Here is a 144179-nt window from a genome sequence, read left to right on the forward strand (position 1 = left end):
AATTGAAGTAAAAGGAACATATGGAAAACTTTCTGGTTTCTGCTGATGGCTCTTCTGTAAGTATTTTTTGCATTGGGAATGTGAGTCTGTATAGCAAAAATATCAGTCTGTATAGTAAAACTTAGGGACAACATAAAAGATATCTATTTCTTGCCCTTGCTCAGTACAACTGTAATGGTGTTTTGCTTTTTTTTATACCAGAAACACTGAATATATGAGGAGAAATGTTACCTGATTCTAAATTTTCTTTAAATTGTTTCTCTTCATTTGCAGAAAAAAAAAGAGTATTAAAATTAGAGAATCTTTCACAATATGCTGTTTAAATGCTGTTGCTAAAAACCTGTAGGCTTATTTTACTTTTTTTTTTTTTTTGTAATCTTTAGTTGCTACAGTTTTCTCATGTTAAAACCAGGGAAGAATGAAATTGCTATAGATGTTTTTGCAAAAAAAATTTTTTTAAAAATACAACATTGGTAGGAGGAAATATTTCTCTGGACCAATCTTGATGTCAGAGTCCTATTGTTATATTTTGACCATGCAAAAGAATGTCAGCACCTGTTCTGTCAAGAATGTTAAAGAAACAATATTTCTGAAAACCAGCTGGCTGTAAGTTTTTGCATCTTAATTGACTTAGGTAGATGGGAAGACATGTTATTATCTGTGAAACCATTTGGCAATAGCTGATTCCAGCTAATTACAGGTGAATTTTAAATTGTTATCTTTTTTTGTTACCTGTTCACACAGTTGTCCTGAGGCTTATCTTACGAATCTGAAAGGATGTACAGACTTCTTGGTTTCATATGTACCAACTTTTTAAAATGTTTTTATTTTTTTGTGAGTACATTTCTGTAAAGAGCACTTAATTCCATTTTGACAGGTCACTACACTGCCAAATCTGTATTTTTTTCAGTACTTCCATTTCTTTTCCTGCATTTGAACAGTTTTTCCTCTTGGGAAAAATATGGCTTTGGAACAGGAAAGATGATATATGAAGGCAGCTTATGGCCACCTGCTGTCAGGCAGCATTACACTAACTACAGCTTCTCATTTCCTGTCATGATAACTTGCATCTGTTTTCTTCCCATTTTGGAAACTGAGATTGCTCTGCATGATGAAACACATAATAATCTGGTCAGCTCTGGCCCACATGGTACTGTTTGTTACTGCAACCTGACAACAAAATGAGGAATTGTAAAAGCTTATATTTTAATTTCTTACTTATAAAATTTTCCTTTCATGAATAAACCTTCCCACCTCACCTTCAGTCTCACTTGACAATATTGAGGAGCATTTAAATTCATTTTCAAAATATTCATCACATATTCTGCCTTGGTGGAGAGGGCAGATGGGAAATATGTTCTAATTTGAGAAACACTTGGTTCTGCTCTCAGGAGTAAACATGTTTGTCTGTCCCATAAATATTCTTCCCTGTATTGGAGTAGAACACTGACTTAAAGGAGCTATTGCCAAGCCTCCTCTTCCTATGCCGAAGATGCGGGAGGCATCTTGCAAACAGTGTTGACTGGCCTTGAATAACAGTCTCTGCTGTGAACAATAAGATAAATGAAGTTGTTCAACAAACCTCTTTTTCCAGAAGCTGCTGTCTCTGTAGAAGGCTCCTGCTCTTCTTTTGTCTTCTAGAAGTGACATGAACACATTGGTGCCTATGGGAGAACTTATACTAAACGAGCTTGAAAAAGCTCTTGTCTGCAGCAATGCTGAAAAATTACACCTTCAGTTCAGAACACTGCTTCCAATTCCTTTGAAGCTTGGAATAGATGCATGTGGGAGCACAACTCTTCTCAAAAGTATATGCTCCTTTTTTATGGGTCTAGTTTAGCCAATACCAGAAGAAAAGAAGAGTTATGAAAGACAAGACAAAATCAACAAGAAGCAGTTCTACTACTAGTACTAATAAAAGAAGAAAAAAGGTAAAAATAATTGAATTAAAAATAATGTCTTTTTGGCCGCTGTTGTCAACAGTATTTAAAATTCTCTGTGGACTGGAAACTGCTAACTAGCTAAAACTTACACAAAATGAAGTAAATATTTTACATTTTAAGAGCGTGATGCAAAAAGCACCCACAAAACTTTGATCTGTTACAGCATTGACACAGATTGTTTGAAAACAGATTTACCCTGAAGATTCAATTTGATTCAATTTCATTTAAGTATTAATGTCTTTATGCTCACCACTTACTGTAGTTTTTCTATGATCTTGTTATTGTTCTATGATTCTTGGTATTGTAGTAGCATGTAAACTTCTGGTCTTCCTAAGGAGGTAAAAACCAATTCTACTGCATCTTTATGGGGCTGGACCATCTATTATTAGACAACGGCAATAGGACTAGGAGTTGCTAGAACATTAACTGGATTGCTAGACTACCTGTCAAATGATCTGCTCATTTATCTTTCCTTAACTCTATTACTTGATTCTTTTACTATCTAGAAGTCCTAGTCATGGATCTAAGCCCTATTACAACAGCACCAATGGTGCAAATATCAGAATAAAAACATGTTTCTGTCTTGTACAGTTCCTAACTAAAAATCATTAGGGTCTAAATGTGAAAACATATACACTATTGCCATACATGACATAATGAATGCTAATACAATATATTAGTACAAGAAGCTCTGATTTCATCATGAGTTTGAATGAGATGAGCTTAAATGGTTAATCCTAAACTAAATTATTCCATGATTTAGAAAAGACTATGTTCCCTTGTGGCTTCGTTAAGAGCTTATTCTTAATAAAGATAGATATTAATGGCTCCATTCTGTTGCCTAAGCATTGTTATAGCTATATTGCAAACAAGGCTCTAAGACAAAGTGACAGATCAAATACAGGCAATAAACGTTTCCCTTTAAAAATAAAAATCATCTGTCATATGTAGCATCAGTGTTGTAGGATGACAGACTGAACAGATCTATACTCATATGTCTGAAGTAATGTGACAGGGCAACTATATTGTTTTCTCGGTGTGTATGAACTTGCAGAGATGGTTGGAAGACAGCATTGCCATTGCTGACAGTTATTTAATGTTCACAGATTTGGGTTTTGCAGTTCTATACATGGTAAAATTAGGTAATCTCTGCAATATTCCCAGAAAATTCTAAACCAGAAGGTTCCCCTCTTTCCTTATCTTTCAAGACACCTGTTTCCTTTCAACTAGTTATTCCTGTTTTTCTGAAAGCTCCTCAGAATACGCCTTTCTAACAATATAAATAATAGCTTCACCAGCACAACTCTGCCATAAATAAATCCTTTTTATGCCCTAACACTTATTTCTTTGGAAGGTGCACTCCAGACTGGCTAATCGTAGTGGCCATGCATTTTAAATATTCATGTATACAGAGAGCATAGACTATGCAAAAATCAGGCTTATTCTCTGTTTTTGTGCACAGGGCTTCTGCTACTGTAGGCTTAATATTGTATGTCCAGTCTTCTGTACGTTTTTCATCTCCTTATGGAGACAGATTTTTTCATGCAAGCCAGCTTCTTTTTTCTGGGCCCAGAACAGTCTTCTTTCTCATAGAAATGTGGATATTCTTATAGAAATGTGAATCCCTTCAAATATGGACTTAATGATGAAGTGCTGGGCTTCTGTTTCAGTGATATAGTAAGAGACAAACAGACTAATATGGATGAAGCAGACTTTTGCATGATGGTCATATATGGCATGGTTCTCTCCTTCTATAGCACAAAACTGATAGTGGAGTGCTGACACCACAGTTTTTGTTATGGGGGTGTCTTTGCTACAGGTAACCACATTCATTTGCCTTGTCACCATAGTGAAACATCCTTGTTTCTCTGACCAGTGAGAATGGTACCTTCTCCTATGTTTTTACTTTCCCTCCAGTTACTGCTGTATGTCCGTGTATATGACCTGTGTATACTCTTGTGACTTATATTGTTCCAACCTTGACTGATACTGAAATGCTTAAAATTGCCTCATGCTCTAACTCTGAATCCTCGTGACTTTCAGAAGAATTTACCAGCTACTAGATTTAACTGTATTTAATATTATAAGGGATTTAACCTACCAATATCTGTTTAAGATACTGAGATCCTAGTTCCAGTTTTCAGTCTGTTTCTAATATTAAGTTGACCATTCCATTACCAGTTTCTACCTTAATTCCACAGATCTTATTATCCATAAGGGTTTACATTCACTAGTTATCTGACTAGACAGAGTACCTTCAATAAGGTACCTCTTTCCTTCATGTTCTGCTTCTTATCTACAGAGCTTACCTGGCACAGGAGGTTAATTTTTAGGCCACTGAGATGAATCTACTTGCACAGTCTTCTCATAACCAAATAAGACTACTTTAATGACAATAATTTGCATTATTTTCATTATTGCTTCTGAAAAGAAGTATTTATCAGGCAAATACTCCAAGGAATAATGCTGAGTCTAGGACAGGATATATAGATTATGCCAATGAACTTGAAGAGCTAATGGCTGGAGTTGCTATTTTAATCTTTACAGGTGCTCCTTCTTCCTTATCTCTTTCTGCCCCTCTTACACCAACACCACCACCCCTCATTTGTCAGGAATCAATCTTGGAGCAGTGCCTTCCTGTTGAAAGAGGTTGCTTAGTCGAATTTGTCAAAAGATGTATCTATTACAATGCCATGAAAGGAGAACAGGGTGAACTGAGTAGATGTGATAACAGCAGTGGAACTGTACTAGCAACTGTCTGAAACACTAGATGTCAGTACCTGTGGGAGCTATTTACAGTATTAATAACTATTCACCCTATTTCATAAATTGTGACAGCTTGAAATCTCTGTTACAGAAGAGAATTTTTAAACTCCAGTTATTCTGACTATTTCAACAAGATTTTGTTTTTTCCAAGTCAAAGCACTTGACCTTCCAAAGGAAGGGAAAGTTCACCCATGATATACCAGTAAAACACTCTTTCACCTAGCTGCTCTTACATTTGATTCCTAGTTTCTGCTAGGCAGATTTTCTTCTCTGTGAAGTTCTCAGATGAATTTGCCAAGTTTAAGAAAGAACTGTGAGAACTGCTGATCTTGTCTTCACCCCCAAGAATCTGACAGATTCAAATTTAAAATTATCTCCTGCCATCCTGGTATCTCTTCATTAGTGGTGCAGGACATCCTCCTCTACCTTGACACACAAATATTTCCATAAAGAAAACCAACACAGAGCTTTCATTAAGCACTGAATGCAATGAGTCATGAAATCAACTGAGCCAACTAAGCATAAGGTACTGCACTTGCAGATGTGTAACTGCTTTATGAAAATGGATAAATGTCCATGATTGTGAATCATGATAGTGCCAGGCCAGCCAACAATATCTTTCTGCTTGATCATATTTCTGGTTGTCAGTTTTAATTTTAGACAATATTGGTTTGAGGAACTGTTACAAAGCACTAGCTGATTAGTTGAATTAATTGATTCTACGTGATCAGATAAGGTACTTCAAGACAGCTTAATTTGCTTCAAATTTGACAAATGACTGTTGTGTATGGCCATTTTTTTAAGAATGAAAATATCTTTATGGCTAAAAATACTTATTAAAGCTTATAAATTAAAAGGCTTTATTTCTTTTTTCTATGGTTTAAAATTCAACCTGTTATTCTCTTAAAACTGTCAAGATGAGAGTCATACAGCACTGTTTTCCAGCTACTTCTGCTAGGGAAATTCCTTCAAAAATTCAGTTTACTCTTTAATAACAGAGTACTAGTATTGAGATATTAAAATAAAGCATTCAGTGAGTGCACTTTTTCAGAGGTATCTTGCTATGGCAGAATACCATTGTGAGGGAAGTCATTAGTGATTCTGTTGACACCTTGTACATTGTTGGTATTCCTCTCTGCTGGAGAAAATCTGCTGGCATGTCAAAGTGCATAATTACTTTTTTCAGGAGAAACTTCTTTGCTATTACAGGCTTCATGGCTTTCGTCTGACAACTACTATTTACACAACACTCCGGGTGCTCTTCATTTTGAGTCAACAGGTAGTGTAGATGTACTCTATGTAGTTCTCTTGATATTTCCTTCTGACCTAATGATGTACAAAACTTCAACTTTACTGCTTGCTTACCTACTACTATTACTTACTGGATCAGTTACACTAATTTCTCTCACTTCTGTTGTTCTATTTTACTATGAAAGATTTTGCTTTTTTTAAGAAGAGTTTGCTCAAAATTGTGAATTATAGGTATGCAAAAATGTGCATGCTATTTAGTAACAGTAGCAAAGAGATGACAATTGGCCTTCTACAGAAATAAGTAAGCTTAAAATACAATCTGTCAAATCGCAGCATGATGGTAAATATGGCCCAAATTCTGACATCATGATCTGAGGTTAGCATCTCAGAAGCTCTTTTCTGCCTTGGCACATGTCATTTTGAACAAGGAGCAATCATGGATGCTATGACATTTTCTCCTCTGGAGCCTGAGGAATCTGAAACTGTGTGAATGATCACATGAAGTAATCTATTCACAAGACGAGAATACTGAAAAGAATTTTCATCTGCAGGTGATAGGCAACTGATTAATAAGATAGTACATTGGGCTTGGTCAGTGGTCTTATGTAGATCCTAAAAGGGCTGGAAGAGAGATTTTTCTATTTTTTACAGCCACCTGTGGAAAGCCTCCTTTCTCACGCTAATTGGCTGGGAAAATTGTTTGAGGTTTTGTAAACTATATTGCAGGTGCAAGCTGTTTGTGTCTTTGTTTTCCACACTGGGAAAAATATTTTGGAAATGGGTGTTATGCCTTTCAGCCAATTGCTCTGGGAGGCGGATGGTCAAGCACCCAATGGTGTTATGCCACTCTTGCGAACAAAGCTATATAAGCTGATTTATATAATTAAATATACCACTTCTTGCCTTTGAACCCGATCCTGGACTGTGTCGTTCTTGGTACAACAGTGACAGTCTTACATTAGCAAAGCTTAATTTCCTTAGCTAGAAGATAAGCCAAGGATCTTCTCAGAAGAATACCTCTGAACATCTGAAAACACAATGTCTATGCTTCCTGTCATTTGCCTTTAAAAGACCTGCAGTAGTAATGGGACAACCTTGTAGTGATCCTGGATTGTTCTTTGTCAAAAAGCAAAAGGTTAGCTGGAAAATTACATCTTGCACTAACCTTGCAATAAGTGTTTTAGAAATTTCACTTCCACATGTCGATCCAAACCCCAGGAATGTATCTACCAGTTCTAGTTGAAACAGTGAAACCTAAAATCTGCAGAAGCAATAACTGTTGTCTGTTCCAACATTTTCCTTCTCCAGTATCCAGGCAAGATTAATACCATTATAGGACCTGTGAATGGATGTCTCTTTCATTCTCTGTACATTTACCTTCCATATATAGAACAAAACTGTTATGCCACTGCTCCATGAAGTAAGTAAGGAACTAATCTGCCTGAAGTAGGTTTTTTTAGGCTACTTCTTTTAGTCAGAAAGATTCCCTGGTCAAGTTCATAACACAGCCTCACAAACATCAAGAGGCTATAGTGGAAGGTAAAATTACATAGTGCTACATAGTGCAATTGCTACTTGTATTACTCCAGTTGTATCCTGCATGCCACTATTCTCTATAAGCACACACCTCTCTAAGGCCATCAGTTTCCCTTGTCCTTTGGGTAGCAGGCCAACTTATGGGATATTTGGAACTAATTATTTTAAAAAGATGTTCACGAGTAGAAGGCAGTTGAGATTTATGTTATGTTCAGTCTCAGCTCTGCTATCACCATCCAAAAGGCATACTGACCAGAAACTCTCTGTTTTTTTTTTTTTCATCTGTCCTATCTTTTTCTCACCCTTCTTGGAAAGACTGATTCATGCAGAGCCAGGGGTACAGCTGCTTCACACAGTCTGGAGAGCACAGCACCATTGACCCAGCTACTGACATGTCCCACATGGCATTACCTGACCTGCTCTGGGATACCTAGAAGGCATTACAAAAGTTATATGGAGTGCTTTTCCAGAGGTTAGCTGAGTGTGCCACATGATGCATATGGCCCTATCCATGCAAAATATCATGACACTGCATGGATGATTTCAAAGTAAGTGCCTACCTTTGAGCTTCATCACTTGTAGATTTGATGACTTGAAGTGCCTTGTTGCTTTTACCCATCTCTTTCCCTGAATTGCTCTGTCCCACTGCATACAGCTATTGCCTAACCACTTGTCCCTAAGCCAAAATACTATGCATGTGTTTCAGGAAAGGAATCCCATAAAATCTGTCAATGAGCAAATGGGTAAAGTTGCTTTGGATTTCAGTTGCATGTAAACACAGAGATTTTCTTAGGAAATAAATGTAGACTGAATATAGATACTTATCCAATGAAATCAGTCATCAAATATCCTTAAGGTCTTGCTTCAAAATTTGTTCTTTTGTAATTAGATAGCATTTTCATCTTTCCTACTTTCCTCAGCTGTTGCTTGGAATAGTTCTTGTGAGAACCAACTTAAGGAGAAAATCTTTAACAATATATTTGAAATTATTTTTCTTTTCTTTATATTTTAAATGCATTAGATTTTTAATATAATTTGTACTAAATTAAAATGTTTGAATAATTTCTCATGGCAGAATGAGATTTAGAATCACCCAAAATTAACTTCTTCAGAAATTAGTCTTTTCTAACTACTGTTAAAAATGAGACATTTTCCTCTGAAAGTTGATAGATATGTGCAAAATGCAGCTTTGTAGCAGCTTGTAGCAGGTTGAACCTGAGTTGATGGACAGTCTTTTAGACTAATGACGCTTCTCACAATTTACATATTTAAACCGCGCAGAAAGGCGGTAATTTCCTTTCGTTCCAGCTCACCTGCAGGCAGGTGGGGGGGGACTTCCGGGCACCGCTGGGCCAGGCTGGGGCCCCTGTCCCCTTTCCCCTTTTCCCAATGCCATGGCACGGACCTGGGGTCACTGGGAGAGGAACTGTCCCAGAGCTGCAGGCAGCTAAAACCAGCCATGGACTGCCACACAGCTAAACCCATCCAGCGCAGCTTCTGGGGACCGGGGGGTCCCTCTCTTCTCCACATGGAGCCAACGGAGCCAGCGGGAGCCAGTGGAGCCTCCTGTCTGCAGCCAGCACACTTTCGCGCTGAACTGAAGAAGACACCATGCAGCCAGCAGCACAAAGGGAGCGAGGCTTTCTCCACCGTAAAGCCTGAACAAGGACACTCTTCAACATGGCGGCTTCAGAGTCAGAGAGAAAGAGAAAGTGAGTCACGTGAGACGAAGCTGAAAATGGCGACGGGAGAAAAGAGGGTGGTGCCGCATTTCTCGCACGTAGCTTAAAGAAACTTCTTGCATGGTGTGGTAAGAAACTGTAATATCACAAACTGTTTGTCTCTTTAATCCATTTGAAGTACATGGGGGGATGGAGAATTCATGTGCGGCCTGTGGAGATTGTGAAGAGTGTCTATGCCAGGCTATATAGAGGCAGTGAGAGGCTTTTAGAGACTTGTGGTGAAGAAAGCCTTTGTGTTCAGGCCAAAATAACTCATCCTTAAGAAGATTAATAACCCCATGTGATGGCCCATGTTTGGCAGTGTGAAGGAACTGTGAGATTTTTCATGGGAGAGATGTTTTACACCACAGCAGTTTCTTTCTGGGTGGGTCTGCTGTTGGTGGCAGTTTGGGAACCATGTGAAGCAGAAGAAACCCCTTTTTTCCTTGAGCATAAGAAAGAGACTTTTCAAGAACTGCAACACTGACTAAAATCCCATGTTCTGTTATTCTTTGTGCGAATTGGGTAAAAGGAGGGAAGTGCTGGAAGGGGGGGGTTGCTTTAATTTCTTGTTATTTCTCTTTACTTTTAAATCTTTTAGTAATAAAACTCTTTCTTTATACTGCAACTGTTTAAGTTTGAACCTGTTTTGCCTGGCAGCTCTCTAGTTTTCCTCAATATTTTCTTATTTTCCCCTTATGAAATAACAGACTTCATGTGCTTGATGCTTAGCTGCATCAAACCACGACACAGCTACATTCCATTTAAGTAAATGGAAAAAACCAAGGATGGATTTGGGGGAATAGGGATGAGTTTTAGGAGTTATGAGTGGGGCTGGAGTTTCACTGTCCTTCACAGCCTTTTCCATGACTACATTTCCTCTCTCTGCTAGAGGAGGTCCCCAAAACCTTTTCTTCAAAGGACACAAAAGTTTTGTGGGGAAATATACTGTTTTTCAGGGTGTCCTTCACTGAACTACTGAATTAACGTAGCAATAAAGCTCAGGAGACATCTATATATTGTGGGACATGCCCAGCCCCTGCCCTGGAGGGAGGCCTGCTGATAAGGAGATTGCACAACCTCCCAGCAGAATCCCCTTAGAAAAGGCAGCACTCTTCAGTTATGGTGAGAGAGGACACAGAACCATGATCCTCTGGGAGACCCTATGTAGATCCTTTGTAACCCATTGGCTTTTACCCTCTCACACCCACCTTTGTATCCCCATAAAAGAAGCCTGGCTAGCTCAGTCGGTAGAGCGAGCTTGTCACTGGCCACCTTTTGCGGGTGCAGGACAATAAAGTCACCGATGCGGGAATGCCATACTGGCCTCTTGTCTCTCTTTCCTGGTCTGGCCTGGAGATTGACTCACAGAGCACAAGCTGAAATCACTAGCTGAAAATCACTTAAGAGCTGTTTAGCCTGCTGAAACAAGCACTTCTCTGCAAAGGCACTCCAGAGGCTGAGGGAATGCTGCACAGCCACTGGAAGACGGTTCCTCGCGGCACCATCTCTCCGGACCAGTCACGGCTTCCTGGGTCTGAGCTACAGACCCCATACCAACTGCCACAATATATCTTGTCCGTTTATTAAGAAAGTTAGAAATAGATTTTGGAGGTAAGAGAAGTTCAGGTGCTGCTTTGGGCACTTTGCACTGAGACAGAGCATTGCCAATAGCCACACTATGATATCCTTTAGATCAGGTCTAGCTATGCTTTCAAAGTTCAGAATAACAGGAAGATTCTTGTCAGAGGAAAGAAAAACAAACACAAAACCTAGCATTTTGCACCACCCAACACTTGGCACTTCTCCCTCATGATCCTGGCACTTCTCCCTCATAATCTCTTAATGCAGTTGCATGGGTTCCGTGAAGGGTTGGCTGAGTTTCCCTGAAGCGTCCCTGGCCAGGGATTGCTCCAGTGGGTGCAGTATAGCACTCTAGCAAGCTTACTCCTTCACCCGTGCGGCTGTAGGTGTGGACTCTCACACACACACTCAAGCTGGATAGCTCATGCGCTACCAGAGGCAAAAGAGTCAAGAGGGCTCTCCCATATGGTGTTCCATGGAGATGGTTTATTGCATCCTCCCACGAAGAAGACCAAAGACAAAAGAGGCCAGGACCACACAGTGTCCAGGGTTTTGTATGGCAGCGGAAGGAGCATCAGAGACCAATGATCTGAGACCACAGGGGCGGTACAAAGGCGGGACTAGGGAAAGGGAGCCAATGGGGAAGCTCTGGGGGCAGGTACAGTCACAAGCCAATCAGTTACACCAAACCTGAATAGCACCACAAAGCCTGATGGGAGAGGGTTTTCCTTTCTCACCATAAGTTGAGGGGTATTTTTAAACCGTGGTATTGACTCACCAATAGGCTTCTGCTAGTGCGGGGCTACGTGATGCCTCGACCATCATAGCTGGTGGCTCAGTGGCTACAAAAATCTCTCATGCTACTTTCATCTCTTGTCACTATGTTGCTTCTTTCCCCCAAAAGGGACAGGGATCCCCTCAGCCGTGTTGTTCACTTGCAGCATAATACAACTTGCAGAGACATCTGTGCTGCCCAGGGCTTACAGCAAGGCAAAGAAATACCAGGGAAATACTGTGTATAAACAGGCAGTTCTGCTACTTGGATCTTCAGTGCACCAGGAAGATGCTGGTTGGTGTATGTTTTCTTTTTTAAAACTGCTGCCTTCCACAGCAGCTGATCCCAGAGAGGAGTGTATTTGTTATCCCACATCCTCAGGTGCAGGTGTCTGGAAGGGAAGAGACTTCCCTGAGATGCACATTCATTCTTGCAAACAGTTTGTGTTGCTCAGCAAAGACCTTGGCTGTGTCAAAATGCATTGCTCCCTTTTTGCAAAAGCCTGCTGCTATTTTTCTCTGCAGACTGCAACCCTTCCCAGACCTCTGCAGAATAATCTGAACTTTCCTTTCCAGTGTCAGCCAGGGCTGGCTGAATGCCACCAGTCAATCATGTCCATGCACTGGATTGTCTCGTCTCCTGGTTCCCAAAGCTCAGCATAGGTCTGTTCTGGCCAGGTACTCCAGTCTTTGTTACTTCTGTAGAGCAGGAAAGTAGATCCACCCCCCAGCGTTGAGCTCTGAAGAACCTTTTTTTGTTGTTGCACTCATTTTGAAGAGGCCAGTTACTGATGTTCTCACTTTCTTCACTCTGCAGCAAAAATTTGAGATCACTTTGAAATTAGAAGTGACACGTTTTATTGCATAGAGTGGTCAGGAATTGCTCTATCTTTCCACTATTCAAATGCTTTATTATTCATATTTTATAAGTCTTGGTATTTTTTTCCACACATTCTGAATTGGTTTTGAGCTTTGTTTTTCTGAAAGCGAATCAAAGGATAATGTGAAGATAATTGCCTTGAAATCTAGGCCTGTTGTTTATTGAATTCCACTTGCAACATTCAGAACCAGCAACAAACACTCTGCATTTTGTAGCATGTTTATTTTTCTGGTTTCTCTAATATCAAATCTCGTATTTCATTATTTGTCTTTTTACAATTAGTGTTCTAACAAAATGAATATTTCTACGTTTCAGTGTCAAATGAATGAGCCCTTTTCCCCAATGTTATTCTATATTAAACATTTTCCAATCATAATTTTTCATTAATAGCCCAGACCTTACTAAAAAAAAAAAAAAAGAAATTTACTCTTACACTAAAATATTTAAGACTATTAACTGAAATATAGGCAACAAATTTAACATAATAGCATTGGTTTTCACATTAACACAAAGTTGTTTATACAGTATAATAAATACATGAATTTTATGTCTATATATCAACTTGATTAAATTAACTCTTGATTATGAATTTCTGAAGCTATGGAAATAACTAGAAAAGGCAAGACTGTGACTATAGACATTAATTACTAAAAATTTGTAACTCATAAGTCCATGCTCTGAAGCATGGGTGATTTTAGTCACATGAAGTACACTGTGTTCCACCCCAGCCTCCCTCTCTAACAGACTGATGCCACCTCTCTTCACCCATCATGAATGTATAACCTCCACCCTATTCTGGGGTGCAGATAAGTACAGCACTGCAAAAAGCATGTAGCTGGTACCCTGTGGATGCCCACTTACCCTGTTTGCAGACAAGTGTCTTTTAGGTATCTCTTCCCTCGATGGGCTTTTCGGAAATCTGTGCATGTCCCTGAGCCTTTCTTCTGTTATTTGATCCCTAATCAATATTCTCTAAAGTTTTTATGTGGGATAACTTTAGTTTCTGAGATGCTTCCTCATTTATGACTTAAAATAGAGATTTATTTCCTCAAATATATTGTGCTCTGAAATATTTTCTGAATAATCAGGGAAAATTCTTCCTTAATTTCACCTAATTTTTCCCACACATTTTTTTGTGTCAATCTGAGTAAAATCTTCTAGATATTACTGTTTAGAAGCATTAAATATTTGTTGAATAAGATCAATGAACATCTTACTTTCTTCTTTTATATTAATAATAATTTTATGTTTTTGTCAGTTCCATTCATTACATTTATTTCCATCTTTTAAGAAAACATTTAGAACGGAGAAGCATCTTCCCTCTTCACTATCCTGGAGTCAGAGAGGAGACTATTACTTCTGCAGTACAGAGTGATTCCTCTCATTTTTGCACACCAGAATTGTAATTGCTTTTGTTTGTGCACATTAGATGTCCTAGGAATGGTAAGTTACATATATGTTAAAACCATAGTCTGATGTCTCTCTGCATTTACCATACTTAATGAAATACATTAGGAGTATCGTACTTAATAGTTAGTTGTGTTTTACCAACAAGAATTTGAATAAGACATAGAGCATTTTAACAGCTTCTGTTCAGCAATTCCATCCATCCCTGGCAAGCACAAAGTCTGGTTCCCTATCAACAGCACCTATAACTTTAAATATTTTTCAGATATCATTGTATAATCATAATCTCATAAATAAGTAAATTTTGTAAGGCATTAACTGAGAGTAAATAACAAAATTAGCATTTATCCCCTGCTAGTTCGTTCTGTCAAACTCCTTTAGAAACATCAAATAAAAAAGTTTTAAGCATTGAAAATTCATCATTTTACTGTATATTTTGAATTACTGAAGACAATGCTAACCAAATCTCTCTTCTTGTCAGAAATTGTAAAGATGGATACCTGTATATATTTAGTTTCCCAGGGTAATTCCAGTAATATTTTTGAAAAGTATTCGTGTTGATTCTGTTGCCTGTACAGGATAAATTTTTCTTTGCAAATAGACAGTTGGTTTTCATAAATGGGATTTTGATAATGAACCTTGTCTTCATCATGTAATGATTAAATGCAAAAGTGCGTCAGAAGGCTTTCCCATGTTGGAAAGAAAGTCTTGATGTAACTGAGAATTCAGTTTATTTTTCAATAGAAAATGTGGTTTAAGGTGATTTAAGAGTGCAGTCTAATTCCTTGATGGGGGTCCAATCAAGATCATTGCTAACAGTGGTGTGGTGGCATTTATTTCAAACGTAGTGCTATATACAGATCAAAAGAAGAACATTTTATTTAGATGTGGATTTGCTGTTTGCTGTACCTAATCCCTTTATCCAGCCTCATTCCTGACTGCTGTTTGTACTTAATTTCCTTTCTTTCTCAACCTTCTCTTTCCTCTTTTCACTTTGCTTTTTCTTCTTTAGTCTTTGGACTTTTACTCTGTTTTAAGAACTCTTTTCTTTTTAGTTTACATGGGTCCATACTATACATCAGGGCAAGTACTGTATTATAACCTCATTAATCTGTCAAGAGTTCACTATTTTTTTCACATGTGCTCACAAATGGACCATTACCTTATCTATTACATTTGTGTTGGTTTGAAAGTTAACCAGTGGGAGAAATTAACCCCACACAAATACCTTGAGAGATGTTTCAGGTTGGAGTTACAACGTAATAGAAAGATTACAAGAAATGCAATGATACAGAAAAACTGGCTTAAACCCAAAGAATACAACCTAGTACCCTGTTGCTCAGGGTGGTGGTCGCAGTCTGATTAAGCAGTGTTTGTAGTCCTGTTGAATTGATGGTTGCAGTCTTGTCAAAAGCAGTGGTCCTGTGGAAGGTCTGCTTCTCCTCTGAGTCCACTGAGTGTTGGTGGTTGTGGTGGTCCAAGGCCCCAAACCTCAAAATTATATATGTTCAGATTCAGGTAGACATGCTCAGTACTTCCCCCCAGGTCGGGGATTTTCACAGTAGAATGATGTAATCCTGTGATTATCATAGGATATTTTTGGAATCCTTGATGGTCGTTGCAGCTGCCTATTATATTGGTGCCATTGAGCCATTATGGCCCATTAGCAGAGATGACCCCCTCTGGATATTTCTTCTACCTGTTCCCTACTCAAGTAGAGACACAGGCTTAGTGATTCATGGATAACCACAGGCTTTATAGAAAACTCTTGACAAAAGATTACATACAGTTCATCATATTAGGGCCACATGCGACATGTTCTGGTCCTTCATGGCACCCGAATCCTGGCAGGCTACCTTAATTTTGTTGCTAGTCATTCAACAGGATAGACAAAGCACTCTTATTTCCTAAATGTTGGGGCCCTTCCCCTGCCATGTGGTCCTGGGAGAGGGGCCCTGGGGGGGAGACACGGGGTTTCCCTAGCCCTTGGTCAGCCTCGTTCCCCATTGGTTGTTTTGTGTTCCCCTGCGTGGGCAAGGACCCTCGGGTCCCGTGATTGTGGCAGTTCCTTGGCAGATCCCGACCATGTGGCAGGAGAAATAAACATCTCTGAAACATCTAGGAAGAATCAGTCCATATATATTTCTTTTCCATGGGCCTCCTTGTTTGATATGCGTGTTACAGTATCCACACTGTAACAAATGGTGGGAAAATGCTGGCAAGACACCGATCCCTAAGGACAGAAAATTCGTGAGTAAAAACCACTCTAGATCTCTCTCTTCTTGCCTTGCTTTGGATATTCTCTCTGGACTATGGAAGAATCATGGGAAATGTGGCTCTCTGAGTCACAGAAAGAAATGTATCTAGAAGGTAAAGGAATCCTTGAACAACAAAGCAAGAAAGTATTTGTTCTGGGAGATCTAGAACATTTTTTTAACTGGCTTTTCAAAAATTTCTTTTATATTTCTCGAGACTTACTTTTTGATATTAATCCTCCTGGAATTACTGGAATTAATCACAGGTGTTTTTGGCACGAGATCTGGGATGAGATAAGGGATCAAACAAAACATGCATTAGTGATAGAACCTCTCCGTGCATCCCTTGTAATCAGCGAAGCTCTTGAGGAGCATTTGTATGGTCCCATTACCCTAGAGCAGAGGATGGCCATAATCCCATGGCCAAGACCGCATGGCAGCCATCCCAGGAGCGCGTGACTGCAGCCATGCCGGTGGAGATGCCTGCGCTGGATATGTCCGGCCCCCTCGGGACCCTGCGCCTTATCGCCGACCCCATCCCTGTCTCGGGGTCCCCTGCTGCGTGACTGCGAGTGAGGGAGCGATGCCGCAGGCGCCGCGGGTGCCGTGGGCCACGTGCAGCAGAGATGCGGCCCCCACGAGCAGCCAGGAACCAGGGTTCAGCATGAAAGCCCGCTCAGAGCACACGTTCTGTAGAGTGAGAAGTGGCGGTTTCCACAGCGACACGAGAAGCCATGCAGCACAGTGCCGAGCCAAAACGGGGCCGCACTCAAAGCAACGTGGAGTTGGCGTAGTGGAACAGCTCGCAGGGCGTGGGGATGGCGGCGATGGCAACGAGGGGCCGCGCAGAGCCCAGACATGCACCGGAGCAGTGCTGCTTGGAGGGCGTGGAGCAGCCGCAATGAGGGGGCCCAGCTGAGACGTCGGAGTCAGTGAGGCAGCAGCCACGCGGGACAAGCAGCCACGAAAAACACGCAAGCATGTGGTAGGAGAAGTTATAGCAACGAAAGTCACAGGAACTGTGAAATGGTACAATGTCAAAAACAACTATGGATTTATAACACGAGATGATACAGGGGGAGATCTATTCATCCATAGAACTGCCATTAAAAGGAATAACCCTAAGAATTACCTGCAAAGTGTAGGAGATGGGGAAGTTGTACAATTTGATATAGTGCAAGGAAAGAAGGGTTTACAAGCAGCAAATGTTACTGGGCCTGGGGGTATTCCAGTCAAAGGCAGCCGTTATGTGCAAAATTATAAACCATATCCATCCCAGTGATTTCCCTACCCACAACCTACTTTCCCCTTTTACCCTATACCCAATATGAACCCTTTCCTAAGTTTACCCTATCCCCAGTTTATTCTTAATCCGTTTTTCACCCCATGGCTTCCCTATACAATTCTATTTGCCTACAACTCCTCTCTGATGCTGAGGGGGGGATGAAAAGGGGGAGGGAAGAAATTAACTATTTTTGTTTAGCGTTCCAACAGGTACAAATGGAAGAAACCCTCTCCTGCCTCAGTTTCCCCACAAAGCATGCCCGGAGAGTCCTGTCTCCCTTCTGTCAGCCTTAGGATGTTCCAGAGAATCTGTTTGGACATTTAAAGACTCAGGAGAGTGGCTTGTTTTGTTTTTAAACTGTCCTTGTTATCTCATGTTTATCCAGTTGTTTTCAATGTTAAGTTTTAAATCTCTTTTTGTTAAAAATAAACGGGCGAAATGTTGGGGTCTCCCCCCCTGCCATGTGGTCCCAGGAGAGGGGCCCCGGCGGGGAGACACGGGGTTTCCCTGCCCCTGGTCAGCCTCGTTCCCCATTGGTTGTTTTGTGTTCCCCTGCACGGGCAAGGACCCTCGGGTCCCGTGACTGCCTCAGTTCCTCGGCAGATCCTCAGCCATGCAGCCGAAGAAATAAACATCTCTCTGAAACATCTATCAAGAATCGGTCCATAGATATTTCTTTTCCACGGGCCTCGTTGTCTGATACAGGTTGCAGTATCCCTGCTTTAACACATTACCATCATAATTTCCTCCTTTTGCCTTAAAAAGTTTCTGAAAGTGTGCCATTCTTAGCAGGTCTTTCTCATATCCTTCCCTGTAATGACACTCTATGTTCTCATCTTTCGATATATTCCATATACCTTCTCCAGAGGAAGCTGGCTGTATATAGGTCCTGTTTTAGCAGAGAAGGTAGCATACTTTTATGCTTGCTTTTATACAGCTGCTGACATTTCATATGTGTGTCTCTGTGGGTTTAATTTCTTCTTCCATTTGGCCCTGAAAAAAGTAGCTGGCCCACCCATTGGATTTAATGATGTCTGTGATTGCTTGTGAATAAAAACTCTCTTGGTGGTAGTCATTAGCACTATCAGTGTGACAGGCTGTCATCCCCCATGTAGGTGTCAGTGTGGCTTACAGCAATCCAGAACGGCTGTGTTGTGAACCCATTATACTGTGGTGCTCAGTGGGACCAGATTTCACAGCAAGAGCCTTGAAATTATCTAACGATATTAATTTATTCAAATTCTCATCTTCACTTTCATCTACTCTGTAAATTTTATTTCTTAGCTGGAAATAATACTGATAAGTAAATATTAGCAAATTTTATATTTAGCTGAGATGTTCCAATATGATGCTGGATTTCACATCTTTACTGTGCTCCGTGGAGTCAATAACATGGACCGCAGAATTTGTAATGATACTTAAAAATCAGCTTAGAGTTTTATTTGTAATGGCACTACCAAAAATGAAAGAGTTTGTAACTCACTAGCTTTCACTTTACAAAGTCTCAGCTGTTGTGGTGTTTTTCACACAGACAGAAGTCAAGTCCAGTTCCCCTACACCTTGGCTACAAGTTGGTCACGGGCCTTGAGTTTGCCTCTGCTCTCTGGCTGTCTGAAATGGTCAAAGGAGCATAAATGATTTTCTGCTTTAACTCTTGGGGGACAGCTGAAGGTAGCAGGCAGCCATCTGAGCAGAGCTAAAGACAAAGCCCAAGTTAGCTTCCTGGTTACAGAGAAATGAAAGCTTACAAAGAAACAAAATGAAATGAAATTAGATTAAATGAAATTTTTAAATTAAAATTAAATTAGGACTATTGTGGCTTTTTAGCTAAGGAATTCTAGTATCTAGTAAGTAACAGGGGAGGTGTTAAACTTTCTACAAGATCAGGGAAGGTGCCTACTATTGACTTGGATCATGTTTTTTGTTATATGCTGAACCACTAATCCTGCCTGTGTTCACAAACCTATTTCCTGAAATTTCCGTAGTCTAAGCATTACTTTAAATAGAATACTACAGTCATTTAGAAACATATTTTATTTGAGCTAGCTCTACTTTTGTGTCTTTCACATGACTTTTGTACTTGCTGGTGCTACTACAGTCTAGGGAAAATCTGAACTTTTTTCTTCCCACTGTTTGAAGTTCTGACAATGGGCCTAATCTCACTTATAATTTAATTGCTATCACAGTCTTGCTTACAGGGGAAATTTTACTTTTGGCTACCCAATATCCTTGCTCTTTTGTAGTTTTTAAATGGCTGTTCTTTTGTGTTGTGTTAGATGTGTGTGGTTCTGATTGGGTGGTATATTTACCAGTAATAGCACATTTATTGTTCCGTGAAGCATTTACAATTGTACTTCTTTCAAAAGAAACACTCCTTTTATTTTTCTGAAATCCTTATATTGTCTGACAATTTCCATGCAGTTGATTCTGAATGGCAGGAACAATAGCAGTGCATGCTTCATAATTTTTAGCTGAAACAAAATCATAGTGGCTGAGAAAAGTAATGAAATTCATTCCTTTCATGGTCATCTGTGAATATTCTCAATTTCCCTGTGAGGACATAATGCTTCCTTTGAATATTAATACCCATTTGATTCTACCATGAAGTTTCAGATTCAGATCCCTGAAGTATGTTGTTAAAACAGCTATAAAAAACCATTTAAAGGAGTACCAGAAGTAAACTTGAGGTAGCAAAAATGTTTCCCCACCTGCTTTTTTTGCCACATTGTTCAAATGTTTGGAGAAAATAATTGATTCCTACTCTTGGGCATCAAGAACCTCATCAGTCCCTGACCTTTCTGCATCTCTGTCTCTTCTCACAGGTGCAGCACCAATGCTTCTCATGAGATTCTGCAAAGGAAGCAGTGCTGTGTCAGGGAATTAACACAACTGTTTACAAGCTCCATAACCATTCTGTATGCTAAACTTAATGAAGATTTAGCAAATACTACAGGGTTCACTTGATGGATTTTTGTGCTAAGTAGTAAACAGCATTTGACATGATTTCAAGCAAAAAAAAGGTAGACCTTTTTCTTTTCCCATTACAGCTACAAATTTGCTGTAGCAATCCTAATCACCTCCACAGATTAATGTTTCTTTACCAGAGCTGTCCCCAGACTACATCTACTATCCAGGCTGATTATCTGCCAAGTCAGAGATCCAGCTTTAGCACTATTCCTTGCTGGTGTTGGTGACATAGCTATGCCCCACAGCTACTGTGCCTGCAGTATTTGGAAGAATCCATACTGTCAATCTTTTCACATAGTGGTTTTTTAAAAATTAAATAATTTTAAAAAGAATTGGTTTTGTTTTTTTTTTTTTTACTTATTTATTTCTTAGAGCCCTGGTCCTTTGGGGTTTTAATACCCACTGTACAGTTACCACCCACTGTACATTGGGTACTGTATGGCAGTATCTGCTGATGTGATACAGCTTTTTTATCACTGTTGTAACAACTCTGGGGCTTGGTTTATACATATTTTCCTGTTTATTTTTCATAATGAGTTAATTCTCATAGATAGGAATTGTCATGGCAATGAAATTCTTTCTCTGTGGGAATTCTGAAAAAAAGGAATGGAAGAGAATCTGAGTCCATGTAAATGGTATGGGAAAACATTGAGAGGTGCAAAATCTTCATGCTTTTATATTAGATATTTTAGAATAGTGCTTTGAATTACAAAGGTTTCTTGCACATGCAGTTCAAAGGAAATTTTTTTTCTTTGTTCATTTTATTTTGTTTGGTTCACAGACACCATCTTGAAACTTCTGTCTCTTGAACTGCTAAGAATTCAAACTGAAAATTCTGGCCATTTTATTAAGAAGAGATTCCTTCACATCCTTATCGAATATGCTTTAATTTCACATGAAGCCTGTTGCCAATAAAGTGTATCTTTCTAGTCTACAAATAACAAAAGCACAAAACCAGCTACAAAATCTATATAGAGGGCTAGTTATACTTGTGCATATAAAAAAAAGTCTAACTTTACCAAGTCGGGAACTTTTGTTTTCTCTGTGTATGATCTTTAAGTACATGATCAAATTTATTTTACCTGCATCTTTTGCAGAATGTCCAACAGTTCTGATTGAATTAGTTTCAAACAGAATAAAGTTAAATGCTATAGTTTTTGATGACTCATAGAATATAGTGTTTAGGTCATAAAGCATTGTAGGTATGACAAAATAATATTTTAAGGCTGGAGTATTACAAGCTTCTCTTGATCTGTCTTTAGCTTGGTAACACTGCTATGATATTTTATGTCAATATTGGTGCACTTGCTTTTGTTGATCTTATCTAACATGAGGATGATAGTGATATATTCCAGTATGGTTAATTCGTAGTCTCACCACTCTGAAATCAGAATCAGTTTCACTTTATGATATCAGACAATCTTTCTGAAGCATTTATCACAAACCCCCTTTTTTCTTGTGTGATATTTCCACCTTTTCTCTGGCACAAACTAATGTGTGTATTACATGGTTGTCTATTCCTAAATATTACTAATAGCTGTTTATCAACAGCTAAAATCTGCATGCTGAGCCATAAATAAAAGCCTGGCACACTATTATTGCTGTAAAGAAATAAGCACCTGGAAGTCATAAACTAAATGCTTTTCAAGAAAAATATCTGCTTGCTAGTTTATTATACATTGCTACAAGATGCTCTGCATAGCTTTATTTATTTGAAGATAAATGCCTCATTCTGAGAAGCTTTAGGATTCTGTAGATACAAATGATCTGTCTATCTGGAAAGTTATTCCTAGCTGCTACTTCGTATTATTTTCTAGTAGACGGTTTTGTGGCAGCTAGGACTGGTTTGTCCTTGGATGGTCAATGATTTGGGGGTAAAATCTCTCCTTATTACTTTGGTTGACAGAATGAAGTCTGACACTTCATAGAAGTGTGATACTTCCTATGAGAAAAAAAGCGAAGTAATGCAAAAGATGGAAAAGGGCTAAGGCTTATGTCTTATCTCCCTTTCTGGCAGGCAAAAGTAACACTCTGGGCAGGTGCAAGGTAAGAAAGAAAGCCTCAGCTGTGTAGCACACAGAACTGTGAAATAATCTATTTCCCTTTTCCAGAAAAATGGAGGAAATATGTGTCCTTCTTGGAGCTACGAGACTCTTTGGTATCTCCTTGTAGGCATTTTATTTTCCTACTTGGACAGTCTAATAGAAAAGTCTAACCTACAGTTTACTTGGTATTTAGTTCTCAAGTAGATATTTTTTCTGGTTTTGTGATTGGTTTACTAGTGTCATAATAAGAATGCAGGATAAGGAGGCTTTCTTGCACTTCTCTTCTAATGCAGCTGCTCAAGATTATGATGTTCAACAAATTAAAGGTACAGCATGAGAAATGTCCCTTTAGAGGGTGTGTCTACAAACCTGAGAAACTATGCAGAAGTTGCTCTTACTTCCAAATATGCTTTTAGAGATTAAATCTACCCTCTGTTTTTCCTAGAAGCACCATTTCTTTGTTAGTAACTTTTCCACTACTTGGGATATTCAACATTTCTTCCCTGGAGTCCTAATCATCGACTCATAGAATGGTTAAATTGCCACAAACAGGGACACCTTTCACTAGACCAGGTTTCCCAAGGCCCATCCAACCTGGTCCTAACTTCCAGAGATGGGGTGTCCACAACATCTCTAGGCAATGACAGCTCTGCTGTCCTCTATTCAGGGTGGCTTGCGCCCTGAGCTCAGTGGATTGCTTTGCTTAGAAGCAAACAACAGTGATCTTGAGCTGTAGGGTGGTATATTAGCTCCAGCAAACATTACCCTTCAAGGCTATCTCACACTTCTACTTAGAAGAATTGTCTGCTTAGATCAAAACTCAGAAAATTAAAATAGACCAACATATATCTTGTATTTTCACAGTTGGGTACATAAGTGAATATGGAAAAAACATTTTAATAAAGGGTTTGTGTGATTTATTTTCTTAAGTTTCTAGGAAGCCCTCAGCCTCAAGTTCCGATCAGGTGTAACACCATAAAGCATATCAAAAGGATATTTCTATTCCCCTTCATTTGAATTTTAAATGATTGCTTTTTAAACAAACTTATTCAGTGTTCCTGACCCTCCAAAAAGATGCTGTTATTTCACTCCCATCTTCTATAATACATACCAATTATTACTGCATCCCTAACAGGCCTTTCCATGAGCCATGGCCAGCACTCCACATTAGTGCCCTTTGGCATGTTTGGCACCATCTTTCCTGATCAGTAACAGGCCATCAAGTTCATGATGTTTGCACAGCCTTGAGACTGAAGGTTGCCAGGTCTGGTCTGCCTGAACCTTCCACTGAATTGCCTGCAGCTTGTTTTTTTTTTTTTTTTGTTTACTTGTTGCTGCTGCAACAGCAATTTTCTAATTGACTAATTCTAATTTTCTAATTGGCTAACTTCTTTCACTCTTTTTCGTCTTCATATGGTGTTGCCACGGTTTTGTGACTGGGATGCAATACTAAGAGGTACAGATCTGGTGCAGTGGTGGAGCCTTTCAAGCAGGGGCAGAGGACACCACACAGGAAACACACAGGTGGGGTGGTCAGGGTGACACTGGGGACCACACAGATGTAAAAAAGGACATATGGTCATCTTAAAGAAATGTAGATCTGGACAAAATATTTTGGAGTAGTAAAGAGAACAAAGCAATAGTATTGCAACATGACATATGGGAAAGGCACTATACTAAACTTATATGTAACATGGAGCTGCAGGTCAGTGAGGAGAAAGCAAGGTGTGAAAGCATAAAGCATCGTAGTAAAGACATAGAAAGGAATCCAAGTAGATCCCAGAGTGGGGAAGAAATCGCCAGCATGAATGTAACATTTCTCCCAGTGTAAGACTCTAGGCACTGACAACTCACCATAAAGGCAATGTCAAGATGAGAAATAAGCCACCAACTGTCATGACCCAACAATGGGGGCCTGATGTTTGTTGTGAATTCTCATAATGCTGAAGAAAGGCACCAGACGTGTCAGGAACTCTTATGTTTCATTTTAGAGTTGCCTTAACTCTGGCAACAAGCCCACTGCTTAGACTCGAAAGGTGTTGGGACACCCTGTTAAATTCTTACAATATGCTTCCACAAGAGTGTTGGATCCTACCCAAATTCATAAGAAGTCAAAACTAAGCTACTAATGCATTATCAAACATCTTTCTTCTGCTATTAATTGGTAATGAGTGCCACTCTACTTGTATTATTTTTCTCACCAGAACAGAAAATAAGTTTTGTTTCAATATTCTTTAGCAACAGATATTTTTAAAGGTTTAAAAGAAATCTGTTTTTCAGTTGTTAAATCAATCTGCACTAAAATAAATTTTCTAAGCTACAATCTCTGTTTTAATATTGTCAGTGGTACCTAGAATAGATTAGAATATTACTACTGATCAAAAAATTTGGCTTGCTTTTTCTCCAAGCATCCTAATAAGGCTGATGTGACTGTGATTGAAAAAACGGCAAGTACTTTACGGTTTTTTTTTAAAAAGCAAAAAAAAGTGAAATCTTAATATATTGTTGAGGAAAAAAACCCAGAAAGAAAAATAAAGCTGCAGTAATGGATTAATTCTGATGAAATGCTAAAAATAAATTAAAAGAAAAAAAGGAAAAGGATGGTATAATTAAGACAAAAGGGAATGAAAAATTCTTTGTATGCTTCATCCAGCCCACACAGCTTCCCTGAATGTCTACAGAATCTGTTGACTTTGAGATTCCCTACTGGGTTTAAAGTCAAGACAGCTGTATAATAATAAAAGTCAGATTAGATAGAGTTTTGCTTCGGGAATTTAGGGAGGGTTTTTGGTTTTGGGGCTATAGATTTTAATTATACCCATGGTCAGTAACACTAATAAAAATGCTTCCCATAATTAAAAAATACAGTTGGGATGTACCTTGTTAACCCTTATCTTTTTTTTTTTCCCCAAGGAGAGTAAGTACAGATGGTATAAAACACCTAATAAAGTAAAAGTGCATGTAGTTTGTCAGTCTCTCTTTGTCCCTGGAACAGACATGCAGTCATGTTTTATTTTAATGTTAAAAAACGTTCAGCTATAATCTCCAGCTTCTCTCTTTCTCCCTGCTGAAATTAATAAATTCATGAGCAAGTCAGCTGTACCTCCTGATCCCAAAGAGAAGTTAATAAAGAAATGAAATCATAAATGAAAGAATTTGTAATATAGAAAGAATATAAATCTTGATAATACCAGCAATCTCATGTTTCTCTAAAATGAGGCAAATATCAGCTTAGAAGATCCAGGTCACATCTGACCTTGTTAACAAAAAATATTTTTCACATTAAAAAAAAAAAGCAAACTCAGGTTGCGGTAATTAAGTATCTAAATGACAACATAACCATAGGCTCAGAAAAATTTTTTCACAGTGTTTTAACAGCATTCACTACTTACTATTTCTAATTGCACAACCTCCTATTATGAAAATCTAACAAAACATAGTGCAGTTACATGAGTTGTCAACAACAAAATAAGGGATAACATTTTTGTTGCTAATAACCTAAGCAAATGCAAAAAGGGGTGAGAGTCGAGCAGGTTAATACAGTAGTTCCAATTTTTGGTATTAATGCCATTAGTGGAACATTAATTGTTTCCAAAAGGCATCAAACATGCTGTGAATCATAAAAGACTTGTTGCTTGTATTGCTACACAAAACTAATTATTCATACTGACACTTAGCAAGAACAAAACGAAAAATAAATGTGAAAAAAACCCACAAAGCAAAACAAAATCAAGCAAAGCAACAACAACAAGAACAACCCAAACAAACAAACAAACAAACAAACAAACCACTCCACATGTGAGATTGACTATTTTAAATAAAATGGGAGTAGAGTGGTGTAGAGAATATTGTGAACTTTATGGCCTTATTTAAAAAAGAAAATCATTCTTCCTCTTACTGATAGTTTAAGTGGGATAATTAGTACTTAAGAATGCAATAGTTAAAGTATGGCATGGTGCTAACAGAAAATATTGGCTCTGGAGGATTATATACCACTAAGAAATGGATGCCCAGGAAATGCTGGGAATCAACAGGAATTAAATGTGTTTGTTTGGCAAGCCAACGTTTCTCTCTTCAGTGAAAGGTAACACACGAATTTCCAGAATGCAATACAGTATAAAATAAGAGGTTAAAGAATTTAAAATTAAAAACTATGTGTGCTTATAAACATAGAAAATCTTCCAGACCAAAAAATGGTGAGATGAAAATTATCAAGGGAAAGAAACTGCTGAACAATCAGTAGAATTTTTAGCAAGGTTCACTTCTGCAGATATCATGAACATTCTCCTTCACATCAATAAGTTAATAGAAAAGTTTCATATCCCTTCAAGATGCTGGGTACAAATATGTTAATGTGGTGTCTTTATAGTCTAGTGGCACAAGTGCTTATATTGTAGTCCTTCAGTATGTATTGTGTACACAATTTCTTAGTCTGCAAGGGTTTCTTAAAAATAGTTTTCTTCCTAACAGTCATATGCATTGCATTTGTGACATAGTCATGAGCCTCTCACAAGTATCATCTCAGAAGGTTGCACAAGAAGCAATTTCGTGTCGGTTTGTGAACTGGAGATTGGTCTGAAAACAGGGAGAGAGCTGCTCTGATGGTTCATTTATATTGGCACTTTTTCTTTCATTTCTCTTACTCCATTTGAGTTGTGCCTGACAAGCTTCAGAGTGCAAATGTTAAATAAGCTTCAACCATACAATTAGAAAGTCTGCCTTACACATTTCTTTAGACAGCATGTTCACTAACCATATTACTATGACTCCTCTCTGGGCCATTTTGTTTAGGCATCTAGAATGATACATAAAAAATTGCTGTTAAAATATAGAACAGGTGGGGTTTTGTTTTTTTTTGTTTTTTTTTTTTTCTTTCTTTTTTTCTTTTTTTTTCTTTTTTTCTTTTTTTCTTTTTTTTTCTGTCTTGTAAATACAAAAGATACCTAGGTTTTACCTGATTACTAAGAAAGTAATACAGATTCTCACCCCACTGTTAAGATCTTTCAGTCTCTTATCAGGAATAGACAATAGAGTCTTCATTGGCCCGGCAGCTATGAGCCGGGAAAAGAGTTTGTCTCCATTGCTCCCAGGACCAGATCTAGATCTGTAGTATCAGTAACTTGAAAGCATCCACCAAATCCAATGGTATCCACATGATCCCATATTTTATTTTTTTCCCATTTTAGATTTTGTACTTTTCCACATTGGTGCATTTTAGTCTTCATTCGTTCAGTTACTTGCGCTCTTTCATCTTTATGGTTCTACCTCTGTCTGTAACTCTATAGTCATAACTTACAAGGCTCTTCTCTGCAGGCTTTCTCACAGCTGTTTCCCACAATCTATGAGTCTCTGTGGCAGGCTGAGCCAAAGGCACATAATCATGCCACATCAGAGCTGTGCTGTTGATCTTTGGAGCATGAACAGCTGAGCCTTGGGGGGAAGGTGAGAAAGAAATAGTGTTACGGTCAAAGAGGGTGAGATGAGTCCCACTCAACCCCAAATATCAAAAAAATCGGATCTCACAGTCTGAGCTAACTGTCCTAGGCTGCCCTTATAGTCAGTGGACTTAAATACCTGTTTTGAGAAGGCGAGTCATTCACACAAATAGCATCTAAAATAAATCAAGTGACTCAGCTCTGTATGTACTCGCTTCTCTCAGCAGACTGACAGGAAGTGTTGAGTGATTAGTTTAAATTTAGGTATCTCCCTTTTAAATAACTGAACTAAAGTAGTGTTTTATGGAAACGGGCTAAAGAGGCCCATCCCAGCTGTAAGCAGATTGTTGCTCCTCTTGCATAACCCAGTGCCTCATTCACAGTGCCTCAACTGAGCAATACTCATTGCTAACTATTTTTAGTTTATGATATGGTTCAAAGATAAAGATAACATTTTGTTTCAAGTTCATTTATCTATTCAAATACTAATAGAAAGCATAAGGGAATTTGCATAGTATGTGTCAGAAGCTGCTTCACCTCTTCATTTTTAAAATCACAGCTATGCTGCATTTCCATGGGGTAAAATCCTAGGTATGAAAACATCCGAGAATAAGAAATAATGATGGATTGACTTTGAAATTCCTGGTTAGATTCCTGCTATTGCAATTACAAAGAAAATAAAAACAAATCCATGAATTAAAATAGATCAGAAAAAGTCTACGTTTTCTCATCATGTACAACCCTTACTAAATGAGAACATACTAGTGTTTTAGTAACTATGAAAAAGGAATAATGAAAAATACTTAGCTATTTATTTAATATCTTAGCATAAATGTTTGACATTGGGGAACGAGAATTTCTCACTCAATGTAAGGGCTAACAACAACAAATATTCAAAAGAAATTAATGCAAAAAGTACTCTTAGTCCATTTCCTGGAAACTAGTTTTGTGTCAAAGTCTTTCTTGGAAATTCTTTTTCATTTTCTCTTCGTTCCAGTGTCACACAAAAACATACAAGCCAGGCTAGCTTTACTTTCCTCTCAATTTAAAAACTCATGGTATTTTATCTATTTCAGGTTTATTTGTGGAAATATAAGAAACATTACCCTGTCAGCATACTGATTCATCTTTGCATCAGATTTTCATGTGCTAATATTTTTTTATTAAACCATTGATGAAATCAATTTGATAGTGCTTCTGCACATGAACATTTTGGAAATGTAAATCTAATGTGGCAGGATGCATGAAACTGACAAAAAATAGTTACCTAGGTTTACATTTGCAATATATAGTGATTTAACTCTAATGTAAAGGCTGATCCTCTGTAGATTTCCTCAGCTGTGAAGTGTGGATAAGAACTCCACAGCCACTGCTGTAATTGCCCCATAACAAACAGTCATTGTGAAGACTTAAAGAATGGAACTGCATGTCTCAAAATACTGTGCCCATAAGATACACCACCACAACAGAACTTGTGATGAGCACAGATGGCAACAACAGGAAGATGCTGATTCCAGGCCTGGTGAGGCAGATCTGGGTCATCTATCAAGACAAAAATCCACTCAGTGGCAAACTGGGAGAAAGGAAGAAACTACTTACACATGTATCCAAAGTTATGGGAGTGGTGTCTATGCCCTGGGGACCCAGGACCTGGACTGCATAAAAGTGGTACCTCCAGAAGAAAACTCAGGGACCCCTACCACAAAGAAGACGAGGGTGAAGAAGGACCAGCAGGATGCTGCAGGAATTCATGTGGTGCTGATATCTTTTGCTTAATGTCCCTCTCTCTCTCTCACTCATTTTCCATTCCCCCTCCCCACTGTCTCTTCCTATTTCTTTCTGTCTCTCTACCTCACATTCTCTCTTAAATAAAATCTGTTCTATTGACTTTGGCATATGGTCCTGTTTAGGTTTAAGCAATTAAGTTCTGCACCTTAATTTGGACAGAGGCATCTCTTATAACTGGATCAAAACACTCATGCAACAATTTGCTAATCTAGGTCCCGTGCTTCTGTGTAATATTTCTCCTTCAGCATGTGATATGATAATTTTTTCTTAGCACATATAAACAGAACTTGTTAGAGATAGCAATTTTTCTTTTTATTGCTGTTTCCGTGTTTGACTTAAGACTACATACTAGTGTTGACTCCTGAAGCTTGATTACCTATTCTATATATGCAAATAAAATATTTTTCTTATTTTAAAATCACAGAGATTAAACAAGAATAATGGGCTAATAATGATGTAATAAATATCCTTACCATATTTATACCACAGTTGTGTTGCTTCATATGTGGAGGCATATTTACGTACAATATGATGGTAAAGAAGGAAAAAATAGTGTAAACCATTAGATGAGATTCGTTTAATTTTACATTCACTTTATATATTTCAGTATGGTTTTCTTATTGTAATTCTGTAAGCTACTTAAATGCGAAATATTTGAATATTTATATATACCCCTTTGAGGACGACAGCTCAGGTCCGTTTCTTTTCTTTCTCCTGGGGAAATCTAATCTGGTTAGCTGTGCAAGCACATTTATTATATATAAATTTATTTTCAAAAGCTAAAATGTATCAGATTTTCCTGGTGTATTTTGGTGATCCTTCAGTTGCAATTGGATTTTAAAATATTTTAGCTCTCTGTATGTGCATTTAGATTGGCAGTATTTATTCAAATATTTTGCTTCCAAATTTCTATTCAATAATGGTTAGATGTCTCTTGTCATAAGCTTATATACATATATGCTTTTATTTCTTTTTTATGCTTTTCATATAGATAGCATAATATAATTTCTTTAATGTCACATGGCACAAAAAACTTTCAAATTACAAAGGGAAACCAGAAGGGCATATGCATATAGAATGGAGGGCCTAAGAACCTCTTAATTGAACCTGAGGTTTTATGCTGTCTTCAATTTCTGTGTATTTGCCATTGTAAAGCTTACCGAGAGCTTCGCTGTGGATAGCAGAAACAGTGGATGTACATCAAAAACTCATTCTGGTCCTCAGGATATTACCAGTGGAATTGGAGTAACCATTTTAAGCATAGAAAATTCTGTTGGAATCTAGGGATTTAAAAATAGACTGGTGTTTAAAGTACACCTCTATTGTGTTTTCAAAACACATGACTATTGATTTATAAATCAAAATGAGTTTGCTGAGAGAGTGGTGGAGAAAGGCGGTAGGTGGAGAGAGGGGAAAGTACATCGTGTATAAGAACGATTTGTATACTGAATCTTAAAATTGAACCTGTTAATTGAATAATTCTGCAGCCTAAACAAGACCTGAGGTAGCTGTTTTGCTTTGCATTCTCTCAAGAATTCAGACTGGGGCAAAGCAATAAACCCCTGCAGACTGAAAGTAAAATATTCAAAAAGCTTGTGAATAAGTAATTACAATTCTCAGTGAAGTAGTTGTTTCTAACACTGCTATAAATATCCATAAAAATGCCTTTTCCCTTACATACGAAGGACTACCATAACTCTGTTAAAAGGAAACCAAGGAAGAGCAAAAATCACCATGATATCTGACAAGCTCTTCTTTCCTTTCCTAGTTGAGAGACATGCTTTTCCCTCTGATATTACCATGGATGAACACAGAATCCAGGAACTTGCAGAACTCCAAAAGTGTCAATATGCCACTGAGTTAACTACATCAGAGCCCAACCGCTTTGTTAGAATATTCAGCATTTGTCATATAAATTAACTAAGAGAAATTCTGCTCAGTGCTGAGTGCAACAAGTTTGACAAAACTATAATATATTTGGATATAGATTTTTTTTCTTTGAAAATAAATGGGAAGAGCATTAAGCATAGAGCTAAAGTAATATAAAGGACAAGCGCAATGCTAACATCTACCTAATAACCTTCTCTACTCCAGTAGAAATGCAGAGAAGGATTCTGGTAAAATTAACCCCAGTCTTTTAAGGAAGGATCTTATTTATCATTTCATTACTGTACTTTATGCTGTTATACTTGTTTATAGAAAGAATGTATATATGTATATACATGCATGTATATGTCATGCTCACAGGTATTGGTCTCCAAGGTCAGCTTGATACATAAATATTAGGACTGACTCAAAATACTTACAGAGAAACTTATTTTAGGTTTAAAGATTGTTTACTTAGTATGGCATGAGCTCCATGTTCTAGGGAGGGCATATATTTTTTTATCGTTTTATTATCCAGTACAAAATATGTACTGCACATTCTAATTATATTAATCTTAGAGCAATTAATCTCACTAGAAAGAAAAAGTGTAGGTGCACCAAGGCAATGACTGTTCTTTCTGTACAGTGATGAGTGTTAAAAGTGCTGTAAGTTCATTCTGTAATGAGCCTGGTTCAATTAATATTGCCACCTCCATTAAAATAAGAGGCAGGAGTTATGGGTGCACTAAGTATTAGAAATCTAATTCAGGGGCTCTGGATCTTCCTTTACAACTGCTCAGAATCAACTCATTAGATTCTGTCCAGAACTAATCAGGTGCCTTTTTGTGCACCTTAAATTTAAAACTTTTGAACACTTCTATAAATATGAGGTCTTTCAGAATGGGACGAGAGAGATTTAAATCAAACTGTATATCAGAGAGATATATAGTTGAAATAAATCCAAACAATTTATTTTAAGTGCTTTTTATAAATCAACATGTATTCCACTGGAAGGAAGTATTATGTAAATGAAATGGTGACTCCTGATTCCTGTTCTCCTCAGACATTAACCTAGATCTTTCCCTTTATCATCTCTGGCCTTACAAAGCTATGGTTTTGTGGGATTTCTCCTGAATTTCTGAAAGATTTTGACATTATTTCCCTCTCTAGCAGGGTTCTGTGTTCTGAATAGCTGGAGGTGGTCATTATTGCCACTGCTAAGAGAAACAAAAGTACCAACCAATGGAATAAGGCTGTTTTCTCAGGTAATATATCTCTGTCAGCAGAGGGCAATAAAATTTGATAAGGATGCTGTTGCAAAGTAGATTATTGTGATAACAGAGCCTGAATAACTCTTAAAGCAGTCTTAATATGCAACCCAAAATGTGAAACACCTGCAGTTTTCTTCTGCGTATAATTAAGATTTTATAATGTTTTAAAAAAAGAAAAGGCAGATATAGAGATATTTCTCAGTATGCAAATTGTGTAGATCAAACTTTAAAAAATCTGATTCTGTCATGCTTCAAACCAAGATTCTCCTGAATATTTTACTTTAAGTCTTTATTCCTTTGCATCTTATCATACAATGATATCGTAAGAAAGAAAAAAAGTATTCCTTAACTTAATCAATTGTCAAAAAGTACTTAATATGTACTTTTTTATTTACAACAAAACAGTTTAGGAGTTGGAATCTTTTAATTCATTCCTAATATTCAAACTAGAATTTTTTTTAAGCTTTATATTAGAGGTAAGATACTCAAGTATTAAATCCAGTGATTTTTTTACTCCAAGTGATAACAAAGATTTCCTGTTGCATTGCTTGGTTTGGTGTAGCAAGCCACAGCTCCCTGACCACGGGTTCTCTCTGCCTCTGAGAATCGGCTTGTCACCATGCAATAAAAGTTCCTCTGAGGGCCACATGGAGAGATCCTTCTCGCCTCCTTTACCGTTACCGTGTTGCGGGGCCGACAGCTAGCGGGAGCAGGTATGCGAGGCCATCCGAAGGACTATGGAAGAGCGGAACTGCCGCTCTATCCTAAGCAGCCTCGCAGCACTTTCCGAGAAGGCTACAGCTTGCTAAACAAAACCAAGCAATGCAACAATTTACTAGAATTGTTTGAGTCCTGTTTGAACTTTTACATGAATGATTTTTCCTGCCGTTAACTCAATATTTGCAGCTTCTCTAACTAAAATGTAGTATTTCTCAATATTACTTAATTTACACTCAAAATGTTGATTTCAAACACTAGACATCAATTATAACTCTATTCTTGTCTTCCTTTCCTGCAGTCCTGTGTTTCTGGATTATCTTTCTGTTTGGTTTTCACACCCTTATTGAGAGTTGGACTTGATGATCCTTGTAGGTCCTTTCCAACTCAGAATATTCTGTGAATCTCCGAATCTGTAAATTAAATTTATTTAAAATTGCCTTAAAAGTATGCAATAGATTTTTCACTTTTAGGGTGCTTTAGTACTGCATATATTTTAAATTGCACACTTTCTAGTGCAAATATTTATCTAAGTGGTAGCTCTACTCATAGATTTTTAAAGAATAGCTAAATACAAAATAACTATGTATGCTGTCATAGTGGTTATGCATTTCTAAAAGGCTCAGACCACAAAGTTGTTATCATCATAGTTAGGTTAGATATTATTATATATGTTTTGGATATGGTAGAATAGTCTAGCTTTTATACTGAGAAAGTAAAATATGAAGGTTCAGTTACATGTAAGGACTAAGAAAGAAACAAAAACTGTGGGTAATAGAGCAGGAAAAATTTTCTTTAGCCCTATTATTTTTTAACCTAATTTCAGGTCTTTTAATCCTTCATGAAAGTTTATAAGAACATCCATTTTCGTACACAATGTGTAAAAATTTGGAATAATAAATGCTCTGAACATTAATGTACCATGGTAAAACACAACAATATCTTGGAAATTGTGGAATTGATATAATGGATTCTTGTCTGTGTACGTCTTAGGTAGAGATGAAACTTCTATATATGTTTGCTAATGAGCCGAAAATAAGCGTATAAAGGCAGAAATGAAAAACCCTGACTATACAACCTCATATTTCATAATTTAAATGTATTATTTTCTACACTGAGAAACAGAATTACAGTAGTATTTGATTTGTAAGTACTACATTTTTCTAATTTATCTGAAAACAATTACAGACATAGATGAAGCAGGTAAAGAAGATTTACAGGGATAGAAATAAACTTTAATCTAGAATTAAAGACATAAAAATTAATTACATGGCTTTATTTAGAGTGTATATTTAATTTTAGTCTTTTGTTTTAAGTTTGGGGACTTTAAAAAAAGTCTTTAAAAGTTCATTTTATTACTTTAAAAGTAAATTAATTTAATTAAACTTGATACAAAATGTTTAGTATCCACATAGTAATGAGTGTGCCCAATGCTTTCCAGTATAGCAATGTGTCGATCAAAATTTTCAAGCTGAGTTTACCCGAACATGGATTTTCTGATACATTTCCATTAAATATTTCAGCTTTCTGAAAGATTAAAATTTAGTAATTATTTTACGTAATGAAATAAACTAAATGTAGCAGTAGCTTCACATTTGGAATAGGAACTTGAGGACAGAAAGACACTTAATATCTGGGTCAGAACTTCAGCCATTAAAGCTTCACACAAAAATCCACATTTATGCTTCCCACTGGAAAAAAAGTCTATGTTTCTTTCACTCAATTTTCTCAAGTGTCTCCCTGAATCGTTGTTTTCTCAGGAAAGATTTTCTTTCTCTGCTTTTATTTTGTATCTTTTTATTGTCAAACTGAGTTCACTCACTCAAAGCACAGGAACTTTAATACATGAATCTTAAATATTCAGCATTAAATATGGATATTTCAATGAGTGAACAAATACTTTAAAAGATCATGGAAATTGTATAGAATTAATTTAACTAATGCATTAGAGAAAATGGTAATATATCTGTGAGGAAAAAAAAATGCTAAATTCACTAAGTTTTTTGGTGTAAAATATTGCGACTTTTCTCTTAAAAATAATATTTTTCTTTTTTAAAGATAGTGAAATATGTCCTTCATTAAAGTTCTTGGCTAAATGTGGAAAGATGTCAAAAATTTTGACAGTGGAAAATCAATCATACTAGCTAAAGTGGCAATATTGTGAAAATTTGCATTCAGTCTTAAATATTCATCTGGCAAGCTTTGAAACTACTAAATAAAACTTGAGCTTGGAAATGTGGACTTCCTCTAAATATTAAACTGATTATCATATAGTGTATATTTACCAGTGGCTAAAAATAATCTCTCAAAGTTTCCTTCAGAGGGTTATTGCCGTAGAATTAAGGAGAGTCACATATTCAAGCTAACAGCTAGTTAGTCATTCACCTATGGATTATAATTTATGTGCAACTTTCCATCAATCCTTTTTTATGCACTTACGTCTTTATTCTGAAGAGAGAAGCTGGTCAATTTGACATTGAAATGCAGGCTAACACAATCCCCAGTGTCATGTGCAATTAATTATTTATAGTTCCACTTCAAATAGCAGAAAATTGGTCAGTTTAGCATTTGAATTAGGCCTTGGTGTATATAAACACATTTTTCTACATTTAAACTAATGTTATGATGCTAATTCTTATGTTGTCATACAGTATCTAAAATTTATGCATGCACTGGGCAGGAGCATTTGAAAGCATGAAAGCCATGAAATTAGTTTAACTGGTGATTTGAAAGCCTTGTTTGTTCATCATGCTACATGTACATGAATTTTTATTACAAGAATAAAAAGTGAGAAAAAGGAAAAGGTCAAGTCATGCTGAACACTGGAAGCTCAGAATCTCACTAAGTCTTTCAAAATGCCCCATGGAAGAGGCAGCTGAAAGTTCAAAAACTTTCACTGTCTGTATGCAGAAATGCAGCTGTTATGTAGCCATACAGTCTGAACCCACAGCTCTAATTTTTCTTTTATTTGTAGCATTTCAAAGATTCATAGAATTACATCATAGAATAGCTTGGGTTGGAAGGAACCATAAAAATTAGCTAGTTCCAACTCCCCTGCATAGGCAGGGACTCCTTCCACTAGACCCGGTTGCTCAGAGCCCCATCCAACCTGGCCTCCAACACTTCAAGGGAGGGGGCATCCATGGCTTCTCTGGCAGGGATGGCAACAGGTTCCAGTGCCCCACCACCCTCACAGTAAAGAATTTCTTCCTAACATCTGATCTAAATCTCTCTTCTAGTTTAAAAGCATTCCCTCTTTTCCTAACACTGACCATGTAAATTCATTTCATAGAATTGAAGAATAAGCTGAGTTGGAAGGGACTCGTCAGTATCGAGTCCAACTCCTGGCCTTGCGTAGGACATCCCAAGAATCCCACCATGTACCTGAGAGCATTGTCCACATGCTTCTTGAACTTTGTCAGGCTGGTGCTGTGACCACTTCCCTGGGAAGCTTGTTCCAGTGCCCAACCACCCTCTTCATGAAGAACCTTTTTCTAATATCTACCTGTCAGACCCTGTCACTGGTTACCAGAGAAGTGATCAGTGTATGCCACTCCTCTTCCCCTCACAAGGATGTTGAAGACCACAACGAGTCCTCTCTCCCCTCAGTCTCCTGTTTTCCAGGCTGAACAGACCGAGTGACCTCAGCTGCCCCTCATACAGCTTCCTGTCAAGGCCCCTCACCATCCTCATTGTCCCCCTTCAGATGCTCTCTAATAACTTAATGTCTCTTTAATATTGTGGTGCCCAAAATTGCATGCAGCACTTGAGGTGAGGTCGCCCCAGTGCAGAGCAGAGCAGGACAATCCCCTCCCTTGCCCGGCTGGCGATGCTGTGCCTGATGCCCCCCAGGACACACTTGGCCCTCCTGGCTCCCAGGGCACTGTTGACTCATAGTCAACTTGCCATAGATCAGGACACCTAGGTCCCTATCCATGGCACTGCTTTTCAGCATCTCATTCACCTGTCTGTACATCCAGGGTTGCTCCATCCCAGGTGCAGAATTCAGCACTTTCTTTGCTGAGCTTCATACAGTTGGTAATTGCCCAGTCCTCTAATTTGTTGAGGTCTCTCTGCAAGGTCTCATTGCCCTTGAGAGAGTCTACAGCTCCTCCCAGTTTAGTGTCATCAGCAATACTAATTTTAGAAATCCATGGTGAGCTAAGGCTAATCCAGTCCAGTTAACCAGTTAAATTACATGAAAGTTAAGAAAGAGGAAGCCAAGATATTTTTCCTGTGCTGTTGATGAACTTTTTAAATCTCACTGAAGTAGAGTGTCATAGAATCATTAACAATCTTTCGCAATTAATGAACAATTAGCTTCTAAAATTAAATTGCTGAGAAAACTCTTTGACAGCAGTTGTGACTAATTTTCACTGTTGCTCAGTATTTAGAGATGAAGCACAAAGTTTAGATTAGCACATTTAGAAATGAAGTAGTATTTGGAAGACAGCAACTGGAGGGTTTGGGGTAGATTCCTTGACAGAGCAGTTTAGGTTTTTTCCGAAGGAAATTATTTTGGCAAATGCTGGGAAATGTGTAACTAGTCAGTGAATCTAATGATTTAAAAAACTGCACTAAATGAAATTTAGGATGAAGTTTTACCTGTAGACTTTTTATAACTTTTAAGATGGAAAAAAAAATGCTTTATATGTATTTATATGCATTTATATGGAAAAAAAAGACTTTATACCAGGAAAGGCCTTATTTAACTTCTCTAAAAAATGCATTAAAGATTATACACAGAATTATTATAGGATAATGCATCAATTCCCAAATGCTAGTAATAAAAATGTAAACAGATGCTAAGTGTCCTCGGAATACATCTGAATGTTTAGAGAAACCAGTGTGCTTAAATTAATTTTTTTAAATGCCATTATTACACTTAAAAGAAGACAATATCAAACGAGATATGAACATAGTAAAGAAATTTTTACAAGGGAAATAATGGACTTATGGGGGGCTGCTTATGACATGGACAATTTTGTGTGGTTTTTTAAAAGAGAAGAGATAGTTAGCAGGAATTATCTACAATCAAAACACCTGTAAGAGATTATTTTTTGGAAAAGTCAAAAGGAGGGTCTCCAGTGAGACAGTGAAAATAGTAAAAGGAAAGTATTGTACTATTGCCTTTGCTCTTCCAGATAATTTTTGAGCTATTAAAGAAGAATTTTGACTATTGAACCAGCAAGATGCTCAGTCATCTGTAGAACTGTAGAAACAATAAGCCAGCTATGGCAAGCACAACAACTATTTCAGTATGGTTTTAATTGTTCTAAGTTTGCATGCAATATATCTACCAAGCTATTGAGCAACTAGACATTGGCTCAAAATTCAAGAATAATTTTAATAAAAGATATGTAAAAAGGGAATTTACAAATACGTAAAAATACACACACACACAAACCTGTTCACTGTATTAAAAATTGACATAGATGTGGCATTTGAGCAGAAAAGTGTCTCAAATTAACAATGAAAAGATCTTTGTAATCATATACATTTTTTATGCTTTTGCCCCATGTGACCATAACTGATTGTTTACATATATATATATATGCATACGAACACCCACACATATCCATACATGACTGCTTGTATGTATAGATTTTCTATAAATGATGCGTGCACATATGTGTGTACATATGTATTTCCATGTATATATCAACATATATGTTATATTAATAAAATTATGTAATAATTTTAGAAGGTATTTTTAATAAATGTCTTTATTTGGTATGTCAGGGCATTTGTAATTGCTCCAGAGTCTAAACAAGTAAGGGTATGGTTTCATTGGTGAATAGCTATTGACTCTGTCCTATGGAAAATTACATTTATTTTATCTGTAACCTGAACTCATACCCACACTTTTATCAAAGGTAGGAATACCAGGAGTGTCTCTGAGTTCTTCTCTTGTACCTATTAAAGCCTGGAAAATTTCTATCACAACTCAGAGTTATTATGTAGTAAAAATTATATGGTTTTAGAAAGACCTGTTCAAAGTCTGTACTGTTGCTGTTACCCTTCACAAGGGTTTTTTTTTGATAAATATTAAGATGTTATCCTGAATAAATGATTCTAATGACTTCATGTTCAATATATTAGTCAAAGTATTGAGAAATTGACTTTGGCTCAACTTTTGAGAACCATTATAAAAATCTAAGAATAAAGTGATTTTCATGGGTCACCTAGTGATTGTTTGACAAGCCACTATATGACTTGTAGCCAAAAATATTTAGAGGTTAATAAGGTCACAAAGCACACTGGGATTAAGGGATTAAAGATGACTTTATCTTCAGACTTGGCACAGATCTGATTCTGAGCAAGTTACAAATGAACATGACATCCCTTTTGTCTTACTGTGATATCTGGAAATAGCAGCAGTTGTAACAATCCTTAAGGTCTGGTTTCCCAGACTTGATCTGCTGATCTCCACTCATTCCACCCATATTTGGACTTGGATTTCTCCTGCAGTTTATTTGTCTGAGCACTTTCACTGCTGCTCTGCAACTTAAAATGGAACATGCACACGCCTCAGGTAGTTGGATGCATATAACATCATTGCTTTGTCTGTGAAATGCACAGTTCTAGAGAGAGAGAGACAGAAAACAGTCATGATTCAAAACCGTTAAATCATGTAAAATCATTACAACCATTTGCTGGGATAATCCAGCCAAAATAATACAAGCTGGTATCTGAAATACTCTATAAAATTGTAGTTAGTTATTTTCCTTATACTTCAACTACCAATATCATTCTAGAGCTTCATTAGTGATTGAAAAAATTAAAAGGATTATTTTTGTCTGAGGTAATTAAGGTATTTGAAGACTGGTTTTTGTTCTGTTTTTGACGACTGTTTTTGTTTTACAAGGCATTTAGCAAAGACTTTTTTTTTTAAACCTAGATTTACTAAATTGTCTTTAAAATGCACTCTGTAGAATGACCCAGGAACATTTCTTAAGCAACTTTAATATAAAGTAAAATACAAAGAAAAAATTCTTTTTGAATTTTATAGAACAATCAAGGCAGAAGGAAGGACTGCAATATGCCACGATATTTCTTGACTTGTGAGACTTGTTTTTTACCTAGCAATAACATAATTTGAAATGTTTATAATCTCTGGATAAACAGTTTCTGTCAGCTAGACACCATATATAGCATGAATACTGTCTTTTAGTCAGAAATAAGCCTGATGTCAGGCTATATTTTCAGCTGTTTTTTGGAGGATCCACACAGTACTTGCTGGACTGATTAAGCTTTGTTTCCATAAAGTTGTTAGTTTTTCTTATATAAGCAGGTATATGCAAGTAGACATTCTCAAGCTTCTCAGATTTTATTGTTCAACTTTTTGACAATTTTTCTTTTACCAATATCCTGCTTACACTGCAGATATAAATCCTGAAGAAAGGTTGTTTCAATCCATTACATTCTACTTTTCTCTGGTGGAAGATGAATAAAGTTTATAAAGTTTTTCTTCTTTTTCTTTCCTCATGTAATTTTGTTGAATCTAGATTCAGTTAGGTATTGTGCTCTATGTGTGTAGATTTATATTATCCACATGATGTGGATTTATTTTTTTTTATGGGTGTCAGCAACTTTTATCCAGAGCATTCAAGCAGAGGAGTTTGAATGGGAGGGGAGCTCACTACAATATTGCACCTGGGACAGAGTGAAGTGCTTGTCTGATTGTTTACCTTGCACCCTTCTGTTTCTCTAGCACTAAATATAATTTCCTACTGATTGGTGTTTGCTATATATCTCTGGCAGTGAAGGAGCATGTGAAGGTGTTCAGTTTTTCATGTTGTTGTCTAGAGAAGGAAGAAAAATAAGCTTCTCATGCTTGCAAGTGGAAATGGGGAATCAAGTGTGGGACAGTGTGCTGCCTCCACAGCATGAGTCCTAACTTCAGACAGGCAGAATTATCAAGGAGGAGACCAGGCAATGAGCAGATAGTGTCTCAAGCCATTTTCTGCCTTGTAGGATGTTTTTGCAGGCAGCATAAAATGATGTTCTAGTTTTAAGTCTGGGTTCATTCATTTAAGCTTTTGTACTGATTTTCCTCCATGTCTCTTTTCTAAGCATCGTGGAAAAAATTCTTCAGGAATATTCTGCAAGGTTAATTAGCTGGATACCATATGGTTAGGTTTCTTACTAAATCTATTGCGATTGTTACTATTATTTTTTAGTGTTCCATAACAGTTTATTGACAGAGATGGAATTTTTTTTCACATATATTTTCAGCCAGAAGGAGACTTAAATTTCCAACAATTTGCTGATTAAAGGAAATTCTTTCCAAAATAAGGCAGCTGCAGGACTCAGTGTTTCAGAAATATCTCTCTGAAAATCTCTGTGTCAATTTACAACATATGCACATCCTTAGAGAAACATAACTGGATTTCCTGTTTATAACAACAAGACACGCGGGGGTTTCTCAAACTGGTGGTTCCATTTTTAATTTTGCAATTTTGTGATTTCAAAATTTAAATATCAGCTGAAAGTTGAAAATTGGGTTCAGCAAAATAAAAATGCAATTATTCAGACTATTTTATGTGTTAAAACATAGAGTGTCATGGTTTAAACCCATCTGACAATTAATGCAGCTGCTTGTTCTCTCCCCACGCTTTGTGGGACTGGGGGAAGAATTGGAAAAGTAAGAGATAAAGCTTATGTTCAATGGGTTCAATAGGCAGGCAATAGTATAAAAGAGAAAGCAAAAACAACACCCACAAGCAAAGCAAAACAAGGATTCCATTCACTGCTTCCCATGGGCAGGCAGGTGTTCAGCTAACCCTAAGAAAGCAGAACTACATCACAGGTAAGTGGCTTTGGAAGATAAATGCCATCACTCTAAGCATCCTTCCTTCCTTCTTCACCCAGCAGTATATGCTGAGCATGATGGCATAGGGTAGGGGATACCCCTTGGGTCAGCTGGGTTCAGCTGTCCGAGCTGTGTGCCCTTTCAACTCCTCGTGTACTCCCCATCCTCCTCACTTGTTACAGCGGGGATTACTGCAACAAGCATATATCAAACCAGGAGTCCCGTGGAAAAGAAGTATATATGGACAGATTCGTGGTAGATGTTTCAGGGATGTTTATTTCTCCAGCTGCATGGCCAGGGCTCTGCTCAGGATCTCCGCAGTCACGGGACCTGAGGGTCCTTGGCCACACCGGGGAACACAAACCAACCAATGGGGGATGAGGCTGACCAGGGGCAGGGAGACCTTGTGTCTCCCCCCCAGGGCCATCTCCCAGGGCTCCATGGCAGGGGGGGAGACCCCAACATCTCACCCATTTTATTTTAATAAAAGGAGAATGAAAACAACTGGATAAACATAACAAGAACCGTTTCAAGACAAAACAAGCCACCCTCCTGAGTCTTTAAATGTCCAAACAGATCCTCTGGAACATCCTAAGGCTGACAGAAGGGAGACAGGACTCTCTGGGCATGCTTTGTGGGGAAACTGAGGCAGGAGAGAGTTTAATTTCTTCCCTCCCCCTTTTCATCCCCCCTGCGGCATCGGAGAGGAATTGTAGGCAAATGGAATTGTATAGGGAAGCCATGGGGTGAAAAACGGATTAAGAATAAACTGGGGATAGGGTAAACTTAGGAAAGGGTTCATATTGGGTATAGGGTAAAAGGGGAAAGTAGGCTGTGAGTAGGGAAATTGCTGGGATGGATATTGTTTATAATTTTGCACATAACGGCTGCCTTTGACGGGAATACCTCCAGGCCCAGTAACACTTGCTGCTTGTAAACCCTTCTTTCCTTGCACTATATCAAATTGTACAACTTCTCCATCTCCTACACTTTGCAGGTAATTCTTAGGGTTATTCCTTTTAATGACAGTTCTATGGATGAATAGAATCACCTGTATCATCTCGTGTTATAAATCCATAGTTGTTTTTGACATTGTATCATTTCACAGTTCCTGTGATTTTCGTTGCTATAACTCCTCCTATCACGTGCTTGCGTGTTCGTCGTGGCTGCTGGTCCCGCGTGGCCGGTGCTTCGCCGACTCCGACGTCTCGGCCGGGCCCCCGCGTTGCAGCTGCTCCGCGCTCTCCGAGCGGCGCTGCTCCGGCGCGTGTCTGGGCTCTGCGCGGCCCCGCGTTGCCATCGCCACCGGCCCCGTGCCCTGTGAGCGGTTCCACTCTGCAAACTCCACGCTGCTTTGAGAGCGGCCCCGTTTCGGCTCGGCGCTGCGCTGCGTGGCTTCTCGTGTCGCTGTGGAAACCGCTGCTTCTCCCTCCGCAGGGCTCTCCGAGCCAGTCTCTCAGAGTGGCCTGCCACACCGATGCCTGGTTCCTGGCTGCTCGTGGCCCACGGCACCCGCGGCGCCTGCGGCATCGCTCCCTCACTCGCGGCCGTGTGGCCGGGGACCCCGAGACAGGGATGGGGTCCGCGATAAGGCGCGCGCTCCCAAGGGGGCCGGGCGCATCCAGCGCAGGCACCTCTGCTGGCATGGCTGCAGTCATGTGCTCCCGGGATGGCGGCCACGCGGCCTCGGCCACAGGATAAGTATGATCTTCTGCTTTAGGGGTAATGGGACCATACAAATGCTCCTCAAGAGCTTCCCTGATTATAAGGTATGCACGGAAAGCTTCTCTTTGATCCCTTACTTTATCCCAGATCTCGTCCCAGAAACACCCCTCACAAGATCCAGGAGGTTCGATATCAAAAAGTAAGTCTCAAGAAATATAGGAGAACCTTTTGAAAGGCCAGATAAAGAAATGTTCTAGATCTCCTGGTTGCATTACTTTTTTGTTTTGTTGTTCAAGGATTCCTTTTACTTCTAGATACATTTTTTTCTGTGGCTCAGAGAGCCCCATTTCCCACGATTCTTCCATAGTCCAGAGAGAATATCCAAACCAAGATGAGAAGAGAGAGGTCTAGAGTGGTTTTTTACTCATGAATTTCCTCAGGGATCAGTGCCGTGCCCGCATTCCTCCACCAGTTTGTTACAGGGGGGATTACTGCAACAAGCATATATCAAACCAGGAGTCCCGTGGAAAAGAAGTATATATGGACAGATTCGTGGTAGATGTTTCAGAGATGTTTATTTCTCCAGCCGCATGGCCGGGGCTCTGCTCAGGATCTCCGCAGTCACGGGACCTGAGGGTCCTTGGCCACACCGGGGAACACAAACCAACCAATGGGGGATGAGGCTGAACAGGGGCAGGGAAACCCCATGTCTCCCCCCCAGGGCCCGTCTCCCAGGGCTCCCTGTCAGCGGGGGAGACCCCAACACTCACTGGTGGGGTGGAGTAAGGAGCAGAAAGGGCCTTGACTCTGTGCAGGCACTGCTCAGCAGTGACTAAAACATCTCTGTATTATCAACACTGTTTCCAACACAAATCCCAAACATGGCCACATATCATGTACTGTGAAGAAAACTAGCTCTACTCAGCCAAAACAGCACAAAAATTTAACACAGTTTTGAAGTTTAATTCACCTTTATTTGATCCCATCCATCTTTGTGGTACATTGTGCATCTCTTCAGACCTATCACATTACTAATTGAAAAATTGGAAATAGTCTGCTGCAGTTAAAAACAATAAGAGTTGGCCAGAACAAAAGGCATATGTATAGAATATCAAACTGTATGCTCTAAAAATATCTCTGTTCTGAAACAAAAAAAAAAAAAGTTATACACAAAATAAGCAGATGATTATGGCCAGTATTTAGAGGAAACGTTTTAAAGGCTGAACTTTCCATAGCTCATTCATAGCAGTGCATTGACAAGAATTGACTCATTACTAATTTGGGTACGCCTCAAAAATTGTTTCAAAATTGTGTATGCTCTGTAGCATTAGCACCCAATGAAGGTATAAAACTGCAGAGTCATTTACTCAAATGAATACGTGCAATATTTGTAGAAATCCTGATGAAGTTTGGGAGCTGTATATGAAAACTCAAGGTGGAAGCAGAGTTCAGTTCAGTGGAAGATTTTTGCACAGCAGTTAAGCCACTGACAGCTGTTTTGGCCATCTCTCTGCTTTAAACTAGGTTGGATCAATATGAAATACAAATCCCAGCTCTAAAAAGGGCCTGGCATGCATTTATATTAAAGTAGGTGATTCCTTTAAAACTGCAAATCGAAAAGCCAATGTGAAAACTAAATTTTTAATATGACTCTTTCAAAGTGCTGTAAGACCCCAAGGCCTGATTATCAGTTGGATGGGCAGTTTCAGAGAAACAGGTCTGTGTGTGATACAGCTCTCTTAATTTTGGTGTAGAATTGTACCAACATGCATACAGGTGCTTTTATAAGTTTTCATTCAATTTTCTCTGTTGCTGATTATCAAAATTTAGTGGTGAGCGTTTCCAAGAGTTCATTTGAAAAATCATATATTTTATGGTCAAGAAAAATGATATCTCCTAAGGAAAATGGAAAAAAAGTCATCTTTGAATTAGCTTGCAAGGTAGGAATTTTACCACTTGAATTTTTGAGGGAAATGGCTTAAAACCTTAAAATGCTTGTGCTATTCCAGAGAAATTAGGTTAGCATCAGAATTATTACATGCACATCATACACTCACCGTAATGTGAGGGCGTCTTTTGGGTTGGGTAAGTTATAAACCTGAGACACGACTATCATTGGCCAAGGTGGTTTTAAAATGAGCTTGCAGTCCTTGATGATTAACTGACTTCTTTAAATGTCTGAATTTTAATTAGAATGATTTGACTGAACTAACATTAGCAGTCCTATGATTCCACTGGCAGAAGAACTTGATTGGTGATAAATTTGGATCTTTATTTAAGTATCCCTAATTTCATATGGATTAGCAAAGTGTACCTATCCGAACTGGCTTGGATAAAAATTTTCTTTGTAGAAAGAATGAGACAAAACCATGGAACATAACAAAGTGGTTTGTTTTCTCTTGATAATTTATAATTTTATGCTGTGTTCATGTTAGTTTGCAATAAAAACTCTCTAAGTGAATCATCATCTTCTTAGCTCTGTTTGTCCTTTTGAACCCTTTCTCCTTTTATTTCTGTCCTCTTTTTACTTTTTTAAAAATCTCAAATATTTATAATGACTCTACAGGCTAGAGGCTGTCATTTATAATGACTCTAAAGGCTACACTTTAACCTTTAAAGAACCCTTATCTAGAGAACAAGAAACTAATAGAGGGATTGGTAAACAATGCTATTTAATTATTGTGTCTTACTTATTACTTCTGGTCTTCCTTCCTTTTCCAGCTTGATCTATGGAAGACCATGTTGAATCAACCAAATAGAGACATTAAGAAAAAACATATATATTTGTCATTAATAAAGTTACAATGCATTTTCCTTTGTATGTACCTGGCTTTCATATAGCAAATGACCTTCCTGACTATATATTGGATAGAAACATTTGGAAATAAGGATTTACTGACTCAGATATTTTAGTGAGGATGTAATTTTGTTAGCGAATTCTAGTCTGCATAGGAAAAATGTGGAGACTTGAACACTGAATGAAAAAATATTTCCAGATGTTATATGAAGTCACACGTGTCTTTTCCTGAGATGGATGTAAAAATTAAGAAGTAAAACATTGACTTTTTCCATAAAATATTTAGATTATTGCTAACTGAATCATATATAATCAGTTTCTGATAATTTAAGCAGAAAGTTTTACAACCCAGAAGGATATACGGTTTATGGTAGATGAGAGAATGTCTGAAAATTGACTTAATTTTCACATTTTATACAATTTTTAAAAATAATTCATTTTCTATGTGGGAGTCATGTCATAAAAATTTGCATTTATGTGCACATTCAGCCTCCACATGAGTTCTGAGTCCTGAACTTTTTCTTAACAGGGCATTGGAGACTTCCTGGCCTGTTAATACACTCTTGTTCCCTTTCTGTTTTTTTGGATTAGATTAACTGTCTGGGGCTTAAGGAAAATGAGAATTGACACAAAGCTTTACCTGTCTGCAAGGAAAAATAATTTTAAATGAATATTGAGGTCAGTGGAAAATTATTAATTTTATGCTCCAGTTACTTTTATTATTCAAATGTAGTACCCATGCTACTGCAGATATATAAGAAGAAAAAAAAGTGCATATCCATTTTTCTTCCAAAGCTATTTGACTTTTTTTATAACTGCAATCTTTGTTTTACATATAAATTAAAATTCAGTTCTCTTGTTATCCATAGCTTAGATTCTTACTCTCATGCAATGCTGTGCACTGCACTTTTCACTGCAATGCTTAGACAGACACTTCAGAGACTTACATTTATTGTCACTCACTGGTCACATCATGTTGCATGGTTAAGCATGAGTGGTTTAGAATAAAGAGCCTAAAATAAGACGTCACCCAAAAGGAAGAGAAAACCACTCCCTTCATAGCAAAGATGTGAGTGGCAGGTCTTGGAAGGGATATTCTGGGAGTATCCAATTTGCCCTGATTTTGTGCAACATGTACCCCTTCATGGGACACCTCTAAGAGGGTTTCCCCAGAGCCTTAACTGCTGTGGAGAGTGCCCAGGAAAAAGAAGGACATGCTTGGGAAAAGGCAACATGGAAGGAGGAGATCTGCAGTCAGAGTATTGACTCCCATGCAGTGAAGTAGGTCTGGATCTAGCCTGGCGATTGAAAGAGGCAATCAGTAGGCCAGGAGAGAAACGCAGGAGGGGTTTTTCTGTAATAAATTAAATGAGGGAGGTGGTTCAGCATGAATACTGATTCTTCAGGATTTGTCACTATTGCATGATCATCCAGGCTCCAGACATGTTTTGATTTGTTACCAAAAGGAGTCAAAGGCCTAGCTTTAAACAACCTAATTAAAACTCATAAGTAGACAAAAATGTGCCACCAGGTGATGTGTATCCTATCTGAAAACCTCTTTATCTTTGAGAAGCCTGCTTTTGTGGACTGAGAGAGCAAATCATTTGCAAGCTAAATATATTTAATTAGATGTTTCCACTGTAAATACTACACTTGACACAAGATAAAACTATTATAGGCTATTAGTTCATCTGCTTCTCCTTTGGCATAAAATGATTACAGTTGTCAATGAGCAGTAAATGTTCAACACAACTCAGTATTAAGATACAATAATGTTACATGATAATCTTCAAAGATCTTTAAAAATAATCTTCAATATCAAAAAGCAGAAGGTTAAACTCATTAGGTGTAGTCTGTGTGCTTCATTTCTATGACAAATTTAATGAGTAAAAGAAACCTATTCTGATAATCAGAGCTTCTGCAAAGAAGCTGAGAAGTTGACTTTTAAAAATACTGATTATTGTATCTGTCAGTTTATTTTGGTGATACACAGAATACAATGCTTGCCCATCTTTCTTCTGCCAGGATTCCATTGTTTTCCTTTTGTTTCACAACATTCTCTCTGTCCTGATTTCCTGGGGAAGAGCAAATGACTTCAAAAACATATTTACAAGCATATCATTTCAGCAATGCTCTATTTAGATGTGCTAAATATCAAGCTCACAGTTCAAGTACATTGGAGTATTTAGAATGCCTTTTTAAAAACAGGATTTAAGCTGGTTCTTTAAAATGTATTTGGGTACTTTGCTGTATAAGAAGGCTTTTCTATGTCAGGGTTGTAGGAATCAATCTGCAGTTAAATCTCCCCTCTTGCACATAAAGGTATTGTGAAAAGAAATTCCAATATTCCCTGGCCACCTTCCTGCACCTGCCAGGTGACCCAAATTCATAATACTCCAACTGAGAGAGCCATTATATAATATGCTGCTTTCAAAAAAGTGGAAAACACTACTTTCTTGTATTTCTCTGACCTTAAGTTTGGAAATATTTACTTGAAATTACTATGAATTTATTTCTCCTTGCAGTATGAAAGGATAAGGAGGATTTGGCCTTCAATTTGTAACAAAAATTACAAATAAATGATAAGGATAAAATTATTTTCAGAATTACAAAGTTTTTAACCAGCTACTGTGCATAAAATATTACTCTTTGCCTTCTTGATCATTTACTTTAGTGACAGCCAGAACATCCATTGTTGTCACAGCCTGCCTCTGATTTAAAAAGTGTAGCAACACAAAGCAATATGCTTAATAGCTATCTTAAGCAGGCACCTGCAGCTACAAATCAGCTGAAAAAAAACTACAGAAAAACACCTTCAAATACACTCTCTAAACTTTGGCTATCTGAAATGGACAAGAGAAGTAACTTCCAAAGGCTGAAAGAGCCCATGCTATCTATCAGTCATGGAAAGTTCAACCCCAATGGACTTCAGCTATTTTTACTTCAGTATTGGACTACAGGGCCAGAGCAATTCTTCAGCTAATGAGATTATTGTTCTATTAGTATGTTCCAAAGCTTTATAAGTTGGTACTCAGAGATCAGACACTAAAAAGCAAGAACTCTCAAAGTGAAGTCCAAAAATACACTGCCTGACAATATTCTGTAAAGATTAAAAAGTGTTTTCATTTGTTCTATGTTTATGGTGGCTTATTATTGCCGTTATCACTGTGTGTTGCAGTCAGATTTGTGAAGGATATGCATCTACTGGTTTTTGGTTTTGCTATGGCCAATGTGCTGCTTTTCTAATTTAAGTTACCGCATATGCTGGATTTCATATCCTCTGTCACAGAACAGAGCCATATTATACTAGGTAATGCAGAAACAAAAAATACAAGGAGAAATTTTTAAGTTAAGGCTTTAATTTTTCTCTTACAAATCTGTTTCATAAGAGAGAACAAGTTATAAAATACGAAGATATCAAGTGGAATATGATATATAAATGACAAAAGAAAGACAAAGCAAACAAAATAAAGGGGTGAAAAAACATAAGAAAATTATAGTTATGGGTTGACCCTGGCTGGCTTCCAGGTGCCCATCAAAGCCACTCCATCACTTTCCTCCTCAGGTGGGCAGGAGACAGAAAATATAAGGAAAGTCTCACGGATTGATATAAAAGCAGGGAAGGATCACTCACCAGCTACTGTCACAGGGAAAACAGACTCAGCTGGGCAAAATTAGTTTAACTTATTGCCAATCAAACCAGAGCAGGGTAATGGGAAATAAAATCTTTTAACCCCTTCCCTGTACCACTCCCTTCTTCCTGATCTCAAATTCATTCTGCATTTCCTGTCCCTCCTCCTCCACAGTAGCACAAAGGGACAATGCACAATAGCACAATGGGGTTTGTGGTCAGCCCATGCCACGTTGTCTCTGCCGCTCCTTCCTCCTCAGGGAGAGAAGTCCTCACACTCCTTCCCTGGTCGATCATGGGCTCCCTCCCATGGGAACGTGAATGCGACTTCTTTCCACAGGTTGCAGTTTTTTCCTGAACTGCTCCAGAACGTGTCTCTTCCATGGACTGCAGTCCCTTAGTCACAAGTCCCGCCACCAAACCTGCTCCAGCATGGAATCCTTGCTGCACCAGTCCACAGGTCCTGCCAAGCACCTGATCCAGCACAGGCTTCCCACTGGGTTGCGGCTACCTTCATGCATCTACCTGCACTAGTATGAGGCCGTGCCTCCATTGGCTGCAGGGGGATCTCTGCTTCCCTGTGGACCTCTATGGACCTCACCATGGTCTTCGCCATGGACTGCATGGAATCTCAGCTCCAGCTCCTGGATCACTTCCTCCCCCTACTTCTCCATCAACCCTGACAGCTGCCTGGCTGATTCTCTCACACATTCTACTCCTTTCTGGCTGTCCTGCTGCAGGAGTTTGGGTTTTTTTCCCCTGTCTTGAATACATTATCCCAGAGGTGCTACTCCCATTGCTGATGGGTGTGTCCTTGGCTAGTGGCAGGTGCATCTTGGAGCCAGCTGGCATTGACTCTGTTGAACATGGGGGAAGCTTCTGGAAGCTTCTCATAGAAGACAACCCTGTAGCCCCCAGGCTCTAAAACTTTGCCACGCAAATGCAATAAAATGATACTATCAGAAAGCAGAGAGTTTAATAGGAAGGTAGAGTTGCCCACCTGCCCAATTAATTCCAAATCTGATTTTCCAGTGCTGTGTCTCCAATTTATTTTTTTGCAAAGAATAATAAAAAAAAGATATTATATGCCTAAGAAATGTCATCTGCAAAATGAACAATCAAACCATTTTAAGAGGGTTTTTTTGTTTTTCTTTTAAGATTAGGAGATCATGCTGTGAAATTGTTCTGTTAGGAGAAAAAAAGGATTTCCCTCTGTAACCTGTACAAAGTTGAATTGCACTCCTGGAGATCTGCCAACCTGGAAATAATTTGAACAACCAGTGATCCATGGTGAGTGATCTTTACCTTCTCACTCTCTGCCTGCTTTTGTTCTTGGTGTGCATTTTTTCTTTGATCAGATAGTTGCTGCTTGAATAAAGAAGGATGACTAATTGTTTAAAAATATTTTAAACATCTTTCGAAGTACTCCATTATGACAAGTTATGTCAATGCTGCAATACTTCACTTTATCTACTCTCCTATTTTGTTAATGACAAGTGAAATAAATGAGCTACAGTGTTCAATGCAATGCGAAGGGTACTTGATGCACAGCTCCCATTAATGATAAAAAAAGAAAGTTTGGCTCATTTCCTGTATTATGTTAATACTAATGTTTTCAGCCTTTCTTACATCTTTGTAAACATTAGCTGTTAATCCATAGAAGAGCCTTAGGAGGTAGTTTTACCTTTCTATACTACTTAAACCTTTCAAGTCCTGAGCTTGATCTCTAATAAATCTGGCCTGAATTTAGAAGGTCTTCAACACAAAGGAGCATCTTTCAGTAGAAGCAAATTGTTATCTGTAAACTCAGGTTATTTTGTTGGAATCCCAAAGTATGGGTTTAGAAGCATAAGTATGTGGACTCTGGAGAGGGGAAGGAAAAAAAGTAGCCCAAATATCTAAGTATAAATATTTGAATTCACTCCATCCCTGGATTCTACTTAGCCCTCTGAGCTCCATGTATTTCCAACTTAATGCTTAAAAATTATTCCTTCACCATGAGTGAAAACTGAGAGTGAAAAAATAGTTGTGCTTTCTTTTTCTAGTGTTAGTAACCACGTAGCATGGACCAGTATCCAAAACCAAAAAAAATTCATTTGTCCTTTTTTCAGAAATGGCTAGAGGTTGCCACTGTTCTGAGAGTCAATTTTTTGATTTTAATGGAGGGAATTCTGAGAGAAGAGTGAAATAGTTGCCAGTGAAACTCAGTAGATCACTATCGCTTCTAACCATGTACCACCTGTAGAAGCCCAGATAATAAGGAGCTAATGTGTTTGTCTCAAACACCAATGGCCATTGAGCCAGCCAAGGATTGTTGTGTACAAACCTGCTGTGCAAAGAGGCAAGGAAAAACAGGCTGTGGCTGGTGAAGGGGCCATGCATAGTACTTTTCTGTGACAAATATCCTTGTTCTAGCTCCTGCAGATAAGCACAACACAGTCCTGTGTAAGTGCAGGACTGAGGTGAAGGAGAGGGGGATGAGAACACCAAAGTCCCTGGAAGCCCTCCAACCCATTTCCAAAAAGGTCTAGAAGAATGGGCTGTGCACAATAACTCATTTGCCTGGAAAGCGAGAAACTTTGCCTCTTGGTGGGAAAAACTTACCTATTAAAAAGTATACCAACAAAGCCTTGGATGTGCCCCCCAGAATCCTGGACACCCTGTTGGCTGGACTGATGTTGGACCCAGGACAGGTGATCTCCTTTCCTCTCCTATCTAACCCCTCTCTCTCTTTCCTTTTTTCTTTATACTTTTATTTCTTTCACTACTAGAAGTCAAGGGGCCAACTTATTTTCATGCTGTGTGTATAATTTATTGATAAGACTTCATGTTTTCACAGCTTTCTGACTTCTGTTTTTTCTCTTTGATCATAGGTTTCTATGAATCTTGGGTGCTCCCTTCCTCTTAGGAGCAGAACATGACACCACCCACCACCGTATTATCAGCACTCTTGAAACAACTCAGCGAATATAGTGCAAACGTTCTTAAAAGAAATTAAACTGCAGATAGAGGCTATTCTCAGAAACAAGCAGTGATTTTTGAACAAAATGAGACATTAGAGAGGGTTCCATCTTAAAATGGTAAGCATCTATTTCCTGAAAACCTGGTATCCAGTTGGGATCAAACAAGAAAACATATAGCAGCTGAAGGGGATTTAAGGAAAGCCATTTGTAATCATTTCAAAGATCTAACATTACCAGATCTTAAGAATCTTAACCTAATTGGTATTTTATTAGTATTCATAGTAATACCAGGAAAATATGTGGGGTTTTTTTTCTGCCGCTGAATAATGTTGTAGAATGCATTTAGATCTAACGGGCTCAGACTGCCTCATCATTTTTGAATTGGACTGTGCAGGTATTTGCTCTAGTCACATTTTCAGGTCCTTATTAATTGAAGTAGTGAGGAATGGATGTAGTTAACCAGTTGCAGATTGCCCAGTTGAAGAATTCTTCAGAGCATCTCCCAGCAGAAATGATAGCTCTGGACGAGTTCAGTCAAAAAAAATGAACTCCTCTTTTTTGTTTGTCTTAAGTATTCTTTACTTTAGTTCTCCACTGAGTTTCTGAAAACCATCAGTCTCTCAGTAAAAGACTACGGGTGTCAATGTTCTTAGTGGAAGTGGTCCAGCAGACTCCCACCACTAGTCCAAATCCATACTGGCAATTTAGCGCGAGATACTCAGGTTGATACCAATTTTAGCAGCAGTATGTGGGTGTCAAAAAAATTGAGAGTGGAAGCTTCTAGTATGAGCAAGGTGGGGCAGACTGTCAATGTCAGATGATGGGAAAAAATCATCCTTGGTAGAGAGGGAATAGTAATCAGACAACTGATTAAGGAGAGAAATAATTATGGAGAGAACTGATTAAGGGAAAGGAAGCCAGCACTCATCAAGGGTAGCATGAGAGACAAGATACTAGAAGATGCCTAAACTGCCAAAAGAAATGTGGGTGTAATTGTCTCTTCTAGCTTCAAGAAATGTTGATTGGGTGAAGTGCAGCACAGCGTGGGTGTTTGAGAAAACTGAAAACTGAGCAAGAGAAAAAGCTAAGGGGCAAAATATGGCAGAGAGATTTCTGAGGCAGAGCAGTATTTGAGAAATATGCGGCAGGTAAGGCTGAAAACAAGAGACAACACACTGGCAAAGCAGAGCAGAGTGGAGGATGGAAGAAACATCCCATCCCAGCACAGAAGAAATGAGACTCCATCTGAAAGACCGGGAAATTTGTCTTAAAAGATTAACAGTTCAGAGAAAGGGAGGTATTTTGATTCACACAAGGTCATGCTTTGAAAGTGTTGGTTGCTAACTGCAGAGGTCTGTAGAGGTAGAGGCTCTTTATTGCCTGATCAGTTGTTTTTGAATGAAAAGTTGTCTAAAGAATAGTAACATGTAATGAATGTGATAAAAAATGAAAAATTATACATTTTTTATTTCTTCCTTTTAGCTTCAACTTTTTTCCCTAGATAAATTCCCAGCACTTTGATGGAATATGGTCACGCTGTAGCTCAGACCAAGAAGGGTGTTTGCTTTTCTAATAATGTATTTTTAAAGTATTTTCTCATGATGCAGGGTGGGAAGCACACTCTTTATTAACTTAAAATTCCTATGAAAATTGACACTATTCTGCTACCCATTACTTTGCCTTCTTTTTTTCCTATTCTGCATAGCATGCCTGTAAGTAATGATATTCCTCCTTTTGATCTCCTTATATAGCATCAATCAACTTGTGAAGGTCAGAGTATATTTATCTCCCTTGTTCACCATCAGGCCAAACTGGTGGGGACAGCTACCGTGCTTGTAGGGAATTACAAATCAGTTGCAGGAAATACCAATGGGATTTCATGTTATGTTGTCTTAAAGACCAAGTGTGTTTATTATGACCAACACCTTAATACGTGAAACTAAAGGACTTGATAATAATTTATCATTTATTACATTTTGTCAAATTTAACTCTGTCCTTTTTTTTATTTTTTTCTTTTTTTTTTGTGATTATGTTGGTTTTAATATGCTTGGATGGTTATAATATTGGTTGTTTATAATAATATAATATAACCATGTTGGTTTGTTTTGATTTGCAATACTTTGGGGAATATTAACCAAGCTAGGAATGATGAAGCTCTTCAAAATTGAGATTACAGAAACCAAGAAAGTATGCAAGAGCATTACAGTTGCTACTGTATTTCAAAGACTGCGTTCATCCCTCTCTTCCACTGATGTAAATCAGAAATGGCTTCTTTTTAGTCCGTACATATTTTTATATGTATATATATACATACAATGATAACTTATTATAAAACCCATGCAGGTCTTACCTTTATTCTCCATTAATTTGTACTGCATAGGGATGTGCTAATTTTATTCTAAGATCTACTGTAATTATAATGTCTTACAGTGAAAAGTATGGCACAAAGTTTGGAAACACTTCAACTTCAGTTAAAAGAGAAAGAATTTTTCTTTTGATTTTTGTGAATTCAGGAAAACACAGTCCTTTTTGCCCTCTCTCATTTTTGTATTATATACTATGCAAGACAACCACACCAGAGTCCTGTAGGGGAAAAAAAATCTGCTTTTAGGGTGTAGAACTATAAAAGGAGACTTCTCCCTCTTCTGCTCAAGTCTGGCATTTGGAAAGTCATACCACCTATCTGAGCTATTCCATTCCCAGCCATTCTTTCTGCCAGACCTCTTCACTTATGGAACACAGTTTCATGTTATAGGGCTTTGCACCAGACCCTGAATAATAAGGCTCTTCTATTTTTTTTTGGATCTTCAAGTCCTGTTTTAATACATAAAATGGTACTGAAGGAACTGGAAATGGATGTTTCCATCAAAATTGAAAATTGGTTTCAATAGCAAAGTTTACTTTCCTCATTGTATGCAAAGCAAGTTCTTGGTGGTTCAATTTTTTGGCTCACATGCTAAATTAAGCACAGCAGATAATTCCTCTTCAACTTCTCTCTTTGCCTTTGAGTCTCTACAGCTGCATCTATGCAGCCTGGATACCTAAAAAGCAGTAGACACCACTGCAGAGACTGGACCTCATTGCTTCTAATTATATGTAGTTAAAGTAGAAATTATTTCAAATTAAGCTCTTTTGGATTCTGGTGTGTTGGTTTTACTACAAAGACACTTACTACGGAGAATATCTATCTGACATTTGCACCTGTTGATGATATCACATTAAAGCATGGTTTATGATCAATGCGTTTCCAACTTCAAAGTGAGAAATGGCCTGTATAGAAGACATAGGCCAAAAATATGAACAATTATAGACAAGTCTTAAAATACCATCAGAAGTATTCAGCTCACTTGTTGAGTTTTGGCTGTCTAACTGGAATTCAAGTGTAGACTAATTGCGCATCATGCACAAAAGATTGCCCTGTGCATGGCAAAGACATTGCTAATTTTAAGAGTAAATTGATATAGCAGTTTAACATGCTATATATTTATTTATTCTTTGCCAACAGAAAATTCTTCTTTGCCAGAAACATACAGAGACAGAATAATTTGCAGTTTAAACAAAAATATGTAAATAAATGTGTTGTATAGTCAAGTACTTTTTCTATTCTATCAAAACAAAAATTTCACCAAAACTTATGTCAACTTTGACCCATCTACTGTTTTTTTCCTTTAAGTTATGGTGACTATTCTAAAAAAATGGCAGAATATTTATATTTGATTTTAAAAATGTAGAAAAACTTTACTTAGAATTTCTTCATTATTGTTGCATAGGGAGGGTAAGTTTGGCTAAACAGCATGTTTTTATATAACTTTCGGACAATGGCAAGTGAAATCTTCCAATGCATGTACTTGATTTCCCTCTCAGACAGAAGGAAACATGCTTATTAACTATAATAACTCTGTGAATCTTTAAGGCTGTCATGTCAGTCTGGATGTATAGTCAGATGTAGATAGCAGAACTTTGACTCAGCATGTCACTTCTTACCTTGCCAAGCATGAGAAATGTGTGTAACGACACTCACAAAATGAAATATTGCCTGACAGTAGCCTGCCTTCCAGATGGAAGAATCCTACTATAAAGCTGCCTTGACAAAAAGTGTATCACTCCTAGGACCTTTCAGATTAGTGGAGTGATACAGCTTTATTATCAGACATTGTTCAGTTCATCATAAAAGTCTCACTGCCACTGCACCTTATGTGGGAAGAGGGCTTTATAAAAGCATACTATATTCCAATCTAATTCACAGAATAGCTTTCTTGGTAATTAAGATCCAAGTGTTAAATTTCTAGGGATTTTCTATTACCAATATGAATCAAATGATTTTAAATGGCTAGATTATAGCAGTTGGTATCAGTGAGTAAGAAAAGGAGTGGAAAGGGATCTTTGAAAAGGAATAAATAAGATTTATTTAGAGACTCAATTTATTTGTAAGTGACCACCCCAAACTGTTCTGAAAAAAATAGATGGAAAGAAGATCTTTATAACTTTTCAGCTGATGGCAGTATGTCTTTAAATCCACCATTAAAAGCCTGTTCAGTGGCCATAAATATAAGCCTGGAGAACAGAGTTTGCAATAAAATACTTGGTGTTGTTGCACAGGGATGGGAATTTGACAACGACAATTGTTTTATTCATGCTTTAGATCTTTTGAGGGAAATTATTCACTCTGTCTCTTATTGCATATTCTGTACCCAAGAATATTCATGGATGTTTCCATATGGAGGACCTGGCCAGAAGAACGTCCACAACAATGATGTGAAGGCCAAAATCCACCCTCCTCCCTAGCAGCCATACTGCTTAGCTTCATAAACTCCTCACAGAAACCAAGACTCTGCCTGGCATACTGGAGGAAGGGAGGAGACTTAGCTCCTAAGACAAAGTCTTCATGACATGAAGGTACACAGTATGAATGACTCACATGCAGCAAAGCTCTCATTTGAGGAGTCTAAAGTCTGTAATAGTCTGCAGAAATACATACATGAGACAGCATTTCAACCCAAAACCAGTCCTCTTGAAAAGCTACAAGAGGACTGATCCTACAGTTTTGTAGGATTGCCTGTTTCTGTCCTCCATCCACCCTTTCCTTAGGCATTTATATACATTGATAAAATCCCCCTGAGCCTTCTTTTCTCCAGCTCAAATGGTCCCAGCTCTCTCAACATTTCTTCACAGGAGACATGCTTCAATTCCTCAGATGTCTTAGTGGCCTTTTGCTGGACTCTCTCCAGTACGTCCATCTCTTTTTTGTACTGAGAAGCCCAGAAGTTGTTGCAGTACCCCGGGTGTGGTGTCACCAGGGATGAACAGAGCTGAAGAATTGCCTCCCTCACCTGCCAGCAGCACTCTCCTTGACACAGTCCAAGATACTCTTGGTCTTTCTTGCTGTAAGGGCATACTTGCATTATCTCTGCAGAATTATTAGGCTCTCTGATAAATGAATCCTCTAATAAACTGAAAACAAAGAGCTTTTAATTTTAGGTCCAATGATTGTGTTATTTTGTAGTTGGAGAGCTATGTGGAGTTTTTTAAATTTTAATTTTAATTTTTATTTTGTTTTTTAAACTCTAGGAGTATACGTCCACTCCCTGATATTTAGAGATCTCTCAGCCTTCTTATAGGCACCTCATTCTCCTAAAGAGTAAATCACTTCTGTTAAGTTTGATATCCTTTCATACAAAGAAACCAGTTCCCTAGGCTCTTGTGCAGTCCTCTGTACTGCTGTGCCTCTTAACAACCATTCTTATGGTGCTCTAGTGCAGCTCTACACAATCTGGCATTCTTTCCAGGCCTCTCTCTTCCTTCAAAGATCTTCTTCTCATTTGGAAACATTGAAAAAGATAAATCATACAGCTTTAGTTACTTTTCTTGGGGTACTGACTGACCAACTAACCTTGACCAAAATTATGCCGAAGTTTGTTACAACCTCTCATGCGACTCCTCCCCGCCTGTCACAGCCGACAAATCACAGTCAGTAGAAGAAAAGCTGGCTGACCCTTCAGTCCTTTTAATGCAAAGGGGGATTCTGTAGCGTGAAAGTATCAACCTAATAATTATAAATAACTGGCCAGCCTTTGCCTTAAGCCAGCTAAACCTGTATGACCTTCTCTTTTGTTGGTGCTGCTGCTGAAAACAGCAGTTTTCAGCAGAACAGAGAGCTGAGATGGTGAACTCCTCACTAGTTTTTTTTCTGTCCTGCCCCTTGGTTAGTTTAAGCGGCTGGTGGTGGCATGATGATTGTGTTCATACCTTATCTGCCCAAAATCCAAGGTCTCAACTCAACTAGGAATCCATCTCCCTTCTCTTCACACTTCTGTATTCTCATCCTAACATACCTCCATCAGCCTAAAATTTGTCTGGGTGTCACTAAAGGAGGAATTTACTGGTGTCCCATTTGAGATGTACTCACGCTGCCTTGTATTTAGCTAAGGTGAATAATAGATAATGAGGTAGCACAGTCACCACTAGAGAGAGCTCTGATACTAGAATTATGATCAAGCCCTATTTTATCTAAGTTCCTATTGCAGACTTCAGGTGCAGTTGCTTGAATGGATGGAGTGTCAAAAAAGGAAGAGCAATACGAAATAGAAGGAACTGCAGTGTGTTAGGGAAGATTTTAGACTCAATATTATTGGACTGTGATTGGTCTACAGAAAGGAGAGACAGTTTTTCTAGTTTGGCCTCTTTCCACTTTAATTCAGCAGTTTTTTGATGTTCCATTTGCAATACTTATTGCTGCTCAGCTGCTCTGCTTCATGGTTTATGACTTGCTATTGCTTTCAAGAGAATATAGGATGAAAATAGAATACTGGAATTTGGGGGGGAAAAGTGATTTATGAATCACACCATTTATTACTGGTTAGGTACTTCAGGTAAAATTTATGCAATTTTCAGAACTCAGTACACTCACGTAGTTTGACTATTTAAATGGGAAGTATCTTTGAGCAGAGAAAGTACTTGTATTCTTCTTTCATTAACACCAGGAAATAAACATACTGTGGATACCAACAATGTGCAATAATGTTTGTGCCTTTATTATCATAGTCCAATGTATCTATATATATATATGAATACTATCAAGATGGGGACTGACAATGCTGGAATAAGTAAGGCCAAGTAGGCAATTCCATTGTTTTTATAAATAATGCAGGAAAGGAACCATAATTTGTCCAATATTCTTCTAATAGCCTCTTGAATGTGATCTCTGTTATTCCACCACAACATAGGAGTAGGGCCAACATGGCAGGCTGTGTCAACAGTGTGAGTGAAACAAGGATCAAATAGCCTGTGACAAAGTGACAAAGTAGAAGCCAGTGTTCAAAGCCTCTATTTCAAAGCCATATTCAGCCTCCATTATTTCAATGTGCTTCAGAAGAACATAATCCATCAGATTCAGATCAATCATCTCAGGCAAGGAAGTATGGCAGCTTCAGAATGTCTCTATCTTTGATCCTAGTTATTTAGTTGGGACTTCCTTTTCAAAATACACCTAACCTTCTGCATAAATTTTGTTCTGTTGGACTCTGAGAACAGACACTACCCTTCCACTTTCAGCAATAAAGTGATAGTGCTTTAATTTTCCTTCCAAGAGAGCTAGATGTTCCTTCACCTTCTTCTGTAGGAGTAATCTGCAGTCTGCCCACCACTTCATCACCTCTTTCACCCAACCTGGCCTAGATCACTTCCAGGGATCGGGCATTCACAGCTTCTCTGGGCAATCTGTCCCAGTGCCTCACCACCCTCATAGTAAAGGATTTCTTCCTAATGTCTAATCTAAATGCACCTTCTTTCAGTTTAAATCAATTACTCTTTGTCCTATCAAAGGACAAAAGTATTTTTTTGTGCCCTTGCAAAAAGTCCCTCTCCAACTCTCTGGTAGGCCTCTTTTAGGTACTGGAAGGCTCCTGTAAGGTATCTCTGGAGCTTTCTCTTCTCTGGGCTGAACCACCCCAAGTCTTTCAGCCTGTCTTCATAAGACAGGTGCTTTAGTCCTATGATCATCTTTGTGCACCTGCTCTCGATTCATTCCAACAGGTCCATGTTGTTCTTATCCAGAGCTGGATGCAGTAGTCCAGGTAGGGTCTCATGAGAGTGGAGTAGAGGGGGTAAATCTCCTCTCTCACCCTGCTGGCCACAGTGCTTTGGATGCAGCCCAGGACGTGGTTGGCCTTCTGGGCTGCAAGTGCACATTGCATCTCATGTTGAGATTTTCATCAACCAACACTCCCAAGTCCTTCTCCTCAGGGCTGCTCTCAGTCCGTTCTCTGCTCAGCTTGTATTTGTGCTTGGGATTGCCCTGATCCAAGTGCAAGACCTTGCACTTGGCCTGTTGAACTTCATGAAGTTTGCATCAACACAACTCTTAACCCTGTCAAGATCCCTCTGGACGGCATTCCTTCCCTCCAGCGGGTTGGCCACACCACACAGTTTGGTATAATATCAAACTTGCTGAGGGTGAGCTCAATCCCACTGTCATGCTGCTGACAAAAACATTAAACACCACTGGTCCCAACATGTACTCCTGAAGAATGCCACTCGTCACTGGTCTCCACCTGGAGAAAGACCTATTGATGGCAACACTTTGTCTGAAATACTCCAGCCACTTCCTTATCCCCTCAGAGGTCCATCCATCATATCCACACCTCTCTGGTTTAGAGACAAGAGTGTTGTGTGGGACAGTGTCAAATAATTTGCACAAGTCCAGGCAGATGACGTCACTCCTCCCTCATCAACCACTTCTGTAATGCTGTCACAGGTCACCAAATTTGTCAACAGGCATGATTTGCCCTTAGTGAAGCCATGTTGGCTGCCACCAATCATCCCCTTATTTTCCATATGCTTTAGCATAGTTTCCAGGAGGATCTGCTCCATGGTCTCGCAGGGCACCAAGGTGAGACTACCTCGTCTGTAGTTCCTCTTTGACCCCTTTCTTTTTTTCCCTTTCTAAAAATGGGGGTTATGTTTCCCCTTTTCCAGTCAGTTAGAACTTCACCAGACTGCCACAAGTTCTCAAGTAGGATGGATAGTGGCTTAGCCACTAAAAGAACTTTTAACTTGGGTCATTTCAGAATGTTTCTGTATTTTTATCATATGGGGGTGTGCATGAGGGTTGAATATGTCCTTCTTTTCATCCTTAGCATTGGTATCTTTATTGTTTATTTTGTAATTTTTTTTGAGAACTAGATACTGCAGGTTTTTTATTATGGCCAAACATTGTATTGATGCCTTTTTCAACCTAGAAATGAAACAAAATGCACTTTAGAGATAATTTTAGTATAGAAGGTAATATAAAAGTGGATATTTATTGGAGCTCCAGAGGCAGTTATGGAAGAATGTCCACAAAGGCCCGCCCCAAGGGGCTAAATACAGTTTTACAAGTGTGGCAAATTAGCATAATTGACAAAAAGCACCAATTAGGAGGACAAGTGGTGATGCAATTTCCCCCCAGGTCCATCCCCTTCTCTGAACACCCCTCCCCCCCCCCCCCCCCCCCAGATGCTGGCTGTACTTTGTTTATGAAAATGTGTCTTGAAGTGTTGTTCTCAACCTTGGTAGCAAGGGAGAACCAAGGGAGGATAGAGGCCCTGGAATTTGTTTTGTCTTTCTGCCGAGGGACAGGGCATAGAAAATTACTGGGAAAACTAGCCACTAATAGAATAGGCTACAAATATATGTGTAAAGAATACAGAGAATATATAAGAAAAATAAAGGCAAAAATCAAAATGACATCAGTATAACTTCAAGTAATTTACAAGTCTGAAGAAGAAAGTTAATTGATTTGTCAGACCTTGTTCCTTGGAGAAATTTCACCAGAGACTTAACAGAATATAAGATGACAAGCCAGTGGTGAATGCTATCAGTATCTTCCCTGATTTTTACTGGAAAATGTTAGCTCATTTTGGATATTAGATATTGTTTATTTGGATAAATAAATTGACAGAGTTTGGGAGATTTTAAAGTCTAGAAGTAACACTGGTCCTATACCTTTCTCAGAAATTCTGAAATGGCAAAATTGTAACCTTACTGACACCATGTATCAGGATGCTTTGAGACGGGAAAATTCAAAGGAAGAATTGAGAATACCTGAATTAAAAATGAGGTTATGAAAGTTTTAGATGCAAGAGGAAATGGTTAAGACAAAAATGAAAAATTAGCATGGATGTTTACAAATACATCTAAAAGCAGTCAAGAAGCAAATATGTTACAAAAGACAGAGAGAATGCAAGGCCTGGAAATGCTTTTGATTTAAGAAAACTAAGAAAGTGTTGAGTCTTTTAATTGTGATGGAGAGAGAATGCAATTCAGAGACAGATTTGCTGGGGTGTGGGGGTGTCTGTATTAATTTTTTAGGACCCTGTAGAGGCCAAGAAGATAAAGGGCTAATATGTGGGTCTCAAACAGTGTTAGCTGGATGGCTGTGGAGCCAGCCAAGGATTGTTGGTAACAATCTGTTTTCCTCACTTTGCTGACAAAAGGGAAGAAATGCATGCCACATATCATGGAATAATAGAATCGTTAAGGTTGGAAAAGATTTTTAAGATCATCAAGTCCAACCTTCAACCTACTGCTATGTTCAATCTTGATTGTAATATGGTTTTTGAGTTCAAGACCTTCTCAACTCCTACAGCCTGGTGGAAGGTGAGACAGATGAGACCACTGTGAGGTAGGTACAAAAATGGTTGGTAGGATTATGGAATGATCCCAGCTTTGCAAACAACTCAGAAAGTTCATTGTGAAGAAAATGGGGAAAGAGTTGGAAAGGTGTCAGTGGTATATTTTAATTAATCTTTCAGCCTCATTTTAACCAAAGATATATTGGAAACCTGAAATAAATGTTTACTTACTATCTAAAGAAGAAGGCAGAATGTTTGAGTGTGTGGGAAGAGGGGAGAGATGACATCTGACAGTCCTCCAGCTGATTAAAGGCTGGTGCAAAGTGGGCAGACGACTGACCAGCAGGCAGGGGGGCCAGTAGGCTGCAGGCACTATTGCTTTCCCTCACAAGCTGCTTGAACTCTGCTTGCAGCTGATGTGAGCGCAGTGGTTTCAACTGTAGTCCCCTGTCGAAATATTTCCATGAAGCCTGCCCTTAGAAGTAGATGTACTGCACAGAGGGAGAAAAATGTGTAGTGCCTTGGAAAGTACAAACAAAAGTAGCAGGTTTTAAAAATTATGGTATATCTATCTAAAGAGCATCAGTTTCACAGCTGTAACCATTACCTCTTTATAGCATCTTTTATAAACAGGTCCTTAAAATACTCATGGGTTTCTCTTTGGTAAAAAATGCAAAACAAACCTGAGATTTGAATGGGCTCACTTGAGTCAATAATATTATGCTGATTTAACCCAGCTGAACATCTGTACCAGGATTGTGTATACAGGACTATAACAGTATTCAGTAAAATCAAACACATAACACAGCTTAGCTACTCTAAGCAAGAAATTCATGTCTCTAAAGAGGCTTCAGTATTGTCTAGTGAACTGCAGTGTTTTGAAATATAACTATTGTCATGTATTCTACCTGCTCCACAATCCTCCTTTGTGTAGACTGCCTTTCATATGAAAAATCCCCAGAAATGATATTTGGAAGTGAAGACTTAAGTACTCATTTTTCACATTGCTGGTGTTTTCAAAAGATCAATGACATTGTCTTCATTTATACCAGGAGAAAATAGTGATTAAAAAAAAATTCTGTTATAATTACATTGAACTAGAATTAAAGAAATGAAGATAAAACTAAGGAATAAAATATATTATTAAATATCTCTTTTCAAGGAAGGTTTGGAAAGAGAAAGACAATGAAGCAAAGGAGTAGTAGAAGGAGTCTGTGTGTTGTAAAACCTGAAGTCTCTCACAACATGAGCAAAATTATATTTGAATACAGTAAAACTTTATCTCCATACATTAAAAAAGCAGCAGTCAGTGTCATGAGGGGATGGAATGCACAGTTTGAATGCATTTCCAGTACACATGGAGGAGACTTATAAAAGGGAGAAAAAGGCAGGTGCTGAATCCTGCAGGGAGCAAGGAAACCAGGCCCATTTTTGCCTCTGGAAGAGGGTCACACTCTTAGACTAAGCTTTCATTTGGAAGGGACAATATAATCCAAATGCCTGACTAATTAAGGGCTGACCAAGTTAAAGCATGTTATTGAGGACACTGTCCAAATGCCTGTTAAACACTGACAGGCTTGGGGAATTGAGAACTTTTTTAGGAAGTCTCTTTTCTTGATGTGGGTTCCTGGGAGAGGTTTGCAGATTTCCTTGTCAGCCAAACTTTGAAAAGTGAGAAATTCATGGACACCACAGTGGAAGGTGCACATGCAATTTAAAGCTAGTAACTCAGGACTGTTTCTGTGAAAACAGTTCTGTGTTTCCACACAAGTGGAATGCAAACATTTATTTCAAAATAAATAGAGTCAGGGAGGTGGAGACAGGGATAGAGACACTAAAGCATGAGTTTCACAGCTTTAACCATTATCTTTTCACAGAATCTTTTATAAAGAGATATTAAAATACAGGTCTCACTTCTATAAAAAATGCAAAACGAAGATGAGATTTGAAAAATCTTATTTGACACAGAGGAAGAAGAGCAACAGACAATGAAGATATGTAGGACTAAGGCTTTTCTGCCTAAAACGAAATTCTTGGGGGGGAATTAATGGCCAAGTTCTGACAATATTCTATGTTCAAACTCAAGTATTAGATGCTTTCTTAATTGGGTAGATGAAGAAAAAAGAAACCTTTGATGATTTGAACATTTGTAGGACAGATTGTAAAGACAGAAGAATTAATTGCATGTGAATTTCTTAACGTAGATACAAGCTTGTCATTGTATAAACATTTGTTTAAAGTTAGCATTTGGTGTATATTTGAGCAAATCTCATTGTCAGTCCTAGTCTTTACTTTCAGTTTAAGGCAAATTGCTATCCTTTCCAGCATAAGAACAAATGAAGAGCTTCATCCATGCAACTGTGCTTGTATTCAGCTCTCATTTGCCCACACAGAACAAAAATTTAGCAGGCATTACAAATTAATTGTCTATTTTCTTGATATTGGTTGTCTTTTACAGGTATATTTAACAGCATGATAACGTCAGCTTTTCAAGTCAGAGTAGTAACCAATTCTTATTAAAACTATACATTTGTAAAAGAATCTTTAAAAGCTCAGCTTTAAATGGCAAAGAGAGATTGTGTTGCAGTTAATGGACCTGATTTTTAACCCAATCTCAAGTTAGGCATGGCTTTTTAATATCTGAGTCTAGCAGGTCTATCAATTCTTAAATATTTAGGACTGGCCTGTAGCAAAACTACATGACAAAAAATAGAGGTTGAAAATAGAAGGAAGTACCATAAATCAGTTGATTTGGAACTGAGAAGAAAACATGAAACAGGAGGTAAGAGATTCAAAAATAACACCCATTAGTAGGAAAGAGGTCCTGACAAGAATGTACCAGACACTATCTGGCTAGTTCTGAGGCAGCTGATGGTACTGCCAAACCCCATCTATCATGAGAGCAAACAGACATTTATCAAACATGGTGGATTTGTATGACAACACAACTTTTGGTTGTACAAGATGCTGAAGCTTTGGAGATCTGAAACAATAGAAAATGTACAAGCTGTTGAACAAGTGAAAACTGTGGAGAAGTTTGGAAGAAATATCAAATAATTCATATTTTATGTAAAATAAGCCAGCTTTGGAAATTCTCCAGCAAGTCAAAAGATGTGAGAAATCTTCACAAAAACTTCATTATTGCAGTCAATCCTTGTTTTGCCACACATAATTAAAAAAAGAAAGAAAAGGGAATATTTCATCTTCATATTATTATTTAAAATGTAAAATTCAGCTCTGTGCTGTAGTTCTTTCCTTTCCAGACATTTTGGATTTTTTTTTTCCAAATCAAGTAAAAAATCTGAAATAGTATTTACTGTAGTGACATTTTACTTTCCCAAACTATTTCAAGGCAGAAGAGTCTGGTTTCTAACAAAGTGGTTTTGCCAGCACTCACTGTAGTTCACCTTTATAAAAACATTTTATTGACAGTTGAAGTAAAAACTTAGGCAAGAGGAACATTTAAATACCTTGACTATTGACTGAGACACAATTATAAAGTCTGTTTTTTGCTCAATCCACTATTTTGATCCCTATTACTGTCCAGCCTGATTTTATTCAGTGTATTTGTCCTCTGTATAGAATGGAGGGGCAATTATTACACTTGAATATTCAATGTATTTGTCCTCTGTATAGAATGGAGGGGCAATTATTACACTGAATTCATAGAGCATGCTGAACATTGTTAGTGCTCCACCCACCAGACTAACTGATCTATTTCAGTCACTTCTTTCTCTTTGGTCTCCTACAGCTAGGGCAGCAGTTTTTTCTGTCACATGCCCATGAAGAAAAAAGGGGGGAGAAAGGAACAGATTTCTTGTATCTCTTCAGGTTCTCGGTTGTCTCTCCTTCAGCAGGAATGCCAGAAAGTTGTAAACATATATAAAACCTTTTAGTGTAAGTACAGTCTCTTAATTAAAGCTACTCTCTCTCTTAAATATAGCTCTCTCAATTTTAATCTAGTAACATTTTGCCCTGGTGGCAGGTATCCAGATCCAGCATTACAGTGCAAGATGATTCAATGGCTTTCTAGCCCCACAAGACTCTCTACTTTATCAAAAGTATGGCAGACTAGAAGACAGGAAGTAAAATGATGAGGGAATAATTGAAACACAGGAGCTCGACACACCAAAACCAAGAAAGCTGACTCGATCAGTAAGTCAAATCTGCTGACTGAAGTAAACCTCAATACCAAATAGCTTGGTATTACTTAAAGGAGTTGTGCAAAAATGGCTAATTGACAAAGAGGCAGAAAAAAGAAAAATGGATTCTATCTTCAAGAGAGGCAATGAAAGGCACTAATCTTCCTTAAAGACTGTACTGGATATGCTGTATTGTAGTGTGTTGCAGGCATCATTATTTTTCCTGTTTACTTAGGACTTTGTATTATTAGTCATTAAACTAAATTAACTAAACACAAAAGTAAAAACTGGGAGATATTTTGCCAAAATGAATGCTAACAGACTGCCCTTTTTTCCTTAGTTCTGACTTTGATTATTTTTGAGTAGTAATATTATGAAAATAAGACTGACAGTCCCATTGATACTTGAAAATATGCTTTTTCTTCTTAACTGCACATTAAATTTTTCCTGAGCTACCTCACGAGATTGGTAATATGATGTGCAGTCTGTTACTGTTCAGCATTTTGACCAGATCAGTAGTATCTGAAAGTCAGTCAGACCTTTGAAGTGCTAAATTACTGGACTGATTCCTGTCCTTGGTAAAGGATAACAGTGCATGTAACTGACATGCTGCTTGGTCTCAAACTGAGTGAATGAGCTTTGGGAACTCTGCAGAAGTTCCTAACTGGTCTCTCCCATCTGGAATGATCTCTGAAGGTTATGCAAAAAACATGTAAAGACACTTCTGTGGTTACTGCACATGCCAAGTCTGCTGCAAGGGTATGCAGAAGAACACTGATTCTCAGATTACCAACCTACAATTTCTCCTGAAAGATAAACTCCTTTCTATTAAGACACATTTCTAATAGATACAAGTTGCCAATCTTCTAAACTAATACAATATCCAGACAAAATAGACTAGTGTACTTCTTTTTTCCAAGGGAAAGTAATTAACATAAATATGAATAAGCCATCCCTCAGTATATATAAAACTTAAGGAGAAATTTTGGAAACACGGGGGAATAGAGCATTAAAAGTTTTAGGCACCAGGATGTGTAAGAATATTATCAATACCTACATTTTATAAAGCATTTATCTACTAACATTCTTATTAGGGATTTGATACTGATATTGTTAGGCTGAAGAACAGGAGGTAAGAGACAATATATAGCATTTTTACCATAAAGGAGGCTGTTCTTGGATTCCAATTTGCCAAGGAATAAAGCAACAATACTGATAGCAAAAGAATAAACAAGGTACCAAAATAAACAAGGTACCAAAACATAACAGGAAAAAAATCCAGCCATGCTGGACATTCTTAACTGTCAGTTTGGCTTTATTCTGAGCTAAATTCAGGAACAGTAAGTCTTCTATCTCTGAATTAAAGCATTTGATCACATTTTAAAAGCAGGCTTCTACCACCTGCTCTTACACTGATGAGCACCTGCATGATTTCCATTTTACCAAGGGAACTATCAGTATTGCAAAGCAAATCGCAGTATGAGTGGCGGTGGCATTAATGAATATCAATAGTGGGGGGACTGATGATCCAGCACTAGCATGCCTGCTGCTTTTGGTAATCAGGATTCAGTTCCTTGCTCTGCCACCAACTTCTACAGCATTAACAGAGTTCTATAAGTTAAATCTGTTCAGAAGATGCAGATGGATGTAAGTTCAGTCTCATAAAGTTTAACTGAGCACTCTGGAAGTTCTTGAGAAACAAAAGTTAAGTCTACTAAACTAATATCCATTGCCTTTCAGGAATTGTGTACCATGCCACATTAGAGCAGCCATTCTAGTCCAGAACTGGCTCATATCCTACCATATGACGGCACACTGAGTTCACATCGCAGACTCCAAATAATCTCATACTAGTCCAATTTTTGAGTTAGCATATTTTGAGAAGTGATTTTTCTTCATTTGAGACATGGTAAATCACCCTAACTCACCATCTGAAGGCTTGTACTCTTTGGCAAAGTCAAACAGTAGGAGTCAGGTGACATTTCCCTTAAATCATGCTGTATTAGTTATCCCTGTGATAGCTGATAAATCACTATGAATGGCTGCATTACACAGGTGGTTTCTGCAAGTCACCTGAAAGCCTCCACTGCCCTTTAGAAACACCAAAGCTAACACCAATCTGGCTGGTCAAGCTGACACCACTGAAAATTCTTCTCTGATAAAGTCAGATCTGAAGTTAGGCAGTAAGAGGAGACAAAACTGCAGTATTGCCTGTTGCTTCTCTTCAGCCTCAACCACAACCTTGTCCAATCCACAAGCCCTTTTTTTTTTGTCAGTGAGGAAGCTACAAATACGTGGCCCTGTAGCCCTTTCCTTTCATTTAGACTGAGGTTATACCATCTCTCCTAAGCCTTGTAATGATTGACCCTTGAAAGCGTAGGAGTCCCTTACCTTACAAAAGCAGGGGTTTTTAAACAGATGTAAGGTGATTTGGTACACCAAATACATGGGCAGGAGCTCCATATTGTAACTCTTTTTTTTGTTTTAGGTAATGATTATACAAAAATGTAAAGAATTTCCTTTCTGATATTTTCCATCAAAACAAACTATAGTAACAGAAACTAGAGAGTTGTACCCCTATGAGGAATAGAATGATATCCTGTTAAAATTGCATATTTATCCTAATTCTCTATAATAGTCAATTGCACCAAAACAATATTAATTTTAAAGCCAGGTGGGGAACACATCTACTGAAATCTGTCATATAATAAAAATCATTTTATCTCAGACTTGTTTCCTTTTGCCTCTTCCCTCAAAGTAATAGTTTTAAATTTAATTATATATTTCATTAATTTTTTATGTATTCTTTCTTTAATAAAGGAGGTGTTTTGGGGTTTTTTAAAGATTTATACTTCTCTTTTGTGTGGTAAACTAAAGATTAAATACTAGCAAAAATATTATTCTAATACTTACAGTTGAATATCACATATAACTACAAATCACCTACCTATATATCAGAAATTTATATATCAGGGAAATAATGTATCCTAAATCCTGTTATGTCAGGCTGTTTTTTCACTATAAAAGAAATCAATAGGAACAGTATATGTGCACTGACAGAGACTACTGGATATGCTACCATGGTGTCAAGAATGCACTAACACTAGAATTAATTAGAAATAATCACAATTCTGATTTAAATTCTGGCTTTATATATCTCCTAGTTATTCATCATCATTCACATGTTAGCGTGAAAATTTTTAAGCATCTGAACTGCTTGAATTGACGATTGAAGGCTGATCATATATCACACATGGCACAGCTTGTTTATGTCAGATGGTACTTTTGTTTTCCATGACTGGAAATATAAGTTACAAGTAATTAAAAAAGTAAAGATTAGTTACAAATGGAAAAAAGAACACTCTTGCTTTATCCCCCAAAATTCTCATTCAGTTAAACCTTTCTGTAACTGTTTATGTCATTTAGCTTGTTGGGTAAACAGCACAAAATTTGTGAAGGTAAGTCTGTTCACAAGGTCTGTCCATGAAAGCCTTCCTCTCCCCTCCTCTCTCCTCACCTCTCCTCTACTCTCTTTTGGTCTTGACCTTGAAGTAGGTCTAGTCCAAGTGGTTTTACTAGGAATGTCACTCTGTAATATCAGATACAGTTCAAGTAGTGGGAAATACTGGGTTTCTGCTGTAGTGGGAAATAATAGGTTAAACAAATGTAGCATACAGATACACAATTGTAAGAAAGAGAAACACATAGAAATGAAAACCTTACAAAAAAAGAGAAAAGCAAAATTCTGAAATGATACAACCAAAAAGGAGTAAAACTCGAGTTTAAAGTACTACATTAGAAGACTAGATAAGACTAAACAAAAACAAAGACAAAAACAGAAACAAAAACAAAAAAAAGGAAACAAAAAAAAAAAAAAAAAGAAAAACTGTCCAGCTAAAACCCCTGCATTGATCAACAAAAAACGTAAAGAGACTTTCATACAGAAGATGCTGGCATTTAAAAATTTTAAAGCTTTTTCAGCTGAGGAGAACAGAAAAATCCATAATACGTAACAGGTCAAATAGAAGCAGGAAATTAAAAGATCTAAAAAAGAATTTGAAGAGCATCTTTCAAAGGATGCTCAAACTGATAATGAAAAGTTATTAAAATACATCAAATCAGCCAGCTAGGGAATGGGTGGTACTGTTTGATGACAAGAGTTTTAAAAGGGGGAACTCATGAATGATAAGACCATAGCAGAGAAGTTCAGTGAAATACTGCTTTCATTTTTACTGCATGTGCAAGATTCTGAGGAATTTCCCTCACCTTGTAAATTCTTTGTAGCAAATAGATCAGAGGACCTAGAATAAGGCAGGGAAGCCCAAGAGTCCTGAATATAAAGATTTCATGATGGGCTGGTTCCCTACTCCCTGGCTTTGCAGACCAAAACCACCTACTGCTACCTGTGGCCCTGATCTGACCTGTACTGCTTGGACTTGATGTGTTTGGAGACTGAATTATTAACCCTTGACAGACAATGGATCTGTTTTATGGGATATATAGGCTGTCCTTTCTCCAGTGGCTGCCTAGGTTAACCTTCCCTCCTTGTCTTTCCCTCACATTCTTCATATTTCTCTTGGAGCAGGTGCTTCAACTAGGACTGCTCATTTGGTCTCTTCCTGGAAAAAGTAGCTTTAATTTCACCAGCATATTGCAACATCACTCTGAGGATTAATTAATTTTTCCTGTGGGTGGAAGTCTACATGCCTAAATATCTTTTTTTTTTTTTTTTACTTTCAGTTTCATTGGTTTTGCAGTAACTGGTAAAGCATTAGCTGCTGAAAATTGCACAGAATATCTGAGCAGGGTAAATGAAGTCCCTTAATGCAATATCTCTACTTATATGTCAAATATAAAGTTTCTCAGCTACAGAATGTCATGATCAAGTTGGTGTCTGCATACCCCCCCCTGCAGCTATAGAGCTTAACACAAAACCTCCATAATGAGCAGGGAAAATAAAATATAAAAATAAATAACCGTGGATAGACCTTGGTAAAGAGAGTTGATTCAATGCCACAGGATGCCACCTTTGTTTGTCTCTGTCTCTCCCCCTAAGCTGGCATTGGATTGGGAGGACAAACTTCTTACATACAAATGATTTCTGGACATGCACTTCAGCCCTAGCTACTATGCTAACTAAATTTAGCACTGGCATTGTTAATTTTTCTGAACAGCTCGAAAAAATACGGTTAGATTTTTCCCATGTTTCAAAAATCTCTAGGGGAGCTAATTATAAGAACCACTGTAGCAGAAAGAAAACTCAAGTTATAAATAAGGTAGCTATTATGAAAGAGAGGAATCTATAGATCAATATGTTTTGTGCAGAGCCTGAGACCATGATCTGTAGTGCTTCTTTCCCATACACATTTTAGATAGATCTTATTATCTTATAGTTTTTTTAAAAAACAACATTATGATTTTATTTTTCTAAGAATAATGATCTGAGAAGTCACCAGGCACCAACTAGCCAACTCCTGTTTTTGGGAAAGACTGGTCTATCCTTTCCAAAGGACAGGATAATGATAATAGAAACAGGCTGCTTTTCTTTTTTTTTTTCCTGAATTACATGTAGTCAACAAAACATAGTCTTGTGATTGAAGTACTGGATAAGAACCTACATGATCTACACCCAGTTCCCAGGTTTGCCATAATATTTCTAGACCATTACGGGGAGGTACTTTGTGTGAGATTCAGTTCACTTCCTTTTTCCCAGCTGTAAGATAGACATCAAGGCTCTATCTATTATCACTGGAAATAAAAGCACTTTCAGAGGGCAGCTTCTTCTTTCCTAACAAGCCTAGCTTCTGGATGGCTAAAATTAAAGACATGGTCTTCAGATCTCTATTCCTTAGAGGAAGAGAAATATGGAAGAACATTAAAAACTGGGCAGTCAGAAATATTTTGCGCACAGATGAATACTCATTACTTATTTAGCCTGGCTAAACAGACTCTTTGCAGGTTGGCCCCAAGACAGAAGCATGGAAAACTCTCACACGCATGTCACATACAGTGCAAATCCCCCCTGTGGGAATGGAGCACATTGTCTGAGTCTGAGCCTGATAGTATTCCTTTCAGCGGGCATGCAGCTGCGGCTTCCCTCATGGGATGCCAGTTGGTTTGGACTGTCAGATGGACTCCTCTCACTTGCTCACAGATAGCTTTTCTGTGAGAAATCTCTGATAAAAACTAAACCATTTTGAATATAACTCGATTCAGAGGAAAAGCAAGAACATCCTTTTCATCCAGCCACACCCTGAACTTTCTCCAGTATTATATGCGAAAGACCATAAAAGATGACTCCACAAGTAAAAATGCAGCTCAGCTTAAAGGTATTCTCTGCTGTGGACTTTTTTGGGCTCATTTAAATTACCAGACTCTTCTCTGATGCTTTATGCAAGCTAGGATAGTAATGATTTTCTTTCAAGCTACTAACTTTCTTCCAAAATCAAAGTGAAGTCACATTTAGCTTCCCATTTTCCTGACTAGGCTTATCCTGCTGAACTAAATGAATTTTCCTGCTTTTTCTCAGATAAGGCATGTAATTACTTGGTAAAATTTAAATGTGATTTGTTTAATTTAATTTATGATTATGGGCTTTTCATAACTACATAAATTTAACTTCTCACATATAATAAAGACTGTATCCTCACAATGCCCTTATAAAATACTCTGTATTATGGGCACAAAATGGAGGTATAAAGGGTTTGTCTAGAAATTATATTCTAAGAAGCATAAGTCTGACTTTCATATATGGAAAAATGACCAAACCCAATCTTACGGCATTGGTATGGCAGCAAGTCCAACTTTATAAACCTTTTTGAATGAAAGGGTGTGTCAGTTTAAACTGCTCAGATGTAAAATTGCACCTCTATTTTAACCATAGGATTAGAGCATAATTCAGGTTAGAAAGAAGTTTGGGAGGTCTTTGGTCTCATTACCTACTGAAAGTGGTGGAGTCAGATATGACATCAGAATAGGGTGCTCAGAGCTTTATCCTGCTTGGCCTTGAAAACGTCAAAGGCTAGACACTGACAGCTTGTCTTGTCGACATGTTCCAGTCCCTTACAGTCCTCATGGTGCATAACATTTGCTTCATATCAAGTCAAAACCTGTTTTTTCCCAGTTTGTGTGTGCTGTCTCTTGTCCTCCTGCCATTGAGTGCTCTGAAGAGCTTGACTTGGACTTACAGTTCAATGTCATTTGTAAAACTAGTAATATATAGAGAAAATTATGCAAAAGTACTGGTAATAACTGAAATATTACTGATGCACTTGTAGAATTCTTGTGGTCAAAACATGCACTGAATGTCTGAAAAACAGGAATGGAGTCAGTGTGTCTTGATTCCAATTGTGTGTCCTATGTATTAATCAATTTGACTACACTGAAAAGAGCTTTTATTGCAGTGTTGAATATGGTTCACCATTGCTTTTCAAAGACTATCCTAAGATGAAACCTAAATTAGGAAAGCGTTACTTTTCCCTTCTGTACTCTTATCTTTCTCTCTCTCCATTTACTCTTTTTTCGTTGTTGTTTTTGCTGTTGTTCTTTTGTGTTTTTATTCTGTTTTGAAAGTAGTCCATTTCAGAGTCCTTAAAGAGTTTTTCAGTACATACCAATCCTTCTCTTTCTATATTATTTGATTTCTCTGCTCTCTGCCTCTGGAGAACATTTTAAAATTTAACCCAGATACCTGTTCCTCCATTATGACCACCTTTTTTAAAAAAAATATTGCCTTGATCTATGTCATAATATGCACACCTGCCTCCTCTCAGTGGTTTAGTGATTGGTTATAAGCATGCCTTTCAATTTTTATTTTATTTTTTTTGTTTTCCACTTGAAGGTGAAAGACACGGTTTTGGTTTATTACCTTAAAAAAAAAATTCTTCTCAGTGGTAACATTATAATTTAGGTTTATTTTAAATCTCAATGTTGAAATGAGTAATGTAAGTTTTATTGTACAATGTCCCAGTTATTGATTAATATGGGACTGAAACATTTATGCAAGCATCTTTAAGAATGATTATGTCTGAAAACAATAAATAAAATCCTTTTTGGTTTTGTACAGAAATAGCCTGTTTAAAATAGAGAAGAGAATGTTCAGCGGGATCTTAATTTTTACCAAAACCCAAAGAGAGAGGGCAAAGACAGAGCCGAGTTCTTTTCAGCAGTGCCCAGTGACAGGACCAGGACAGTGGCCACAGACTGAAAGACAGGATCTTTCCTATGAACATCAGAAAACACTTCATCAACATGAGGATGACAGAACATTGGCATACGTTGCTCAGGATGGTTGTGGAGTCTTCATCCTTGGATAGAAAGAATAGACAAAAAGCCATCTGGTCCCCAGAAACCTGCTCTAGATGTTTAAGCAGAGGGTTTGGACTGGGTGACCTCCAGAGGTCCCTTCCAACCTCGACCATTTGGACAGGGGGGTGACCATTGAATGATATGTGTCTAAGAATATCAGAAAGATGGTAATTCCATGTGTCAGATTTTTGTCCCTTCTTTAGATGTATTTCCTCAAATTTCAGACAGTGTTGTCACTTTCTTGGTATTTCTGTCTGTCAAAAAATATAATGTTGATAACTCTAGTGAATAAAAATGTCAATAATGTTAGATTATATTTTACTTGTGATTTTCTAGAATTTCTAAACAATGAAATTATTTCAGTTACTATTTCCCAGTGGAATTGCTGAATGTCATGTATATAGTCCTTAAATTACTGATACTGAAGACTTGAAATTTGCAGCAATTGGATTTAAAGGTACGTATGGATAACGTACATAGAAAGGAAAGGCTGTGGAATATCATTCTCCTTTGGCACAGATTTTAAACACAATTCCTTTCCCTTCTAGTTTTTTGGTGTACATATTTTCTAAAACTGGTATTTTTGAGGAGGTATGCATAGGGTGTTGAGGTTTGACACTGGCCAAATGCCACGCACCTACGAAAAATTATTCATTCTTTTCTGCTATAGCTGAGCACAGCAGGGGAAAAAAATTGAAAGGTTCATGAGTTGACATAAGGATTAGGAGAAAATATTCTGAGAAGAAAATAGGCTTAAATGGTATAAAGAAAATTTATTATTAACAGAATCAGAAGAGGATGATGAGAACTAACATAAACCCTTAAAACACTTTCCTCCCCCCAGCCCGTCCCTCCTTCCCAACGACAGCGCAGGGAGACAAGGCTTGAGGGTTTTTGTTGGTTTCTCACTTGAAATCTTTCTTTAGTTCGCTTAGGGAAAGGAGTTTCTTTTTTCTGCTGTCCCATGGGTTCCTTCCCATGGGAGACAGTTCTCGGTGAACATCTCCAGTGTGGTTTTTATTTTCACGAGTAGAAGTCCTGCCTGACCTGCTGTAACATAAGTCCCTCCCATGTGCAAAACAGTCTTCCTAAAACTGCATGGCATGGGTCATTTTAGTCCATGGACTGTAGCCTTTTAAGTATAAGCTGTTCCAGTTCAGAAGCAAGGGCCCTATTTCTCTATTTCTGGAAGCAGTGGCCTTCTTTGTTTGGGTCTCTCATTAGATTACAGCTTTTTAGCATCCACTCGCTCCAGCATGAGCACTTTTTCTCATGGGCTGCGAGTGGATGTCTGCATCGCCTCATGGACTTCATGGATTACAGGGAGATTGTTTTATTATAGTCCTTACCACAGCTTGCGGAGAGATCTCGACTCTGACACTTGGAGCACCTTCTCCCCCTCTTTCCTTCCACTGACCTTGGCGTCACCATGTTGTCTTCCGCCATATGTTCTCACTTCCTCTTCTTTCTCCAACTAAAAAGGAAAAAGCTGCTGCTCGTAAATATCGTTGCCAAATTCTACCATTCAAAGATTTCTGCAGGAGTTTGCAGGACTGAGAAGCCGATCTCATCTGGGTTCTGTGTCAGGGAATTGCTCGGCACCTTTTTGCCACCGGCCACATGGCCCTGCTGCCACTGTGTGGGCAGTGCCAGCCCCCGCAGCCAGGCAGCAGCCACCGCCACTCCTGCCCTTCTGCCCACAGCGCGACTGGCTAGGAGTGGCTAGGCAGGCATAGCTTGCTGCAGGTGAAGCCAGGCATGGCCATGGCGCCACATTCCTGTGGCCGTACCCAGCATGGCCCCTGGTGGCTGCCTCACCACCCCTCAGTAGAACTGTGTGTGGTTTTTTTTTCTTTCTTAAATATGTCATCACAGAGGTGTTACAAATTCTGTAATTGGCCCAGCAGCATGTCCATCTTCAGAGCCGTCAGGGATTGGCTCTGTCAGACAGAGGAAGTTTCTAGGGGCTTCTCACAGAAGCCACCTCTGTGGCTTCCCCTCTTCACCAAAAACTAGACTGTGTTAAATGAGCACATAGGGATTGTTTCAGAACAGGGGATACACTTGAAGAGTTTTTACCAGTCATTGATTCCTAACACTTTGCTAACCTGCTTTAATACCGTAGTTTATTAAAATGGAATATAACTTGGATCATTTTGGTCTGTACTAGGAACACTGAGACCCAGGATTTTCTGTATACTGTGTGCACATACACATGTGAACATGTTGCTAAATCAAATGAACATTCCTGCTAAATCAAATTTAATACATCATTCCCAGCTGTTACTGTATCCCTTCCAATTCCTAGAGGACAGATAAATATCCCTATAGCTGGTCATCCATAATCCTTTGGATTAGGAGTTATGAAAAGACATTTTTGTAATCTATGTAAACTTTGAATTTGATACCTTAGTATCATTATTTGCATGTAATACTGGAATAAAAATACGATAATAAAATACTCCATATTAAATTTATTTTAAATACTTTTCCTATGAAAAATAGACTTCATTTTAGATTTATAAGATCCTGTTTTATTGCCTGCCACTGTCTCAATTTCCTCAATAAAACCATTGTTAACAGTATCACACTGTCAACAAATATTAAAGGCCAATAATTTCAGTTATGAATATCACACATCATGCGACCATAAAATTTGAAATTCAGAATGAAACATCTCTGATTAATTATTCATAAAATTATTGAAAATACAACAATGCAGGTCATCACATTACTAGATACCTATATCTGGGTAAATAAATTGAGTTCTAAATATATTAACATAGATAAACTACCACAATCCTGACTCTAGCTAATAGGTTGTCCCTTCCTGAAACTTATGCCTTTCAAGATAATTTTGCCTTTGCAAATAATCTTGTGGAAGTTACTGGTTTTAGGATTAGTAACATGATGTACTTACTAAGGAGGAAAGTACAGATAAACAGAATGGTGGAACAGCTTCTTTCCATTTTCTGCAGGATTAGGAAGCATAGGGGTTAACTCTATTGTTATGTGAAAAATCTCAGCTTTCAAGATCCCCATGCAAATACGTCTCTCATAAATACATATTTGCAAAAGCGTTTGGAACACTATCTCTTTCATCAAACATTATTCTCCTGAATATTCACAGAAAGCAAACAAAAGGGATTGTGAATACTTGCCAGAGCAGATTTACTACATGTAGCTGAACAAGTATTAGTGAATATGGGATTTTTTTTCAGTAATCTTACAGATATTGAACTTTTCAGGGTAACTAAGTGACTCTGCTAGGTGTCTCTTATCTTCCTTCACCCTTAAAAAACTCCAACGTGGCTACCTTCCTACCTCCCTTCTTCTCCATCCAAGATGCCTTTCAAGGTAAACAATATATGTACAGAGTAATAACAGAATGCTTCTTGCTGTTCTTGAGGGATGTGACCTAGATATGCATCTCACAAGTGGGACATGCATTCCAAGACTGGGACACACTGTCAAATACATGAACCACACAAATTAGAGAAAGCAATGAAACTCAGACACTTCTTGTTTCAATGACCTAGCCACTATGGACGGCCTTGTCCTAACAGATCTTCTACAGATCTCCTGAGATTCTGAATTCATGGTTCCAGCTTGCATCTCTTGTTAAGTAGTGAACCTGTAAAACCAGTCTTAACCTAGACCTTCATAGTACATATTTTTTTATGCAAGCCAGCCATTTCTCCTTACATTTTATTCAAAAGTACTGGAAATATTAAAAAATATTAAAAAGCATATCAATGCTGGTTTGTTTTATAGGGTTTTTTTCTGTGTTTTGGTGCGGTTTGTCTTTTTATTTTCTGTTGTGTCCTGTCTTCAGCAGATGAGTCTTGATTTCCTTAAACTTCACTTTGAAATTATGCCACTTCTAGTGTACATTTTATATTTCTAAAATATCAGATTTCCCTCTGGGCTAAACCTGAACTGTTTATGGACATCTCAAAAATAAATCCTTAACAAGCCAGAAGAACCCTGTAACCTTTCTAATACATGCACTTCAGGAGAAGTGCAAAAAGTTCTCTTACAGAAATGTACTTCACCTGTAGGCCATTGGGATAGTATTCTCTGTTTTGTGTTGTATCAGTCTGGGTGTGATAACATTGACTCAGCATCTAAAACTGTTTCTTCTCTAATCTTTGCAGAGAAGTTCAGGGAAACATAAAATGCTGAATGTCACTCAAGCATTTCCTGAAGCAACATTATGTCTGTACTGTGATTCTAAAGTCCCGTGGCAATGATATTTAAGACGTCCTGACCAAGAATTCCCAAATACCTTTCAGACTCGCATGAATGATCACAAACCTTTGAAGATATTTTCATTTGACTTCTGATCTATATTTAGTAGGTTTAAAAATAACGCTAATAGCTATGAGAGTGAGCGTTCTTTAATTATGTTTCAGAACAATTCCGTATATTCCAGTGTCAATCAGTTGCTCATTTAAACCTGGTGGTAAAACCTCTAATATTGCTCATAATAATTAGTGTACTTCCATGGAGAGACATTTTTACTCTTTCAAGCAGAGCTTTTCAATATATATTTATAAAATTTAGGAAAATACTGTAGACATTTGATTGGGGTTTTACAATTCAAAGGAAAAGACATTTAGTTCAGATGTTTGACAAAGGACCCATTAAATAAGTCAATCATGTCTCTGTGTCAGAGCTGCTGAAGGTCTTGTGTGAATACATGTATTCATATATATATTCCTGCTAGGAAAGTATCAGATATAATTGATACACCATGATTCAATTATTCACCTCTAAATCTATGTATGATATTGCCACTCAGGTGAGAAACCTACACCTTGGTGGACTGCCTAATTAAGACAGACATCTTTGAGGCTACTATCTAACAGCTAGGGCTGTAGCAGGCTGGTCTACCTCAGTAAATACCACCCAAACGAGAAACATGCCAGCCCTGTTCCACCGAGGGGGACATAACAAGCAGAGCAAATATTCTCCCAGCCTGGTAATGTGAATTGTAGTGTTTGATGCCTGAGTCAGCAGAAGTAGATAAGCAAGCAGCAAGTAGGATGAAAGATGATTTAAGAGAAGAAAGATTTAAGGGTCAGGGAGCTTTGGCCATGAGGGCAATTTGATTGCTTACTCCACCAGGACACGTGATACTTACTTTTTCTTGCAATTGACCTAGAGAGAAGAGAGAATCTTGTTATCAGAACTGAAAACTGACCTATTGGACTGTGATAATTCTAGAGGATATTAAATCTTAATATCTTAATCTAAAAAGAATAGTGTGTTGGAGGGCAAGACATCTAAAGGCTATGAGATTTCATGGTAGATAAAGAGGGTCCAAGGGAGACATTGACAAAAGTAGATATGTAATTGGAAGGTACTACATAAATAAAGTAATTTGGGAATAAGGAGTGTTTGAATACTACGAAGTAAGGGCATGGACAGAGCAGGTAGGTGATTGAAGACAAAAGGGGCAAACCAGTGTGAGAGGGAAATGTGAAAATCTGAGGAATTCTTTGTGTTCCTCCTGAGAAAACAATATTTTTTTGTGTTGTGGGTTTGGGGACTTTTATTTTAACTATTTATTGCCCATAAAGACAACTGCAAAATGTCTCTTTTAGAAGCTATGTTCAATGCTTACTGGATTCTAAAAGCAGATCCTGTAAAGGTCCTAATAAAGTCAGTTAATGCAATGACAAAAAGATGGGGATGACAAAAAACCAGGATAATTTTAACATTGCTCTTATAGGATAATTATCTTTGAATCCTTTGCTTTTTTCTCATTGCATATTGGAAAGGTATATTGTAATCTCAAACGTGTTTTTAGGTTGTTATTTTGATGAAAAAACACACTTAAACAATCAAGTGACTGTGAGTCACCACAGATGTGTTTCTGTTCATTTCATGACAATGCTGCGTAGTGTGGTCCAAAAACTTTTTAATTCTAAGGAGTCTATTTTGGAAACATGCCAGCCAAGTCTGATGTTTCAAGTGTTATTTTAGAACAATCATGAATGCAGATTTAAGAACTAAAGAAATATTAAAGCCATGGTAACTCAAAATAAGTCTATACACTTTTGAACATATTCTGCATCCAGGTAGTCATTCATGTCTTTTTTTTCCTAATCACCACAAAACATTCACACACATTTTTCTTATTTGTACTTTCTTTTCTTTTAATATTATGGGATTTAGTATGTAACATATCTATCTCAAGAATTTTTCATGGGTCTGCTTCTCAAGTTTGTTCAGGTCCCATCCTGTCCTTGTGTTGTGTCAACCTGCATCACTCATCTTTGTGTCATCCTCAAACTTGCTGTGGGTGCACTCGATCCCTCTGCCTATGTAATTAATTTAGATATTAAAGAGCACTGATCCCAAGTCAGAGCCCTGAGGGACATCATCTGACATCAGTCTCCACCCGGGCATAGAGTCATTGACCAAAACTCTCTGACTGGGTCCATCTGACCAATTCTTTATCTACCAAATAGTCCACCCTTCAAATCCATGACTCTGTTTTAGACATAAGGCTGTCAAGTACGACTGTGTTGAAGGCCTTACAGAAGTCTAGGTCAGTGACATTGCTCAGTCTTCCCTTGTTGACAGTTGCTGTCACTCCATACTAGAAGGCCACCAGATTGGTCAGGGATGATTTTCCCTTTGGTAAAATAATGCTGACTGTCTCAGATCACCTCCTTGTTTTGCATGGGCCTTAACACTGCTTCCATGAGGATCTGCTCCGTGATATTCTGAAGCACTTAGTGGAGGATCTACCAATTTGTAGTTCTCTGGGTCTTCCTTTCTACCATTTCTAAAATGGGAACACTGTTTCCCTTTTTCTAGTCACACAGGACTTCACCTGACTACAATGACTTTTCAAATATGATGGAGAGGTGCTTGGCAACATCAGAAAACTCCTTAAAGAGTTGCCAGCTTTGGTCAGCTATGCTGTCCTTAAGGCCGGTTTCCCAAGGGTCTCATCCACTAATTATTTAAAAAACTGAAAGTTTACTCTTCTAAAGTTCAGGGTCCTGACTTTGCTCTGTGCTAGGCCCAATCTCTTTCAGATCACAAACTCCACCAGGGCATGGTCACTACAGCCCAGGATGCCTCCAGTCTTAACCTCTTTAGTGAGCTCATCTGCATTTGTGAGAATGAGATACACTAATGCTTCTCTTCTGGTTGGTTTGTCTAATATCTGGACCAGAAAATTTTCCTCTACACACCCCAGGACTCTCCCGGATTGTTTACAGACAATTGTATTGCTTTCCCAGCAGGCATCCAGGTGGTTGAAATCCCCCATCAGGATGAAAGCTTGTGAGCACAATGCTTCCTGTAGCTGAGGCAAGAAGTTTTGTGAAGTTAGGTGACATGTTGTAGACCCCAACCACAATGTGCCTTTTGTTGGCTTTGTCCTTGATTTTTACCCATAAACTCTGAACCTGTTCAAGGCTGTTGCTCAGAGATGGCTCTTCACAATCTATTGCTTCCTTAGCAATACCACTGCCCCTCCTTCCCAGCCTACCTCTTCCAAAAAGCTTGTAGCCCTCAATCATAGTGTTCCAGTTGTGTGGTTGTTGTGGGTTAGATTTCTTCAGGGAATTTTCTTCCCATTTGCTGTAACGCAGATTGCAAATGCACCTCGATTAAGAGACAAAAGATGTAGCTAGTGCCTTGGCATACCATTGGAATGGGTCTGGGGGTGGGGGGGTGAAGTGGTGTGGCTTTGGCAGTTTGTTAGCAGGGGGTAGTTCAGTCTTTGCCTGGCTTGGAGGGCAGACGATTGTGGTGTTTAGTGCTGGACCTCTCCTTCCCAGAGGACTCACTGCTGCTGCAAAACTTTCTTTGCTGTTTCTCCTTACCCTTGGTAAGCTACTGCTTGCAAGAGTGGCCAATGGACTGGGACTTCTCAATACCCGCCCTTGCTGGGAGAGAGACTGTCTTAGGTTACAATGTAAGATGTAACCAAAAGGTATGTATTCTATTACCATCTATGTAAGCTGTTAAGGTAAGTGAGGCAGTGATCTTTATCCTCTCTATGACTCATCCCTGATAATTCCCTCCGGAGAGATATCTCTGCTAAATGGGCCATCAAGGCCTCACTGCATGACTCATAAAATTACATCATCCTATTGTGAGATGCTCTGCCCAGGGGGAGGAACCAAGTATTCCTACCTGGATATAATCTGAGGTTTGGAACAGCACAGTCAGCTTTTACCTACTGGATTCCCAGAGAAGAAGAGCTACATAACCACCACTGGACCTTCCAAAGAGGACCAGACCCTTCTACAGGATCACCACTTCAACAGAACCACATCTATCACTTCAGGAAGACTGCAGCCACCATTTACTCAGACTGCTACCACCACCCTGCCCAACAGGGTGTCCAGTTGTACTCTGACTCTGTCAATGTTTCTGTACTACTGCATTTATTTTAATTTTCCTATTAAATTGTATTTCTGACTTGGAATTTCTCACCGGTTTGCTTTCAAACTAGTACAGACACCCTCACCATCTGTGTGGGTGCCTCAGGGGAAAACCAGGCCCCTCCCTAATGGTTTGGGGATGATCTGCTTACTAAATGCTTGGTGTTTCCTGGTTCTTTGTCACCGAGAAGTACATCCTTTTCCCCAGCCAAATCTAATTTAAATCTCTGCTACTAAATCCAGCCAGCTTGCTTCCCAGAACGCTCTTACCCCACTTGGTCAGGTGTGCCCCATAATTACTGATATTTGAAAAGAAAGAGAGATCTTCACATGATACTTTATTACGGAAATCTACCCTGTGATGAGATAACCAGCCCATCACGTCCACTGATTGCACAAGAAACCTCTAAACCTAAACCTCAGTTAAATTTCTTACAGACATTACTGGGCAGAAAAGTGCAACTTCTGCAGCATGGGTAGGGAGATCAGTGGGTTATGATAGAAATATGAACTCAAGCTCAGGCTAATTTGAAGTTTGTCTCCAAGGTTTTGGAAAGATACATAAATAGAATTTCCACTGGTCAGGGTGCAAACTAAGGGTTTTAGGCTTTCTTATCACAAAATAAGTCTATTTGTGTGGAAATTCCCCATTAAATATTGTGGGGTTTTTGGGGGGATGCTGGTGGTTTTTTGGCTTTTTTTTTTTTTTAATAAATTCAAAAATTGAGATAAACACTGTTTTGGAGATAATAACTATATTCAGATATGTAAAAGCTGTTGAGGGAAGAACAATTCCAAAGACAAATTATTTTCTGGGAATTGATAATGGGTTCATCAGATATATGGGCATATACAATGGGTTTTTCAGATATTCATTCTGCAGTGGGGAAGGATTTTGTGGGAGAAGAAAGAGAAAGAGATTGCCTACAGCTTCAGACTCTCTTCTTTTAGTACAGTGTTAGCTGGCACATGCAAGGAGTATGGTTGTATTAACATCTGAGAGTGAATGCACACTTGCAAGCATGGGCCAACACACGCTAAAGGAAGGAAATTTGAAATGCATGCAGACATTTGTCCTCAATCTCATACAAATTAAATCCCAAAGAAGAAGCAAAGCTAACAATGACAATCAGCTCCATTTCTCTGTTTAATTTACTTTTGTTTTAAACCTTTTTCCAAGGAACAGTACTTTATTCAATTGTTCAAAAACATGGTTTGGCCAAATTAAATTTTTATTTTGAAGTGGTAAGTTGCCATTTAAAACTTTTCTAGAACATAGTCTTTGACATACTTGAAGGTGCTTAAAAATTATGAAAGCACAGCTCCCTGATTTTAAAGAACACATGCAAGCATCCTTTTCTCTTTGTTAAATAAATGCTATAGGACAGCAAACTTCCAAGAGACATATAAGAATTATAAACAATGTTTTCTTTTCATATCTATCCTCTGTCATCTGTTTATCCTCTGCCAATAGGTAATTTAAGGGTTGTGTTGGACCACAAAGATTGTGTTTGAGCCACTCACAAGTACTAATCTACAAATCAGTACCGTGCCAGTATTTTTAAAATTCTCTGGGTATCATGTGCCTAGAATGTCAGCTTTTAAGTATAGATTTTGCATTGCAAATGCATCTGTAAAAGCCATTTGCTGAATGAAAACCCATTCTTAACTTTGTTTTGAAGAGGCTGGAATAAATGAAGAGAGAAAAACTAACAACTGCTATTTGGCTGCTCTGAACAAAACCAAAATGATAATTCAATAAGAAGACTGATTAAAAAGGACAGGAATCAACAACTCCTAGTTCCTGTACTTCAGGCCAGTTCTGATATTGCTGAGATTATTAGGTCATGCAATCAAGGCTCTTGGAGAGGATGCAAATTAAATATTTGTTCTCAGAAAAGGACTAACTTTGTTGTAAAAAGCCTGTGTAGCTCCAGAAACAGGCTGCATGGCAAATTGGTCTGGAAACTCCAATCTGAATATGTAAATTCTTTAACAATATTTTAGGCAAGCTTACAAGAAATCAGCAAGGTTTCCAAAAATTCTGTTCTGTCTACACTTAGCATAATTGGTTGAAACAGATCAGAAAACTTCCATGCATTTCCTAAAAATAGCACTTTCTGACAAAAAAACCCCAACAATTAAATTTTTAAAATCCTCAACTTGTTGTAGTTAAGCCAGACCATGTGTCTGCCATTTCACCAATCTCAGACATGTTGGTGTATGGTTTGCAAGTTTGTCAAAATTTTATCCTGCAGCCACACAATTCCAAAAAAAAAAAAAAAAGGAAAATAAAGGGGGAAAAAATAGTATTTCCCATTTAAAACAATTTCTTCATAGTTTTTTTGTTAATAGACCATCTATTGTCTACAGCTGTCTGATTAGGTTCACCCAGAAGATAAAACCATGGTGAAAGGTGGGTAGAACAGAACAATATTTAAATTATTCTAAGAGCAAATCACTCTTCTGTCTTTCACCAGAAGACAGCCTTTTGACACTCACATCTTACTACAAATATGTCCCTAGGGTTATTATTTTAAATGCACTAATTTATTAATGGAGTATAATGGACATTGGTTAGTCTCAGCCAATGGCTCAGGTCACCAAATAAGGTTCATGCTGCACTGAGTGATCAAAGGTGACAAAATCAAGAGCAGGTAACCACAAGACCGAGGGTAAACTACATCTCTTAGTTTTCTTGATCTGTTGGTGGTTTAAATCAGACTTTGTAAGTACTTTTTTGTTTTAAAGATTATATTAGGGAGGACTGTAGACTTCTCCAACACACTATTATAATTCTTTCCCTAAAGCACAGGTAAGAGATATCACTAAATAAAACTAGAATTATTTTTGCTCATATTGAAACCACAGTGATTACAGAAGTTTTGCACTGTTAATCAGCTTTATGACCCAGGATTTTCACCACAGAAATACGCAAATTTCTGTGCTTATGTCCTGTGTTAAATTAACCAGACAGCTCTCTGTTACTTACTGTCATAGTTTAACCTCAGCCTTTAACACCTAGGCTCCACACAGGCACTCATTCACTTCCTCCCAGTGGGAAGGGGGAGAGAATCAGAAAGGTAAAAGTATGAAAACTTGTGGATTGAGGCAGAGTTTTATAGGTAAAGCAAAAGCCACGCAGACAGGCAAAGCAGAACAAGGAATTAGTTCACTACTTTCCATGGGCAGGTGAGTGTTCAGTCATCCCCAGGAAAGCTGAGGTCCATCACACATAAAGGTGATTTGGGAAGACAAAACCCATTCTTCCAAATGCCCCCTGCTCCCCCCAAACCCCTTCCAAAGGCTTTGATGCTGTGTAAATGCTGCTCAGAAGTGACAAAAGCACCCCCATATTACCAACATGGCTTTCAGCACAAATCCAAAACATAGGATCAGGAATGAGGGAGGGTTGGGGAGGAAGGTGTTTTTATGATTTACTTCTCCCTATCATACTCTGATTTTGATTGGTAGTAGATGCAATTAATTTTCCCCAAGTCAAATTTGTTTTGCCCATGGTGGTGCCTGGTGAGTGATCTCTCCCTGCCCTTATTTCAAGCCATGACCCTTGCCTTATATTTTCTCTCCCCTGCCCAGCTGAGGAGGGGAGTGATAGAGCAAAACTGGTGGGGACCTGGCATTCAGCCCAGACCAAACTGCCATAGATGGACAAATTTACATAATTTTAGAAGAAAATTTGGCACAAATTTAATCAAATACTGGCTTTTTCCCCCTTTGGAAAAGTGAATAAATTAAGCAGAGATGGGCATAATGTTCACAGCCTATTGTAGATATTATTTTTATTCCTGGAGACCAGTACAATGACTTGGGTGATGAATTAGGAGAAGAATATTATTTCAGGAGCGGAAAGGTAGATTAACTAGGCAAGTGCACAGAGTGTTCTCTTCAGATAGCAAACTGGAGAGATTCATCACAAGTCTTTCCAAGAGGGCAACTAGTGAGAGCTCTACTACAGTAGGAGACATTACTCTGCTATCCTCCGTGGTTTTAGTTGTTTATTTCCCTCACCAGTAATAGGTTCTACTTTGCTCATTCATTAGCATCTTAACTTTAGACTAATATGATAGCACAGGATAATCTGAAACATGCTTTTGTTCAATATCCCAGAGCAGGTTTGTGTGATGGAGCTGACATTTTATTACAATGACCAATAAAATTATAGGAATAGAATTGCATGGGAAATAGGAAGCTCACAAAGCACTGTGTAATTTTATTTGATCTTATTTTTGTTAGTGTTTCTAAAATTGAGCATAAACTAAGTCAAAACCCATGAGTATATTTAGCTCTTGTGTAACAGATAATGCTGTGCATTTTTTTCTTTTTCTCTATGTTTATCCTTGGAAACCATGGATCTAAGTCTAAATTTGGATTTTAGCTTATGGTCCATGGACCAACACTAATATTTAGCCAGCCTTTGTATATATCTTCCAAGAGAAGATGTTACCTGTTATTCCTTGAATACTTAGCTTTCTGTGGTGATACTTAGAAACTAATTATTTGTGCCAAAAATTACCTTTAAAGTTTGATACTTTGAAGTGTGGTTGCATGTGAATAGATGGCTAACCTATTATAACAGCTGAGAAGAAAGCAGCTTAATTTTGGGCATTGTGGAGGGCTTAATTTTTCAATTAAGCAGCACTTTGTAAACATGGTGAATTGATTGCTTGTTACTGCATTGCACATTGAATACAGCTTTGGATTCACTGCACTTCATTCATACAGTTATTTGGATATCTTACTCCACAGACTCTCATTCTCATTTTTTCTCTTTCAAACATAAGAGCATCAGTTGTTAGAACATTCAAATGCATATTGCCTTGTGAAAGACTGACAGCACAGTTTTCTGTTCAAAGGAAACTTTGATTTGATGGTTAAAGATTAGACAGCAGGTATTTAAAATATCAGTGATACTGATGATCCTCTAATTTTTGAAAGGATGCATGTGATGATGAGGAACACACAGCTATTGAAAGAGCTTTGCTAAGCCAAGCAACATCTGGTACATCTGCTTGAAAAAGGACATTATTATGAATTGAATGCTCACAACTCCCCTGTTTTTTTCAAGGATTATACTTGAGCTCAACTACATGGTACTAGGACACTAAGAAAAGTAGCAGAATGATTTTTAATCAGCAGTCTGAAACTCCTGAGTGACTATTCTAAATGATTGAAGAAAGACAGTAATAGAAAAGCAAATTCATAGATGTTACATAGCAATGTGTGTGTGAAAAGTTTCCAAAGGGTTCTGTGGAATCTGTGACTGAGATTTTTTTTATTTTTGCCTTTCTTTCTTTTTAAATCAACAGATCAAAAGATTCAAAATACCACTGAGCTAAGGTAGATAAAAGTCTGGAACACAAATAACTGATTGACTAGGGGAGGTTTATTAACATCTTGTGAAAATACAAGAAATAGTTTTATGGTATCTAATACCATAATTCTTAGCTTGGAAGTCACTCACTCTCAGTTTAGATCAATACAAGCAGTTAAAACTAAACTGTCCGAAAATAACTTATACCTCTAGCTGAGTAAAGGCGACATTATTCCTAGAAAGTACAATTTTCTATTAGATGTCACTTTAGTCATAATACTATATAGAGGTAGCTCTTGACATAAGAGCACAGAATGTGTCTTTGAACTTTAGTGATACATTCCAGTACCAGGAAGAACTCCAGAGAAACTGTCAGAAGGCTGGATATTCAGTGTAGCTTAAATCAGTGGAATTCACAAAATCAGCCAACTGCACTGATTTATACCAAAAAAGGAATGTCCCTTACTTAGAAACAACTTATAGTACTGACATATATTTCACTGTCCTTGAGGGCTCTGTGTGCACATGCATGTATATTTTTTTACTGTTACTTCTAACTATTTATAAAATGGTTCTTTGTCTATATGACAGATACTTTTGGTTTCTCCACTGCTCTCTTTAGAAAATAAAGCTGTTCTTATTGAATTATTGCGATATCAAACCCACAATTTCTTATTTGTTCAAATAATCCCACAGCTATATTGTACTTTACAATGTCTGACATCTTTATAGGAAAATCAAGACATTATTTAGTCATATGGAAGCTTTTCACAGATTGCTTACTTGTTTATGAAAGACTGAATGATGATTCAACAGATTGTAATCTTTGAGTCAGCCATGAACAAATGCCCCCGAAGGGTGCTAAGAGACACCATACGGTGGGAAGTATTTGTCTTTCACATTGGAAACCAAGATTCAGCTGCACTCGGATGAAGGTGGGTTCTATAGTAACCACCACCCATCATGGTCTTGTCAGGTTCTGCAATAGGTAGATTATAATATGGGGCTACACATTTCTTACTATCTGCCCCTCCCCGCCCTCCTCCCCACCACCAATGTAAACACATAAATTCCATCCCTGAGTCACAATTTCACAAATTCTTAAAAATTCCAGTGCAGCCATTGTAAGGGTCAGAGCTATTAATCCTGATTTCCAAAAAAAAAAAGTTCCATCTGGGATAATCAAGAATTTCATTGTACTTTCATCTGGATGAGACTTAATTTTGTATTTCAAAGCATGATGGCAGATGCTGCTAAGCAGATGGGAGGGGACTTCTCTAAGATGTAGTTAGACTCCAGAGTAGAATTTCACGAGCCATTCATTCAGTAACGGTGTCAATTTAAACAACCTTAACTTTTGCTCCTTCCCACTTACTCATATTGTCATGCTACCTGCTCAGCTGTGGTGGTAGATGTTCTGGGCTGGGAGTCACAGCTGATTTAAAAATAAGACAATGTTTTTCTATTAAGGTTATTTTTCATCTATGTTATTTACTAACTCAGGTTCACTATGTGATACATGCATATTTACAGCTCTGCACATGAAGGGATAATGTGGAAATAGGGCACAGTTGTGAATTCCAAAGCTGTTTAAACAAATAGTGCTTAAATTAAAAAAAGTGTTCATGGTACTAAATCTGTAGTGGTGGTGCAGAGACTTTCAGGCATTTCTTTTTATTAAGATTCAGGCTGTCAGTCACTTAGCAAAATATGGTTAAAGGGGTAATGTTGTTACAGCTGTAATGCAGCTATGATACATGATCTCCTTTCTGAAACTAGAAAGATGTTTTAAATAATCAAAGAGCATTTTAGAATTTTCTAGCAACACTGAGTGAGCTAATAAAAGATATTCTCTGTGACCTTGTCTCAAACAATGTCAAACATTGATGGTGGAACAGATTTCAATAGGACTGCTGATGGTAGTAAAGATCTGCAGCTATGCTCATGATTACACAATTGGTACTTTTTTCACAAAAATTTCCTTCTGAAAATATAAATGTAGATTTTTAGACGTCTGTCTTGTTATTCAGAACTGGCACAAACAAATTTCAAGTGCACAAAAACCTTTTACTTGCAAATATATTAGGTAATGAGGAAAATTTGAAGGAGAAAATAAAATCAACAAACTAGCCTATACTAAGGTTTAGTTTTTCTTTTTTTTCAGAGGACGTGCCCTATGGCTACTTAATGTTTTTCACATAGTCAAGTAATTTTCTCTCCTTGCAGTCTGTGACCTCCTGCTATAAATTATTTTATTTGCAGGCAACCCTGGTTCCTTTCCCAATTGAATATGGACAGACAAATATTTTCATAATAAATTTACATGTACATGCAGCAGCAGAAAATTTCTGCTTACACTTTATTTCAAGCAAGCCTTAGCCTGTTTTTTTACAGCTCATGCTTAAAATAAGTTCCTTAAGCGGAAATCAAGCCATAAAGTTTTCTCAATTGGTCTTTGATAATTAGAACATTAATGACAGATAAAGAATGACACCGTCCATCACCTACTGCTAATCATACTTTTAATACGACTAAGGAGAAATTTTATTTTCACCCTTTTTATTATGTGGCATTGTCATACAGTCGATGTAACTCCTTTGTGTTACAAAAAGTAGTAAGAAAACTGAAATACAGTAATTGCAGACTTACAATTGCAGAAGCTCCAGAAGGTATACTTTCTCTCCTCTGTCTTTCAGTCAACAAAAGTAAATGCATGGCAAATAGCTTGTTTTAATGGCTAACTGGACATTATCATTACAGGTATTGTAAAATTAACTTATCTTATCTGTTCTCAGCAGAGTTGCAGAATATGGAAATGTACTAGCTAGTCTTTTCAAATCCTTCACAGCACTGTGGTCTCCTTCCCAAAAGAACTATCTCTAGGAGGCTCTACAAAGGCGAAGTAAATCCCTAAGCAGAGATGTAATGTGGCTTGTCAAGTGCATCTGCTGGAGCTACCATTCTCTTTACTGAACATCTGTTCTTCTTTTTCAAAGCTGTGTGTTGACACTACAAGCATTTACAAAATAAATCCATATGTGAGAAGGATCAAGAATTGTTTTCTGTGAGGCCTGGCCTGTCTTCCTGTTCCCATTTCATTTAGGGCTGCCTTCAAGGCAAGGCTTCTGGCCACAGTACATGGATCACATTACCTACAGAAAAATCGTAAGTGCTGACTCTGTGAATTTGGTCTGGCCAGCCTGGCTCTGAAGCTGGTGAGCTGCTAAGCTGCCAGAAAGCTCTTTCATATATTGCCTGAAGCAAGAAGGTGTGGCATATTTTGCTGACCCTCCTACATGTTTGTTCTCAAGTACCAAGTACTGCAAAAGACATAGGCTTTGAAGTTCTTCCCTTAGGAAGTCACAACAAACAATTAACTTTTACCACACTCTATAAAGCAAGATACCCAAATTTTATTCAGCTGTCATGGAGAAGGTATATTGGTGAATGTGGCAGCTCTTGTCAGCATGTGACAACTCAAAATTAGATTATAATGAACTTTACTTTCATCTACAGGGTCTTATCTGCAGACTTTAAGTCCCATTCTAAAAACTGAGAGCTTCTCTCTTTTTATTTTTTTCCCCTGTAGGATCAACTCTGATTATTTTGCTTTATTGGAGGTGAGCAGTTATTATCAGAAAGGGATAACTTGTTTTGGAAAAGAATCCGGCTGATGTGACCTTATGTGGCAGATAAGAAGCCTCCGCCCTTCCCTGGTTACAGAAAAAGTGCCAGAAAAATACTCACATCCATTTTTTTTTCCCATAGCATTTGATAGGATGGAGTGCTTTTGCACAAATATTTGGACAGTGATTCTCACAGCAAGCTAAAACCTCATAGAGGCACCAGTAGTAAAGCTAGTGACAAGCTCATACCGTCACCACTTATACATTGTGCAGAAATTATAGTGTCTCAGCTTGTGATAAGAGCAAATCCATTTACTGACAGTCCTGAAGGAGACTAGCTTTTCAAAGGACACACAGGTGTCAAGGTCATAAGACAATCCATCTCTGTCAAAGAAATAATACCTATCACTTAAGACATCTTTGGCATCAGGTCTTATGACTCCTGGACTTTGATACAATTTTATTAGTTTGTGCTGAAATGGTATATATGGACTTTTGAGCAAGTGGGCTGTTTTATACAGGAGCCTTACAAAGAGCATCCATATTCACCACACTTTTTTCCCCTAGATTGCCACTTTGGATGATAAACCCTGTTGGTAAAGGTGCATAGAAATGGAGCTATTACAGTGACATCTCTTAAACTCTAAAATAGGAGTCATGAGGTCATTAGTCACTTTCCACTTCCAGGGAAAATGAAATATCTGGTGTTTTATTTTTTCTCCTCATCTATACAAGGTTATCTTGGGTTAATTTAGTTTCTTGATACATCCAGTAACTGACAAAGGTGAAACTGTAGTTCTGAAGAAACTGCTTAATTTTCCCATGATAAGTGCAATAAGTACATACTGTCCTGTGCTATTTCCAGCATTCCTTAAAAGGATAAGGTGTGACTCAAACTTTTTGCTTGTAGTTGCCACACCAATAATGTAACTGAATAAATTTCCTCCTTTTTTCTCTAACCCTCTCTCATTTTGATTTATTTCCAGTCTTCCTAACTCATTGATACACCCCAAGTTTTAATTTTTTTTCTAAATCTGCATGAAGGTTGGCAGGGTTAGGTTTTTCTTTTGTGCTTTGTTTTTTGAATGACTGTTAATACTACAATGGTATCAAGTTCTACTTTAGTCAGACTTTACCATCTGCATCATATAAATACACACAAAAATTGTCAAACAAACTGCAGTGTACAGGAGTCAGGCCTTTGTCTTGATGATGTACAGTCATATCCCCAGCAGCATATCCTTAATTTAACAAAGTTTCATAATTAAATCATGCAAGCTGGTTCCTCATTAAGGATCATTGGCCTGATTACAATGACAAGTACAATTAACATTTGGGTAATACCTGATTTTTGGTACTGGTATTTCATTACTATCATAGAACTTGCCCACCGTAATGACCCCGACTTTCTGTACTATAGCCATATCTTTTTTGAACCTAAAAGGAGACCTTTCACTTGGATAAATCATCTCAGCCCTATTGGAATTTATTTGTAGACAGACATATTCATTAATTACTATATTAGAAAGTGAATAACTATGTTAATTTAGTTTAAAATGAGGGGTTGCATAAACTTATAAATTAACAAGTTGAAGATTTGCTGAAGAAAACCCTCAATATCTTAGCAGCTTACTCACAGAAGCCCAGTTTTAAAGAAGGAAGGACAGAGAAGGCAGTTCTCCTAAGAGAGTCACATTCGGAGCTGATAACCAGGAGACTTCTTCTATGTATTGCTAGGTTTACTTTTATAAAGACTTCCACATTTTCGCTCCTTATGAAAGATTGTGGAAAATGTCTTGGTGGAATGAATTAAGTAGTTTTTTTCCTGATGGAAGTGTCATGGGAAAAGTTGAAGGTTCAACGCTCAGTTCCTTATTCTGTGTTTGTGTGAAACATTGGGCATATCAGTTCATCTGTGACTCCACACTGCACACATAGGCTTCAAGTTGATTGTCTCCTTTTATTCAAGGGTCTCCGTGCTAGGGAGAGATTACAGCTATGACACTGGTCTGCAGAGTCACCCTGTTACTGTTTTGAATTTGTGTTAGCTTCACACTGTATTGACAGAGTCCCAGAGACTGATGGGTAACTAAAAGTTGAAGACATACAAGGATTTTCAGTTCGCACTGTTTTTCTTTCAGTTTTGTTTAAACTATATCATGTATATTCAACAAGAACAAGAGGCTCCAAGATTCAATACATTGAGTTTCTACCCAAGTAGCCAGACTGATCAAAGTTTCAGAGAGCGTCTTTATTCTCTTCTTATATGTACAACCCATTAACTGAAAGAATTATCCATGTTTGTACCATTTAATGAAAATTAATGACTATTACGAAAGCTCTAAGAGAGAATAAATACATAAGAGTTTAACAAAATACTGCTTCCTGCCTTCCTTCTTTCCTTTCATTTGTTGTTTTTAATGAATGCATCTCACAGATACTGAGGAGCTATGATCAATATCACCTGGAGAGTAGTAGATAAAGAAAACGAAACCAACCCAACCTTCAGAGTGGCATTTCTTGACTTTGACCTCAAAAAGTACATGTTATTCCCCACATCCCAGTGCATGTACTAGGTTTCGAAGGAACATAGCAAAATATTGTGAAAAAAAGTAAAAGTAGGGAGGGAGCATTCAGCAATTTCTTGGCTTTCTGTTTGGCTTCAGTAAGCTAGACTGATTTGTAGAAGCAAAAAATATAACATTTCTTATTAGCTCTTCTGATGGGTAATTTACCTGGGGGAGTTGTTTGCAGTTTATCCTGTGTTACCAAATAATGAGCACCGGGAATGCAGACAGCCTTGTGCCTTGGCATGGCTAGGGCAGCAAGTCAGGGAAATGCTGGAAAAGAGAAGGACAGCTGAGATCCCCTGTGCATGTGCATCCAGGGAAAATTCCTGGAGTGCCTACTAGACAATACAGGAGGAACAGGCATGGGAAACAGGAAATGATTATCTGAGTGGAGGAAAGAAGGAGGATGCAGGGACACACAGCCAAGATTCACCAGGGAGACAAAAGAAAGTCATTCTAGCTTGCAATAGGAATCTCTAGGTTCCCATCAAGCCCTAACACTTTCTGGGATGAGAGCAAGGTCACAGGGAAAAGATGCAGAAGACAGAGGAAGGATGTATTTTAAGCTGTGCTCCAGAAAAAAGAACAAAAGAATGAAAGAAAGAGAACAGTACTATGCTCACTTTAAAAACAAAGTCCAAACATGTCAACTTCCAAGCCCTCACTAACTCCAACACAAACTCTTTCTTCCAAGGTACTTCTTTCTGAAGACCTTTCTTATTAGCTAAGTTGGAAAAATACTGATCCTTTCTCATTTCTCATGCTGCTGTGGTGCAAAAATAGACAAACAAAACATGATGATTTTCTTAATGCTCACTTTATGAGAAGCCCCAACATGAACATCTGAAAAAAAATGCCCCATTGCTTCCAGATATTTTCATGCAGTATATTAAATTCTTTCTCAGAAAAAACCTTGAAATAAAGTAATAATTTTCTTCTTTCTTCATGAACAACTATACTTAAATGTCTGGGGGTTCCTAATTTCTTGGATTTTTTTTCAGGACACTCTAAAAGATTGTGTGGGCTTTCTCCAGGGAGCCTGTCCTGAAGATGTGCAAACACAGCCAGTACTGTCATCCTGACACTTTTCATAGTGTTATTGCGAGTCTCAAAACATATGGTGTTTTTCTTAAAGCTTCAGCTACCAGGGTAATGACTGTTTGGTGTTTACTTAAGTTATCAGCCATGGAGATTTTAATATTGTGGCATTTCACAGATCTTACTTGTGTGAGGCAGAAACCCATCAAATCCTGATTTTATAAGTGAACAACCAAGGCCATGGAAAGATTAAGAAGTCTAAGGTCACAGAGAAAATCTGATGTACCCAGGTTTTTCCAAGTTCTTTAGGCTATTGTCCAAAACACTGATTCATATTTTATTCAGCTTTCATGTAAGATTAGCAAGCAAACAGAAGACTAGAATAATTTGATCATGCAAAAATGACTGAAAAGGTTACATCTAAAATCTTAAAGTTCTAAAGAGAAATAAGAACAAATATTATTTCTTCTTTTAACACTTAAGAAATTTCATTCCATTTACGTCTTGAAGTTAGTAATTCTGTTATACCCTCCAGCATGAGAAAAAGAGGAGTTTTAAAAGAATACCATTCACAGTATTCCTTAAGTTATACCCTTATGATAGAAGACTTGTTGAACTTCATGACCAGATTATAATGATGCAACCAACCATGGCTATATATATATATTATTAAAAGCATAATAACTAGGCTGTAGCATGTTCACTGCTCAGGAGGCCAGTAGAAAGAAATGACAGGTTTTGAAGTGACTGACAAGGACATGACAAAAACCATTTCTGTCCTGATTCAGGAGAAAGTGGCCTTTTAAAAGCATTTCTGCTTGAGAACACTGACCTACCAATACAGTGAGTGCCCCTTATATGCTAAAAATGCTCAAATGCAGCAAAGAAAAGAATCACCTGAGGACAGAAAGAAATGTTCCCTGTAAGAAAGGTGATAAAGTTGTTAACTTAGCAATAAGCTTTTGACCCTTTTACTTCAGAAGAAAGGTGTCATATCCAGACTAGATCTATAGTACCCCTTCCCACAGAAAAGATGTCAGTACCCAGAACTCCCCTTTGCAATTTTCCCTTATCCTGAGGTATGCAGGGGGAGGAGAGCTGCTCAAGAGTTTGCACAGATCTCAGGGCAGAACTGAAACAGTGATACAGAATTCAATGCTCCAAAATGCAAGAAACTGCATACAAGCTTTCCCTTTGCTTCATTTTCCTATTGCCTTTGAAGACCCAGTAGAAAGCCAGCAGAAGTATAATTTTTGCCCTTCCAAACCAAAGTGAAACAAAGTATGGAAGCACCCTAATTCCAGACTAAGGAACTGAGATCATATGGAAACCCCGCTTTTTGCTGACACAGAGGTCCATGTTTTACAGCTGCTTATTATTCATTATTTTCTGGGGTTTTTTTACTGAAGCACATTATCTTTGGCAGCCTTGTCCCTAACTTATTTGACTCCTCAATGAGAAGGCACATTTATTAAAGCACATAAAATACATTTTACCTAATGTTTTTTCTTCCCTGTTTTCAGAGCCATGTTATGCTGCTGCCCATTCAGAGTTTAATAGCTAGAAGGAATGTATTCTAGCTCTTGATTCTCCAGCCAAGAGTCCTTTAACAGGCTATTTTAGCTGTCCTGGTCAGTAACCTTACCTAACAAGTAATTTTTAGGCCTCTCTTACATTCAAATCATTCTTACAAACAGCAGCTACTGAGCAATTTAGACCTCCTAGAGCATACTCTAGGGTTTGCTGTTCACCAAGATGAAATTACAGCACTTTATATCTTTGTTTTCTACCCTTTTATTTTCTCCCTGCATTCAAAGAAAAAAAATCTGGCTGCCCACAAGTAGTGGCCAAAATACTAAAGAAAGCAGGATATTAATTACCGTGGCAATGGAAAAAACCCAGGAGTCTAGTGTTAGAAGTCTTTGAGCTGGGACAGAACTTACTTGCTGCTGTAACATACATGCATATCAAACTGTGAATTTAATTTCCAATTCTGCTAAAAATGAGTTAGTAAAAGGCAAGGGCAGCATGATTTGCATCGCGGAAAAGCAAAACGCTGGAAACTTGCAAGCTTCTAGAGAGCAAAACTAACTCTGATGCTTCTGACAAGATAATTTCCTTCCTGATTATGCTTGAGAGATGATAAAAGTTAGAGAAAAATTCTAGAAATGCTGAATTGAAGAAGTACATTTGCTAACTGCTTTGACAGCCTGCTCTCTGATCTTAGAAAATATGAGCACACTGAGCATGGCAGTGTTGTGATCTGTGTCTTGAGTGCTTTGTATTGCTTGAGAAAATACACTTATGAAAAATAAATTTATACATAGTAACTGTGGAATACAAACTAGAGTCTGCAAGGCCTGGGCTTTATAAGGGTGTTTAATTTTGACTGAAAGGGGATTACACATAAAATGAAACGAAATGGGAGATCACAGTCAATTATGTGAAGTCTTCTAAAGTCTGTATTTCTTTTCTACCGGGGGAGTAAATATACTGAGTAAATCTCTAACACTTCCAACATAACTGCAGCCTTACCTACTCTGGCATTAGAGGAATCAGAATGCTGTGGCTCTCCCATAGCAAGTGATGAAACTTCTGAATACAGCGAACAGTACAGTTTCTCACTAATATTAGTGCCACTGTGCATTCCCAGCAGATTCAAACTCAAAGAAGTACTGTGTCTCTTGCAAATGTATATCATTGTTACCTTTGATAAGCATAGGGTGTAATCACTGGAGAGGGTTACCCATTTAGACACGTAAGTATGTAAGTACAAATATTTATATAAACCTGACATTAAAAATATTCCTCATGTAATATAAGTACTTGCATTGATCACAAAATCCAAGGCCATATCAATTATGTGGCTTTTAAAGTTTATTTGTAGTGCTGCCTCTGGAATTTTTAATTCTTCATTCTCCCTATCTACAAAACTAAGGTCAATCAAAGTCCTCAAGGCCTGGACTGTTTTCCTGTGATGGGGCGAAAGGCTCACACATATTTCAATTTCACCCCACTACCGGCTGGAGAGCCATCAGAGGCTGACCAGGTTCTGGTGTTTGGACGCACTCCCAACGGATTAGTACTTCCAAGAACAGAAGTTTTATGTCATGTATGCATAACTAATTCTTATACAAAATAGTTTTACCAGATTTTGTTCATCTTTCCCAAACCATTATTCCTGACTGTGGTTCTCACACAGCTGCATGCCAGCTGCAAACAAACTGTTTCACTGAGAGAAAAATCAGCGCTTTTTTTTAATGCGAATGTCCCTATAACTCCTGTTAGTAGTATTCTGTGATAAAACAAGGAAGGGGTTAAATTCCCAAGGTATTTAATATGTCCCTTTTCACTTCTTTTTGTCAAAACAACCATTCTTAAGAATAAGAGAATTTAGTATTCAAATTGATTTTTTCCCCATTCTTTGACTTTGTATAAATTTGCATAATGCTATTCATTATAATTTTCATGTTGACTTTATAACCTGTATGGCCAGGTTCATCAGCTATTATGTCACTGTGAGAGTAGATCAATCATTTAAGCCAATTTTGCCTGTCATACTAATTGTTGACAAAGATTAATTGCTTATATTGCAATAATATTGGCAAGTTCTGCCAGAAGTCAAATCTCTCCTATCCCTCCCAGATCCACCTTCAGTACAGCTTGTGGTCTGAGATAATTAATTCTGTGTGCATTTTTACCCTAAAAATTTAAAAATGGAGAAACATTTTTCATATGCTTCTTGCGTAGAAAAACAACTGCAATCCACTACAATATGTCAAAATGCTACAGCCAAGATGTTCTTCTCTCTCCTGTTAAAACCTGTGGAACAATACCAGAATATATTATGCCTCAGAAAAAATGTACAATAACATCCCAGGAGGAATGTTTTCTATTCCCTGTGTTGGTGAATTGGGAAAACCCTGCTTGAAACAGCTTTATGTCTACAAAACCTCTATTTATCATTCTATTTATGATAAAAAAAGAGCTCTCATAAATAATTCTGCTTGTATTTTCTTGGTAGCAAAAGATTTATTTCTAAGCACCTGAATTTCTGTTAAAAGTTCACACATGTTCTCTCTTTCCCTGGTGACTTCACTGGAGAGACATTGAGAAAGTTTAGGACCAGGTGCCTGCAAAGGAGATCTGTCATGATGTACAGCATCAGAGAGAAATCCTCACTGGTAGGAACCAACTTATCTAACATAATGATCTGAATCCTCAAGCTGGGTTTATTTAGTGGAACTTTCGGACAGAAATGTGAAACATTTTCCTGGGACTGTCTACATTTTTGCAAAACACATTTGATGATGGAACCTTACTGGCCTGTGTCATTAATAGCTTTGTATGTGGGAGAAATGATTGTTGCTTAGGGGAAGTTACCTAAGGAGGATCCCCTCTGCTTGCAAGTCGGTGAGGGTCTTCAGTAAATTAAAAGAGAGAAGACTGGAAGATCTTGAACTCTGCAGAGATTTCAGACTTTTTAGTGATCTCAGTTCCAATCTAGGGAATTCTGCTGCTGCCTTCAGCAAAGTTCCCAGGACACTTCAAGCTGATCCTAATTCTCTGTCAGCAATACTCACAGCTTACACAGTTGATGTCAGGTTGAATAAACTGTAGGCAAAGGGTTGAAAGTCATTTGAAACTTTCTTTCCTATGAGAAATCTCTACTTTGCATTCAGAATTAGAACTCTTTTTTCTTTTCCATTTTTTTCTCCTTTTTGTTTTTTTCTTTTGGCCTTTTGGGATCTGACCTTTGAACAACTTCTGAGCAGCTTTCTTGAGGGAAATTTGTGGTGTTGTTTTGCTAAAGATATAAAAAAGGAACAAGAAAACAACAGCAGACTTAGAAAATTTGGTGCTACAGAGAAATCTGGTGCTAGACTAGGAGAACTCAGCAAGTTCATTAAAACAGTGGATGATATCCACACTACTTGAATCTACTGGAAACCATTAGAATGGTGTGTTTATGAATTAGACACTGGGATGGACATTACAACAAAGTAGGGAAGCTTAACTTGTAGTTTAGCTTTTCACTGTGTTTAGAGGATTCACAGCCTATCAAGCCTGATGATTGTCTCCTTGTCTCCAGCAGAGAAACAGGTGGTATTTTTCAAAAGTTGGCATAATTCCAAAATATGCCTATTGCCAGAGCTGCTGAACTCTGGCGGGAGAGAGTGTGAAACTTAATTAGTTATGAACAACTTTTCCCAATATTTATTCCTACAACTGAGTTCTGTGATGAATTTGTTGTTATTCATAAAGCTGAGTGAAAGTGGGAACTCTTCCATATGGTAAACTTTTATATCTAAAACTGATAGATGAAAGCATTTTTCAATTTTTTCATAAAGAAACAAATATTAAGAATTTTCAGAATAAGGTATCAGAATTTTGCACTGCACATTAACTTTTACAAATCCCTTATATTAAAATGGTCAAAAATACAGAAAATCAAATTTAAATATGGAAGTACATTTCCCTAAATAAATTCTTCCAATGACATTGATAAAAATCCACTATATATATTATTTTAGCCATATCTCTCTGGAAATTTGCATTTAAGCGTTTGTGAAAAATCAGACTGACTTGATGTCACACTTTGTAAATAACTCCAGTATTAAATGCTGCAACTTTGAGCAACAACACAGTGTGAATACAGAACGGAACACTCATGTTGCAGCATACTATATACATTTTATTTCAGATACTTTTTGTTCTAATTTAATAGAAGTTGTAGTGTTTTCTAAAGATGAAACTGTGATTACTTTAACGTGGCAAGAAGTCAATGCCATATTTTAGTGAAAAGAATGTCACGTGTTCTAAGCCTTTGTGTTTTCACTGAAGAAGTTATTTCTTTTCTCTTTAGGTCATTAATGATGCTGAGCTAACATGACAAACACAGTACACACTGTATTTCATGACAATCTCATATTAACTTCTGCTTTAGCAAGAAGGCATTTTTAAATGTCTGAGTTAGAGTCAAAACCACAATGCCTTTCTAGGATTTTAAATAATTAATAGAAAAATGTATATCACAAAATTCTGTTGGAGTAGTGGTAGGAAACTTTAAATGTCTGAGGGTAAGATATCTAAGTCTTGGGTTGTCATAAAAATAAGTGGTCTCCTGTTACAGAAAAGGAAGAAAAACAAAAAGCAGACATTGATTTGAACCTACCAAGGGAATACTTCTAAACAAATTTAATTTTTATTCTGCAATAAGATGGATCACTACAGTATGTCTGTTTCTCTCCTCTGATTATAAAGCAGGTCTCAAAAAAACCTAGTTCAGATCTAAGCACCTAACTTTTAAATTTTTAGTGAGAACAGATGTATCTTACATATCAATGTATACTAAAAATATCTCTGTTCCAATAACACGGTTTTAAAATTATTGAATTTTTTAACTTAGATTTTTTTTCTATAAACAGGAAAATACATTCTCCTGAGACTTCTTACTTTCATTTACTTTGAGATATCCATACAGGTTTTTTTTTTATTTAGAGAACACTTGCATAAGATACGGGTTTTTTCTGCCTCCCATACAGTTTTTCAAAGTAGCTCATTAAAAACAAATTAGGCTTCAATAAAATACAATTAAAACCAACATCCAACTTTGTAACAAAAGAGACCATTTTGTTTCATATTAGGCAATGCATATTAAAAAAAAAAGTTATTTCTGAACAAATAAGAATGAGAATGATTTAAGTAGAATAAAGGCAATTCTACATGCATAATGAAATCCAGATTTCAGTCTTAGGTAGAATTATGTATGGCATCCTGACTACTTTTTTTCTGAATTTATCAATTTATGAAATATAGGGATGGTAAGGCAAGGCTGTGGACATTTATGATAAAGATATGTGTTGAAATATAATGAATGTGGAATTATTTTTTAATCCTCTGCTTAACTGGTTAACTGAAAGCTAATTACATATTTTTCTGAAAGATACATTTTAGAAAAGTAAATAACTTTTAAATTTTATTTATTTTTACTTGGAAAGGAGTAAAAATCAAAACATAGATAAATCAGGAGATGAAAATAAGCTTCAGGTATTCTTCACCAACTTGTCAATTGTTCATGAACCACACTTTTCACAGTTATTATTGCACAGCCATTTATAGGACAGAAGATGAGCCTTTCTAAAAGTGTGAGTTTCTAAAAGTGGCTCATTGAAAAGAGAGCATAAAAGCCTAGGAAAACACCTTGGTAATATAAATTACTTTTCACTTCCACAAATTTCCTTAAGAAACTTAGCAAAAAGGGGTTGCACAGACAGAAATATAGAAAAACTGTTACCTGTGCTTTGCAGAACATTTAATTTTCTCATGTATTATTAATTACAATGTTTTGCAGTTCTATATTGCTTTCATTCTGAGGATTTGAAAGTCCTTTTGCAATTAAGAATGAGCTACTGAATGCAAGAAAATCATATTCTCTAAAATTTCCAGATCAGTAGAATTATTCCAGGATATTTTCTAGCAGTATTTTCTGAAGGTAGCAGTAGGTCAAGAACCACAAAAAAATAGTAAATTAAGAATTTTATAGCTTTTACTGGTTTTTATTTTAATTTTCCAGGTTGACCTAATTGTGACCTTCTGTTTTAAAGAATGATATAAAAAGTTTCCTCTCAGACTGTGGGGGAGGGGAACTAGAGTTGTTAGAAAAACCTTTTATGACAGCAGACTTTGAAACTAACATCTTGTGCAAATGAAAATGTGATTGCACAACTGGCTGTAACAGGCCATACGGGAAAAGAAAACCAAGCCAAACCGAACCAGTCGAAAAATGGTAAATAATTTCTCTGACTCCTGAGTCAATACAGCTTAATTACCAGACATTAAAATGCTTTCAGGTCCCCCACAGCACAGAACATAACAAAAGGGATAGTCTTATGCAAGCAGCTGGAAACAGCAGTAACTCACTAATAAAATGCAGAAAGCTGAGTTGGCAGGGGCTTTTCTGTTAGTGATGGCTAAAGACTAGAGGGAACACCACTGGATCTTGGTGCCTAATGTTCCCGCTTGTGTGCATACATACACGCAGATATATAGATATATATAGATATAAGTATATGTAAAGGTATATGTAAATTCATTTAAAGAAGTCAGTTAAACCCATGCTGGAATATTTCACCAGTTCCTGTGCTGCACAATGCCGTAGCACATTTTTCTGTAGCAAACTACATTTTATCATTTGGTAAATTTCCATACATGAACAACTCATGAGCTCAGCCAGCTGTGTAAAACAGGTAGGGGTTTCATTACCATGGGATGATATAAAGTATGCTTCTGTAGGAAGTATTGGGTTTTTTAAATTATCTTTACAAATAATATTTACTTCTATATGTTATCATGAATTACCTTTGCTAATAGTAGTGATAAACAGACTTACAGGTAATTAATTTTAATATTAATGGCTCTTGAAGTTATTGCTATATATTTCTTAAATCCAAAGAGATCACTGGATTTCTCAGAAAAGCCTCTGTAGAATAGCACATGGAATTTTATAATTTCCTTGTGTGTTTCAGGAGTATAAAAAAATCTGGCTTTGTATATTTGAATTCTGATGATAATTTATTGTGCAATGATACTTTAAGCAATATTCTGGAATTTGCAGGAAATCACACTTCTTTTTTGCTGCAATATGAAAGTTCTGTGTTATGTAAATTCCCATTTGCATTCTCAGCTTCTGTTAGTTCTGGATTTTTGTTGTTGGGTTGTTTGCATTGATGTTGTTGTTGTTGTTTTTGTTATTGTTGTTGTTTTAATTTCTACCACTAGTTCATATTTTGTAAAAAAGCCATGTAGTAGTCTTGCAAAAATAATTATTCCCTCAGGTTTAGGGAATATTATATTTTTCTTCCACTTAAGTCTGTGTGCGTGCATGTTTGTATAAATGTACGTATGAACATTTCAAGACTGTCCAACTCCAAACACAGTTTAGACGTCTCATGGCTTATTTAGTGATGTTAAATATCTTTCCTACTTAGTCTATTTATTATCAAGTGATCTGGTAGTGGCTTTCTGATGAGTTTCCCTGACATGTTTCGTTATGAATTTTATTGAGGAATCTTTTGAGAAGTTCTGACATTTCTAAAGTTGACGTTGGTATCTGAAATTGGATGTAGAAAAATCCCAGGGGTTTGAGAGGTGTCTTGTCTTTGCCATTAAGCTCAGGTGTGGTTGTGATACAATCAGCTAAATGCCAAGATTTCTTTTTTGTACCTTGTTTTTTCTGGAAAGATGTACTAAACTGACCAAGATAAATTGAATATGAACATCCTAATCTATGAGCTGGGCTGATGCCAATGACCTGGCAACAACAACAATGGCAAATGATGAACTAGAAATACATTGATGACTGGAAGAAGGAAGGCTGAGTGGCTCTGATCAGCCTTTCAGTTCTAATTCACAACCTTAAACAGGGCATGGAGGGAAGCACTGGGACCAAATACAAGGCAGGGAATAAAAGTGGGAAAAAGTAATCTCCTCTTCATTACTCATTTGAATGCTAAATGAAGTGGTGCATCTTGTCCTTCTACCTTACACACTACCAATAACAAAGTAGAGGTTATAACTGATAATAATTTCTATAAAATGGAGGTAAGAAGGATGATCTTCACTTCTTTGATGTTATTAAGGCAGGGTTTATTATCACTCAACACAGCATAATTGAGGCTGGAAGGTCATATGGTTTAACCCTCTGCTCACGGCAGGTCTAACTTCAATCAGGTTGTTCACAACCTCATCCAAGTCAAGGTCTGAATGTCTGAAAAGTTGAAGACACAAATTATGCATGTTTATTTTTAACCCTTCTCCTTAATGAACACCTTAATTCAACTCATTGAAAACTCTATATTAAAAGGCTTAAACTGGAAAAGATTAGATTAAGTCAAGAAGACCAAATGAGAATCTGTTGTATTTTGGTTTTTCTGCAAATCCTTAATTCTTTCAGTATCAGGAAACAGCTTTCAGTTACTGACCAGATGTTGTCTCACAGCTCCCACTTTCACTCTACCTGCTAAGCTCATTCAATGTTACACATTGATGATGAATACACAAAGAGAGAAAAATATTTTCACATAAGTAAATTATGTCTGATATTTTCTCACTATCAAGGGAAATGTAATAACTTCTCCTGTCCGAGCTAATTTATTTCATTAAAGTTGTTCTACTTAATAAACAATAGTCAAATATGGAAGCCTTCATTTGCTGCTCATTCTACAAAATAAAAAAGTGAGGCCTTTTCAATGAATTTAAAAGGGACTTGTTTATTTCCTTTTTATTTCTACCACTCATATTCCAGATATATTTATATACACACACATATAAAAATATGTATATATTGCGTATGTACATGCAAGAAAGACTACAAACATCAGAATTATCTTACAAAAATAAAGGAAAATACTCAGTAAATATATATATAAATATATATATAAAAATATATTAGCAGAAGCAAACATCAGGAGAATTAATGAAAACATTGTGTTCAATCACTCTGGTATAAAGAACACTGCTTTACTTATGCCATGGAGAAATGGTCCACTCTTATTTGAAGGAATACCTATCAATTAATCAAAGTTCAGAAGATCCTAAATACAACTAGGAACAGTAGTTGTCTTTCTTTGCCTTTCCATTTTGACTCACAAACATACTGGAGCTATTTTAAGCCAGAGCATTCATTTCAAGAATAATAGCCCTGATTTTGTGATCAATAAAACATTTTTATAGACTCTTTTTTTTTTTCTGGTAACTTCTTGCCATTGCTGGCCAATAAGTTTGCTGTATTTTTACTTCCCCTAGTCTGGGGACCTCTTAGGAGCTTGTTCTTTATTCTTGAGTGTATTTTTTTCCAGCTGCCCCATTACTGAGTCTATGCATTAATTTTTCTTCAGTGCTATGGACAGCCTTTATCATTACCGGCTATGTGAACCTATATCAAAGTGACAGCAACTTAAAACAATTAGTACTTCTTTCTTGAAAATAAGAAACGAATTTCAAACCATCTCCTACCCAGCTGGCAATTACAGTAACAACCTCCAACTGTCTTTAATTTCTGTAATCTGTGGTATCTTAATGGTTACAGAATAAAATCAAACAAATAAAACCTAGCAACCATGTGTTCAGAAAATAAAATTGGTTTTGAGAACACATGCAATGTAAATAGGTGATAGACCCATTTGGGTGTCAAATATGTCCATTAAATGCATTGACTTATAAACCTGCTGTAAAAATTTAATTGAAAGATTTTCATCCTTGCAAGTACCAGAAAGATATATAGCATACAACTTGTACTAGTACTAATTAATCTATGCTGTGCTCCAAATTGTTATTTTCACAATAGTTTGAGTTATTAGAAAGTCTCCTCAATTATGAGCAAAGAACTGAAATGAAATCATTTAACTTTGTTTCTTTTCTGCTCACAAATTATACATAAAGGGGAAGCTTGCCTGTTTTATTTCTTCTCACTGACCACCTGCCATCATTGCCCACTGGATTTTGTACAAATTTTTCTTTCTCAGTGGTGCCCTTTACTTCTGTTCAACAGGACCACATGAATTATTTGTGGCTCACTCTTCAGCCTGTGGAATATACATATAAATGCTAATAGTCTTCAAGGGAATACGTGTTCATTTTACAGAGAAGAAAGGTCTGGAGGAACTGCTGGGGCTTGTCTCATGGTCAGCATGATCAGGAAAGCTTCAAATGGAGCCGGGTGTCAATTTGCTTGATGGGTTAGCCAGTACCTACACTGCTTCTCCCCCCAATATGTTCACTACAGGTTGTTCTCTGTGTCCCATGGTGCAAGGAATGTCATGCTTCTGGGCTAACCCTGCATCCCCCCTGCATATGATCATGATCATACGGATATGGGGACACCAAATACATGGAATCTTAAAACATGGCCTTAAAAAATGTGGCTAGACTTAGAGCTTGTTATTTGGGGCACCATCTATAAACAAAACTTCACAATTTCGCATACAGTTTTAGCTAATCTTAACAATTTATTATGTGTCTGGCTGCTTATCACCTCTCACAATCTCAATAGAAGTCACCAATTAAGGATGCAGTGTTCACAAGAACCCTTTTGTTTTTCAGGACTTCCCTCACTGCTGGATACTGTTGATGGCTCTTTCCACAATTTAATTTTTCTTGGAGTTAGATTTTGGGGTTAAAATTGTATAAGTTTCTGAAATTTCTGTGTAAATCTAGCTGTCTCAGGTATTTAAAAGGGATCCCCTCTCTGCTAGGGAAGTGATCTACAGATATGGTATTGGGAATTAGCCCTGAGGCTTGAGCAACTTGTGCAGGGATGCAAGTAGCTGACAAACTCTTCCCTGCCAAAGAAATGCTGAGGTACTCAGGTTTTAGATACGCATTGCTTCCACATGCACTCTTTCAGCTTCTGATCCTGATGTGTTGCTTGCTACCTCTGTGCAGATATCACATGGTAGTAATGGGTTGTTAGCATAAACACTGTGTGATCAATCTGGACACATATATGCAAAGAGACATATCCCAAAACCATTCTTAGAAGTTGATGTAAAAATATATCATGCAAAGTCAATGAATCATTTATAATTCAAAACCCTGGTGGGGTCTCCTGCCCTAAGGGCTGACTGCACTACATGCCTCTCTGAGTCTCTGCTCCTTTTTGGCTCTGGCTTGGCCTAAAGGCCACCCATCACATCTGACACACCTCCAAGTCTCAGGGACAGAATGGCCTCCTCTTTCCACAGGTTTTGAATGTGAAAGAGACAGGAGCCACATGAGGCATCCTTCCTTTCTGCTGCTCTGTCACAGCCTTTTTTAAAAATAAATAAACAAAGTGTGCTTACGATGAAACATAGCTATTGAGACAGGTGTAGTATCTGTCACACTCAAAATGAGCCATAAATCAGAAAAGTCAGGAAGGAAAATTTGATAAGAATTTGGAAGTGATAGTAGAAGAACATGTTATTTTCAATGGCTGAAAAAGACCTTACTCTATTTTAATAGCAGCTGTTGACATTTTAATCTGTGTTTTTATGTACATGGTCAAAACATGTAAATGGGTAAAACAAGAGGAACTAGAACTTCAGATCATAGGCTAGCATAGTTACATCTATAGTTAAAAAAAGTAAAAAAAAAAAAGAAAGAAAGAACATGACTGTAACACCAACAGACAAAGTGAACAATTCGTTATGATTCCATGTAGCTCATTGCCCCAGTGAGAAACCTTATGCTTCAACAATATTTCTATATGAATTTTGCCTACTTAGTGTTGAGCTCTTTGGCAGATTATTATAATGCTTTCCAAGGTTATTAATCTGTGTTACAGATACTATTAACAGGCATTTTGAAATTGGAAAAGGAAACATTAGATACACTGTCGTTTGACAGAAAAAAATCTTAAGGCTCTATTGGAGGTATTATAACCTATAGATTTACAAATTACTAGGGTTTTCTTTAACTAGACCTTAACCTCTCACTGCCTGCCTTACTGACAGACAAGAGAGACATTACCTGCCATAGACGTGTTGGAATTTTAACTGTGTCTATTTCTTTATTGGGACTCTTGCATAGGTTATTTTTTAACCTGCTTAGATAGGTACAATAATACAGGGGTCATCACAACTTATATACCAGAAGCTTATGGGGTGCCCCTAGGTACGGGGAATAAAAGGCTCTTTAATTTAATATCTATATGGCCCATCTTATTAAGCTGTATTTCTTTCTATCTACTACTTCAAGTCCTATTCTTATCTCAGTTACCCATATAAACCTTAGGAGTCATCTCACTAAATATATTGGAATTTTCAGGCATTTATGTCAATGGAAGAAAAAAAGAATTTTTTTCCTACTTTTCAGATCATTGGCACTAAGAAATATAATGACTTCTGTGGTGCTGTAATATTCTGTCATGTCAATGAAATTACTATTTATGGTACATTAAGAATATTTTCCTTATAGAATAAGCAGAGGATAAAAGTAGTGGGCATACACAGTGATCCACTTTTCTAGATGAAATAACTTAGCTACTTTTCTTCATAAGACATCAAAAAACCCAGTAGTATTGTATATTTTAGTACATCAAAGTACTAATATTTTTCCTGTCTCTATCCAAAAAGAAGCTCTTTCAGCATAGCTTTTTATTTTGTATTTCTGACAAGTAATTAACTACGTGAAGAATTTAATAGAAACTAATTGTTTTTATGTCTTTTTCTTGGGTTGCAAAAACATCTTAGCTGTAACAGCCCATAAGCCTGCAACACTGACCAGTAATCACTGCTATTTCACTGTTATCCATTTCCTTTAGCATTTCAGTCTGAATCATACAAGCTTTCCAGGACCTACTTTAGGCCTTCCTTCCAGACTGAAAGTATCCCAGAATGTTCAACAAGGCTCTTGGAATACCTGAAAATCATTTCAAAAAGGTCAGAAATTTAGAATTTTTAAATAGCAACTGGTTTTGAAAAGTTCATTCAAAAAAGCCTGTATTTCCCACGTAAAATTACATTCTTCCTGAGTAGCAGCAAAGACAGGGAATTCTAGTCAATATAGTTGCCTACTTTTTATCACTTTAAAATTCATATAATTTTAATATAAGTAAAATTGCAACCATTTTATTCTTTTACTTGAGATTACCCTCAACAAGAAATGCAGCATCTACCATCATAGTCCAACTGTACATCTTTGCTAGAGGGGCTTAGTGGGAGCTTATGTGGCCATGACACCAAGCCTATAATGAAATGAGCTCCTCAGGTGGTGGGAATCTGCATGAACTCTGTTGTTCAAGTGGAGATAGCCAAATTTACATCAGTTGAGAGTCTGGCCTATATCTTTTTGTGTCCTTTTGACTTCTTTTTCTCCCACTGTTACTATTTCCGCTCTGACATGTGCACGTTTTATCTTTACGACAATAGTGTGAACTGAATTGTAATGAACAATGCACAGATCCTGTCCAAGCAGTCTTTCCTTCTGATTTATGATCACATTTTCTTCTGAATATTCATCCAAGATTTTTGACAGTGAGGTCAGGTCAAAAGTTGAGGAATGAGTACTTTGACTTATATAGTGTAATGAACTAAGGTCAATTTTGTATTTTAAATAACCTGCAGAAGAATAATTTTCTCTTTCAAGCTCAGGTTTTCTACTTTCTGTCACAAAAGTAGCTAACTACTCTGTTTTAATCAATATAATATGCTTTTTCTGGTTGATAAATTACCTCAATAATGCTGTAATTCTTTCAGCATTGAACAAATGGGCAACTCCTTCATTATGCTAGGCATACAGAGAACACACTAAATGCATTAGTAATCATAGTCAGGAAAAAGAAATCTTATATCAGTTTTTTGCTGCATGATCTATGCTGGCATAGAAAAATTGACAAGGAAAAAGGAGTCTTGCTATAGATTGGTTTAGATTGATACATTCTGTGGTATCTCTTCTGTAGAAGACCTGTATAAACCAGTTCATAATACATATTTTAGATTCAGGAATTAGAAAAGAAAGATAAATCAATAAGGACTGGCAAACAATTGCAAGTGTGCTGATACACCATACTGATCTTGTAAATAAGGATTCATCTTTGGTAGAATTTTTTTCAGAAATGCACTTGTTCTTAGAAATTTACCCCAAGATATGTAAACCAAAACCCATAAACAATACTGTTTTGAAGATTATATGTTATGATATTTATATATTTACAAATAAGGAAGAATATTTTTTACAATGAGTGTGGCAAGAAAATGAAACCTCAGATTGCCCAGAAAGGGAGTAGATGCCCCATCCCTCAAAACATTTAAGGTCGGATTGGATGGAGCTTTGAGCAACCTGATCTAATTAAAGATGTCCCTGCTCATTGCTGGGAGGTTGGACTAGATGGCCTTTAAAAGTCCCTTCCAATCCAAACTATACTATGTGTCTATGATTAGAGTATGTAACCCTTATATTTTTCACCAAGTGAATACTTTCTGCTTTATGAGAGTATTGGGCAACAGAGGATGTTTCTTTGTGATAGGAAAAAGGATCCTTTTTGAGCTGGAAGAAGAGGAAAGAGAAAAGTTTCACTTCATGAGGGCAGGAAAAAGGTCATCAATATAGGGGAAAAAAGAAAAAGCTATATTCTGAGACTGGACAAAGAAATCTGCTTGGTCAAATTCTCCTCATATTGCACTAATATTCCGCCCCACTGCTCAGACATAAGTGATGAAACAATCTTGCAAAAACATAGTGGTCCAATTTTCATAAAAATTAAAAGCTGCAGAAGTCACAAGTGTGGTTCCCTTTGTATACAGCTTTCCTCTGGTACTTATTACACCATGCAGCATCAAAGTGCAATTGTTATAAGCTGCTAACTGTGCAAGACAGTCCTCAGCTGTGGTCTCCACAGCATAGAAGCAATAGCTTGAAATGGAACATGAGACATGAGTGTGTGCTGGCAATGTCACATTGGCTGTTTCACTGTACCATTTCATTGCTTATAGTCATATTTTATCCACAAATGAAGATCTTGTATGACAAGTGTCATGGTTTAACACAGCTTGAGTTTTAGTTAAGGAGGGCTCCATCAGCCACAGAAGTGATTCTTTTGCAAAAAAGTGCTTACAGCTTCCTCTAAACTCGGCAGAACCAATCAACTGGCTAGTTTGAATATTGGCAACTTTTTTAAGCCACTTAAGAAGCTTGACATGCCTCTGTGATCCACATTTAAGATCATGTGACCAACAGCAAGGGGCGAATTCTAGCTGCAAGGCCCGGGTGAGATTAACTTCCTTAGTGGTGTAAGATTCCTCCAGAACAGATGAAGCCTGCAGACATCAATCCTCCCAGGTCACAGGAAAGGGAAAGGTGAAGGCATGTGAAGAAAACACCATAAAGACACCCAAGTCAGTGAAGAAGGAAGAGCTGAAACCCCGAGAGAGAAGAAAGAGGAGATGCTTCAAATCTAGAAGCTGAAATTCTATTGGTGGTGATGGACTATGATACATCAGAGTACCCGTTGTAATTTCATGAAAGCATGGGAGGGTAGAGCATTCAAACTGCAATCATGAGCAAAAGTATCTGTGCTGGAATAAGCAAATGCTGAAGTATCTGTGATTTGATGAGAAGCTTGAACAGAGAGCGGTGAAAGTGTTGATGAAGACCCTTGCTCCCAGGGAAGAAGACCTCTGTTCCTAGAGATGAAGATGCTCCCAGAGATAGGTGAAGAGAACCTTTTGCTTCTGAACAGCTCATCCTTAAAATGGATTAATTAGCTAAAGACTGAACCCTCGAAAGCAGTTGTGGGGAAAGCTGTAAGTCGAGGGAAGGGACTTTCACATGTGAGCAGAGAACCATCTCAGGCAGCTGTCTCACTGTGACATTGAAGCCACGAGAGAACTGTTTCTTGTGGAGATGTCTCCATAGCATGAGCAAGAGAGACTCCTCTCCCTAAGTGAACTAAAAAAAGGTTACTATAGAGGTGGTAACCTGACTGAAAATATCAAGGATTGTCTTTCTACATTGTCAGTGGGAGAAGGGAGATAGGTGGGGGGAAGAGAAGTGTTCTGAAGGTTGAGTCTGATTCAGACTTCTTTATTTTTTTTCCTTTTAGTTCTGTTAATAAACTTCTTTGTATTCTTTTAAGTTTTTTGCCTGCTTTGCTTTCTCCTAATTCTTATCTCACAGAAGAAAAAATAAGTAAGTAATGGATATTTCAAACTAAACCACTACAAGAAGTTAGGAAAGAAAATGTTTTCAATCTTATTTCTTTCATCATAGTAATGTAAAGAACTGCCCAACAGAAGCTGTGAAATGTTAAGAGCCACCTTCCACAGAGCATCTGGGAGCTGTCTATTTGAAATTTACACTGGTAGCAGATTCAAACATGCTTACCACCTAAATTCTTCAATTAAAGCTAAAACAATTGAGGGAAAGAAAACTGTGTCAGTATGTTTGTCATTCATTCCTGGTTTTAGCAGAACTCTCAGAAGAATTTCTCAGAGGAATATGGTACCAATCCACATTTCTATATCAATTAATGACATCTGTTTGTAGAGATTGTCAACCTTATAAATGAAGACAAGGAAAAAGGAATCTACCAGGATGAAAAGAGTTGCAGGATGTGGAAAGTGGAATATGCTGTATGACTGACTCTCAAAATGCCCCTTGAAAATGTAATTGCATTGGAGAGCATATCTACTCATCCAGAGCGTATACAGCTGAATGTGAAGATCAAATGCAAATCCTTTTGAGTCAATCTGAATCTTCAGACTGAGTTGGTCACTTTACTGCTGGACGATATAAGGGAAATAAAGGGTATAAAAAGATGTGAAAACAGAAGATTAGGTGCAAGTGGTGAATTTCTGTTCTTAGCTACAGTCAGTGAGTATTCTGCTATGCCCTTCAATGTGGTGTGAAATAAGTTGCAAGCATTTAGCTAAATCTAGCAGCAATTACCAAGATTTTTAGCAAAAAATTGAAAAATGTGTGGAATAGAATGAAAGCTGATTTGATGACTACTTTACTTTTTTAACATAAAGCCCACTGTCTCGCATCAAGTGGAACTATCTGAATGGTTTAATGCTTTGCATACAAATATTGCTTTAGTAAATTAATAGAACATAAATATACAGCCTAATTATGATTGACCTGAAAGTGACTTGAATTTTGAATTAAAAAGAAACCTTAAAAATCAGACTTCTTTCTTCAGTCTCAGCTTCACCCATGGGAAGGAGTAAGTTACACCGTTAATGAACTGGGATTTAGGGAGCAGAATGAAGGATGATATCTATGGTGTTTCATAAATCCATGTGAAGGGGATTTTTTAAAAATATAGCAGTTTCTACAGAAATTAGTCTATTGAAATCAATGGTGTCCCAGATAAATGCAGAATGCAAAGGAATCAGCTTGAATCCAACATACAAACTATACTCTTGCCTTGGCACAGCACTGAACCATGATAGTGTTGTTCTGATTGCAGTGTGTGTATCAAAATTTGATATGAAGAAGAAAAGAGGATGGAAGTCTTGGCTCAGAATATTGTGGAAGGGATAAACTCGGTAGAAAGAGCATGTACATATAACAAACAGGCAAAACAAATTAAGATAATCCTTGCTTAGCGCCTAGACACGCGCCTGTTAAAAGTACATCAGCATAATGGGGAATGCAATCATCATGTTACTTTGGAAATCTGCTTCATCTGTAACTCCTAGAAATTACTTCTACATTAAGGTCTCTTTTCCTTTGGATGTCCTTACAACCCAAATGACTGTTAGATTGAGGTGCCTCTGAAAAAGGGGTGTGAAACATCAGTCTGCAACCTTTAGTAGTAATGACTACTGAAGCGAATCAATGCCAAAATATACCACTTTTACGTACAAATATTAAATTTTTTCTCCCATCTTTTTTCCCCCCTCTGTGATCCAAGGCAGGGGCATATTTTGATACATTTTATGAAGAGTTTTACTTGATACACTCTCTCATTTTGTAATAATTCATAACTTTTTCATGACAAAATTAATTACTCTGTTCTGAGATTCCAGAGCTTGAGAATAAAAGCTGAAAAAAAAGTCTGTTTACATATAGGGATGCAAGTTAGTATTTGGTTTTGGTAAGAAGAAAGGGATGATCTGCACAGACCTGCACATCTGTGTTTGTAAATGTCTAATTTATTTGCATAACTGTTTCAAAAATATTTAATTCACAGCTGCTAATAGAACTTTGAGTATCAAGGGCAAGCATCTGAAAATGCATTTTTCTTCTAAGATGCACAAACATAATCTATGCATTTGGCAATTAATTTGGGTTCTGTATCAGACATTTCCCAGATTTGAAAGGCAAAACTCAGGAAAACAAATGAAATGAACCAAAAAAATCCAACCAAGTTTAAGCCCAAGGCTGCTTCATGATGGTTTCAAATAAACTTTAATCAAAATATGAAGAGTAAAAAAGAAGAGACAAAGCCTCAATCTGCTCAACCCTACAACAACTAGGAACCCTATGAAAGTGTGGTTTTTCCCCGCTCTATGGAAGGAAAATAACTTTGTTCTTAATTGTGAATATGCATAGACAGCACACAGAACATATCATATATTGTCATTAGAGCCATCAAATGACTTGGGTTTGCACGAAAGCCAGGAAGGGAAGACTTGTGATAAAACCTGACTCAGTGGTTCTGTACTGTTTGTACAGTGCTAACACACAGGGAATGTGGCCATAAATCACTGTCCCCTTGTCCCCTTATTAAAAAAGAAAAAAATAAAAAATTATGCTACCTGTACTTCTTACAGGAGTATAAAGAATTCTTTAGAACAAACCCATTCTGTATAGATATTTCCAAGAAAAGGTGCATGCAAGAATACCCTATTTCTCCCGGTGATTATGACTCCTGGTTAATTTGAATGAATGTCACTGTGGCAGGTGACCAGCAACCAAAGAGGACAAAGTGAGTTGTCTTAATAACTTACCCTAGATCTGAAGTTTGCCATAAATAGTAAGAGTTTGAAGTAACTTGTCTAGTACATTCAAATTCCTTCTAGCTGACAGTCTCTCCTTAAGTCCAGCTGACACAATTTCTTGTTTCTCCTACCTCATAGCAGTCAAGATCTCATATTCTGATAATGGTGATGACAAAATAACATGATGCATTTTCTGTACCTCATATCAATCTTTCTAGAGTGTTATTCGAATTTCTACTGCAAACCAATCATGTTACAAATGGATGTTTTCTGTGAAAATGGAAGATTTAAGGATTTTTCATTTTATGTGGTTTGTTCTGGTGTTCATCTTGTTTTCAATGACTGCAACATTCAATTACTGTGTAGATTAACTGATCATTCTGCAGGACAAAATACAAATACCTGCCATTCTGACTATTTCAGCTAGGTGACTGTGCAATATGTATTATTTCACAGAACTTGTTATGGTTGGAGGATGTAGGAATATGGTGGACCAAAAATAAAAACAGGTTAGGCAGTTAATACTCTGCAGATTCATGTGTTTTGTTGCCTTTTCTCAGCAGTCAAGTTTTTCTGCCAAGGAACTTGGAAAATGCTCAGCTAAAGTTTCCTGAAGGTACATGAATTACATCAACTTGCAAAAAGCTAATGGCATCATGCAGTGTGCCTACCTCTTCTCTCCCACACCTTTTCTCCCAAAAGGACACTGCAGCCAGACATTCTCAGCGAACCTGGGATGGGACAATGCTCTCAGCATCAACTTGGCACTTACACACTACAGTGAAGATGAGTATCCTTGTGAGATTAACAGAATCTCTTAAACTCACTGTCTAGGTAGAAGAACAAACAAAAAAATGGGAAAGTTTGCTACAGTGTAAGTCCTCCCTCCCAGCATGAATTCTGTGGTACCACAACACTGACATAAAAAACCCCACGATTGCATCATTTCATTCCTCACATAGCAAACAAAAGTACATTTAGTGCTAAATCTGGGCTTCCTTTCCAGGTCCTCAGTTCAAACACACCTGAGAATGGGATTTTCTTTCCATTGAAACATTTCAAATACATTGGGCCAAGATGCTGCTTTGCTCTGAATACAAATCAAGTCTGGATATGAAGAGAAAGGGAAGTTTATGACTCTGCAAGAACAGTTTGCTCTCAAGGCAAATAATAAAAATAAAAAGAGGTGCAAGTTATACAACTCGAAACTTAAAACACTCCAAGAGACATCCAGCAGAACAAGATGGGGTCAGATGCCCTTGGTGTAGAGAAATATATCTGAATGGCTGTTAAATATTACCAGTGAGTTAAAAACACAGAAATATTCAGAGTCTGCTAAAAAGCATAGCTAAACAAGACTTTGTTGAGGGATTTTTTTCCTTAAAAATTAGGTGACAAAAGAGAGGGGGAAGTTTTTTGTTATGTTTTGGTTTGAATATTATTTCATTTTATTTTATATAAAGGAATTTTTGTAATTTCTAAAGATGAGGTAAAATGATAATTCTTTGTGTGGAAATTCTCATAAAATAAAAATCTAAAGAAAGAAAAACTAGTGTTTTTTCTGTTTAATAAACTATTTGACTGTCATCAAACTGAAAAAAAACCCCCACATTCGAGAACTTACACATGGAATATCACTAAACTTGCTTTCAGCAAGTGAAACATGCTATTACATAAAGTATTTTCAAAATGAAACCTAGGAACTATTTATAATCTAAAAATGTACAAATTAGATATCAATATGACTAAAGCTCTTGGTGACACACCTGTGTCACATTCCAACTTCAGCTTCAGGAGACTATATTAATTTGTTTTGTTAAAATGGGAAGGATCATATAATTTCCCAAATACATGGAATGATGCATGTTCTGAACAATAATGCAGCACCAAGACCATGGTCCAAGAGGCTTGGTCTCTATGGTTATTTGGTTATTAGCATTGTTATAATTGCCTGTTAACCACTGCTGAGTTCAAACTGTAGGGCTATCTCAACCTTTGTCACCAGCAGAGGTGTGGACTAGAACTATAATAAGCAAGTGTTTGTTCAATAAAGTGGGGTCACAGTGTCCTGTAACCCTGTGGAAAGTAAAAGGTTTGGAGAGTGCTTACCATACTCTTCCACTTCTATGGAATACTAGCAAGTATTTTGAATTTCGACCTTACATTATTTCTCCATAAACATACAGAAAAAAAAAAAATCAAAACATGTTCAAATCATGCCTCTCCTAATAAGACCTGTGTTATGTAAGATTTCTTCTGTCAGGGTATATAATGAATACAAGGCAAGAACTTGTTCAGTTTGTTTCAGCACAACCTGCAAATCTTATTTCTAGAATACATTTACCTGATTAAAATCATATGATATTGAGCTTCTTAACTGTTAGAGGCAAATGTTTCTAAAGTAACAGCTGATTTAAAGAAATAAAATAGTCTTCAGAGTCTGTAAAGGAAAATTCTACATCTAACAGGCAGTTTTCTAGAAACTCAAATTTAGTTTACATAGTACAAAAATGGATTGATGATAATTGTATGAGTTGTTAGATCCATCTTCACTGTTTATAACCTGCATTACAGCCAATGATAAACTGCTGATGGCAGAACTCAAGATTTTTAGAACTATCTTTTACTCTTATCAAAGTTAATACCTTATCACATACATGTAGGAGCACATTTTTATCAGGTCTAGATGTACGAAAATATGCAAACTTTCAAGTGTATCTCTTGGCTAAACTCATCTCTCATACAATACTTTATAATAAATCTTATGTGACTGGTATTTTATGGCTTCTCGTGGGGATATAATTTTCTTTTAAAAATAACTTGAGTCTTTCATTTGAAGTTCCTTGGGGAAAGTGATGCAGTAATCAAAGTGTGGTAACAGTGACTTTCCTCTCAGGGTTTGGCAAAGAAAATAAAGTAAGATTTTGTAGTAGCTGAATAGAAGGTTGGTTTTAGATACTGGAAAAATAATAATTGCCTAGCCTGTGTTGGGTGAAAAGCACACTGAGTAACAGATGCAATAAGAGAGAAAAATTGCCTTCGGGTTGCACTTGTAATGATAAAAGACTGGACTGAAACCTTCTGATGTACATGGAAGGCTGCTTTAAAATTCAGATGACTTAAGATCAAATTAGTCTGTATTTGCAGAATAGAATACTCCTGAGTGAGAACAGTGCACAAACCATGCAACAGAGTATATCATACTGGGCTCTCTTTTCTTGTACTTCTCTTATTATAAGTGCAAAGTCAGGTGGGGACATTTACCTTCGAGGTCAGTGAGAGCTGATAGATAAAATGTGGGTCTCTTCTCACAGGAGAATGAATTGAGTGGAGATAGGGGCTTTTTGATACTGCAGTGTTTTGAAGTGCTAGGAGATTGATAAGACTGTAGGCAAAAGGGGGACACTAGACTCCTGTTCAAGTGTTGCTTCTATATAGTTGGAATTTGGTTTCGATTGTTTTCACCATAATCCTGGTGGGGTTTCATCGTGGTTTTTTTAATATTTTGAGAACAATTTTTAAGAAAATACTGCTTTGAAATTGTTCCCCTGTATTGTGTAATAAATGTCTCGATTATGCCTCCTGTCTCACTTTCTGCTCTGGAGTTATGACTGCAGAATCCAGATGCTCTGGAGAACTCCAAACTCTGGTGCATTTGTCAAAATAGGAAGTGCTTCTTTTCAGAGAGCTTGGATATATAATGCTATTTGTGCACCAAAACTGCCCTGGCTGCATTAGCACACTTCTCTTTCTTGCTGAAGTGAGAATATATTTTTCAACATGGACCTAAGTCAAGTAATTCTAATATCTGAATTGTACTGAAGTCTAAATATATAATGGAATCAAAGAATGACCAAGGTTGGAAGAAACCTTTTAAGATTAGAAGTCCAACCGTCAACCCAGCACTGCCACTGCCCTAAACCAATAAACTGTATCATAAATAGTGAATAAATAGTGAATTTTTGTCCATGCTGCATCAAAGGATCTGTCATAATTCCTTTCTTTAATTTCTTTGTTGTAGTTTACAAAAAAGTCAGTGAAATGGTCTGACTTTGGTAAAAACTGTTGTAAACACAGGGTAGAAATGATGTGGTAGGATAGAAGAGGCAGAGGGAGACTTGCAGCAAAGATCTGGGAAACTGCATTTTGAACAGACTGTTGAGAAAAGCAACGAACAGAGGTACAGTCAAGCCTCAGAGGAGATGGAAGATCTGGGTTTACATAGAATTTGCTGCAAACCAGAAAGCCCTTGAGCTGAATGAAAACAAGTCTGAACAGAAAAATTTGTCCAGCAGAAGCACAACAGGAGACAGGCATAGCAACCCATCCAAATCCTTCTTCATCTGTTTTCTTTCATAGTTATTTCAATGATGTCTATTTAAAAATAGTACAGATTACAGTTTCACATCTAATTTTAATAAAATTTGGTTTTTGAATGTAAAGGGATTATTTATTTATTTATTTATTTATTTATTTTAGTTTCAAAAGGATACGGCTTTAATCCTAGAAGCCCAGAAGAATTCCTTCATAGAAAGAAATATGAAGCATGATCTGTGATATCCAATGAAAAAAAAAAAAAATCTTCCTTTCCCTGTACTATCTTTAGATTCAAAATTCGTGGATTTCAAGTAGATTTTGCCATATTTTCATGATAGTGACTTTATTCAGGAGTTTCTCTTGCATGGTTTTTTCAATATTTCTGCTGTTTAACCTGCAACTCCATTCATCAGTCTAAGCCAGGATTTATAGTCTTTAAAAACAAGGATTTTTTTACAATTTTTCATGTCCAACACTTCCTCTTGTGTTTACAATTAAAGACACATGCCAAGATATTCTGATTATCTTGGCTCAGGTGTTCATCCTCTAGAAAACTTGTGTTACTCTGGTTTTGCTCCTCAGGATACCACCAGCATCAAGGGTGTGACTGAATGTCTATTCAAAAACGCAGAGAGCAGCCTAAATTACACAAAAAGTTACCAGATTGTGGAGGGTACCTTTGAATCAACAACCACCTCCCTTGCTGGTACCCAAATTTTATAACATAACATAACATAACATAACATAACATAACATAACAGCAAATGTTTTGGTATTGATATGAATTAACTGCCTGTGCACTTCTAACCTAGCTTTTATCATCAAAACTCTAGATATGTAAAGGAAGAGACCTCTTGAAAAGATATCCATAATCTACACGTATTTTCTTGCATAGGTTGCATTATTTTCTCTTACCAAGGAAAAAATCAAAGATATTATTGTTGCCTTCAAGATGCAGTAATTTTGCCTTATGTAGCTATGCATAGTTGGCAACCCAGGCCTTCTTTCAATGCTTTATTTGAGGGATCAGAATTCAAACTTAATATCCCTTTTTTTTTGACTCTTGATGTGAAGAGATTTATATTAGAGTATCACACATAACTTACTATTTACTTTTGCTCTGGTGGCATTCCACAATTCAAGAAGCAAAAAGATGGATGTCTTGTGGCCTTGAAGAACTCCTTGTGTAGCTGAAAGTTGACCTGATCATTCCAGAACTGCCCTAAGCACCAGACAGGATGCTTTGGATTCATTGTAATAGGAAATTACTTTATTTGGTATGATTCAGTTGAAACAAATAGTTTGCCCATCTCTGCATTAAATTCTTAGGAAGCATTTATTAGTGAAAAGTGCTTGTCCCTTGAGTGGAATATGCTATCCATAATTCTGGAGCTTGGTAGTTCTCTGCACTGGACTTGGCAAAGCACACATCAAATGAACTAAATTGGTTAGCTAAAAAGTGCATCAGTAAGCAATATTCTCTATTCTTTTTATAATGTAAGCTGTGATTTCTGTATTATCTACTTTTTCCCTGACCTTCATGTATTGCTTGTCTTTTTTAAAACATAAGCTGTTTTAGCCAGGCTCTATGCATTTCTCTATGCATGGCCAGCAATGAATGCATTATAGATACAAGGTCTTTATAAATGCCAGATGACATCTTTAGCTTTCATTTCTGTTAATACTTTCTTCTTGCTGATGATAGCAATGTCAGAACTCTAATGTAATTTGGAGGAAGGATTTTTTTCCTTTTTTCCCCCTACTTTTTTTTTTTTTAATCTTTTAACTGGTTGGTGTTTGGATGAAGTTATTTGGTGGGGTTTTCTGGTAGTCTTTTTGGTATTTTCCTTTTGCTGTTAGTGAACAGCTTGAATAAGGTCATGTCTTTTAGCAAAGTGTTATATCAGTAGTTCAGTATATGTGCATATACTGGTCCAAGATGTCTTCAAAGTATTAGAAAAAGCCTTGTGACAAAACTAAAAAAAATTCTCTGATCTCTACTTTTTCCTCGCTTAACAGGCAATACCAAAACAGTACGTTTAGAGGTAGAGCTCAGTTTTACTGAAAGCCCATTGAAAAGTTTCATAAAAGCTTTTGGGTTTGGTTGCTGACAGACCAGATATTGGATGTTTCTCTTCTAGCTAATCTGTTACCCATCTTTCAGATGTAGTGTCAAAAAACTCTTTAAAAGCAATGTTTCTGTCACTTCCATTGTTCATTTCAGCATTCAAAAGGCTGGATAAATGTTACAGAGTATAATGGACATGCCATTTATTAGCATTTAAAGTGAAAAAAATTGCATATCCCATACTTTCTATTGTCAAATACTTTAGGAGAAACGAAATTATTGTTCAACAAAGAAAAAGACCTAATTTGTATCTAATTCATAACCTAGTACATCAAATATATTTCTGCAAAAATGGTACCTTGTGTCACCTACTGAATTGGATTTGTCAGGCGCTGGACTGACTATAAGTCAGTTATATCCTCCACAGCATCACATACATCCTTCTTAGTAGCAAATAAATCTCCTACTGAATTGAATATATCTCTAGTTTAGGAAGACCCACAATAAACTGATTGTGTCTCTGGCTGGATGTAGAGTTGGATATGTTTGTTAGAGGTGTACATTCCTGGTAAATTAAATGCTTGATTTACACCTAACATAACTTTTCCTGAAATATCCATGTTAAGAACAGGACCAATTGTATGAGCAGCTGAAATGCATGCATCAACTTACTGCAGCACTCAGATCCACTTTCTAGGAGACACCAGTCATGTGAATGGGGTGAAATCACTGGCAGAAAAAGTTTAGGTCAGCAACAGCTCTATAGCAAGAACCATTAGTTATAGCTGACAACGTGGCTTTAGACGTACAACAGTTTGGCAGGGGGTTCAGGTGTGCAGAGAGCAAGATTCATCAACATGGGAAAAAAAGACAGTAGAGGAGACAACTCTTTCATGTGTACTTGCTTTTGTCTAGATCTTTGATAAAAGACTTCTTCAGTTCTGCAGAGCTTGTCTCTACTTTAAATTTTGCTGCTTTCTTTATGATTGTGTCTCTTTGCATTATTTTATGTAATGCTCAAGGTATGGGAATAGATACAAACAAAACATCCAAACTCTGATTCCTGGGCCAGGAAATGTTTCCAACCTTGTTACTTTGGTTGGCCGTCTGCATTTTAAGTAACCTGGAAAAGTGATATGCATTGGAAATAACCGGGTTTTATTTAAAAGGAAGCTTTCAGTACAAGAAGGGGAAACAATCTGCTACCAGAAAAAAGTGCTTCCCTAGGAAAAATAACTAACAAAGAGAATAATTATCTCTTTCCCTGAGGAGTTGGAATGGCATTTCCTCTGTGCAGAACTGCAGGTGAGCTCTGCCCAGAGTATAAGTATTGTTGAAAACCAGGTTGAGGTGAAATCATGCAGACGGGAGGGAACAGTAGATCTCCAGATGAATGCAATTAGTGTGCCAGAGGCTTGTGAATACAAACCATGGTAAGTGAAGAAGAAAAGCTAAGGCAACAGTTGGTATGGAGTGACATGCATGGGGTAGCCTTTACCAGAAATCAATGACATACGGTGTTTCCAGGGTGAGGATCTATTGAAAATGTTTTAGAAGCAATAATAATAATTAGCGTTTTCTTAAAGAAACAACAAACCTGCCCATTATCACTGCCTAGCACAGGACATACAGCATGAGTTGCATGAGATATGGATACTGAATAAATGTATTTTTACTTCCTACCCTGGACATACAGCAGTTCAGCTACTACTGCAAATCTTGAATATTATTGTCCTATTTTATCCCTCTTTAAGAATGGCAGGCTGGAAGACCCATAACCCTATAGTATATATAATCTATAATATCTTTTTAATTTTCCCTGATGTCCCACTCTTTTACTACCTAGCCTCCTCTTTTATCTGCAGATATTCAGCTGTGTTTCACTCCCTATACTGATGTAACTGGGTGTGGTAAATTATTGGAGATTTCCTAGTGAGATATTTAAGTTCTAGAAATAAAAGAATTTTTTTTTTACTTCACTGCAAAACTTTTCATATGGAAAATAAATTAATATATTTTTAGAAGACATTCAGGATAGACTTTGTTTCATAATCCTTGCAAAATCCATGATGGCATTTCTCTTTCATTGTTATTTTTCTTAATTGAAAAGCTATTTATAGAAGGGTAGAAAGAATCCTGAAATTTGAGCAAAGATATTTGAAGATTATCCTAACATTTTCCATAATTTTCCATAATTCCATGCTAGATTTGAACTCCATCTCTCAACAGGAATGGAGAGTATTCTTATTCTAGTTTGTGATATTCTTCTGAATTTTAAGGTAGGGTTTTTTCAAGGAATAGTTGTTTTTTCCTTAAATCACCTTGTGCTGAAATCATTGATGCTTGAAAGTGGTACAAATGGAATTTTTTATTTAACAGAGACCCTTCAAGCTGTAACTGCTCTCCCGGGTTCAGCAGAGTTTTTCTTCTGTTCTTGCAAAATCTCATCTAATATAAATTGTAATGTTCAAATTCTGCTGAGTTTGTAAGTAGCTTGTCACTGATGGGGACCTCAGACACATAAGGAGCTGCAATTTATCTGTCTGCAATGTTTGTGATGCAGGCTACAAGCTCCTGCTACCCTTATTCTGCATTTTTCAACATTAACACAAATTAAAAAGAAGTGGGGCTTTTATTGTTATAAGGAATTGCCAGCTCCAACTCTATAGCTTTCCTTCAGGTCCAAAAGCTATTTCTAACTTCAAGGACAAAAGACTGCACTTGATAGCATATCTGATCCAACACCAGGTGATGTTTTGCCTTGTACCACCGGAACTATGATACCATGTACAGCAGAAATCAGTTCCCATTTGAAATTTGAAATTAATCTCCTCTCTCATTGTCCTGGTACCTGCATATATTTTTCATGCGATAACGATTTTTCTCTCAGTACTACTTTCCTACACAATGTACCTCTGCAAATAAAATAGGATTTTCTACCCTGACCCAATATTTTTCCCCAAATTGTACAAATTAAGATCTGGCTAAGCAGCACACAGAGGTGGGAGAAGATTAGGGAGATGATAAGCCAAGTTTCAAAGTCACTATATATATTATATTTGCACCTTCTATGACTATCATATATGTGCCAGTCACTGTACATAAGTCCACGGAGATTTGTCTGTGCAGATAAACTGTCTCATATATGTATAATTTTAGGTATTTAGGCTCGTAAAATGGATACATACAAAGCCTTGGAATTCAACCTACTACACATGCTTTTTTAAATCAACATAAATCCTATAAGTATATATTATCAAGCTTGTCCCTTAATTTTTGCCTAAATATGCAAACTTATGAACAAAATAATATATTTAGAAGCATATTTGTAATCTATTTAGTTTCTTGATTAATTCTCTGTTATAAATTTGAATCTCTGATGGATTTAGTCTTTCAAAGTAATATTTCTTTAATAATTATCTAAAATATGCTCAGGTAATCTTTCCATGCACAGGAAAAGGTATAAATAGGATTTTCTCTTTATAGACCTGTGTTGTGATGCTGATATTGATGGCACATCAAATTAAAAACAGGGTAGGGACTTTTTTACCTGTATTATCTAAGAAAGGGAGTGTAAAATAAAAATCAGTATTTCTCTAAAGGAAAGGGTAAAAATAATAGCTATAATAGCTAAAAAAGGGTATTAAATAGCTAAAGCCCTGGCCATATTCTCACATGTGCTCCATAATTAAATAATTTTCAATTTAAAACCAGTCGGGAGCAATACCTCTAGAGGTGATTAAAAGTTCAGCGAAATGGTTTCTTTTTTTTTCTTAAGTATTTACATATAATGTCTTCATCATATGAAAAAATATAGACTTTGTAGTACTTTCAAAATAGCAGTCACCAAGATACTCAGATTCAATATGACCAATTCATAAATCCAAAATATGGTAATAGTAAGACGGCTGCTGGATTTGTTCATGCTAAGCCTCTTAATATTAAAAAAAAAAAAAAAAAAAAAAAAGGGGAGAGTAAAGGGGAAGAATTATGAGATTTGGGAAGAATAGAAATTCTCTTTAACATAAGATGGACAAAAAGTCTCAGGACATGATGAATAATAAATTAGAAGCTTGAAGAGCAGATCTAAAAGTGTGAGAGTACAATTGAAAGAGAGTAAGAAAGAGAAGTGCTATTACATTGACATCTGGATAATTTACGGTACAGCTGCTTAGCCTCCAGAGCCAGGAAGCCATTGTTCTGACACCCATGAGGAATGAAATGGGATAAAACAAAACATTTTTTTAAATGAAGGAAACCTGTACTGATTAAAAGAAGAAACCAAAACAAAAAGGAAAAAAGGAAAACTACAGAATTATATGGCATACTAAATTCCAACATAAGTGGTGCCAAGAAAATTAATCACTGATTCATTTTTCTACTGTAGGGAGATAAGGAAAGTCAGTGAAGTTATCCAGTGTCCCAACTAAAACAACAGAGGACCCTAGTATTTTTCAGGAAATGCATATTTACCTTTTAAAACATCTTCTATTTGGAGATCTGTAACTAAAAGCATAAACAATTTGAAAGTTATATTATACAATCCACAGGACAGGCATAGGCTTACTAACTACACATGAGAGACCAAGAATAATCTCTAAATTAGAACTCTCAAAAAAAATGGTGTAAAAGAATAGCATTCAATTGCTCTGTGATACCATTACCTTCAGTGCATCTATAAATCTTTCTTAGAAACAGAGTATTAGGTTAGATGGCACTTTTCTGGGATTCAGATGATTTGAACAAGAGTAATAAAGAGTATTCTAATTAATTTTTCTTTGACATAATTTTCAACTGCATAAAATTCTCAAGCAGAAGTTTGCATCTCTTAGCACAGCGAAATCCACTCATTATTCATCATAAAAGTCAATTTTGCTTCTTTTTGCTTCCATCTTTCCTTCATGAGGAAGGGAAAGAAAAAATGCTAGTTTTACATAAAGTCTTGTATGCACAAACAGCAGTGTGAAAAAAGCTATACTGTATGCTCATTTGAAATGACATCTGATTTTGTTCCAGTTTCAAAAAAAAATATTATGTTATAAGAAAGCCAAGGAGCAGGAAAGTTTTAGAAAAATTTCCTACAGCAATCAAAATGACTAGATATTTATAGAATTAGATTTATTATAATAATGATTTTAATACAAATGTAGCCTTATTTGCCAAAGCACTGAAAAATAGTTGACCATCTCAAGACGCTCTAAAACCAAGGGGAAATACCTCCATAAGCTGAGGTCCACTACAATAATATGGATGACAATAAAAAAGAAACTGAACATTACATTCTTCTTCCTAAATTGTTTTAAATAGTGATTTGTATTCCTTAGTAAAGTAAAAAAGGTGGGCAAAACTTTTAGACAGAAAAGTATTCCTTTTATGAATGGAAGAAGTATATAAGAAGACGTCTATAAACTTGAAATTTTTCCGCAAATGTTTGTGGCCCCGTAGTAACAAATTCAACTGAATGGAGACAAACTATATTACATTTATTTTCTTATCCAGGTTTACAAAGCACTAAAAGAGACAAAACAAATTATTTACACCAGGAAAAGTGTTGCTAAATACATGTGTGTTTTATACCTCTTCTGAGTGGGTATAAAATGGTACTCCCTGCTATAAAAGAAGCACATTCATATCTTCAACTCAGTTCAGCAGGAATTTTGTCACTGGCTTTGACAGACACACAGGATTAGGTCCAAGACTCTCTGTATTTTCCAAATGCAGATTTCTTCTGGCTAGGCAGAGGCTTTTGCTGTGGTGTAGGCAGAATCCAAAAGAAAAGAATGATAGGTAGCTACATCTCACACTAAATCCCCACATCTCCAGAGCTGTTGACTCATCCTCTGTCTCTTCTGAACGGAATGTTGGTCTGTTGTAGCAAAAATATTTTGGAAGATAATCCTGCTTGGGAACACTGCATGGCCATCCTGTGATGGCCACGTGGAACCCTGTGCATCTGGCCACAGGTGCAACGCCATTTCCTTACCTCCATTTGGTGAAGACCAGCATCAGTGCTGTGGAGAAATGAAAATGAATATATTGGATCCAGCAATGCTGCCCATCTTTGTGCAGGCTGGGCATTCCCCACCTGTAATTTTTCCTGTCTGGATGCCCTGAAAACTGCAGGCTCCCATTCCTGCTTAGCCTCTTTCTGATGCCAACATTCTCCCTTCCTGACTGGGCAGGTGCCAGCTTACCCTGGAGTTATTTGTGGAGGCAAACCTGAATTGTGGTCATCTGCATTTCATTAGAACTGAGGCTTTCAATAATTGCTTTTTTTTTTTTCAAACACTGCAGCTTAAAATAATTTGCCTAGCAAGTTTATGATGAAGAAGCCAAAAATTCTTAGGACTCATAAATTATTTTCAAGCGTCTAACACTTTCGATACTAATAATATTTTCTTAAAAAACCCAAGCAACCAAAACCACACACACAAACACAAAAGAAACCCCAACACAAAACCAAACCCCAACAAAACCCCAAACATATATTCTACTGGCTTTATGAATGTAGTCTTGCTTCTTGTTAATACTATGAATTCACTAAAGGAAGCCTTCCAGAACTTGATACATCACCCTGTGGCAAATTTTAATTAGCACTGCATATTTACAACATGTGATTAGATACCAAGAGATTTTTGAAAGTTAGCATAAAAAGTTACAATGAAGGTGATAATGATTCTTTTGGAGAGATATTCCTTTTTTCATTTTAGCATTCTTATAAATGTTTAAATAATATAAATTAGGCATCCAAGCCAATTAATTTGTCTTTTTCTCATTTTCAGTGATGTATTTTAATAATACTTTCATGCCTCTAAGCTTCAGAAGGAAGACAGCATGCAATGATCACAAAAAGCAAAACCTGTAAAAGTCCAAAAGGATAATGGAATAAATTCCACAGTTTTGTGCCTTAGTCTCATCCTGTATCATTTCATAAAATAGAGAAAGAGGTTTAAATCTTAAACACATTTAATTTGATAGGGCATGCAAAGCTCATTTTATAATTTGGGTGAAAGATGCATTTTGGTTCATCTTAAATGTTTCACACTAAATTTACTCCATGCATTAAAACCAATATATGATCATTTTGTATTACAATACACAGGGGTAATTAATTTGTGGTCTAGAATATGTACTGAATATTAAAAATTAATTTCTGGTTTTCAATTCTATTTATTCCTCACTGTTTAATCCTTTGTCTGTGTTTGATCTTAAAATATGCTTAATATTGAAGGCATGCAACTACAGAATATTTTTGAGTCACTGAACCTTGAAATGGAGATTGGGTGCATGAGGAAGTTGATTATAAGGAAAGGAAAGGGAATGGGAAAGTGAAACTAACTATTCTCCTTCCTATCATGAGACCCTGCCTACAATGCCTGCTTTGTTGAATCCATTCTGAGGCAAATTCATCTATTTAAGGATTGAATTGGTGGTAGTACTGGTGGTGGTAAATAATTATAAAGCATCTATTAAGGAGCAGTATTCTAGATCCTTCCTGTACATATCTACCTAATGCTCAAATATTTTCCCTCTCATCTATCTGTTTCATTGTTTTTCTTGATGTATTTTCATTTAATGTTCTGTGAACAATTTCCTTCTGCAACAGAAATTGCATGCACAAGTCCATATTTTATAATCTGAAGAATATTAGATCAGATTGTAGCACACACCTGTAAGCAGAACAAGGAAATACTTCGTTTGGTTTAGATCTTTATATTTGAGACACATCCTTCCTTATTTTCTCTCCTTCCATATTTTGTTTCGGGGAATTTTGGAAGTGAAATATTGGGTCAAATTCCAATATTTTCTAATGCTTCTCCAAGATATAAGCAATGTTACAAATAGGGTAGTCAGCAGAATTGTTCTCTTCCTAAGAACTTGGGGGAAAATAAAAGCAAATATTTAGGCTCCTTTAACTAAACAAAAAAATTCAAGTGAGGTGGTGTCAGAGACTGAAATATTATAGTTTATGACTTAAACATTTTCTTAAAGGACTTTTAAAACTGTATTACAAAAGCTGAAGAGAAGACTACTGCACCCTGACTGAGGCCTTACACTGCTCACTGATGAAGATAAGATAAAGTAACAACTCAGGGCTGGGGACATTCACGGAGCACAGGAACACTTCCGAGGTGGAGACCACCGCTCCAGGGCTATCAGCTGCCAGGCTCCCACAGACCCCCTGCACCAAAGGGTGGGGGAAGAGAGGCTCTGGGCATCTTGGAAAAACCTCTGGTCAGAGGCGCAGTGACTGCCCATCCTCCACTGTGCAGAGGAGCCCAGCTGAGGGGTCCTCATGGGGGGGTAGGAAGCTTATCCACAGCAGAAGGGGGTGACATGGCCCATCACAGGGGTCCCCAGACCCTGCATCAGAGCCCCAGAGACGATGCAACAGACCCTTGTGTTGCAAGGGACAGTGTGTCAAGCTGGCCCCTGCAAGAGAGGCACATGGGCGTTCCCACCTGGCCCAAAGTGTATATTAATCCACAGAATTCTGTATTCCTGTGGTGTGTGGTGGCGACGGGGGACCCTCACCACCATCAGACCAGATTGAGGGGAGCAACGAGACGTCGTTGGGACCCTCGGATGGGTGATATGCTTCCACCTTAACCCCTGTCACCTCTCCTTGTTCCCCCACCCCCCATGCACACTTCTTTTTTCTTTCTCTCTCTCTTTTGTCTTCCCTTCTCTTTGCCTCATTTACTATTAAATAAAATACATCCATTTTTTGGCATCAACATCTAACCTCGTTTGGTTTTAATCTCATTTCTGGGAATATTTTGAACCTTCTAAGTTCTTTCCGGTTTATGCTCAGAGACTTAGCTTGCTTTGCTTTTCTGACTTTAAACCGGATCATAACAGGTGGGTAAAAAAAAGAATGAAAGGATGATGTAGTCATGGACACTACCATGGTAAAATGACAGTTTATTTTGCTAATGTCATCCTTCATCAGCACAGAAGTTACATTGTCACAAATTGAGTAGAAGATGAAACATTTGTATTAAGGTTTTACTTTTCAGTACTTTTAGTGCATAAAAATATCTTTAGAAAGCATATATGTATTCTGTCTCCTCCCTACTTTGCAGCATTTTAACATCAGGACAAGAAAGAGGTGTCAGAGTAATGTCTTGGGGTAACTAAACCTGAACTGACCTATGTAGTCCCATTTGGATTTCACAGGGGTATTGACTGACTTGTTGCTGTTGATGATCAGTCCTTCTAGAGTAATTCCTTTTCTGTTCATATTTGACCTTTTTATGTTTTAATTCAAAGGACCCCAAGTCAACAGATATTTGCTGCCAATTAATCAACATACTTACCAGTTTATGAGCAACTTGCTCCTAATTAAACAGAGGAAATCCCTAAATTCTATGATCATTCATAGAAACCTAAACTGCAACCAAATACGCATTTTGGCCACTGTAGCCTGTTGCTACTTCTCTGCAAAACCAGTCTTTCCACTGAAAGTCTAGGCAGAAAATCAGATGTTGTGGCTGTCTTAATTGCTGCATCTTTTGCCAGAACACAGCCATTCCCACTATAAGAAACAGCTATCATGTAGCTCAGCACCATGGATCTAGGCTTTTTAAACCTTCTCTCGCCTCACTGTCAAGTTGAAACTCATGTTGCTTTCCCTCTGTATCTTGGAAAGCTGGGGAAGGAGGTGGAGAGGACTAGGGCTGGTTCTGTGTAATTTTCTATGCTGCAGTTGGGTGCCCTGAAGAAAAGCTGTCATATTTACAGATTTATTAACTCATGGCTTCCTCCCTGCATCTTTCAGTGGTTCACTGCTTTGAATCTTTGCCAAGACAACAAACTCCATTTTTTTATTTTGGTCATGAAGTTGTGTTGCAGGAAGTTCATGGGAGAGTGAGTGAATCTTACTCAGTAGTGAAATTCACTGGGACTAAATTTACAAGGCAAGGTCATAGTTAATAAGGGAAAAACAAATAGGAAAAAAATCTCCAAACAACCTTCCACCCCCCAAAGCCAACAGACCTGCATTCATAGATTCCACATGGAAAAAATATTTGATTAACAGATGTTGTCAGGTGCTCTATAGATGAAATTACTCACTCTATATATAGGATAATAATGTAGGAAAGGCCATGGTTAAGAAATGGTACAATAGACAGGCCTTTTGTTTTGCATCCTGATAGAAAAATGAAACTTCAGTCACTGGGTAGCCTAGAAAATATGTTAAATAAAATTAGACACCATAACTGACTATGCTATGTTCCAAATATGGAGGCTCTTTTTTGCCCCTCATCTTAAAATCCCAACACTGACGTGATTTAAATACCAGTAGATAAACAGACTGAGACCTCAAGGCTATTTTTAAGAGCCATTTTCATAGTCATTTGCATATAGCTTCTTCTTTTTTAAAAAACTATTCAATAATGAAAAGGAAATTCATCCTGTGTAAAAGCTGTTTGTCTTGGGGTGACTTTATGATGTGTATCCCCTGTCGCCTGCTCTATGCCCAGACATGAATCCCGTACCTTTCTTTCCTGCCTTCAAAACTGGGTCTGAGAGGTGAACTTTTCAAAGCAATTTTGTGTTCAAGGACACAGAGATAGCTGCTGCAGAGCAGAGGCAAGCACCTTCCTGCTTTTCCCATCTCTTGGCTCCTTTTCTCAGAAGAGAGAGAGTTAAACTCCTTTGCTTCCCTGGGACTTTGGTTTCTTCTTCTCTTCTGGACTGTTCAACAATACCAGAACACACTGGGAGACCCTACACTGGTTGGCCTGGAGGGGCCCAGGCCGAACGGCCAGCTTCAAAGAGAGAGACCACACCCACAGAAAGGACTCTGAAAATTTACCAGGTTCTCTCCACAGCGAGAGGTTTTATTATTTAACATTATTCTTTTCACGTGCTTGCGTGTGCTTTACTTGTTAAATAAATAGTTCTTTTCCTTTCACTTTCCTCTGAGGAGTTTCTTCCTGAACCTCGTGGGGGAGGGTGGCAGTAACCTGCCTTCTATCAGAGGACATTCATTTCGGATGTTCCTCCGAATTTGTCTCAAATTGGGACACTACTAGATTTAAAAAAAAAAAAAAAAAAAAAAAAGAATTAAGCAAGTTCAGGATACCTCTGTGATTTCTATAATGATTTTTTATGATGAATAATAAAACAATTATAATCCTCTAATCCTAACCAACATCCTCCCCAAATTAAACTACATTAATTGTTTTAGTCCAAGTGTAATTTATGCTTTGAGAAATTCTGTCATATTTTATTCACAGATGAACACATTCTACCAAGCAGAGCAAATAATTAGTCATATGTGGGATCAAAATTCAGACTGTGTCATTAGCTTCTGGTTGATTTTTGACTGAGCACAAGTCCTATGGTTTCATCTAGCTCACATTATGTCATGACTAGAGAAGACCCCTCATGTAAATGTTGTGTTTATGCTTTCAAAATTTTTTTTTTTTTGCAAATAGTAATTATGGCATTATGACCATCTGCTTTAATAAACATTCCATTTACTAGACTTGCTTCTTAGATTGTTTTTTATTTATTCTTGGAAATTTATATTCACTAAAAATTCAGCTTTGGGGACATATTTAACACTTAATGAAGTTAATGGGCTTATCCATATGTTTAAAGTCAAGTACTTTAAGTGCTTTATTGTGTCTGAATTTTAAAGGGGTGGCAAAACCAGTTAGAATACATAGGAGGCACTTCTATGTTTGGAACATTTTAAAAGTTGTTTATATTTGTCTTTTCTAATTATAGTTTAAACAATACAATAAGATTAATATTCATATAAAGTCAGAGCCTTGAATTGGCAAGAAGAATTCACAGAAAAGTTGTCTGTGAGCTTTTCAGCAAAGCTTGAATACTATCTCCACCTGGACTTGATGATGTTTCTCTTTCTAGTGAGGGTTTATGTCAGTTTTACCTTCTCTCACATATGCAGTATTTTCTATAGACCTACTTATAATATTCAATATTTTTGTCATGTCTCAAAGAAGATATTGATTATGTATTTATTGCTAATGGAGTGATGTTGTATATAAAGTACATTTCACATTTAAAATCAAATTGCTTTGTATGAATACATTTATTTGTTGTGGCAACAGTAGAATAATATAAGAATTCAGAAACTGCATCAAATTGGTTTGTGATTCTAAAGGTGCTTAGAGAACATAATTTAGATATTTTCCAGGTGCATGGACTGCCTTTGAAAATGAAATTAAGAAAAAAAAATGTTATTTTACTTTCTAGTTTGCTGGAATTTCAGATATTTCCCTAAATGTCGATGAAAAAGTATTCAGAATAAAATCACTTTTGGTTTTTAATATAATAAACAGACTACCATTGACATTTCAATGACCATAAAGATCCCCACATATTATTTGGAGTCATCATTTTGTAGAGTATTATTAGCAGACAGTACTTTAAAGCAATAGAGGCAGTACCACAATTATATCCAAATTTAAAGATACTAATATGTGATATTTAGGTCTATTTTACGTCATAAACCAAATATCAAAACTAATTCTAATTCAGGTGATGCATATAAATGTTAGTGTTTTACTCCACTAGATATACAAATAATTTAGACTGATGGGCAGTGATCATGGAGAATAGATCCCCAATAACCAGAAATCTAAAAGGGAATTGGCAAATAACTGGAATCTTTTTGGTGATAGGCAGAGGTGCTCTTTATGATGAGAAGAAAAACAGACTATCAGAGAAGAGTGCATGTGGTTGGTTTAGGTCTACTCCTTAAATTTGATTTTTTTATATTTCAGTGTTTATTAAATTTTTCTGGCAAAGTAAAATTTGTGTCTAACAGCTTTCTTTGCAGAAGTTGCCAAAGAGGGCAAAATGAATTCTCATTAGGCTAAGAATGTATGCCATCCATCTATGTGAGGTTGTAGCTTCACACACCTTTCCACTGCAGCTGGTATAACTTTACATGTGTCTGCCTCTTCCAAACTTCAACTGTTCCATTCTGTCCCGCTGCAGAGAAGCCTCATTTTATGACATCACCGATTTTTTGCAAATTCTTTATTAATTTTTGTTTGTTTTAATTTAAAATGCTTAACTTTGTTGCAGTTTATAGCCCATCCATGTGCTGTTGGGCTGGCTGAAGCAATGAATGCTGTACCGAGTAAAGTGGGAGGAGAGCAAAGAGCTGGATTGAATAAAGAGCACACATGCACTTAGAACAGGGAGTCCCTCACCCGAGAGAGAATTAGAAAGGAGTTGAGTGAGCAGACATGGCAGACTGCACTGATCTTGTGTACTGCATGGGTGGGCAAGCCTGGGAGGAGCCAGAGTAAGGTGTTATTTGGGCTCCCCTTCCTGCCATTGTCTCCCTGTGCTCTGCTCTAGGTGTACACAAGAGCTTTTATCCCAGAGAGAAACAAGACAGTTTGAAGTTTGGTTTCTCCTTCCCAACAGTTTCCAGCCAATGTAATGGCTCAGGCACTCTGCTGGAATTGATCTTGTATTTGAGCCAGACCAAAGGGCTCAGTCATTTTTTTCTAAACAACACTAAATAGCTGATGTGGGCTTGCAGAGTTGTATATATTTTTATGATGGCTTAATAATGCCTTTATTTAAAAATATATTTCATTTAGGCTTCTCTCAGATGCTTTGATTTACAATTAATATTTGCTTTGAGAACATAATTAGAGTGGTTTCACTTAGGATCTAGGAAAATGAATAGGCTTGAAATATTAAATATTTCCTCCTTTTTTCTCCTTAAACCTATAATTTTATGTTTGAATATTCTGTTAGTCAATCTGTTAGGAGGCTTGTTTATTATTGATACATACATATTGAGAAAACACTATGAATGTCAGAAACCGAGAAACTTCTTGGGATATTTCCAGAGAGAGTTTCCAGTGACACACATGTACTATGAACCAGGTATTTTCTTAGCTGAAAGGGAAAAAGGAAAAAAAAAAAAGATTAAATGATCCAGTATTTAAAGACTGTGGAGAGAGAAAAAAAAATTAATGTAAAAGCCATTAACACTAAGAAGATTTACCTGTTGTGGTAAGTATATTCTCTGTTCCTGGAAATGCTTGCTGGGACAGGATGACTTTGTAGAGCTATGCCCCTGTTTGATCACTAATAATTGATTGTATGCCAGCAGCAAGTCACAAGTGCTGTGGCTTACATTTTGCAGAAAGTCAAAGAGTATAATGTTATGCTGTAAAGAGGGCTATTCCATTTAGCAGAAATTATTATATGATATGTTGTGCAATATTCATAGTGGCTTTTTATTGTTTTTAATAAATATAAAAATGAAATCAGTGTTAATAGTTATAGGCCCCGCTTTTATCAGTTAAATTCAGTAGCTCACCTTTTATAGTCTATGCAAGACTGATCCTTATAGATGCATTCAAAATCTGTTTCTTCCTAAGCATGTCTGTATAGGTCATGCATATATCAACTCCAAGAAAAAAAAATATTATCATTTCAGTTGCTTCTTGGTTTGGCTGCATGTCAATTTATATGAATTTCCTTTCATTCTCTTTTTTTTTTTCTTCAAAGATGTGAGAGCTGTGGAATGATACTGTTTGAATGGGCACTCTAGAAGAACAGGAAGAGCGAAAAGGCATTTGTACAGGCTCAAGGCAGGAGGCCATTGGAGTCAGGTATCTTTTGTTCCTCCTGTCAAGACCGAGATGTGAAGGATGAGACCTCCACTGTTGCTCAGGCACAAGGCACAGCAGCTTGAGTTTGAAACTGACAGTGAAACTGTGGCTTCTATAGAGCACTGAGGACGGTTTATTTATAGTCGGTGACTGACTTGACATCAAAAGTTTGGTATCTTCACTGAACCTTGTCTGCATTTTAGCCCTGAGGGGGAAACAGGATTTCATCTTTACTGCTGCAGCCAGTACTTATAAGTAGCAAGCTCTAAGCAATTAGTTTGTTTTCTGTGTTCTCCTCTTGAAATGTAAGGAGCCTTGATGCTTTACCAGAGTTTGGATTTGACTGCAGGTCCCAGGAAGCTACAAGTTTGCTAGACTGATCAGAGAGTCTGAAGTTCCCTGGTTGCCTCTCTTCAGAACAAAAAAAACCTAAACAAACAGAAGTTGACAAAAAGAAGAAACAGTCTGTATTCTCATTATCTTTAACCCTATAGAATATTACTGATGTTCTTTATCTACAAGCAGGATTTTTATGGGTATCAGGCTACATATAGAAATGGTGTTGATCATAATATTGTGACATTGATTCTTGCTGTCTTCTTGAAACGAATTAGTAGGGAGATCATTTTTTGTCATGTTTTTTCATGCCTATGGTCATTTGACATAAAATCTGTGGGATTTACATGCTGAAAATGTCAAGGTTTCTTGCAAAGTAAAGTTATTAGATGCTGAAGGTCATATTTTTATAGGAATATTAGCAATTATTGACACAGATCTCAAAGGCTTTATTTTGTTAACCGTGTTTGCTGAGACTGATGCAGCTGGATGCTTGGTAGCAAAAATGGTGCTTGGAAGCCACTGCCTGGATTTAGACTGAAAGCCTATGACATCTCTCTGCAGCTTGTCTTCGCACTACAGAGGTGTACTGCTTTTTGGAGAAAATTTAGGAAAAAAGAATAAAAAAATGCATGCAATGAAAAATGTTAATTTTGCTTGTAACTGTGGACCGCTTTTTCTTTTTACTCTATTTCCAAAATAGAGTTGTGGGCTTTTTTTAAATAGTATAGCTGGTTGAATTCTATTCCTTTTGCTATTCAGTTATGTGAGATTTTTTGATACCTTGAATAGGAACAACAGAAAGTTCAAAATAAGGGAAGTCCTCAGAGTGCCCTTTTCCTCCCACTTTGTCACCACGCAGGAGCGATGTCAGTTTGAGTGTAAAACAGTCAGGAAGATGGCATAACTGCATCATTTGCCTTGTCTCTATAGCCTTGTTTATAACTGTTTGACAATTTTCTCTGCTTGGCCCAAACAAATGAGCTCTTGGAATGATGACTGCTGACTTTGCCTGCAACTTAAAGCCATTATGCAGTAAAATCTTCACGGTTTCTTCACATTATGAAATAGAGAACAGGAGGCAGCTTTTCTCCTCGGTGGTAGTGTTCCCTCTTTGGGGTCTGCTGCTGAAATTCCTACATGGTATATTTGCTGCTGTGAGTCTTATAAAAATAATATTTCTAATAGTGTGTTTGCCCAAATGTTTCATGAAGCTCTACAGACTTGGAACAAACTTCATTATTGTGTAGAAGAGTGTTTAATTGCTGCTGCTATCTTATGTTTAAAATTCATTTACTTTTCTTGCTATAGAAAACCTTTACCAAAGATTTCATAATACCTTTACTGAGATAATATGCAGAATTCACCTGGAGTTTGCTACTCATTTTTCTTCCTAAGATAATATATAAGTACAATTATAAGCCTAATTTGATGGAATCTGTCAATTTTTTTGAAGATAAAAAGTTCCAAATTGTAGTAATCGTATTTATAGCTACATATACATGCAAGTAAATAACTATAGAATAAATAGTCTATTAGTCTGCAACTGTTCAGATGTTACCACTGGATGTATTTTCAGAGTTCTAGAGTCTTTTACTAAACATATATTTTATTGGGATAATCAAAATTATGGAAGTCAGATGGAAGCTTGACTGTATTGCATAGCATATATTGGGTGATAAATGAAGTTCTGTTATCTGGAGAAATCTTGAAGAGATAACTGGTTAAATTTTTGTTCTGATTAGTGTCACAGTCTCATACTACAGGATGCTCATATAACATGTACATGATTTTACATTCCTTGCTTATGAAGATGCTTGTTTGTTGTCAACACTCTCTCAGGATCTTATTTACATTTCCATAAAGCCTTTTTATTTTGATGAAATTCAATAGCATTTAGTATTTTTTTTTTTTTAAAGAGAATGCACTGTACGTGAATTTGAGGTAATACAAAAATCATGTTGACAATTAAATGCAACAATGAAGTAACCAGGAATTTAAAACTTGCATTGTTCAGCTAAAGATTAGAAAATTCATATTTTATGTCGTTTGTGTTATGTATCTAGGCTAAATTAAACTCAGCAGAGCAGATAAGTCCATTGATGAGGCAATAAAATGCAATCTGAACATGCTGTTTGTCTTACTGTTAGCAGTATGTTAAGTGGAAAATATTGAAATTGGAAAATTAACATTTTAAATGGTGTCATTTCTTTCAAGCTGCTTGTGGTCTTCATTTTAAGCTCTTAGAGATATTGTTCTTTTACTATTTCACTATTTATTTAAATATTCCAACTGGAGGTTGGAACAATTAAACTAGTGGTACAGACACAAAATTAGGCATTTCTGCCTCAAGCAGCATACACTTGAAAAGCTCACTCAAATAGCACTGCAAACACTGACATACTAAATTGTAAGGGCAAAACTAATATTTTATTGAAGTTGTATTGCATTGCAAAGCTTCTGTGCCTTTAGAGACAGACATCTTCTTAGTCAGGTTAGAATCCCTTTTTGAATATCTTTGAATTAAAAAGTTTATGAAGCCAAAAGAATAAAGTAGAACAAAGGCAAGCAAGCTAAGTGATAAAAGTAAGATGCTTATAAACCTGGCCTTGAAAATATATTGAATGAAAAATGAACATATTTGGATCTGCAAGTGATAAAAGTATTTCATTATTATACAATATTTTATAAATATTTAATTTTATTATAATCAAATATCATTATTTTATTGTAATTATGTATCATTATTTATTATATAAAGTATCTTCCTGAAAGCTGTGCTATAACAAGACTAGCCCATCTCCCTCTACTTCTGAGCTTTTGAGAAGGTAAAAAGCATAAAACCTAAAAGTATAGATGTTGAAGAACTTCAGGAGCTTTTTATTTGAAACCAAAACACCACTAGAACAGAGTAACTGGAATCATAAATAAAAAACTTTAGGTAACTGTACAAATACCATCAATAATGGGATCAAAATAGAAATAACAATTAATGAATCACTGATTGTGACTGGTATCATAGGCAAAGAGTTTATGGTCCTTTAAGGGATAACTTTTTTCCAAAGAATCAGATATGGCAGAAATCTCATGCACTTGTTTCTTGGTATTTCTTGATGAGACTCAAGGCTATTTTTAACAAAAAAAAGGGCTTGCAGCCATGCTTTCTGTATATTAGGCTGTAGACATAGCCTGAGGTAGGGACTTCTTTTTTCCATGATGTTTTTGTTGAAATGAGGCTTTAGGATGAGCCAGCTCTCCCTTGCAAAAACCTTCTTTTGCTTTTTGCTCCTTTCCAGTCACTCTCCCCTGACACTAGGGTCCAGTCATTCTGCAAGATTGTGCCCACATCCCAGATAGATTGGGATGATGTGAATATGCTCCTTCTATATCATAAAGCACTAAGGCCCTCGCAATCACCAGCAGTGAGAAAAGTCTGCATGAGTAGAAACAATTGAAAACTCTAAGTCTGGAAATGATTGACTTTTTTTTTTTTCTTTTTTACAATCAAGGTATCAGTTACTAAACTTCACTTTGAGTGGGTAGATGGTCTAAGTATTGCCTCTGTCAGTCTCAAGAATGGCCCTGAACCATTGCAAATGAAGCACTGATCATCTGGGGCCTGCTTTAACACCAGCTTCTGTGACAGTTCACATTATCAAAGAGAATATTCACCCATAAAATCTGAAACTGCTGCCTTAATGTATCAAGCAATCTTTTTGTATGTGTGTTATCTTTCAGACTTTCAGCTTCTCCTGGAAATGGGTCAAAGTTTGCATTTGAACACATATACTGATAACCCTGTGAGTTAACCAGGAGTACAGATTCTGCCAATCTCTTTAATTGTAAGTCTTGTCTGTTTTACAGTTCTTTTCATCTCCTTTGTTACTGTCTTCTTACAGAGACTCACTATTAGTATCTAGAGATGCTAGGTGACATTTAGGAGAGAGGCTCTTCTATAAATGATCAGGTTTGTCTGCTGCAGTGTTGGGCACCAGCCCAATTTTAGAGTGTAAAGTGTTATGTAAATTCATTGCATGAACATCTATCAGAGAAATGCTATTTTCAAAGGCATAAGAGAATAGATTCTCTGTCTTTAAGCATATATGTGTAAGACATGCATCACTAGTCACATTAAATACTAACTGCAGCTTCGAACTTATAATGTTATAGAATATCCTTTGGCCATATATTATTATTCCACAAAATTGAATATGCAAAAAGTTACAATGTAAGTGCAAGATAATGTTTGCCCTCCACTTGGCTGTTTGATTGCTGAGACTATCCAGAATTAAGTCACAGACAAGTGTCACAGTGTGAGGATTCAGCAACGGCTGATTGCTCCGAGCACAGGAGGCACAGTGCATTCTAATGTGCGTTAGATGGATGTGGGTGTTGTGTGGGTAAATGACGAGGTCACTGGAGATCCCGGAGGTCTGACACTCAGCCCAACAGACACATTTGCACTCTGGATGATATCCACAAACTACATTTAAAACAACAACCAGGTAGTATATTTTTTGCAGTGGAATTTGTTAACATGACTACTAGATGTGTCAAGGTCTATGGGGGAATAATCTGTCATTTTTACTGCCTTCCCTGCTAGATGCTTGTGCCAGAGAGACCATCGAGATGTACTGGCTGTAGTGTGCACCATCTTCTCGTTGTAGAACTCTGAACCACTGTGACCATGCATTTTCCTTCTACTCTGACACAGGTCACAGCTGTGAAAACACAATTTTAATTTCTAACAGATTTTATGTTATGCATGCTGTGAGAAATGATAAAAATACCTTGAAACAGCAATATTCAGGGTATCTCCTGATGACTCTGATGCACTGGTTATCCTCATGCCATTCATTCCATGTCAACTCTATTTATCGCCTGCTAGCTGAATATAATATTATAGTTCTCCAGAAACTGTATTCTCTCTTCTACTGCAGTGGGACATAAGTGTTCAATGAAGTGACGAAAAAATGATAGAATAAAAATTTATTTTTTGGAATCCC

Source organism: Corvus cornix, chromosome 2, assembly GCF_000738735.6.
Source record: "Corvus cornix cornix isolate S_Up_H32 chromosome 2, ASM73873v5, whole genome shotgun sequence".
Lineage (NCBI taxonomy): Eukaryota > Metazoa > Chordata > Aves > Passeriformes > Corvidae > Corvus > Corvus cornix.